The following is a 121896-nucleotide window of genomic DNA, read 5'->3' as shown; positions in this document are numbered from 1 at the left end:
AGCAATCCCACTACTGGCCATATACCCAGAGAAAACCATAATTCAAAAAGACACATGCACCCCAATGTTCATTGCAGCACTGTTTACAGTAGCCAGGTAATGGAAGCACCCTAAATGCCCATCGACAGATGAATAGATAAAGAAGATGTGGTACATATATACAATGGAATATTACTCTGCCATAAAAAGGAATGAAATTGGGTCATTTGTAGAGACACAGATGGATCTAAAGACTGTCATACAGAGTGAAGTAAGTCAGAAAGAGAAAAACAAATATCGTATATTAACGCATGTATGTGGAATCTAGAAAAGTGGTACAGATGAACGGGTTTGCAGGGCAGAAATAGAGACACAGATATAGAGAACAAATGTATGGACACCAAGGGGGAAAGCGGCGGGGGTGTGATGAATTGGGAGATTGGGATTGACATATATACACTGATGTGTATAAAATTGATGACTAATAAGAACCTGCTGTATAAAAAAAAATTTTTTTTTTAAAACACCAAAAACTGAAAGATAACTTCTAGAGCCTATTAGTAGATAAGCTACTAAGTACGTTTAGGAGGTATCTGGCTTTTTTTTTTTTTTTTTTTTTTTTTTGCGGTACGTGGGCCTCTCATTGTTGTGGCCTCTCCCATTGCGGAGCACAGGCTCCGGACGGGCAGGCTCAGCAGCCATGGCTCACGGGCCTAGCCGGTCCGTGGCATGTGGGATCTTCCTGGACCGGGGCATGAACCCATGTCGCCTGCATTGGCAGGCGGGCCCTCAACCACTGCGCCACCAGGGAAGCCCTATCTGGCTTTTTTTAAATCGACTGCTACAGAGGCTGTGCCTCTTAGGAATGCTTGCTTACTGGCAAGCTGGTCAGTGTTCTCACTTTGATCCTGTGCTAAGTTGTGTGAAAACTTGATCCCGATGCTCCCTCACTGATAATTAGCAGATGCTTCTTCATCCTGTGGACTTTCTATTCCACCCCACAGAGAACAGACCAGGTCCCTCAAGGGCAGAGTAGTCACTGCTGACCCTCATTGCCCACCACAGACAAGGCCCATCTCACATCAGTGTACATCGAGTAGTGTTAGCACAATTTGTAGAGGAGAAAGTGTTTAGTGACTGGCTGTGGACACTGCAGTAATTACTGAACCTGGGATTAGGTCTCCGATCTGACTGGCTCGATAGCCCACATTCTCTCTGTTTCTCAGAGGAAAAGAAAGAAGAAAAACAAATTTCCTACTTGGCAGGAGCTAGGAAGTGGCTTGTGAATTACTGCTTCTTTCCAAAGCTATGCCTGATCAGATCACAATATAACCATTTTAAAGAAAATCAGAGAACACTCTCCTCCCTCCCACAAAACACACACACACACACACACAACTATAGGTTTTTCGACAAGTTGGGTTCCCGTGATTGTTGCTGAGAATTTGTCCTCTGCCCCTCCAGGGACGACAACTCTTGGGACTGTTTTTTAACTAAATAGTAACAACAAATGACCTCCCTAATCGACTGCTTTTCACAGGAGTCCTCTCCCTTGAGCCAGCCACCTTCCTTCCCTCCCTTCCCTTCCTTCCAATTTTTAAAAGGTTTATCCATGGTGAACTGGGATGGTATACTGGGGAAGGCATGAACTTGCAATGTATCAGGCATTGGAGATGTTGAGAGAGTAGCTATAGCGCAATGAGATTGGATGGCTATTGCTAAGTGCCATTGATGTCTACAGAAGGATCATGAACAGCTGAGGACAAGTACCAGGCAATTGAAAGCCAGATGTGGAAGCAGAGGGCCTCTTTGTTTGCATACAAAGAAGCTCTCATCTCCTACAGTAAGAGGGAAGAGGATGGTCCAAGCCTAGGACTTAATAGAGTAGCAGACCTTCAAAGGCAGTTAAACACCCAACAAAGGCAGGTCTGTTATGCTAGGTCAGGACCCCTATTGGGAAAACCTGACACACCAGATGCAATGTCTGGTTATTTTGACTCCTCAAACCTCTGAGAACAGTCTGAACCTATAGACATACCTCCCCATAATCCTCACTAGCCCTCCCCATCCCCATTCCATGATTCCGTAGGAGCTGGAGGAGATCCTGAGGGTGCTGGAAGAAAGGGACCAAATATAAGATTGAATAGAGAAGAATTTTTGACTTGGAAGTGCTCCCCAAGATACAGAATTTAATTCCTTAGCAAGAATTCCAGGAGTCAGTACAAACTTGCTACTAGCATGGCTCCTAGAAACATGGCAAAAGTGATAGTCCATGTTGAGCAAAGTTAAAATTCCAGAATTGCTACAGTGGACAGTGAAGGCAGTGGCTACAAGGCTCAGGGAAGTGGGCATGCTGGATACACAATGGCTGCAAGGCCAAGAGGACATACCATGGACAAAGGTCATAAAGAATGTACTGGTCAGAGCTACACCAGCCTCACTAAAAGTTCAAGGTGACTCTCTGCTGTGAAGACACCATTACAGAGCTGTGTAGAATGATAGCAAATAGGGATGATAGGACTCTGAAACAACAGAGGCCAGGTGGCAGCACAAAACCATCCAAAGTCGGTCATGATTCCTGTAATGACTGGCAAGATCAGACAGAGTGGCAGCCAAGAAGGTCAGAACCACGGAGAGTTATAAGAATGGTTACTAGAATAGTGTCCCTAGAGACGAAATAGATGGGCAGTTAGCCAAATTGTACTACTCAGCTTACTAGCGGAAGAAATGAAAGATGGACAACCGGGAAGCTGAGGGCAGTTGCACAATAGAAAGGCACATCGCTTGCCCAATTTCTGAACCTGAGCCAGTTTTCAAACCCAGAACTATTGACGGAAGTGGCTGGGTCCACAGGAGGAAAAACACTGCAATATCATGGCACATATACACAGCACTGATTCCCCTAGGTCTTCCCCACAGGCACCTATGGCTATTTACTCAGGTAACTGTGCACTAGGGAGAGGGGAATAATACCCAGACATTCTGAAGACTGTTGGACATAGGACCTGAGTTCTCACTGATGCGCAAAGACCTGATTCATCATGGCCCCCACGTTAGCGTGGGTCCTGTGGGCGGGGGCCAGATAACTGTCGTCCTGACCGATGTCCAACTTACAGAGATCCACAGTGTCCCTGGGTCCACCCAGTGGTCCGTTACCCAGTCCTCAAATATATAATTGGGTGACCTATTTAGCAGCTGGGCCAACACCCACATTGCATGGTTGGTCTGCAGAATAAGAAGTATCATATGGGGAAAGGCCAAATGAAGTCTCAAATTAACCCTCTCCTCAGGCATAAAGAAACAGATAAATGTAAAGTTATATTGTGGGAGACAGGGGAATGGAGGTTATTGCCACCTTCTATTCCTCTGCTCCTCCTCTCCATCCTTGTTTGTTTGACCAAGCTGGTCCCTGAAGAAACTGCATGAATTAGGAAGGGTCATTGTAGACCACCACGAGCTTAGTCAAATATAACGACAGACACAGGCACAGGGCCAGATGTGGTATCTCCATTAGATCAACTCAATACCACCTCAAGTATATGGTATATAGCTAGTGACTTGGTGAAGGTATTCTTTTCTCTTCCAATCAAAACAGAGGATCAAAACCAATTCACATTTCTGAGAAAATGACAGTGTACCTTAACAGTTTTGTTCCAAGGCCATATTAAGTCCAAAGAGATCCAGATCTGCTGGACATCCACAGTACATCACATTGATCCACTGCATTGATTACATTATATTGATTTGGTCAGATGAGCAAGAGGTGGCTAGCACACTGGAGACCTTTGTAAGACGTGTGTTCCAGAGGGTCGGAGCTAAACCCTGAGAAGATTCAGGAGCCTGCCACATCTGTAACATTTTTAGGAATCCAGTCATCAGGCCCAGTAACCAAGACCTCTTCTCCAAAGTGAAAGACAAATTACTGCATCTTGTACCTCCTACCATGAAGAAGGAAACATTCCAGGTAAACCTCTTCAAGTTCTTGAGTCAGCATATTCTACACCCAGAGATACTGCTCTGACTCACATACCAGGTGATGTGAAAGGCTGCGAACTTTGAATGAGTCCCGGAGCAGCAAAGGGCTCTGCAGCCAGCCCAGGATGCCATGTGAGCAATCCTGCTGCGTGGGCCTTATGACCTGACAGACCCTATGGTGTTGTTGGAGATATCAGTGGTGGGGAAAGATACCATGTGGAGTTTGTGGCAAACTCCAATGTGAGCCCCCAGACTCTGGAGTAAGACCATGCCTTCTGCAGTGAAGAATTATATGCCTTTGAAAAACAAGTTCTAACCTGCTAGTGGGCCCTGATAGAGAAAGAATGTCTAACCATGGGTCACCAACCAACCTTGTGGCTAGAACTGCCCATCAGATGCTGGGTCCTATCAGACCCAATGAGTCAGATTGGGTGGAAGTGGTACCTCCAGGACTGAGCATAAGGAGGGTCAGAGGGCACAAGCAGGCTGCATGAACAGGTAACCCAGACCCCCGCTGTCACCTACCATGATTACCTGAGAGCTCCTCCCTCAGGGCACACCTATGGCTGTATGGGACACCCTGTAAGACCAAATGAAAGAGGAGAAAAAAGCCTGAGCTCGTTTCATGGATGGGTCAGCTCCATATGTGGGTGCAAGCTGCAACTGGACAGTAGGTGCACTGCAGCCTCACACAGGGGTAGCCTTGAAAGACAGTAATGAAGGAAAATCCAATTGTCAGAGCTTTGAGCAGTGTACTGGTGTAGAAAGGAGAAGTGACCCAAGGTTAGACTATATCGTGGCAAATGGCCTGGCTAGCTGATTAGGAAAAACAGGAAGATCGGGGATAAGGGGTCTGGGGTAAAGGTATGTGGATGGACTTGTGGAAATGGGGATGGAAATGGGGGTGAAGTGGGAAAATCTTAGAATCACATGTTAACATCCTCAGAGAGCATCCACCATTGATGAAGAACTAAGCAACCAAGCAGACAGATGACTCATACCACTGACCTCAGCCAGTCTCTGTCATCAACCGCTCCCGTGTTGGCATGATGGAAACATGAACAAAGTGGCTGAGGGGCCAAAGATGGAGGCTATTCATGCCACAAATGTAGACTATCACTTACCAAAGGTAATTTGGCTTCTGCTGCCACCAAAGTCATCCTGCCTGCAACAGAGACCAGAACGGAGTCCCCATTATGGCACCATATTAGTTGCTCTTCCTCAAGAGACAAAACCAGCCAGTTGGTAACAAGTTGACTACATTAGGCCCTTTCCATCCTGGAAGGTCCAGAAGTTTGTTCTTTACCCTCACAGGAATAGATACATATTCAGGTTGTGGGTTTGCCTTTTCCTGACCACAGAGAGTCTCAACCAGCACCACCATCTGAAGCCTTTCAGAGTACTTTATCCACTGGTATGGGATTCCATATAATATCACCTCAGACCAGTAGGCTAACTATAGCATGGGGGTGGTGGTGTGAGAGTCAGCTCATGACCATGGAATTTACCACCTAGAAGCTGCCAGCCTGAAAGAGCTGTGGAATGGTATACTGAAAGCATAGCTAAAGTGCCAAGCAGAGGCAGTACTCTGTGAGTATGGGTGTCACCCTCCAGGATTCCATACATGCATTGAATCAAAACCCTGTATATGGTACTGGGCCTCCAAAGGGAAGGACACAGAGTCTGAGTACCAAGGTGTGGAAGCAGGAATAGCTCCACTTAGCATCAAGCTCATTAATCCACTTTCTGCTTTCTGTCCCCTGACTCTGAGCTCTGCAGGACTGGAAGTCCTGGTCCCACTGAATGATGAGCTAGGGCACTTTGGGCTTCCTCTGTCCAGGCACCAGCAGGCAAAAAGAGGAGTCATGGTTTGGTAGAGTAATTGATCCTGATCATCAGGAAGAGGAAGGGCTGCTATTGTTAGCAGTGGGGACGGGGAGGAGTATGTTTGGCACCCAGGTGTGGAAAACAGATGTTTCGAAGAACACGGTATATCATTTATAGCCTACCCTTCAGGATTATCGGATTCTAGTCTTATTCCTCAACTCAAGCTGTTTGCAACTCTTTGTTAAGTTGTAGGAAATGTAAATTCTGTCTTGTCTGGTAGTGATTTTAATGGACTTTCTTCCCACTGTAGAGAAAAACTTTGTCTCTACCTGCAATTCATCCCAACTTTCATGTATGCCATAAATGTCTGTGCTTTTTGGCTTCCCTGAACTTTTGTATATATACACATATCTCATTCATCTTTGTATCTGTTGAAGAGTCATGCTTTTGTCTTTTTTCTGGAAAGAAAATTATTTTTTAACACAGGTGACCTGGGCACCCTTGATACTCCCAATTGTGCCTGTAAACGGAGAGATACAGAAACCTCAGCCCAAGGACACAGTGACCACGGCCCAGGCCCCTTGGGTGTAAGGTCTGGGTCATATCATCAGACTAGCCGCTGAAGCTGGGAGAGCTGATAACTGACGAGGAGAGGCATCTAGAGTGAAGGAGCATCGACTGTGGCCCAGAGACCCACTGCATCAGTGGGGGGCTGGCTTGTCCTACTAACCTCCCCTGGGAAGAAAAGCTCACCACAATCCTGGAAGAACTGCTATCTGGACATGTGTGGAAAAGTGAGCCGAATGACACAAAGGGTAGACTAAGGTGGACACAGAAGTGCCCCGCCGAGATCTCTGTCCAAGGAAGGACTTGCTTCACAGGTGTGGGGGCACAGGTACGGGGGGCTGCTGTGAGCAGTGTCTCTGGTTGACAGCTCCTCCAGGGTCTGCCTCAGTGGCAGACAGCTACCTCACTACAAACCATGCCCTTGCTGGGGCAATCAATGTCCAGTGACTAGACGAATCCACGTGGAGTGACTGTTCTTTATGCCGGGCATATAAATGCTCAGCCATCTTGTCCCAACACATGACAACTCTGAGAGGCAGTATTCACCCCAGGGCCTCATGCTGGATTGGCCAAGGGTTTGTCGGCCCCTCTCTGTGGTTCAACTTCTTCCTCCACCCATCCTGCTTCTCCCTTTAATTTCACAGGCGCAGCTCTCCAACAAATATTGTATATCCCGTGCTTCCTCTCAGCACCTTCTACTGGAGAACCTAACCCTGGGGCACTAGTTCCCTTGCTTCTAATCCATCTTCCCTCTGCAATCCGGAGCTTTGTTTTGTTTTTGTAAACACACATCCAACCATGTCATTTCATCAGTGACTCAAAATCATCAGTGACTTCTCAGACCACGGTATTTGTTCCCTTAGACATGCCAGGAGATATGAGAAGCCAAAATTTTTACTCTTCTGAAATTTTAAAGGCTACCTACCATCTGTCCTATATATTGTAGGACACGAGGCTCTTAAGAATCTGACCTTCTACTATAGTCCACCTTCATTTCTACCCATCCTTGGAATGGAAGCTTCAGGAAGGCCTGTCTCCCTGCCTCCATGCGTGAAGCTGATTCTCCAGAGGATTTCCCCTCCTGCCCTTCACCTCCCCAGGAAAAGCCAGCAAGCACTTTCACTTTCCTTCAGAAAAACTAACATGCCCCTGTTCTTACATTCCATCAGTGTCCCCTTTAGACCACTCCTTATCTCTGTCAAGTCTGGTCATTTGTCAGTCTCTACCCACAACCCCAAATTCCACCCCCCCCATTCTAGACTGTTCTTGAGGGCAAAGGTGCTATCTAATTTTCTCTCCTTAGTGTCCAACCATAATGCCTGGTTTACGCTAAGAAATATCAGCATGATTGAAAACATGAGTTGAATAAATTTGGCCAAAGATAATTTGTGTATATGAATCTTAACAGCAGCTTTATTCACAATGCACAAAAACTGGAAACAACCAAATGTCCATCAACAGGTGAATGGATAAACAAATTGGGTAAATTGTCTTGGTCTGCTAGGGCTACCATAACAAAATCCCCCACACTGGGTAGCTTAAATAACAGAAATATATTTCTCATCCTGAAGGCTGGTAGTGGAGATCAAGGTGTTAGCAGATTTGATTTCTCTGAAAGCCTAGCTGCTTGGCTTGCAGATAGCTGCCTTCTCTCTGTCCTCACATCGCCCCTTCTCTGTGGACACATCAAAAGGTAATTTTAAAAGAGGATATAGTCATGCCTTTCATAGAATTATAGATTTTAATTGTCATTAATTAATAAGAGAACCCATACAGTGTTACAACCTGTTCAGAAGAGAATCTGAAACGCAGGCAAATATATAGACATCTGGAATGGTGAGAAAAATTCACAAATAAATGCAAAATCAGCAAAACTGGTCAATATTCATGGGTCAATTCCACCAACTATAATTGGCATTCGTATGGACGAAATAATTTGCATTACTGTCAGTTTTTCTACAATTTATAGAATTGTAAAATAACTCAGATAACCTGAAAGGATGCAGTAGACAGTACATCCAATGATGTTTTTTGGACCATTTCAAAGTTTTTTTGCATTTTCCCCTATACTTTAACTCCTCCAGCCCAAATTATACAGTTATTTATCAGGTCATTTGACATGATTAAACACACCCACACACACCCCAAAATGTTTTGTTCTCAACACCCTAGAGAAAAATCCTTTTCAGCTTTCGCCAGTTAGCTAAAGCCAGAAGCCTGGCTCAGGTCCTGGGGCAGGTGGAATTCACCTCAGTTCTCCTCTTATATCCTCTAAATCTTCACAGAAATGGCCCAAACTCAGTAAGAGATGTTATTAGCAATATCAACATTAGCAAGAGAAAGATTGTTTTTGTCTTAGATGCTCCATACTGAAGAAGCTTTAAAAGCTAAGCACCTTTTTGGTGACTTAGAGGGATGCACCAACCATGATTTTCACCGCTGCTCTCCTGGGGGCAGAAACAAGTCCCCAGGGCCTAGCTCCTAAGACTGCTGCAGAAATGAAGCCAGACGTTGCTGGGGAGACGTTGGTGAAGAGGCCCAAGAGAGAGAAAGGGGAGGAGGAGAGTAGAGAGGTGATTCTGGGTGAACAGCGTCTTGGGGGGAAAAGAAAACAGCCATGGGACCATGCAGAGAAACTTTCCAAATGTGGCTGCTTATGAAGGGGTTATGTGGGGCTTAATGGGGCAGGACTTTGCACGTACAAAATCAGAGCTTTCAAGGGATGGCAAACCCTCCAACATTGGCACTCCCAGAAGGCTTTCTAAGAAGTTATAGAGAATCCACTTTAGTCTGATCCCTGAGCCCACTGGCCATATGGGGACTCTTCTCTCCTCAGCTCAGGAAAGGTAGCACCTCACACCCTTCCCCAGCAAGCTCTGAAAAGGGCCACCGTGTCACAGCCCTCTACACACTAAACATACCTCTGCAGGCAACCCCAGATTCTCCTTGGGGCGGTATCTTCTCTTTGAACACCCTAACCTCCTCCAGACCCCATCCACCCCTTCACTCTCCGCCATAGCTCTTAAAACTGGTTTGGGACCCAACCTCTTCTTACCTTTTTGTTACCAGCTGATTCTTTTATTACTTCTATGGCCCTTAAGTCTGTAAAGACTTTGTCCAACAAGCCAACCATATTTATTGCAAAATAATCCTTGTCCCCATGTCAGCCCACATTGTCATACTGAGTTGATACCAGTCAAAAGCAAAGACACTTCTCATGGTAAATGTATAATTTCCTTTAGACTTCTTTAAACATGGGATATAGCTTACGCTCCCCTCCCCATCAGGTGTCTAGGGACCCCAGGTTGGGAAACCCTGCTCTGAGGGTTAATGTTGAGTGAGTGCAACCAAGTCTCCCTCGCTCTCCCTTTTCTCAGATGGGCAAAGTGAGGCTGTTAGTTTTAAGGTGAATTGGCTTAGTCAAATTGACAAAGAATCAGAATGGAAATTGAGATTATTTTTTTCAAATTCTCACCTTTTTTTGTTTCTAACTCCTCTTAGCATTAGATTTTCTGTAAAACTAAAATAAAATTTAGCTGGGATGGGCTGCCACTTGCCCCTAAGGGAGCCTTTTCTGCTTGCAGCCTGGCCCTCTCTATGGGATCCTAGAATTTGCTGCACAGCAGCTGCCTGCTCCTCCCCTCTGGGTCAAGAGACCCAGACCACCCTGACAAGAAGGAACCTGAGAGATTGTCTGGTCCAGGTTGTCCCAAAGTGTGTTCCTTAAGATGTTAATTGCTATTTGGGGGGAAACAGTTTCCGTGGTCAATTCCTTTTGAGAAAGGCAAAGTTAAGCAAAGGTAAACTGGTTTAGTTTTGTTTTGTTTTCACTTCAGGACTTGGCTGAGCCTTTGAAATGCCTTTGGGCCTAATGACCTGCCAGGAGGATGAGATGGCATGTATTATCAGCCAAATATATCAGACTTGAAATCTCTTTTTCACAGGAGACCTACTCATACCCCACAGGGCCCTGGGGTTCTGAGAAGCTTAGTTTGGGACCTGTTAGTCCAGCCCAGCATTTCCAGATGAAGTAACTGAACTCCTCAGAGTGACCAGTCCTTGGACCCACAAGGAGATGTGTTCCCACCAGAGCTGAACCCAGGTTGCCAGAGTCTAATCCTGAACTTCAAATTGGGGTCTTTTCCTCTATACCTCACCCACCACATATTTAACCCAGGAAAAAAACTTTCCAATGGCCCCCGGAAATGGAGGGAATTTGCTCAGAGAGAGGCTGCTTCTGAGGCTCTTTTGTGTCTGGAGCAAAACCTGCCAGGCTCGTGGGGGCAGGAGGGAATGGCGAGGCAAGAACCCCTGCAGGACGAGGTGTTACACAGCCTGGGGCTAGAAAGGGCTCCCCGAGGCTTTCATAGCCTCTCATATGTCTTAATCCAGTTATTGAATAGTACTGAGCACTTTCTGTCTTTTCTCAAGATCAAAAACTGTCACAAACATGACCCCAGCTCTCAGTCAACCTCCAATACCTTTCTCCCTGCATCTGCTCTCATTTTGTTAATGAGAAAATTGACTTGGCCAAGATGACCATGGTTATTGACAGACAGGTGAAAGCTAGGTGTCCTCTCCTTATATTGATGACGGCCTCCCACAGGCCAGGCATGGGAGAGTGGGAGGGAGAGTTTTAAAATATTTGCCTAAGCCCAGTCATTTCCTTGTGATTAGGATTATGAAATGAAAAGCTGCAGTTCGGGCTCACACGGGAACAGACGCCCAGCAGACTCAGGGTGGGTACAGGGTGAGTGGCCCTCAAGGGCAGTGAAGTCTGGAGTCCGTCTCTCCAGGGAAGGTCCCGTCCCATCCCAGCAGCTCCCTGCCTGCCCGCCTTGGGGAGCAGTGCAGGCTGACCCTGACCAGGTAGGAACCACACCTTTGTCTTTCTTGGGTCTTAGTCAATTCAGGCACGCGTGGCAAAGGACAGCATGGCATACGTGTATTCACACTTGTGTGTTGGCATGTGCAGAGCGGCATGACTAGAAAACTGAGTGGCTGCTCTCTGGAGGTGCCCAGTTGTCATGTTGCCTGTTATGTACCTGGTGTCTTCTCTCAACATATTTTTGCATGCTTCTCTCTTGTTATTTTCTCCTCTCCCCTTCCCCATTTATTTCTTCTTCTGAGAGCTATTTTTATCTCCAAGTTTCCAGGCTCATTCAGAATTGAAGTGTAAGGTCCACACCACTGTCTGTGATCAATGGCCATTTTGGGGAAAGAGAGGAGGGACAGGTGCAAGGAGGCCTGAGCATCAGGTGTAAATGGCAGTCATCTGGAAGCCCAGATGCGGGTCCTCGCCCTGCCAGTGACCGACTTTCTCACAGGCCCTGGGGCAGGATGGGCCATACTGAGGGAATGAACCAAATCCTTTGAAATGACCTTGATCTTCTTAGCAGCGGTGACCCCCTCTTCTCCTCTTAGGCATTCTTAACTGATAGGGATCTTTTTCTTTCATTTAACCATGTGACATCTAGTCAATAACTTTTACGTGCTGGGCACGTGTTGGGGCCAGGAACGCACGTGTGGATCAGGAAGCACTCTGTGACGTGTCAGATGTTGACAACTCAGTGTGATAGGTGCTTTAGCAGAAGCGGGCCCAGGATGCCCTAACCCAGGTTGGGAGGACTGCAGAGGATGTTAGGAAGGTGTCCCTGAAGAGGCGCCATTGGAGCTGAGTGTGGAAGGTCTAGGAGGAGACATCCAAGTTGGGATGGGATGTATTATGTGTGTGGAGTGAAGCAGTGTGTTTCAGGCTGAAGGAGAGATGGGCAAAGGCGAGGAGATGTGAACCATTGTGGCCAGTCGGGGGAACTAGAAGCAATTCAATATGGTGGGTGTGCAGGACAGGCTGTCGGGGTAGTGAGAGCAAGGCTGGAGGGACCCCTGTGCCATAAGAAGGAGTTTGACTTTTAACCTGAGGACTTGGGCTTCTTGAAACTGGGCCTCAAAATCACCTGGGAAGCTTATTAGGAAACAAGATTCCTGGCCTAACTCCTGCCAAGGAATCAGAATATTCAAGGGTGAGACCTGAGCAACAGCCTTTCGAGCAGAGTCCCAGAAGAGTCTATACAGACACCAGTCAGATTAAACCCTGGGAGACAGTGGGAGGGTTCCAAGCAGGGGAGAGGCAGGCACATGGGATACCAGTCCCGACACTCTCTTGAGCCTCTGCTGGAAGGAAATGATGAGGGCCCGAGGGGAGGCCCTGGGTGGCGAACAGTGTCCCCAGGAGTTGCTGTCAGGATCAGTTGCCTGAGTGCTCCTCCGACCACATGCCCCATGACCAGGACAGGAGTGACCAGGAAATTCTGCTTTCCAGCTGGACAAGCTCCTTCAGGCAGTACAGTGGAGGGATGGCAGAGGCGTCCCTCCCACCCATTCCCACCCCACCTGCTCTAACGCAGTGACCTCGAAGGACTATTTCACCCTTTCCCTCCATCCTAAGTGAAACCCTATTTCCACATCCCACAAGGCTCCTTATTCAAGCTGAGTGTTCAGAGCACACTGGGGGAGGGTGGAGAGCAGGAGTGAGGCTTGTGTTTTCATCCAGGCTAAGGGGAAGGAGGCTTCCTGGGATGGTGGGTTTCCCTAGGTGATTCAAATGGAGGAAGGGGACTACGTGATTGATATTTACTATATATTTGTGTTCCTCCTAGATTTCTCTCCAAAGGTTGGTAATGAAAGTGTCTGATACACAAGGAAATAAGGCAGTTCCCCAGCGCAGAAACATGCCATGCTCAAGGCTAAGGCCTGATGCAGACCAACTTTTAGGAACTCCCACCTCAGAGGACGGGGTCCAAACTCCTCACCCCGGGCCTAGAGGCCCTCAACCAGGGGCCAGCGCAAGCCCTGCGCTGCAGCCTCACCCCAGCCCCCAGACTTTCCCAGATTAACTTTTACACTTAACGCTTAAACCAGGCAGTTTCACACCTCAGTGCCGGTGTTTATGCTAACCCCCCCTCTGACGTGCCTCTCCCACCCCTCGCCCTCTGTCTGGCTAATTCCTGCTCATGCTACAAGACCCAGCTTTCCATGATACCTCCCGTCCCACCCAACACATATCTCAATCTTGCTATTCCTGTGAACGACCTACACCTCCACGCTATGCTAACCTTGAGGGGACCACTTACACAGCAAGTTTAAGCACCTGCCCCTCCCCCACTCCACCTTGACCGGAAATTCCTCAAGGGCAGGGTCTGTGGTATTACCTTTTGTCTCCCCAGTGCCTGGCACATAGTAGGAGCTCAAGAGATATTTGCTGAACCAAATAGAATCCAGATGAATGAGAAGTGCCCTCAGACATGTGAATGCCATGATAATTTAAGAGCATTCTAAGGATTTGCTTATTGGTGTTTTTCGGACGGGTGCCTCTGTATAGCTATGACACCCCCCACCCCCCACCCCCCACCCCCCGTTCAGTGCAAAATAACAAACTTAATGAGTAAATTGAAGGTGATTATTTGCATCTTAAAAGGTGGAGGGCAGGCCTCCTTTAAATATTAAGCCCTTGCTAGAACTTTCAGAAACTTGCCTTACAGATCATTAACGTCTGGGGGAGGGGTGGGAACAGGAGTCATGGGACTGGAACCTCTAAGAGACTGAGCTCCAAAGTTGCGCCTCTGAAAGGAGGAAGCAAGGCAGAAGGTCTTGGACCCAGACAGAACTGGGTTCAGATGCTGGCTATACTAGCTGTGTGGCCCTGGGCAAGTCCCTTAACCTCTCTGTACCCCGATTTCCGTATGCCTAAAGTGGGGATACACCTACTTTGCAGGGTTGTTGTAAAGATCTAACAGGTCCTATGTAGAATGCCTTCCCTCATAGGAGGTCCCCCCAAATAGTAATAGTATCATTGTTGGTAGGGTTGACATGGCACACGGAGGGGAAGGAGAAGTCTTTTGAGGTTTACAGGATTTTACCTGGGCTGGCAAGATAGGAAGGCAGAAAGGATCCAGAAATGTAAGGGCCAGACCATCAAGGCAACGTAATTTGACTATCACAGCACTTCACAATTTTTTTTTTTTTTTTTTTGTGGTACCCGCGCCTCTCACTGTTGTGGCCTCTCCCGTTGCGGAGCACAGGCTCCGGACGCACAGGCTCAGCGGCCATGGCTCACGGGCCCAGCCTCTCCGCGGCATGTGGGATCTTCCCGGACCGGGGCACGAACCCATATCCCCTGCATCGGCAGGCGGATTCTCAACCACTGCGCCACCAGGGAAGCCCCACAATTATTTTTTTACTTCTTTAAACGGAATCTTTCCATGTTGAACATGCAGGATGCTGGCAACAGCACTGTACTGTGTGGTTAATGTGAGGGTCTTGGACTTATTAGCTCTGTGACCTTGGGCAGATCACCTAACTCAGTTTCCTCATTTGTAGAAAGGAGACAGTAAACAGTACCCATCTCTTAAGGCTGCAGTGTGAGACAAGGAATGTAAGGCGCTTAACCCAATGCCAGGTGCACAGGGTGCCCTCCATAAATGGTACCAGTTACTGTAATATGAAGTGATCAGTACTAACAAGCACAGAATGGTAAATGCCCTGTTGGAGGAACCGCTTGCTCTGGGAATATGGAGGGGGGGAGGGGTTAACTGCAAGAGCACTACCCACAACTCTGGAGACCACCCGTCCCAGAGCTGTGTGACCTTGGGCCTGTTCTGTAACACAGAGGGTTTGCCCTAGATAATCTCCCAGGTTCCTAAATTAGCCCAAGGTTAGTCCACCCACAGCTCCCCAGACAGCTGCTCTCAGACCTGGATGCTTTTGCCCTGCCCAGATGCCCCTTTCCCCCTCTTCTGCAGGGTAACTCCTACTCACTCAAGGGCAGGTCTGCTTACCATCCTTCCCTGCCATCCTCCCTGGCTCTGCGCAGCAGTTAGCGCACTGCGTGGTCCTTACTGTTGCCAGGTCTGTCATCTAGATGGTGACTGTAGTGCCTCAGTGCAAATAGAGAGCAACCGCGCTTGAGAGTGAAGCTTGTTGGCAAAAGGAAACGATCAGCACTTTTCCTTTGTAGAGATTTCCGGAACCTCCTGGGTCCTAATTCTCTTACTGTTTCCCGTTTGTTGTGGCAAAATAGGTTTGGAAATAGTTGGGGACCTGTCCCCTCCCTCTGGGCGGAAAGAGAAAGCAAGCCCCGTTGGTTGGGGCCACAGCTGCTGGTAAAGTCCTTTGCAGCTACTTCATCCCAGGTCTGGAAAAAGTGACAAGGTGTCTTAAGGAGTGTCCAGAACCCCCGAGAATGGGTCCCCATTCAAGGCGACTGCCAATGCAGGCACCTGGCTCTCCCCTTAGCAGGACAGGATGAGGGAACTCGCGTCCACTACGGGTCCCCTCGCGCCGCTGGAAAGCGGAAACAAATGACCTTGACCTCCAAGGAGACGGCCCCTCGGAGAGGGCGACTCCTCCGGAAAAGTTGTCTAAACAAAGGGAATTCCTCAGCTTCCACCCAGACAGCCCACAGCCGCGCCTCCTCCCCACGCCCCGGGTGTAGGGTTACACTCCTTCCCGCGAAGCTCTGGGAGAAAGTGGTGTTTCCGCAGCTTTGGCTCGCGTGGAGCCGCGTCCCGCGGCCGCGCTCTCCCAGAAGCCTCGGCTGCGGGCGCTCGCCGGGCGGACTGGGCGACCCGGGCCGCGAGAGGTTAGGTTCGGCGGCCCGGAAGGCAACCCCCGCCCCGTCCGAGTCCCCAAACTCGCGGGCGTGCTCGCCGCTTAGACGTCTGGAGGGCATCGCTCGCCGCCGCCGGGAGGGGCAGCGCCGCAGGGCGCGGGCGGCCGGGACCGGGGCCGCGGCGAGCGCGGAGGGCGGCGGGGCGGGGTGGGGGCGAGGGCCGCTCCTCTAGCCCCTTCCGCCGCCCCTCCTTTCTGCTCTCCCGTTCCCTCTTCCCGTCCCGGCCGGGAAGGCGCTGGGCTTGGCCTCTCTCCACTTCGTGGCCGAACCATGAGCTAGCAGCCCATGCCGCTTCCTCCCTGCCCGACCCCGCGTCCCCTCCCCGGACCCGGAGGGAGGCCGCGGCCCGCGGGTCGGCTGCTCCGGCCCGACCCCACTCGGAGCCCCGGGGCGGCCCGCAGAGCCGAGAGCCGAGCCGGGAGCGCCCCGAGGGCCGAGGCCTGCGGGCCGCACTCTCGGAGCCCCGGCCGACCCTGCGCGCCCCGGTCCCCGAAGCGGGCCCGGGAGGGAGACGGGGGGAGAGGAGGCCCCGGCCTCGCCGGGGATGGAAGGGATGGAGGCGGCGGCCCGACCTGCCGGCGGCAGCCTTCAGTAAGTACGGAGGAGGCGAGGCGACGGGCGGGCCGGGGGTGGTGGGACCGCCAGTGGGGAGCGGGAAGGGAGGGTCGCAGGGGAGCCCCGTCCGTCACGTCCGTCTTCATTTCAGCGTCTCCGGCTTAGAGAAGTACAGCACTTGGGCCGTAGACTTCGGTGGTGCCGGGCCGCACAAGTCGATACCCACTGTTCCCCAGGGGAAGGTTGCATCCTTCCAGGTCTCCGGAGATGCATGATCTCTGGAATGCTGTTCGAGTTTACCCGAAAGAAAGTTCTTGTAATGTGACTGAAATTGCTCCCATTACCTTCACATCCCCTGCTTTCTGGATTGAACCTTAGAAGAGAGGAACGGGTGGCCGGGCTGCCAAGACAACGCTGGTAACTTCTAGATTAACTGGTGTAGTAAATGATCTCTTGCTCCCAAAGACAGCCCTTAAACTTCACAGGCTTAAAACTGAGGTAACATACACATTGTGTGTGTATTTTGCTTGGTGAAATATGTGTATTCCTGAAACGTAAAAATTGAACTGTAGTTAGTGACTACAGAGGGACTTGGCATTTAAGAGAATTCTGTGGTGAGTCGTTGGTCAGTATATGAGGTGAATAACTTCTTGTTTGTAATTTGTGTCAATATGGATGCATGTATTTATGTAAATACATGCAGTTTACTTCAAGTGGGACATACCTAGATGTATGATGGAGAAGGAGCATGTTCTCAGAGAGCAGAATAAATATTAAGACATTGTGGCATGTATGTGTGTACAGAACAACTCGGTGAGTAAAATCTCGTGCTCACTTTTGTTCCCTCTGAAGACATTGACATCAACCGTGCCACCAAGGGGCTGTGTAATTTGGGCAAGTTGCTTAACCTGTCTAGACCAATATTCTCATAGGAGTAGGGTAATGGGGGTACACGGTCACTGAGTGTTTTGGAAGAGCCCTGGTCTTGGCAGGAGAAGCTTTGCATTCCCAATTGGGCCTCCCTTAGCTCCCTTGTCACCTAATCTCTCTGTGCCTCAGTTTCTCTGTCTGTAAAAATGAGGATAATAATCCTGTCCTGGCAGAACTGCTTGAGGTTTATTTGCGAGAGCGTGTTTGAAAGTGATTGCAGGCCTGCCTGGCACAGAGCAGATGCTGATAGGCATTGGTGCCTGATCCTGGCCTCCCTGTGGGCACAGCCCCATGCTGCGCTCCTGTGGTTTGAGCGCAGGGGGCCCCTTCTACCAGAGGGTCAGATCCTGGGTGGTATCTTCCTGAAGTCCATCCTCTGCATTGGCTCCCCTTGGAAAGGGAAGAGCTTGTTGGCCCTTAGCGGATGTTGCCATCTTCCTCTGAGGCCTGACACCTATCAGGAAAGCAAGAGGCCAGGGATTGGGAAATCTGGCCCCCATTTTCACTCTGGTCCACATTGGGCAGAAGATTGGTTGTTGTTTGACTCTCCACTGTGCCCCACGTGTAAAATGGGGGTAGAAAAATGAGAACACTACTTAGACCTGGAAGAAAAAACTCAGTAATAACTTACGTGCACCATCCAATGATTTGTTCTCTTCGAGGTGCTTTCACATTGTCTAGGGGGCATCCCCTGCTCTGACCCCAAGTTATTTTTCTCTGGACAGGTCTCTATCCCAAGGCACTTTGGGGACCCAGGAGGTTGTTGGAGCTAGCCAGGTGTTGGGTCTAAGGAGCTCTGTCTGTTTTCTCCTCCAGAGGACCCAAAATAGAGAGCAGAACAGCCAGCTTCATGGAGGTGACCTCAGCTGTGGAGAGAAGTGGCCCTGAGCCACAGCCGGAGAATGGACACCTCCCAAGACACTGGCCCTGTCCTCGAGAAGACAGAACACCCAGCCTGATGGCCCCCCAGCCTCCTGGGGCACAGGGGATATGGCTCCAAGGCCCCTCCGTGCTGGAGTCCAAGGTGAGGGCCTTGAAGGAGATGATGACAGCAGGCAAACAGGGGGCAAGCCCCTGCCTCACTTCTAACGAGCGGCCATCCCTCAAGAAACCCAAATGCAGACGAGGCAAGGTGGGTGGAACCAGGACTCCATCCGAGGCGTCTTCCCTACCTGATGCCGTGGTGGTCCATCATGCTCAGAACCCAAACGACGGGCTGCTGGACAGCGGCATCACTGAGGAGGAGTCAGCCAGGAACGGGGCCCCCGGACCTCCCAGGTCGCCTGCCTCTGGGCTCCAGAGCTGGAACAGGAGGAGCCCGTGGCCTCCAGAAGCAGTACGGACACTGCCTGACCACGACAGGGCTCTATCGCCAGGGCCCAGCTCTTTGCAAGAGAGCCCCGTGCACAGAGTCACTCCAAGCCAGCCTGAGGGCTCTGGTCCTTGTAACAAAACCACCCACAGGCCCAGCCTGAGGAAAGGAAGGTCATACCCCCTGCAGGATGGTCTCATCACACAGGAAGACCTGGACAGCTTGTCTCTGACATCTGAGGAGGACTTCGTCCCCAGGCCAGCCCTGCTGGGGGAGCTCTGGAGAGCTGGAGACCTGGGGGCCCTGGGCACTGGGGGCAGCACCTTGTCCCTGTCTGACCGCGTGGAGAGGAACCGCCTTCTGCTGCAGGAGATGCTAAGTGTTGGGGGGCAGGGCCCCTCCAAGGTGGGAAGCCCAGCCTGGACATCATCCCGGGACAGAGCTGTGCCAGGTAAGGCCCACTCTGTGGGTGTGGTGGTGGAGGCACAGGAGGGAGTCCAGGAGAAGGAAAGGGGGAAGGGAGTTACCGTGGAAGGGTGGGGCAGGAAAAGAGGAGAGCACGGCTGGCTGTCACCAAATTCATCAGGATGTCCGCTTAGTCTTGGCTTTGACAGAGATTCTTTACCACCTCAGCCCCATCTGCTAAAGTCCCCCCAGATCCCCCAGACCGATGGGAGGCCATCCTATATGCTTGGGGCAGAGGCTACCACAGTTTCTTCCCTGTGGCTTGTAGCTCTTTCTAGAGTAGCTTTTTGCACCTCCCTCAGATGACACATCCTCACCCCACAGTGGACCTCACTGTCCTCTTGGTAGGAGCCCTTCTCCACAAACAGGGTTAGTGTCCTGTCAGTCTGAGCTCAGCATTCAGCCCTCAGAGGCAGCTTTTTCCCTTCCTTCTTCCCTCACCCAGCGCCTGAGGGGACCCCGGTGTGCCCCTCAGCTCATGCATGACAGTGCCCACCAGCAGTCACGACGACAGGCTATGCCTCCGCCTCGGGGATCGGAGTAATCTGGGGAGTAAATGGTTTCTGGAGAAAACTTTCTCCTCCATGCTTCTCAACTGGCAGCTGAGAGCCCAGTTTCTGGCTCTGCCCTGATCTCTGCTTCTGTTCTGGGTCCTAGAGCGACTAGCAGGGGACGTGGACTGGGACTCCGGCATCTCCCTGCAGGACGCTGAGCAGAGCAGGTGAGAGCTCAGAACGCACATTTTCTGTCTCTCCCTCCCTCCCGGCAGTTGTCCCTGTACCCTCATTTACACAGCATCAGGAGAGCAGGAGACCTCGAGAGAGAGGGCAGGCAAACCCTGCAGCACAGGTGGCCGTGGCTTCTCCTGGAGGCCTCTTAGAAGGCACCAGTCACCCCCGTGGCCCAGGCTGTGCCCCTGCTACTTGTGCAAAACCATGAGGCACAGAGCACAGTGAAGAGAACTTTGCAAACGACCTGCTCTGCGACCTGGGACTCATTTCCCTGCCCCAGCCTCTGTCTCTTTATCTTTAAAGTGCACCAAATAATACTTGTGTGATGTATTGATACTTCTCAGGACTGTTTTGAGGCTGAACACAAGATAATGGATGCGAAAATCCTTAGGGAAAATATCCAAATGCAAGGCTTTTTCTCCACCAGTTCCTTTCCCAATCAAGGGGTGAGTTGGGTTGTGTAAAGGCCTTCACTGCCCCCAGCCTCCCTGACTTTGCTCTAGCCCGTCCATGAATGTCTCTGGGAAGCTGGGCCTGGGATGGGGCTGGGGCAGTGTCCCGACCAGGCAGGTGAGAAGACTACCCTCCGGGCGGGGTGAGGAGCCATCTGTGGGCCTGAGCTGGTGGCTGCCCAGGCCTCGGCCTCCTCCTCAGTCTTTGCCGCGCTCCTGGTACGTGAAGCTGAGAGAGGTCCCGGAGCTGGGAGCGGCCCCATTTCCTTAGCTGTGCAGTGACGTCACCCTCCTGAGGGTCTCGTGGTTTCTACTGAGGGCAGAGGTCAGCAGTGTCACTTCTCCACTATCAGGCCCCTCCTGGCCTGATAAATTCCACTTATTGACCTCCCTCCTCTTCAGAACACGTGGACAGGGCCCCCCAGTCCTGCTTTCACAAAGCGAGGGCTGCCCAGCTTCAGGGGGTTCAGCCTCTGCCTGGCCACTGGCCTTCTCAGTGGCATCGGCTGAGGGCCTGGCGGAGAGGGGGCTCTCTGTCTCCTTCCTCCCTCGTTATTTATAATTTGGAGTCGTGGCTGCCCCCCTCCTGCCAGGGGTCTCTTCCCACCTCCACGGCCACCGCGGTCAGCCTCTCCTCATATCCCCTCCTAGCCCGGCCGCGATATGGAGGGGTGTGACTGTGGTCCTCAGCGACACCCTGGCCCCCGCCCCATCCCCTCGTCCTTCCCTGGGGGGCCGTAAAGGGTGCAGCCTGGGCCCACAGACCTTGTGCCCAGAGGAGGTGGGACCTCTTCTGCAGCTGCTCCTCCCCCGCCACTCCCGCCCTTTCTTACCTGGGAGTGGGGGGGAGTCTCAGCTGCAAGATGGCCACGGGGGGATTTGTCCAGAGGTCACTATTGAAAGGAGAAGCCAAAGCTCCTGACTGCATGTTGGATAACAAATAATAAAAACACGCATCTTAAAGGAAAAGAACCTCAACCATGGGGTTGGGAGGGACTTTCCCCCAGTCCTGCGAGGAGATGGCATTTGTGTAGAATCCTCAGGGTAGGGATTTCTGGACTGTTGTTTCACCTTCCAGACCATCTGCAGCAGGTTAGGGTTTGGATAAGGTATGTGGGTGTCTGCGTAGGATGTGTAGGTGTGTGCATATGTGTATTGTATGATGACCTCACATGTCTGTGTACGAAGGGAGAGAATGTGTGTGTGGAATGAGGTTGGTGCCCAGCGTATATCCGGGCGTATAGAGTTGGCATGGGAAAAACTGTCTTCTGGCTTGTTTGGAAGGTCATTCATTCACAGTGCCCCACGGACCTTTATTGGTGACCTATACTCAGGCCCCTGCTCAGTAGATACCCAGACTGAAGGGCCAGAGAGCATACCTCTAGAGCCAAATGAGGAGCCCTGTCCCAGGAGGGCTCTACACATGGCTGACCTTTCTCCCATCTCCCCTAGTTCAAGGATGGGAGAAAGGTCAGCCATGTGTAGAACCCTCCTGGGACAGGGCTCCTCATTTGGCTCTATTCCTGAGTCTCCTGGTCAGATACTAAAGTGGTCCCTAAGGAACTGCAGGCTCCATCTCTCCCCTAAGCAGGATGGATTTATTGATGCTCCTTCTGTATAGCTGAACTCCCTGAGAGACCCTTTGAAATAAGGCACACTTCCCTCAGCTCTTTACCCCTGGCCACATGGAACCAGGGTCCTGGGGCTTTGTGTACTGAGGGGCTGAGGACACTGGGCAGTGTAGACTCTGAGACTGTGGTCACCATCATGATGGCCGTCCTGAAGGGGCCAGGACATCAGTCAGGACGTGCTCGGGCAGTGAGCCCCTCAGATCTTCTCAGTGTTTGAGGCATAAAAGGTCCGGTTTCACACCCAGTCAAACTTAGCATCAGTGTAGTTCAGTGTTGACACCAAATAACCCCCGTGACCAAGTTAACCCAACACGTATTTAATTATGTCCTCAATTGTTACTGCTCTGCATGGTGGTAAGACAAGAAGCCCTGAGATGATGGTGACAGCAGAGACCAAGACAGTAGTCACTGTCTGACTGGGGGGCTGGCCCAGCTCATGGCAGTGGTCACAGGGAGAGTCGACCGTGGAGGCGAGACCCCCGAGATGCTGAGGGAACACCAGAAATGCCCCAGGACCAAACGGTTGTCCCCTCTACTGAGGGTCAAGAGGAGACTTCGTCCCAGAGGACCGGAACAACCTGGTGGTCCTTCCCTCCAGAAGACCACGCTGACACTCAATTCCCAGACCTTGTGCTGCACCACGTCCTCACTTTATCCTGATAACGAGCCCTATTGATTGTTCCTGTTTCACTGGCAGAGACCCCTCTGGGGGGAGGCTAAGTGACTTGCCCAGTCATGCAGCTGTTAAGTTTTGGAGTCAGCGTTTGCAGTCAAAGCTGCTCGGTGCCAAGGGCTGTGCTCTAACCATGAAGCAGCACTGCCACAAGCTGTCCCCACAGGCCATGCCTTGGGTTAGGGATCCGGGGATCCTCGGCCTCCCCCAGCCTGGTAGTCTCAAGCATAGACAAAGAAGGGTAGATGGCAGGCTCCATGGGATAAGCTTGTTTCTCTCCTAAGTCACTGTTGACATGATTCAGGAAATGGGGTTTTGACTGGGGGTGGGGAGAGGATGAGGTGAGACGTAAGCACTTCAGAGGTGGCCAGCGGGGTCAGTGCTGTCAGCGACCTTGCTCGTGGCCATGTCTGGGCACTAGACTTGTTAGAGATGGGGGGTGAGGGGGAAGTGAAGGATCCTCTGCTCAGGGCTGGCTCTGCCCTCATCCATTCTTCGCAGCCCATGGTGTCCCGTCCCTGCTCTCTGTAAAATGGCCAGGATCCACCTGGCCTCTCCCCCGTCTTGAGGCTCTGAGAGGGCGTATCAGGATTACAGATTGCCCCGCTTGTGCAAAAAATACCTGAAGCCAGAGGGGCAGCAGCAGTCAGTACCGTGCTCACCCCAGGCCCCGCGCCCAAAGGGAGTCAGCTTTTTACAAAAAGGCACTCAGCCTTGGGCTGCTGCACGCATCCTGAGGCCCAGGGCCTTCCTTGGCAGTCTCATTGGAGAGGCGGTGCTATGTGACCCAGGCCCACTCTGCTTCAAATCAGGGCCTTCGATGTGTGTGATCTTGGGGGGCCCAGATCCTGAAGTGTGTCTGCAGGGACTTTAACTACTGCTGTGCTGTGGGGTAAATGGAGAGGGCCTCTGGGCTTTTTTCATTTGTGCTGTAATGATAAAGGAAGCTCAGAGGATTTCCTAGGTTGTTGATTTCTCCCCGTCCCCGTGGTGGAATCGTGCCCATTTCTATCAACAGATCCAGAGACTGAGGCTCATAACGGGGAGCCCAGTCTCTGTGTACACACCTCGTCACAAGAAAAGAAGGAACAGGGTGCCAGCCGACAGCAACTCAGACTTTGGTGGGTCCCAATTTTCAGGCCCTTGTTGAGATGACTAGTGGTCAAAACTCCCTGCTCCAAAGCTGTTTGTAGACTCGAGTTTAAAGAAGGGGCAGACAGGGAACCCTCAAGAATTTCAGAGGCCTGGCCTGTGGCTCAAGTGGTCAGGCCCACAGCTGTGAGAAAATCTTGGGCTTTTAAAGCTTAACTTATTACCTAGCCTTTTGGAAGACTCTCCTGTGGCCCTACTACTGTGTGTAATTTCCGAAGGAATTCCCATTTTGCCCTCACTGCCCACTCTGCTTACACCAACTTTGGCCATAGCTGTTGCTGGTGGATCTCCTTCTGGAGCTCCTTAGGGCCAAAGACCATGCTGTTCTTATCTCTGGGACCCGGTACCTGCCGAGTATCAGCACGGAACAGGCACTCAGAAAATGTTCTGCAGAAGCATGCATGCATGGGTGTATGTGAGGGCTCACCAAGGGCTGGATGCCCCTGTGGGCTTGACAGGATCTGCATGGAGCCAGGAGAGGACATTCCAGATGGGTAAGGCTTGCAGAAGTGCATGGGAGAGGTGTGAGCTGGGTTGCATGGAAGATGCTATCAGGACACAGGGTGGGAATGTGGGCTGAGGCCGCTTATGGAGAGCCTTGGAATTTAGGTTTTAGGTAAGGCAGTAGGAAATGGAGGGACATTCGCTCTCTCCCTCCTGCCACAACCACTCCCTCCCTGGTAGGATGACCCCGTCTTCTGGCAGTGCTGGGATGTTGCTGTGTGCTGTGGCCTGGTACACGGGAAGCCTGGTGAGGGGTTCTGGAGATCATTCTGGCTCCCTGGTTGGGTTCTGGATCTTCTGGTCCTAGTCTCAGGGGGGTCCTGAGGAGCCCTGGGGGTGAGCTTGGGAGAAGAAACTCTCCTGCATCTCCCCAGGATTTGCAGGGCTGCAGATGTTAACTGAGGACTCCCCCGGGCAAGGGTGTAATGAAGACTAGCCAAGCCCCTGTCCGTCCTGCATACCCCCCGCCACTCCCCATCCTGCCCACCAACTCAGATGTACAGACGCAAAGGAAAACTAGAGGGAACCCCTCGCCACTCCCAAACCTGCCAAGGCTACAACTACAAAGAAAAAAGTTTCGTTTAACCACTCACCAGTGTTTTCAACTATGTACCGTGCTCCTGAAGTCTCTAGGGTTCTAAGTCCTGGTGGAGAAGGAAGGATGCTAACAGTTCAAGCCCTACCTCACAGCTCGTGCTGCCTGCAATCGTCATGCATGTCATTGTCACACTCACATACACCCCACACAGGAAAATCTCATTATGGTACCAATCTTTGTGAATAAATAGGCTCACGAAAGTTAATTTGCTCAAGACCATTCATCTTTTTTTTTTTTGGTACGCGGGCTCTCATTGCTGTGGCCTCTCCCGTTGCGGAGCACAGGCTCTGGACGCGCAGGCTCAGCGGCCATGGCTCACGGGTCTAGCCGCTCCACGGCACATGGGATCTTCCCGGACCGGGGCACGAACCCGTGTCCCCTGCATTGGCAGGCGGACTCTCAATCACTGCACCACCAGGGAAGCCCTGTGTCATATTTTAGATTCCACATATAAGTGATATCATATGGTATTTGTCTTTCTCTTTCTGACTTACTTCACTTGGTATGATAATCTCTAGTTGCATCCATGTTGCTGCAAATGGCATTATTTCATTCTTTTTTATGGCTGAGTACTATTCCATTGTATATATGTACCACATCTTCTTTATCCATTCATTTGTCGATGGACACTTAGCTTGCTTCCATGTCTTGGCTGTTGTGAATAGCACTGCTGTGAACATAGGGGTGCATGTATCTTTTCGAATTTAGAGTTTTGTCCAGGTATATGCCATTCTTAAACAGCTCTTCTCTGTTGAGAGAAGTGCCTTTATTATCTGGGCAGCAATGTCTCTCCGCTACCAAACAGCCTCCTCCCATTCCCCATTCTATGGAAATTGCCTTTTCTGTGGAGCCCTGTCAAGGGCTCTGAAGGTCTAGAACAAAACCCACCAAGCCCTCTCTAGCTTTAGGATAGCCTGTCTCTTCTAGACATGCCTTCTTGGCAGATGAAAAGGGGATCTCTTCGGCAGGTGATTTTAGTTCATGTTCAGGGATTCCATCCTTTGCTCAGTAAGGGGGTGAGAGTAACTTAACAAAATAATGGTGCAAATAGTAAAAGCAATAATAATAAATGCTAATGGCGATGGAATCTCACCAAGTTCCTGGCTCTGTGCTCAGCTCTTATAAGGGGATCAGTCTCACTTAACAACTGAGCCCCTATTTAGGAGAGGAGGAAGCTGAGCCTTGACCCCTAAGTGACCTGCCAGGGTGACACAGCTGGTAAGTGGCAGCCCAGAATTAGAACCTGGGCAGGCTGCCCCAGAGCCACACTTCTAACCACCACTCTAGGCTCTGTCCTGTCCATGTCCTGCAGCCCTGGGAACAAGGTGTCTGTGGTAATGAGCCCAGACAGGCCCCTGCCTTCACGGAGCACATGTTCCAGAATCAGTTCCGGGCCCACCTTTCCTATTCCCCTCACTCGAGGAAACGCACACAGTGTGACAGCAGGAGCACTCTATCCTTGGTCATCAAAAAGCTTTGTAATATACAAAAATGGCACAAATGCCGGGCAGAAAGGCTTATGTGTGTTCTGTACAGTATATTTTCCCTCTACTTGCTGCATCCTGGAATCTGGGAAATGTCAGATCTCTTTACATTCCAAATTGTTTCCCTAATTCATATTCCTGGGATGCAAGAGTTAAAGCCGGACTTGCTGGAGCTTATTATTTTAATCTAGGATTATGATGGCTGCAGAAGGAGGCCACTCTGTCCCCCTGACCTCTCTGACTGGGAGACAATGGTGGTTGTCCTGACTGGAGAGCCTGATCTGGCTGTGCCTGGGTGGGAGGGGAGCTGCAGTCAGAGCTAAGCCTGTCTCTCTGCTAGGAAACGGCTTAGGTGGAGAGACCAGAGCGGGAGGGGGCTGCATGCTGCCCTTTGTCCTGGGAAGCAGCTTAGGATATTGGTGGTTAGAGGGGCAGATGGAGGGGCCAGAATACTCACATGGAAGTCCCGTCGTCCCCAGCCGGTAGCTCTTTTAGCTGTTGCTGCTTCTTGAAGGCCAAACATCTGTGAACCCCCCGCAGAGGACGTCAGGGTCCCCCACCCCACCTTGTGGTACGGCAGGCTACCTGGCCAAAGGCCCTGGCTTACAGGGTAGCAATGTGAGTTCTGTCCCCTGTGTAACTCCCGCCGTCTACAGATGGGGAAACAGGCCTGGGGAAGCACTCAGCCACTTTCTCCCTGTGCCTCACCCGCTGAGCTCATGAGCCCTCCACGTGCGAGCTTTCACGGCCATGACAAAAGCTCTCTGTGCTCAGATGGAGTTGTCTTTGCCAAGCCACACAGGGACCACCCCAGTTCTTCCAGGAAATGTCTAAAGAAACTGTGACAGCTGGGACGGTGGGTTATAGTCCGTGATGGGAAGGGGTTGGCTCCAGGGCTGTGGTCAGATTAGAGTGGGGAGTCTCCCTTCTCCTCTGAGGAGTCAGAACCTGTCTGTCAGGCAGGGTTGTTGCCCCTTGGGTGGACCAAGACAATGCGGTGATGGGGGTTGGGCAGTTAGACTGGGACAGGCTCACAGCACTGCACCTGTCTGCCCCTGCCGCTTGGGAGAAAGACCCCCTTCCTGCCACAGGGCTGTCAGGGCCTGCCCTCTCCAGGGTGCGCCATGACGGAGAGTTGCCTGCCCTGCTGACCCTGGCTGCCATCTGTGAAGGTAGCTGCTGCTCCCTCCCCGCTCAGCTTGTTACTGCATGGATGCCTCCAGGCGCCTTAAAAACTCTGCTTTTCTAATCAGTGGAGAAACCAGCTTTGTCTGCCAGGAACCAAAGCAGGGCAGCTGATGGAAAAAAAAAAAAAAAAAAAAATTAACAGCTCCAAGTAGAGGGAGCAGAAAGGAAACAGCAGAGCTGGAAAATGGTTTAAAAACCTGGGGGGAAGGCCGATCTTGGCAGCATCTGGCCAGCTGCCTGGAGCCCTCCTGCCTGCCCACCAGGTCTTGTGACAAATGCCCTCCGACAGCCGGGGAACCACAGCTGTCACCGGAAGGCTCCGAGTGTGCGGGCTGGCAGCCAGAGGCCTGCGGCTGCAGATGCGTCTCTCCCTGGGCTGGTAACCTCATTATCTCTGCTGGCGGAGCCGGAGCCTCGGGGAGCACAGCTGCTCTCTCGGCAGTGCGTTGGAGGCCCTGCCTGCCCGGGAAGCTGTGCAAAGGGAGGCCTCTCCTCACAGGGCAGCAGGCCTGGAGACTCACTTTCATTCTCTGCCGTAAGCCCTCCTGGTTCCCAAACTGTGCCTGGGCCCTGCCAGGGTTCATAGGCACAGATGGTGCCTTTGTTCTGGCAGTTCTTATTTTTTATCTTGGCCCCAGTTGCAGGATTAGGTGCAAATAATGAGAAAAAAAAAAAAAAAAAAAAAAAAAGGGAAAAAAAAATCATGGACTGCCCAGAGCTTGTCTAAGTTTGTCCCAAGGAGGCTTCAGGGTTGTGCCATTTCCCACTCACATCTCTGTCATCTGTCACCTAGGAAGCTACTTGGTACCTTTCCCCTGTCAAGACAAGTCCCCTTTCTCCAGGTGACACAAGGGGTGGGTAAGGCATGGGATTTGGTGGGCTGCAGTCTGAGATGCAGGCCAGGCTGAGCCTCTACCTGCCCAGGTCCTCTTCCTGCAGACCCTCCCTAGTGAGGACAGCCCAGCGTATGTGCAGTGAGGACAGAAGCAGCCACGGGGCTGCGGAAGTCACTCTGCCTCGGCCTGCTCTGGGACCAGGGGCGGGGACGGGGCGGGGGACGTGGAGGCACTGGGGCTGGCTGACGCCTGCTCTGCTTCCCTTGATGTCTGACCTTGAGCGACGACGCACCAAGTGCTCCTCTGTGCTCCGGAGCCCTCATCTGTCAAGTGGAGAGCGCACCTGTCCCCAGCCAGGCTGGCTGGGGACAGGTGGGCTCCAGTCAGGGGGTGTCTGGTGCTGGCTGCATGTCATCGTCTGGGAGGTGGCTTTGAAAAAGAGCTGCTATCATTTTCTGCAGCCCTGGACCGGCTGGGGAGGAGGCAGCACACGCGGGAGGTGGAGAGGACTGCTAGAGGACCTTTATTATTATGAACCTGAGCCACTGCTGACTTGATGTGGGTCCAGCTTAATGTCTCTCAGCCCGGGACTGATGCCTGCTGGGTCGGGATTGGGGCTGAGGCCTTATGAAAATGTCGTTCCCTCAGAGGAGCAGCACAGTGACGATTTCTGGTTCCTTGTGTCTGCGGTGGGGGCCCCAGTGGGTACGGGTGGGTGCAGAGAGAGACAGAAGGAGAGAGGGAGGGGACACGTGTGAAGACCATCTGGCTGGCTGGGCACAAGCCCAGCCCGACAACCCCAGGCCCTTTTCTCCCCCTCCTCCCAGATAACTCCCGCCGCCGTCTGCCCAGGGAAGGAACAATAGAATAATCTGGAGACTCCCCTACCCTTTTCTAGATCCTCCTGGGCTCTCTGCCTCCGGTCTCTGAGCAGATGTCCAAGGTGGGCCAGCTCCCTGGTCCCATCCAGAGTTGCCCAGGCCCCAGGCCCCAGGCCCCAGGCTAGGTGCCTTGCGTGTGGGAGCTGGACAAGGAAGGCTGCACACGCAGGGCTGCTTCTGGCATAGACACGCTCGCTTGACACCGTTAAAGCCCTCCTAATCCGTGTTATTTTCTTCTAATCCCTCCCCCGCCCGTTCTGGCCCATGTGCCACCCTGCAGGGCCTTTAGTCCCAAGCCGGAGCCCGTGCTGAGCCCCAGGCATGAGGAAGCCAAGCATCTGCTTCAGCGAGCCCGCATGAAGGCCAGGACCCGGCCCGTCCGTGCCAGCCACGATATTGTGCCCACCCTTGCCCAGGGCAGCCGGTGAGTGGGGCCCGGCTCAGACTGGCCTGGGGTGGGGGTGGGGGCTGTGGCAGGAGAAGAGATGGGATCCAGCCACAGTGCCGCTGCTCACTCCTCCCTCCCGTCTGTGTGTGAGTTTTTCCTGTGTCAGGCATCGCTTTCATTCTAGTCAGTCAGCACGCCTTCATTGAGGGCTTGCTCGTGTTATGTTACCGGACATAATGCGAGCTCCCTGGAGGACAGAGGTCACAGTCTCCAGGGAAAAAGACGGGCAAACGGATCAACACAGTTCTGTGGGCAGTGGTGTAGGAGAGCAAAGATGCGTGTGCAGGGCAGGAAAGCTACTGTAACTCAGCTGGAAAGTACAGAGGAGGCTCTGGAGGATGTGGCTTGTAAGTTGGGGCTGGAAGGAGACGTAGATATTCAGTGGGCAGGTGCGGGAGGCAGGGGTGAGCATCCCGGGGCAAAAACTTAGCAGAAGCACCATGCTCAGGAGTCTGGCCAGGCTGGAGCCGGAGGACATGCTGGGGGGGTGCACGGTGTGAAGGCCGGGAAGCTCAGTGGAGGCCACTCACGGGGGCCTCCAGGCCTGCTGAACAATCTGGATGCCTCCCGTAATAGCTAGGAGCCACCAAAGGATTTGAGGCAGGTGGGCAGCACCATCACATTTGCATTTCAGGAAAGCTGTTCTGACTGCAGGGATGGGTTGGATCTGGGGGACTCAGGGGCAGTGAGGAGGCTGCACCGTGGTCCTGGTGAGCACCGATGGGGGACAGGGTGTGGAGATGAGAGATTGCCAGGAGACAGAGCAAGCGGGCTTAATGAGGCAGCCGAGAAGCAGTTAAGACTCTGGAACCAGACCACTGAATTCTGGCTCTGCCACTTACTAGCTGTGTGCTCTTAGAGAAGTCTGTGTGCCTCAGTTTCCTCATCTGCAAAGTGGGACTCATACGAGTGCCTATCTTAACAGGGTTGTTGTGAGGGTTATATGAGTTACTATATGTAAAGTGTTTAGAACAGCACCCAGCGTATAGTGAGTACAATACGAGTGTTACCTCTGACTGTTAATCATTTAATCAACTGGATGAGGGGAGCATGAGAAGGGGAGGCATCCAGGATGGAGCCCAGGGTTCTGACTTGGTGTCTGGAGGTTTGGTGGGGCCTTAGCCAAGAGGTGAAGCCTAGGTGCAGGATCAGGCTTTGGAGGGGTTGCCCACAGAACACCCACTGGAGATGCTTCTCAGGCAGTTGGATACAGGAGGTGTACAGGAGGAGAGAAGTCAGAACTGCAGATTTGGGCATTACCCCGATTTCATGATGCTGGAGCTATGAGGGAGGCCGAGCTCATGAGGGATGAAGAGATGGGAAGAGTACAAGTTTAAGGACGTTCAGACCAGCACTCCACATATGTGGCTACTCCTTGCATGACATCCCATCTCCATCATTGTGCCTGTTCCATGTACGGTGCTCCCCAAGCAGTCACTTACATGTGACATTTGCTGGTGCAGCTGGCCTGCGATGAGGCTGCCAGCCTGTGCCAAAGTGCCCCAGGCCCCAGCAGGACCACGGCACAGTGGGTGCTGGAGGGAGCGAGGATCCTCGGTGGAACTGGATCACGTACTCTTTGAGGGGATGCTGAGCCCTCTCATTAAAGGCTGAGGACCTTCCTGGCACCTTTGAGATGACTCCAGCAGGAGCAGAAGACTGCAGCCTGCCTCTGTGTTCAGTGTCACTGGGACCCCTGGGAGAGGGGCTCAGGAGACCCTGAATCCTGGCAAGAGGTACCAAACAGGCTACTCTTTATCTCCACATTTTGTACCTTGTCTCCCTCTGGCTGGAGGACACTAGTTAGGAATGGGAGTGGCTCCTTTGAAGCAGCCTAACTGTTCTACTCTGCATGTATATGAGGCCCAGAGCCTTAGACTTCCATGGAAACCTCCTGTTCCCCTTTCTTTAGGTACTTAGGTGGAGTTGGGGAGCCTCAAAACAGGCAAGACTATCTGAAAAACAGATTGGATGGTGTAAATGTACTTTGGACACTTCCTCTTCCCCAAATCACATCAGCATCTCACGACAACCCCAGTCACTAAGCTTAAAGTAGGTTCCCTTTCACCAGGCTCTTCTCCAGCAGTAGAAATGCTACTGAAATGCAAGGTGACCCACTTTAGCAGCTGCTGTGTCCAGAAAAGAATTACTTTGACTTGGCAGCGCTGGTGAATCCTCAGAGGGTATAGCTGAAAAATCAACGCCAGATGGCTTGCTGCAAATGCTTCTAAAGGATATGCTTGTCAGATCGCTCTGGAGAGCCATGCTGAGCTAACTTGGAGGTGCCACACAGGCCTGAGGCCTCATTAGATGCAGGAACCCCTCGTGCACCCCCCACCCCGAGCCCAGAGGCATCACTCCTTCCAAAGAGCAGCCTGATGAAAAATGATGGAAGAGTGGGGCAGGCAGAGCAGTCTCCAGAAGGTCTTCTTTATCTCGGGTCTAGCTGGAGGTAGCTGGGGCAATCCTGAACAGACTGGCTTTTCCAGGAGGTGAAGAGGCAGTAAGCAGCAGCTGCATTTTCTGGAAGCAAATCGATGTAGAAATTGAGCAGCTCTTGGAAGCACAACCTCTTGCCCTTTGGGGGACAGGAACACCTATGTTGGTGTTCCTAATCCCAGGAGGGCAGAACACGTGAGCAAGAGGCAGGGCCTGGGAAGGTGACACCGTAAGTGCTGTTGTCCTATGTCAGGTGGTGGCCATGTAGGACTGCATGGAGCTTGTGTGGTTAGGACAGCGTTGTTGTAGAAAGGGACCTTCCCAAGGAGGCCGTTCAACTCCAGAGTCTGAGCAGACAGAATCCTCTCCAAGAGGGGTGGTTGAGGCATCTGCTGTGCCTAATCTTGAGAAGCTTGGCAGGTATGGTGTTTGCTTGCTGCTCTAGTGCCTTATTCGCTCTGTACTTGTCTCCAGAATCTTCACCGTACCTTTATGCACTGGTCCCAGCACTACTGGTGGAGGCCTCTGGGATTCAATAACTGAGTTGAAGGTACCTTATGTGATTAAGCTCTCCTGCATCTCTCCATTTCTTCTTTTAGAACAAAAATATTCTTTGTACCTTCGGCATGGATTCCAGGATGGCTCGATTCTCCATCTTGAATGTAAAAGTTAAGGTTGCTGATGTGGCTGACAGGACCTGGACTTCCTTATTAGATTAGGAATGTACTGCCTTGAAAGCTGAGCTTTATTTTTCCCTCCTTAGAAAGTATAGCCCACATCCTGTCAGCAGAGCAGGGCATCGCCCTCTGGGGCTTGGAGGGGGTTGTTGTGTCTAAGCCTGTGTACTGAATCTCCCAGTGGGCCTTTCCTCCACTGGCTGAGCCTGGCTGACCAGGGCATCCTGCCTGTGCAGCAGGGGCAGAGCCTCTGTGGGGCTTCTCTTGTTTCTGAGGGGTGAAGTGATGCTGTTTCTCTGCCTAGAGCCTTCCTTTACTGGGCAAAAGTGCTCTGGAGAGCTGACCCAGGAACCCCACATGGACAGTGAGCCCACCAGAGTGATTATCTCACAGCCCCTTCTGAGATCCTGACAGGCTCAAGAGATGCAGGTGCAGATGGGATCCTAGGTGGCAAGGGCGCTGCAGTGCTTCACCATCACTGAAAGAGAATTGTCACAAAGCAGGGGGATCAGAGGAACTTCCCCAGCCATGCTGAGACAAGCAGAGAGACACTGTACCCTCCTCACCAGGGGTAAGCCTACTCAGGAGCTTTACATCTCAGCCACAAATCCCTCTCCAAATGCAAGCCCACGGAATGACTTTTGGGAGCCCTAGGCACTCTTGCCTTCCTGGGCTCCTTCCTCCCTAAACAAAGTTAAAAGTTATATTTTATGACCATGCTGGCTTAAAGGTGAATATATTAATATTACATCTGAGAATGTTTTCTTTGATTTAAAAGTGCATTTATTTATTCTCTTTTGACATTAAAAGAACCTAACACATTTTCGTGGGCCCGGGAAGAATCGTGGCCCCCACGCACTGCAGCTGTTGTGCCTAATGATAAGATGGCCTTGTGTGCATATGGGTTCCAGAAAACAGGATGACTGACAACGCCTCAGTATTCCTCGGAGCAGCCCTTTCAAGCATAGCATCTGCTCAGATCTCAAAGCAGGCAGACCCACTTGCATAGCAGTAGTTCTTAAAAAAAAAAAAAATTCTCCTGGAGGAGCACCTGTTGGGAAATGCTGGAGTCAGGAGTGGTGGCAGGTGTGCAGTCCCCCACTGCATCCCAGGGCAGGGTAAACACCTAGTGAACACCTAGTGTCAGGAAGGCCCCCAGAGCTTGCACTGTGGCACTTTTCAGCTGCCTGACTTAAGAAGTACTCACCCCACTCCTTGGTGCGAATCGGGGCCTAGGATACAATGCAGTATGACACAGCAGGACCTTGGCTCTAGCTTTATTCTGCCGGCTCAGCAGTCACGGTTGGGTGAGCACCAGCCCCTCTCCTGGTGTGACCAGAGGCCTGGGTTCCAAGGTTTGAGGTTGTAGTGATCTGACATGGCACAGGTGAGTCAGTGCCTTAACCTCTCAGCCCTAGCTGGTTGCCACGGAGCTTTGCAGGGAATCAGTCTTGGACAATTTAACTCTGACCTCTCAGTCTGTCCCATGACCCCCAAGGGTAGCCTCTATACATCATACTCCACGCCATCTGCAATCCAGACCATTCCAACCCATCAGGGCTTTGAGACTAGTCAGTGGCTTGGCTATCGAGGCAGCCAGGGAGGGGGATGATTAGGAATGGCCAGTGACACCCTCAGAGCCCAGGCAAATACATGTTCACCTGAGTCAGACAGGCAAGACCATTTATCCATACAGAAAGCACAGCCTGGAAGAACACACTGTCCAGTCCAGTCAATGCCATGTGTAGTTAGAAAAGTCAACCAGTTCAGTGGCTGCTCTCCCCACTGGCTGGCATGTTTTAACAGTAATTGTTAAACATGGATGTTTTCGTCCTGCTATTGTCTGAACACTTTTCCTTTTAATTGCATACCACATCTGTCTTTCTGTTGCAGCTGTGAATTTGGTGAGGAAGGAACTCACACTAAGGCAGCCTTTTTGAGAGCATTGGCATCCTTCCTCCAGAATCACTGAAGCATCCAATTAGAGGAAGGATTAGTAAATCAACCAATCACTCACATACATTTCATTTATAATAAATTGGAGTGTCAAGACAGGCTTGAACAAAACGTGCTAGGAATAGGGTTTAGTTAGGGAAGCCTTTGTAGGCGCTTTGAGGACTAAAAGCAGTAACATAACACATAAAGTATGCCGGCATAGATAACTGTCTACGTGGGTACTCTTCTCGGTAATTGGAAAGAAGTAGCAGATCTCTAGAATCCAGGCCGCTGTCTCCAGACAGCACTTGACCATTAGCATGGTCAATGTCTGGTTCTATTTTTGTGGCTCCGTGAGGGAGAAAAAATTCCTGCAACCTGCCTTTCCCAGCTGTTCAGGTGCCGGTCAGCCCAGGAACTGGTCTTGTGTGGCCTCTCCTTTGTAGAAACGGGGAGGGGTCACGTGGTCATGGCAGTCCCTTCCAGCCCTGACATCTTCTGAGCCTCTCATGACGAATGGCATGGGTATTCAGAGGAGGAGACATCATCAAGATGTATTAGTCAGGGTTCTCCAGAGAAAGAATCAACACGATGTGTGTTTATATATGGAGAGAAAAATTTATTTTTAAATAATTGGCTCATCGTATCATGGAAGCTTGTTAAGTCCAAAGTCTGTAGGGTAGGCTGTCAGGCTGGAGACCCAGGCAAGAGATGCAGCTCAAATCCAAAGGCAGTCAGCTGGCAGAATTCCTTCTTGCTCAGGGGAGATCAGTCTTTGTTCTATTAAGACCTTCAACTGATTGGATGAGGCCCATCAAACCATGGAGGGTGATCAGCTTTATTTGAAGTCCACCAGTTTAAATATTAATCTTATCCAAAATAACATCTTCACAAAAACATCAAGAATAATGTTTGATCGAGTATAATAATGTTTGACCATGGCCCAGCCAAGCTGACACATAAAATTAACCGTCACACATGGTATCTGTACACAGGTAAGATTTAATACCTATGAATCAAATGCAGTCAGGTTAAGAAGAAAGATTCCAGGAGACAGTGGCAGGAGGGTTGCATGAGGTAGATGGGGTGGAGGCCTTACAAGTGGGTGGGTGGGGGGGACAGAGCTGGAGAGGAAGGCAGAGAGGAATGTGGAGGTCCTGTATTTTTACCCCAAAGACTGTGAACTTGATCCTGTGTGCCCCTTGAGAAGAGGGTGTGATGAAGCTTTGCTCCAGGAGGACCAATGAATAAGAGGCCACTGCAGGGGTCCAACATGAGTGACAAAGAACTGATAAATGTCAGAAATGATGTGAATCCCAGCCACTCAGCAGTAGATTGGTGGGGAGGCGCTGCTGCGAAAGGAAGGGAGGAACATTGTCTTTACTTAGGTGGCCTCTGATAGGAAATGACCTGTAGGCCTGGGTCCATTTGCACAGGGGTCTGAAACTCAGGTTACCTGGCTCTAAGAGGCCCAGTGTGAGATTTGTACAGGTATTTTCTTGAGCTGAGCAGGACTTGACCACCAGCCACAGTGTCTCCCAGAGCAAAGGTTGATGACAGACTGTGAGAACTCTTCCTAGCACAGTAATTGTCATCACAGCTTTTCAGGGCAAGCGTGTATCTGAGAGCCTGGGGAGGGGCAGGTACAGGAGGGGGTGTTGGAACAGGCAAGGTGGAGAGACCAAGAAGAAACACCAGTGTCACTCTGTCTAAATTTTGTCCAAGCAAGATGATTAGAAACCCTGAGTAGCAGATACTTTTGAGAGCAGGAATGTTTAGAAGCACTTACTGCAGGTCCTACACAGTCTCCATGGAGACTTAAAATATGCTCTTCCCATTAAACCTTTATAAAAAATACAGTATTGGGCTTCCCTGGTGGCGCAGTGGTTGAGAGTCCGCCTGCCGATGCAGGGGACACGGGTTCGTGCCCCGGTCCGGGAGGATCCCACATGCTGCGGGGCGGCTGGGCCCGTGAGCCATGGTCACTGAGCCTGCACGTCCGGAGCCTGTGCTCCACAACGGGAGAGGCCACAGCAGTGAGAGGCCCGCGTACCGCAAAAAACAACAACAACAACAACAACAAAAGCCAGTATTGCCACAATTCATCAGATGCCCATGATGGCCAGGCTCACTTCTTCTCCTAAACACACACACACACACACACACACACACACACACACACACACACACACACACACGAGGACTTCAGTATCATCCTTCTGTACAATCCTGAGTTTAATAGTGTTTCATCTTAACTCAGGCTGAGCCAGGCAACAGAGGGAAAGCCAAAAGTAAAGAAGGTTGTATTCATTTTGTTTAGTGCTGTGTTCAGGATCAGGATGCACCTGTAAGCTGCTCTGTTTTGCTGCCTGACTCCGGAGGAACCTGATTGGGGGCAACTTTGGGTTGTAGTTCCACTGAGCACTGTGGGAGACTGTACCCCAGGGTGGAGGGGTCTGGTGGGTGCCCAGCGGGGAGTCTGTACGTTCCTCCCCTTTTTCTGCCCGTGACCTGTCTCTTCCTGCCTCCCCATCAGAGGTGGGCGGAAAAGCCCAGCCTTGGAACCGAGGATGACCCTTGCCTGCAGAGACAACCTCCAGAACGGGAACACGAGTGACTCCTCCAGCGGGGAGTCCAGCAGCGGGCAGTGGCCGAAGCGGGCCGCCTCCCCGTCCCACGTCCGCTTTGAGGATGAATCAGCCCGCGACGCCGAGTCCCGCTACCTCGAGCGCCTGCAGCAGCGTCAGCGCCAGGTGCTGAGCACCGCGCTGCAGCCGGCGGACCAGGGCCCCCTGCGCTCCAAGCCCGACCTCGCCAACTACGTCCACGGGGGCTGCCGGCGCCAGGACGCGGGCGCGGGGTCTCTCCACCCGCTGCTGGGCGGGCTGGAGCCCCGGGGCCTCCCCGCGCCGCCGCCCGCTCAGGGCCGTGAGAGGAGGTGCCGAGCCTGCGGCCACTGCATCACCCCTGACCCGAGGGTCCTTCGGGAGCGCGAAGCCGCCTGCGGGATGGAGGGGGCGTTGGCGCAGCCCCGCAGCCCTCGGGGCCTGGGCGGCCCCCTCCGGCTCTTCCCTTCCGAGCCCGGACTCCACACCGAGTGGATCCGGGAGACGCACATCGGGGGCCAGGCGCGCCCCGAGGAGGTAGACTCGGCCCTGGACAGCACGGACACCTCCGACAGCTGCAGGACCGACAGTGAGGAGGCCGGGACTTCCCAACCTAGTAGGGTTCGCAGCAGCAGCCCCCGTCTGCGGGCCTCCAGGCCTCGGGGAGGCCACAGGTGGTTCCGAAAGGCTGAAATGGGGCCGCTCCGGAGCCCTCAGGCCCCACACTATCTGCCTGGACTGGAGCTAGTGGAGGTGTTGGATGAGGTGACAGAAGGCATGGGACAGACGCCTGAGGGGACTCTGCTCCCCAGAGAAGATGCTTTCTCTAAGCCTCTTGTCCAGGACTCTAAGAGGGCTTCCCTGGGGTCCCAGCCTGGACCAGGGCCGGAAAATCACTGGGCTCAGCCCGTGGATTCCCGGACAGCCTATGCCATCGCCTCCTCTGTGAAGGTGGGCTCTTCGGGGCCAGGCAGACAAGCCCAGGTTGTAGAGAGCCAAGAGTCTCTGGGAACTGACTCCCCGAATCAGAGCCACGCAGAGCCCTCTGCCCCCGACCAGGCCCAGCAGCCAGCCGCTTCCCTCTCCCCCGAAGGCTGGGTGCCGACCCCTCCCTCTTCAAAGAACACCGCCTCCCCTGTGTCTCACAGGAAGGCAGCCCTGGCTGGACTTCGCAGGCCGGGTGACCAGGGAGAGCCTGTGGATGCCCCCGTGCCTTCTTCCAGAAGTGTAGTTCCCAGGGCCTGTGAGCTCACCCGGCCGCAGCCCCAGCCCCGCAGCCCCTGTGTCACGCACCCTCTGCGGGCCCCGTCCACCGGTCACTGCGACAACAGCACGCCCCAGGGGCTGCAGGAGCCCTGGGGAGGAGCCATCCTCGCGGGCAGTGGGGAGAAGGGCGCCTACAGCCAGAAGCCTGCAGCACCTCTGGAGGACCACAGAGACGGTAAGGGATTCCCCTGGGGCTAGGGCGGTCCTAGACCAGAGGCCACAGGCTGGGTCTGTGGCCCACCAGGCACTGTGAGTCTTCACTTACTGTTCATCTTAATAGATGACACACCCATGCACCGTTCCTATAGCAGCCCCGAGGAGCCCCCTGAGCCGCGGCGAATGTTGGGGAAGCTGGCGGGGTCCGTGGGCTGGTACATGATTCCACATCAGCCTGGAGGCGGATTAGCCAGCTCCCCCTGCGAGCTGTGGTAGTGGGAACCCTGAGGTGTGTACAGGAGCTCCAAGCTCTATGGCTGCCAGAGGCCTGGGCTTTAAGGGAATTTTGCTACCAACAGAGCAGGAAGAAGCAGCAACTCCAGGATTTAGTAAGCGCAGCAAACCCCAAATAATCACACGGTCCTTCTGCCTGAAGGTCATCCTTTCATTCATTCACTCATTCATTCAGTATTGACTGAGCACCTGTTACAGGCCAGGTGCCATCCTAGGCCCTGTGGGGGATGCATAAGTGAAGTAATTCAGCAGGAATCCAGCCCTCGAGACCTCCTCCATGTGGCGAAGCCGATGTGCTGCCCGGGTGCCCAGTGGGCAGAGCTCCTACAAACAGTGCTGGGGTCGTTCTCTGGTGCCCAAGCCGTCCTAGACCCCCGAGCCTGCTGGGCAGGCTGTTAGGTTTCAGCAGCAAAGGCTGCTGAAGGATAGAGGGTATCACCTCTGCCCTTGGAAGGGGTCCTCATATCACGAGCAAATCCTGAGCATTGGCGGCCCTTGGGCTCTGATCCCCCAATGTTGTGATCTGAGGTGAGCAAGTCAGCCGCTCACTCTTAGGCAGAGATAACAGGCCCAATGACGTACACAGCCTTGCCTTCCTGTGCCCGCGGCTCTGGCAGCCCTGGGGCTGTGACGGCTCGGGAGGAAAGCAGGGCTTGGAAACAGAGTGGACGAGAAGAGGGCAGAGAGGTGACAGGCCTCACTGACCTTATTGCGGATGTGAATGCCGAGCGCCCCCCTGCCCCGCCCCGGGTGTGCTGGCCACACGCTCCACTACATGGGGGGAGCAAACACTCTCCCTCTCCCTTCCTTGCTCACAGGAACCTTGAGGAAGCAGGCCCCACCCTGAGCTCCCACCTGCCCTGTGCTGAGGTGTGGTTTTCTTCCCTCGGGCGGGCTCTAGGCTGGCTGCTGGCTGCCCTTACCCACTTCCTACGGGGCATTTATTCTGAGAGCTGCTGACCTTTCTGGGCAGCCTGGCCTTCACCTGCTCGAGACCTGGAGCAGAGGGCCAGGTGAGGCTCCTCCTCTCATTAGCCAGGAGGTCCTGGGCTCCTCTATAACCTGAGAAGAATGATAGAACCCATTTCCTAGGAACCCATGAAACAATCTCCGTAGGGCATTTAGCTCGTTGTCTAGAACTTCACACGTGCTCCAAAAACGGTGGCTATCATTTAGCTGTTAGATGTCACAGCCGGCAAGATTGTGATTTTAGTCCTAGGAATACAAAATCCGCCCCCCCCCCCCCGCCCACCAACTATCTATTGATATAGGAGGGACGTGGCTTATCACAAGCAGCCCTTCATTTCACAGATGTTTCTTTCTCATCTGCTGTGCACGAGGTGCTGTGCTGGGGGTGATGGGGTTCAGCAGAAAATCAGACCCCTCCCTGCTTCGCGTGTGTCTCACCACTGCCTCCGCCGCTCTCGTGGGGCTCCAACTTCTCTCCATCTGCCTCTGGCTCTCCTGCCTCTGTCATTGGGTCGGGAACGTCCGCCCCCCGCCCATGACCCATGGGGATGGATCGATCAGTGACACAGGAGGGATGCTGTGGCTATTGCAGGAGGATTCCAGGGCTGCCTCGCCTCAGCAGCTGTTGGCACCGTCAGCTCCATGGGCATCACCTTCTCCCCGGCCTCAGAGGAGCCAGAGTCCAGCCAGGAACCAGAGGGCGGCCTGCAGAGGACAGAGCCGAGTTCTGTAGGGCATGTGTCATCCCGGTGAGTGATGCAGGAGGTGGAGGATTAGGGCACTGGGTGGGGAAAGAGACCCCCTGGAGTGGTAGTGTGATAAGCTGACTACTCCCCGTCCTCGGGCGACTCCTAGACTAGGTGCAAGCGTGGCACCCCAGCACTCCTTTGCCAGCCCTGTTCAGTCTAGTGTACGTGGTTGTTCGCTCACTGAGCTTTCATTGAATGGCCTGAAGCTCCAGGCACTGTGCTAGGCACAGCTGTGTAGACAGTCCCAGCCCTTGAGGTGCTCCCAGGATGGGCTCTCCGTCTGAGAGGACTTGCTCCTGACTCTGGGCTGGGAAACAGCCCGGCACTCATGTTTCCATGCTCTCCTCCAGCACTGAGGGTCTGAGTCCTCCTTGCTCTGGGGCCTCAGAGCCTTGGTGAGCTGGTCCTCTGGCCGGGCCTTCTCTTCTCCACGACGCGCCATGCCTGGTGACATGTAGCCCAAGGCTTCACATGCCGCTGAAGCCAGATCTCCAGCCCCATGTGCTCCCCAGAACTCCAGATTTGTGTATCCAGCTCCCCCGACATCTCCACTAGGATGCCCGAAAGGCCTAGTGGAAGTCTCGATCACTCTCGACAAAAGCTGCCTCCCCGGGTCCTCCTCCCGGCAAACACACAGCACACCGCCATCCACACAGAGCTCATGCCCCGACTCAGGGTGTCATCTCGGCTGCCCCCTCCCCCTTCTCTCCCACTCTCATCCACTGGCAAATCCTCTTCGGCTCCTGCAGCCACCTGGACGGCATTTCTCCTGGTGTCAGTGCATTCCTTCTTTCTGTACAAATCTAATAGTCCCTGCCTGCTCTCTGCCTTCCCTCTCGCCCCTGCAGTTCCTTCTCCATACAACAGTCCGAGGTATCTTTTTCAAACCTTAATTAAATGGTGTCATTTCTCCTGCTGAATCCCCCCAGTGGTTTTTCCTCTCACTTGGAGTAGAATTCCAACCCCTTACCTTGGCTTATAGCACTCAGTGTAATTCTGCCTCGGCCCACCTGTCTGACCCCATCTGGCCCCTCTTTCCCCCCTTGCTCAGTATGTTGAAGTCCTGTGGACCTGGCCCCATTATGTCCTTGAACCCACCACATACTGAGCCTCTTCCTGCCCAGAGCTGTGATTCCAGCTGTTCCCTTGCCCTGGAATTCTCACCTCCGGGCTCAACAGGACTGGCTCCTTCCTGCCATTCAGCCCTCGGTTTGAATGTCATCTTCTCAGAGGGGCCTTCCCCGGCCACCGTGTCACTCTCCGCTTCACCCTGCTCATTGGTTGCTGGTGGGTTTTCTCCTTTGTTTACTACTCTGTTGTTTGTAAGCTCCCGAGAGTAAGGGTCTTGCCTGTCATGCTTATCACTTACCCAGTTATCTGCCAAGAAGAGGCCTAGAAGAGGTTCTGAAGAAATATGGGATGGACAGACGATTGAGTGAACCCATAGCTGAGTGTGACGCCAAGGGTCTTGTCTGAGCTTCTCCCTAAAGTCTACCCAAGCAGAGTATCCTGCCGAAGTCCGCGCGGCCTTCCTTTCTGCAGCCTGGCTGTCACTTCGTCCGTGAGGCAGTGGTGCGGGCCCATCTGGGGCGCACAGGATGGGCCCTTGTCTCGTCCAGCCCTCTCCCACCCATCTCATGTCCACCTTTGCGTTTCAGAGCATTGCCAGGGGTCAGTGTGGGACCCAGCCTACCCTCAGCTGCCCCTTCTGACAAGAACAAGAAAAGCAGCGGCAGCATCTCCTCCACCCTGGGGCTGAAAAAGTTCTTCTTGGCCCTGACAAGTCAGGGCACAAGGCCCAGGCTGGGCAGGTCCCGCAGCTACAGTGTGGAGCAGCTGCAGCCCCCTGTGCCCAGCCCGGCTTCGCACACCAGTGCCCCCAAAATGAAGAGAGCCCCGTCGTTACAATCCCTGCATCCGGTGAGTCCCAAGGGCCCAGCCGAGGGGTGTGTGAGGGCAGTGGGGGTGTAACCACCATTGGAATGAAAGGTGGAAGGAGGAAAGAAGTGCTGAGGATGCTGCCCGAGGAGTCCCAGGTGGAGAAAGGGAAGCTACCGGCATCCCCACAGTCCATCCGTGAGACATGGATTCCCTGGACACAGTGGGAGTGGGAAGCACCCAAGCTTCTGTCCTTCCACCCCACTGCCCCAGCCTCGGCTCATCCTAGACCCCCGCCCTCACTCTGCCACCTCTGCCCAGTCCTGGTGTCGACCGCCTGATCGTTCTGGAACCTCTTCCGTGGCCACAGGCACTCTGTTAGTCTAGCACAAATCACTTCACACCTGGATTACCTCAATGGCCTCCTGATGAGCGTCCCTGCCCCATCTTTCTCCATGTGGTTTTCAGAGTGGCCCTTCTGGTGTGCAAATCTGGCCTTGCCATCCCCTCGTTGAACACCTGCCACTGGTCCCTAATCACCCCCAGGATAAAGTTCAGGTCACTCGACATTGCCAAAGGGTTTCTGTGATCTGACTGCGTGCATCTCATCACTCTTCTAACACTTGACCCCATGTATTCTTGACTTTGAAGTTCTGTAATCAGGCCACACAGTCTGACTTTGAACCTTCACTGGAAATGCTCTTCTCTGCCTGCTAACGTCTGCTCATCCATCAACACTGAAGGCACTGCCTTCTCCAGGAAGCGACTTCCAGTCCCTCCTTGGGCTGAGCTGGGCACCTCTGTTCTGTCTTCCCTTCTCATCCTGTGCTTCCCTCCTTCACGGGACTTGTCATGTAGTATTTTAACTTTTGTCTTTTTCCCCTCAGTGGAATGTGATTCCCTGCGGAGACACTACTGGATCTTCATATTCCAAATATTTAGTATGATGATTAGTATGGTAGACATACTCAGTACACAGTGAATGAATGAGTGAGTGAGTGTGTGAACGCAGGGCAACCTGCTAAATTCCCCCCCTCCATGTGCTAGAGGATAAACCAACAGCAAACCAACAGTAGCACCTAACTCTCAGCTATGTCTCTGAAAGTGCTGTTCTATTCCAGGTGTTTCCAGGTATTATGTCTATTCTTCTCTCCCCTGCTCCCTCCCCTGGGCAGAACGAAGCTGGCGATTGCAGTTTGGGGCACTGGAGCCTTTCATTTTTCAGGCTGAAGTAGGGAAGAGAACGCAGGCTGAAAGAAAATTCCATTGGTTGTCTTGCACCCCGTACAGAATAAATATTTGCTGGATGAATGAATGGAAGACAAAGAAACAAAAGCAAAGCCATCTCAAGCTGGGGACAAAAGCCTAGAGTGGCATTGTGCTCTAGGAATTTGCTGCTTCTCTCATGAAGTTAGATTTGTCCCCAGTGCATCTGAGCCGTGGTGCCAGGATGTATGGCCATCAAAGCTTCAATCTCTGTAAACCCAAGGGAAATGACAGCCCATTAGTGTAGGAGAGAGGTTATGGGCAATGTAAGCCAAGTGGGCAAAGTTAGGAAGTAAGCTGGCCAAGAAAGAGTGGGAGCAAGTGCCAGGAGGACTGTGCAGCAGAAAGAATTGTTCAAGAACTGAAAAAACATGAAAGAAGACTCCATCTCAGCCTGGTATATTCATGACATATCTCAGGGTGAACACCTTCCTACCTTCCTGTTAGACTGTTGTGTTGACAGGTGTGTGTGGCGAGAGAGTGGATGGCTGTTGCCCTGGCTTGGTTTTTCTTTTGCCCTTCTGTGGGCAGTGAGCACCTTCGCCACATGGGCTACTCCCACGTCCTCTAGTGGCTATGGCTCTTTGACCTTTGCACCTGCATCTGGAAGGCTCCTCCCTTCTCCCCTCCCCCATTTCCCTGGGGAACGCCTGCTTGTCTTTCCATTCTGAGTTGACTTCTCCCAGAAGGCCCTCCGGAGCCCTAAGGCAAGGTCAGGGCCCCCTCTTAAGCTTCTTGATAATACATCTTCCTGAGAGCACAGATTTCCAATGTGATAAATAATGTGTGCGGTATTGTTTAAAAGTCGGCCTCTCCCTGCCTCCCACCCCCACCCTTGGAATAGCCTCCTTACTGGGCCAGTTTCTAGAACACCGATCTGACCTTGTAACTCTTCTGATTAACGTCACTCAGTGGCTCCTCGTCAGGTCATATAGGGTCCTTCCTGGTGTGGCCCCTTGGCTCCAGCCTGTCTCCCATCACCTCTGCAGCCCAGCCACCTAGACCATGAGTATGTTCCAGAACATCCATGCTTTCTCCCATCTCTCTCTGTCTGCATCTGCTATTTCTTCTGCCTGGAACACCCCACCTCCGTCTTCACCTGGAGAGCTCATGCTTCAGGCCCCGCCCAGGCGTCAGCTCCTCCAGTGCCCTGGAGCCTCCTGAGCTGAGTCTGTCTCTGCTTCCCTGCACAGCGTTGTCCGTGCTTCTAGTCTCACACTTACAACATGCATTTAGGGCTTTTGACCTGTCCATGCTCACCTCACCCCCATCATGGTGCGAACTCCTTGAGGGACTTCCGTCTTGTCCATCTTTTTAATGCACAGTGTTTTAAGGTGCATACTTGATAAAATTTTTAACATCAGCGATCATAAAAGGGATACTAAAGAATCACAAACTAAGATTTTAACTCTACAATTGTGTTTATTATTCTGTGATTGATTTCACCCTTTTTTCATAATCAAGGAAAAAATTAGATTTTCTTGATAAGTGAGATAATTAGCATTACCCTATTCAGTTGTTATTTCAGCCCCCCATTTTTTTTTTTTACTTTGAAGCTTCAAAACGCCTACATAGGCCCATCTTATTCCTGTTAAGCACTTTGAAGTAATGACAAAAGCTTATGCCATTACTTTCTTAGCAGGCCCTCAGGTTCATGGTTGGGGTCCCCCCTCTGTCAACCCCTTGCCAGGTGGCTTTTCTCACCTGCAATATTGGGCCCTTCCCACTAGGTGTCACCCTCTCGCCAACGTCGGAAAGTTGCCTCTTTTCAGAGCCTCCATTCTCTGCTGAGTGGCAAGGTGGACCGGTCCAACCTCTACCTGGTAGGGGAGCCAGGGGATCACAATGCAGCTGACAGGTGAGAGTGGGCAAGTGGTTTGGAGCGTAAACCCAGGGCATGGACGCTGGAGCTATATGCTTAACTCCTTCCTGCCTTAGCAGCACGGCCCGGGGGGGGGGGGGGGCGCCTTTAAAAGAGAAAGTGAGGCTGGCTACCTGTGCCTCAGTTGCCTCAGGGGTCTTGGAGCCCATTCCTCGGTGCCCTTGTCCTGTGCAACTGGACAGGGGTTGGGGTTTCTGTAGAGTTGGAAGGTTTGATTCCTCCGTCCCTCTACTATCTAATGACATTTTGAAATCAGAATGTTCAGGGAGCTTCCTTAGCCCAGCTAAAGATCTGACTGAAGATCCAGAGACAGGGCCCCCAAAGAGACCCTCGCCCTGTGACCCTGCCTAGAGAAATCCACCCTCTCTGATGAGACCTGCTAGGCTAGCTGCTCTTACTCAGGGCTCCATGGAGGAACTTCAGGGGGTCCATTAACTCCTGGAAGTTTTATGTAAAATTAAAGCTTTCGCCAGATTCTCAGGGAGATCTCTGCACCTAAAAAGGTTAACCACCACTGCTCTTGGGGGAGGGGCTTCTGGGTCTGCAGCGGGCTCTGCGCAGTCTCAGACGGCTGTGGGAACCGGCCAGGCTCAGCCCTGGCTCGTCTGCCCGTCTTTCAGCCAGGGAGGGGCTGGGCCCCCGTGCTGGCCCTCTTTGCCTTCACTCGCCTCCCGCCCCTCACAGGCCAACCAAGGTGCCGCCCCGGCCCTCCCTCAGCGTGGAGGACGTGAGTGCCCCGGGCCTGGCTCGCGCCGTGGGCCGCATGGTGGAGGTGTTCCCGGACGGCACGAGCCAGCTGCAGCTACAGCGCTCCCCGGAGGGCACTTTCGGCTTCTGTGTGGCCTCTGGGAACGGACGCCGGGACTCAGGTAGCCCCCCCACCCCACCCGTTCCTCCCTTTTCTGGCTCCACAGCCCTGGGGCCTTGGCAAACCACCGCAGTGCCTTCTGGCTGTGGTTGTTTCCGTTTCCTGTCTTTGGCTGAACAATGAGCTCTGGACTCAGAGAGCCTCAGAGAAAGGACTGGAATTCCCCCCTCAAGGGGGTAGAGATGGCAGGCTTCCTCCACTGTCCGTCTGTCCATCTTGAAATCAGAATCTCAGTGCCATCTTTTCACTGGAGAGCCTGAGGGAGGTTGTGCTGGCTGGTTCTCTGGATCCCTTTGATGTGGCTGGTGTGTTTAACTGGTTCCCTTCCTGTAGCTGTGGAGTATGTCTGGGCACGTGGACCGGGGACCAGGGACCGTGGACTGTGCCTGCCTGTCTGTGCATCAGGCCCCTCCCTCAGGGCTGGCTCCTGCCGGATGTGTTCACATGCATCCTGGCTCCAGGCCCCTGGCTAGGAGGCCTGCTAGGTCTTGATTCAGTACTGGCAGGATCAGGGAGGGGCTCTGAACATCCTCTGCACCCTGGCAAGTTCTCAGCCCTGCCCCATGAATCTTTCAGGGCAAAGTGACTTCCCCAGGCCTTTACCCAAGGTCTATGGGTCAGAATCTATCACAGGGCAAGGGACCTTGACATATATTTCTCAGATGAGATGAGTAAGGAAGGAAGACGCACATGCAGGAGTGGGAAGGAGAGGAGAGTGAGGAGGAAGAAAGGGAGAGACAGACATAGAAAGACACGCTCAAAGCTGCCCTGGCTGCGCTGTGCCGTGGAGGGTTTAGTCCTCTGCTTTGATCTCCTAGGTCAAGATTATTTAGCTGGCTGAAATCTGCCTGCTGCCAGAGCTGCAGACCACAGCGAGTTCTTGCATATGTTCCATCATTATTTTTCAACAATATACATTGAGCACCTACTAGGTGGTTGTAGATACTGGGGATAGAGCAGTAAATGGAACAGACAAAATCCTCATCCTCAGCAGTACACATTCTCATGAGGGAGCTAGACTGTATCTACAAATATATAATATATATGTTTATTTATTTATATTTATATTTATTTATATATTTTATATATACATATAATGTGTTATATGTATGTCAGATGGCGAAGAGTACTAAGAAACAAACACAAATAAAGCAGGATAAGGCCCAAGGGCAGAGTATGGGAGTACCGGTGGGTCAGCTTTTCTGAGAAGAGACCCCTGAGCAGACAGACACTGGAGTGAAGTGAGGGTGGGCCATGTGGTGTCTGGGGAAGTGCATTCCAGGCAGAGGGAACAGCCAGTGCGAGGCCCTGAGGGCTGGGAATGAGCTTGGCCTGTGGGAGGAGCTGCAAGGAGGTCAAGCTGGACAGAGAGGGGTGAAGGGGAGAGACTGAGCTGAGGGCAGAAGGGGCTTTCTTGCCAGTGAGACAGGAGCCACCAGGCGCTTGGAGCAGGGACTGATGTTCTCTGGTTGAACACTTTAACAGGCTCACTGGCTGCTGTGTTGAGAATAGACCCTAGTGGGGTGACGGTGGAACCAGGGAGACCAGTTTTAGGGCTATTTCAACAGTCCAGGGAAGACATGGTTGTGGCGGCTTAGACTGGGGCGGCTGTGGAGGTGGTGAGAAGTGGCCGGGGTGTGGTTGACTTGAAGGTAGTTGTAACTGTTTGCTGAAGGAGTTTACGTGAGTGCGAGAAGAAGGGAGGACGAGTTTCTCCCCACTCTGGCCCCAGGAGGGTGCCTGTCTGTCCTCACGGGGAGATGGCCCTTGTGAGCATATGTTGACCATTGCAAAGTGCTCCACGGGCTGTTAGCCACTCTGCCCGTTCCTCCCGCTTCCTCTCTCCTTCAGTGAGGGAGACAGGCCCTCCCAGAGAGGCAGCATGCAGGCATAGACAACAGAGCGTGGTTTGTACTCCAGCGCCTCCGCTGGCTGTGTGACCTGGAGCAGGTTACTGACCCACTCTGAGCCTCAGGTCTCTAGTTTGTAAAATGAAGCCAATGAAACCCAACCTGGAAGAGTCATAAGGAGCATTCAGTGAGGCATATGGGAAAGTGCCTGGCCCATTTCTTCCCTTCCCTCTTCAGAAAAAGAATGTGTATTGCGGGAGTAGAACTCCAGACGGGGGCAGACAGGATCTGCGTCATCTGTCAATGTGAGATCATACCCAACTGGCCATTCTACTATGCCCCCCATCCTCCCCAAAAGTCCCTTTAGGCCCCTTTGCAGGCAGTGGGACCGCCTCCCCCCGTCCCCTGTCATAGACTGCTGATGGGCAGGGGTCTCTAACAACCAAGAGCTTCTTGGGCTCTGCCCAGGATGCCCCTCACCTGGTTGGTGCAAGCTCTTCCCTGTCCTGCCCAGCTGGTGCCCCGCTCCTGCTCCTGCTGCTGCTGGATGTCGCACAGAGCTTCCCTCACACATGGAACATGGCTAGTGCTGGTGCCTCCTTGCCACAGGCCATGCTCCAGCAGCCAGGGGTCACTTCTCCTGGGCCTCAGAGGGGCTGTGAGCTGGGGCTGGTTTGCATTCCTCACTAAAACATCAAGATGCGGTGTTACTTGCTGGCTATCACATCTGATTCTGTACAGGCACGTGAGAACAGCAGGCTTCGCCTTCTGCTTCTAACTGAATACAACACAGAGATCATACATCCTTAACAAAGGCTGTTTCCAGCAGACAGTAAATGCCTACGATAGCAGTCTTTCTGTCATATTTGTGTCGTGACTTTCAGTTGTGAAACCTACCCCAGGCGTGACAGCAGGGTCTGGTCCTCCAGCTGCATTCTTTTGGGTTTTCTCATCACTCCCCACTGGCATGTTCCTTGGTACAGCAGCCGTTTCTGCCGGCTCCACCCCTGCCCTCCTTACCTGCCTCTCCCCAGGCCACCAACACACAGACAGGGCAGACAAGCTCTTAAAGAACCCAGGAAGAAGAGGGAAAGGATAGGGCAAGAGCTGAGAGAAAAGCCCTGTGCAGCCAAGATGTCAGACAGACCTTGTCAGGAGGGAGCCGGCCTTGCAGGAAAGGCTCAGCTCTGCCAAGAAGCACTGAGAGGCAGTTCCGCAGGTCAGACCAGGGAGAAGGAGTATGTCAACAGATCGGATTTGCTACAGCCAGAGCTGCAAACCTTCAGGTGCCTTAGAGGAGGTTTCAATGCACTTTGAAACCCGAATTTCAGAGGGTGGGCTCTGAAAAGCTTGACTTCTGTTGGGGCCAGAAGCTCCTGCGGGGCTAAGCGGACCAGAAGATGACCTTCCACTTGTCCAAGACATCTTTAAAGGCTTCCAGCTGGAGACTCGGGGACCAGATGAGATGCTCTTTCGGGTCCCTTCTAAAGAAGCTGATTTTAGGAAGAGGAAGCAGGGAGTCAGGGGTGGGCAGCTGCTTAGTGTTTCTAATCAGCCAGCCAAGTCCAGGCTGGGGGAGCAGCGAGGGTGCTTAAGGCAACGCTAACCTGACCCCGTGAGTCCTGCAGGGGCTGTCGCAGCGTAGGGTCCCCACCCTGCAGTCCTCCTGTGGAAGGGCCTGAGGCTTTGCACACCTGCGCTCACTCAGTGCGTCTGGGTGGAGGGCACCCAGCTTTCGCTGGAAGAACCTGTGCTCCCTTACTGTCAGGTGGAAGCAGCTGATGGAGAGTTTGAAAGGTTTTTAGCAGAAGTTGTGGCAAGAGGGGCTCCCTCAGCTGGACCGTCCTGCACTGTGTAGCAAGGGAGCCCAGCCCAGCCAGCCCGAGGTTTCCAGAGCCTTCCAGAGCCTGCTCCACTGAGTTCCTCGAATTGAACCCCAGGAAAGGAGAAGCAGGTTCTTCCCAGGCTCACCCTACCTTAGAGACCCAGGGAATGGTCCCAGCCAGGTGGGGCCTCTTGGGATCACTGAGGGGAGAGAGTATGTGTGAAGAAGGGAAAAGTGAGCCACGATGACTTTAAACATGGGGCCAGAATTTCTATGTTTCCTGGGCTTTTGCCCAGAAGCCTCTGAATCCTAAGTAAGGAACCGTATCCGAGGAAGACTGAGGCCAGGGCTAGTCCCAGACAATCCTGTGAAGCAAACCAGGTTTGGATTTGACCTCAGCCACTTTCGCTACTCCAATGATACCATCCACCACCCAGCTACTTGAGGGCAGCAGCTGGGTCTTATGTGTGAATCCCACCTAGCAGGGGGCCAGGCATGTGGTAGGTCTTTGTCTCAATTTTTCGACATTTTCCTCCCTATTTTACAATCAAAGCTTATCCCAGAAAAAAGATTAGCTCATTCACACTGGGGTATACATGAATAATAACAGCTTAAAGCATTATTTGTATTAGGAGGATTTTAAAAGAGGAGACAGAGAAATGAAGTTATACCATGGAGGTGGGCACACCTGCCTCCCCTCCACCCCAAACAGCATCCACCTGAGCATTCCCCAGAGCTGCATGTCTTTGATTTGGATTTCCTGTGTTAGTTCTCCTGTTTTCCTTTGCAGGGTTCTACGTGCAGGAGATGGCTGATGAGAGCACGGCCAAGCTGTACTCGGGGCTGCTGGGAGTGGGGGATGAGATCCTCGAGGTGAACGGGGCCAAGGTTGCAGGGCTGGGCTTGGCTCACATTAGGGAGCTCCTGGCCCACGCGGAGAGCTTGTCGATCCGTGTGCTGAGGCAGAGGCCTGTCCCACGGTGACCCAGAGGTGCCTTTGCCCTCACCGTCACCCCCTTGGAAACTCTGAACCACCCCAGGGGAAAGCACTACATAAAGCTGCTTTGTCTACTGAAAATGAACATGGTGGCACGTAACCCCTTGGGCCTTGGCAGGGCTTCTGTGACTGACCACATTAGCAGAGGGAAGGAGGCTGTTTGTGTATTTTGTTTAAGGATGTTAATTTATGCAGAACTGGGGAAAAGATATGGGTCTTCCGCCCTGACCAGGCCTGAGGTGTTGTCAACATCTTCCTGCACCTTTGTTGGCAGGGGGAGGGGAGAGATTCAGTGGGTCCTTTGGTTGGTCCCTGAGCATCGCCTTACCCCCAGGTCCCATCCCACACTGTCAAGGGCTCCCCCAGCCCCTCCCACTCCAGAGCCAAAGAAAGTACTTGGCCATATTGGCCTTGAGCCCGCCTTTTTCAGTCTCATTTCTCCGAGCTCCCATTCGACACCTTTGCTTTTTTTTCCAGAAATGGACAAAGTGTCCTGGAGTAGTAACAGCCTTACAGCCATTGACCATATATTCCAAACCCAAAATTAGCACATGTGGTCTGGTGGGAGAACATCTGGGAGATGTTATCTGGTAGTCAGAAGTTCTGGGAAATCTTTGTGATATAAGGTTGAAGGAACAAAAGGAAACGGAGACCAATTTCAGGGAAGTGCAGCTGTGGCCAGTGGGACTGGCCAGACCAGCCCTGCCCCCCACCACAGCCTGGCCATGAGGACCTCTGTCTTCCTTCTCCTGTGACCTTGGACACGGGCTGCAGCTGGTACCAAGCTGTCCCCAGCCACAAACTCTCTGCCCAGACTCCCTGAGGGCAGCTGTAGGTGGGCCTCTGGCAGGGAGATGGCAGGGCACGCACAGCGGGATGGGCTGTCCTACCTGGGCACGTCCACTGCCCAAAGGGTTGGGACTCTCTGGGAGTAGATGGCTGTGTGTCAGTCTTAAATTATTAAAGAACAACGCTGAAACTTATCCTACTCTGAGTTGCTAAATTCTAGGCTGGATGCTCACTTGATCTTCACTAGCCCAGCAGGGGCCTGGGGTGGAGGAGGGGGAGAGGAGGGGGAGGGAGGACACAAGCACAGCAGTGGGCAGTGTTGGCATGCCGGGGGTGGGGGTGGGGGCTGGGGAGGCCCCTGGGGTTGGGGTGACGCCAGGGTTGAGGCAGAAGCCTCCAGAGATCATCCTTTGGCTGGTAGAGGAGCCTTGGGCAAAGTGCATTTAGGAGCAGGAGACAGAATGGAGCTGAGGGGCCTTGAATAGGAGCAATGGGGATGGGAGAGGCTTGGAGTGGGCAGCCCAGGGCTGCTTTACAACTGGCTGGGTGCAGGCTGTGGTAAAAACACAACAGAATCAGGTTAAAGCGAGTGTTGCTGCACCTCTCAGGCAAGGTCGCTGAAGGAGATGTGCGGCCTGAGAGAAAGAGGATGGGGGAAGGGGTCAGGCAATCCTGTGCAGTGTGTGTGCAGTGAGTGTTCTCCCCTCCTAGGGCCTTATCAGCAGGAGCCAGTTAAAACCCCTCTTTACTGTCCCTGGAGGGTAGGGGGAAAGCATGGCTCCCAGAGCCCCCCAGCACTGCAGGATGGGAAGGCTGGGTTGGCCTGGTGGGGGGGACGAAGGGGGGTTGGGGAGGTTCTAGCAGGTGACCAGAGGGACCAATGGAACAAGTGCTTGGGCCTTCAGGATGTTAAGAGGGTGCTGGGACACCTCGGAGAGCAGCCTGGGGCCCCCAAAGCATAGAAATAGACCCACAGCAGAAACTACAGGAGTGGGGAAACCCTAGTGGCTCCTGTACCCCAGCTTGTGGCCTTGTGGTCATAAAACTTTGGGGAAATTTCATGTTGAAAAATGCTTCTGGGGCAAAAGTCACCTCTGTTTTCTCTGTCTGGTGAGGAAAATGATACTGCTACGGTGCCTCAGCTGAGAAGAAATGGAAGTGGGGGCAGGGTGCTAGGGCTGGGACTGGGCAGGGACAGGTCTCTAAGGGGTACTGAGCAGCTGCATCTGTTACATCCCAGGTGGAGGGTCAGGCTCTTGACACATCTTATTTTGTCCTTAAAATAGTCCTGCCTGGGATGTCCCATTTATTGTCTTCATTTACACAGATGGAGAACCAAGTTTAGCAGCAATGGAGGCCATTCAGACCTGGCACTCTGACTCAGCGCCCACTCTTCCTACTGCAGCTCGCTCCCCTCATGCCAGAAAAGGCCTGATGGGGTGGAGGGAGGGAGGGAGGCATTCTGAGCTGTGTGTGAAGTAGACCTGCCTTGCTCTAATTCCACGGAGGCAGAAGGCCCTCCTTCCCGGGGTAAGATGCTGGGCCCCGACTTGTGCGGGTGGGAGGGGGCTTTGGGTTCTCCAGCCCCCTGTGTGACCCTCCCCATCTGCTCTGCCTGGGGAACTACTGACCTAGAAAGCTATGTCCAGCCCTGCGTCATCAGCGCCTCCCACAGGACCATCTGAACGCTCTTACTTAGAACCTCGTGTTAACTAGGCGCCAGGCCACATGCCAGGCAGGAGCTCAGAGAGATGAGAAAGACGGGCTCTACCTTACCAGGCCAGAGGCTAGGGGGAGCTCAAACATTCCCACCTGGTCAGGTGGTGAAGTGAAAGGAAGCACCTGGTTAGCCCGGGGTGGAGAGCCTGAGAGGGATCAGTGGTTAGTGGAGTGGGGCGGGGCGGGACACGGGGGCGTCAGGGGGTGGGGGAAAAGGCAGGCTTACGCCGGGGGAGGAAGTGCGTCCACGCAGCGTTTGTAAAACGAGGAACTCACAGGAAGGTAAGGGGAAGGACGCTCAGACACGGAAAACAAACAGCATGTGCAAAGGTATGGATTTCTCCCGAGTCTGCTCTCTGCCCCTCCGGTAGCAGTGTGATGGTACACTACGTGTCCAGACCTCGCTTCGCACAGGTAGGCACCTGACACTGCGATAACACGGTACAGAAAGTGGCACCAACTTTAACCTCAGGCGTGATGTCAAATCCTTAGGATGACGGGAGCGGGGTGGGGTGGGATGGCAAGTTCCGAAGCCTCCAGCCGAAACGGCGGGTTCGGTGCTCGCCAGGCAGGCCTGAGAGGCCAGGGCGCCCCGACGCTGATAGGTTTATTTTATTTATTTTCAGGGGCGCCTCTTCTCGGTGGCGGAGGGGCAGGTGGGAGGCGAGAGCGCGTCTCCTTGGCAGGGTGCGGCCGGGTGCCCCCGGCGTGGGGACCGAGGTGTGTCGCGGGACAGCGACCAGGGGGTGACTGTGCGGGCTACTACCCGGCGCCCACCGCGCCCTCCCCGCGAGGCTACTTTGTTCCTCGGGTGTCGCGGGCAAGTCGGGTCTTTGTTCCTCGGGTGTCGCGGGCAAGTCGGGTCGGCCGGGTGGGGCTCTGCGCCGGCCGTACCTTCCCCGCCCCTCCGCTGACCCGGAGGCCCTCGCCGCGCCGGCAGGAGGCTGGGGCCGGTCTGCGCTCCAGGCCGCCTGCCTCGGTCCGCGTCTCCGCGCCTCCGGCTGCTCGTCTCGGCGGGGCCAGGGATGCGCCAGGGCGCTGCCCTCTTGGGCACGTCCAGCCGGGCGCAGGCGCGCTCACAGCTGCAGGAGGGTTGGAGCCTGGAGTTTTACGGGGCTGGGTTCTTGGGGGTTTTACACGCCCCTCACCCCGCACACCCAGGACGCTTGGCTCGGCGCCTGGGGCCGGGAGGAAGACGACCCTCAGTTTAGCCTCGAGGAAAGCGCCGTTGGGGGCGGGGGCGGGGGTGGGGGGTGGAGAGGGCAGCCTGGAGAATTGCACGGAGCGCGCGCCCGGCTCAATGAAGGCGGTGGTGGCGGCGCGTCAAGTGCGGCGGTGGGGGGGACGAGCTGGAGCCGGCGGGAAGGGCAGCGAGGCGACGCAGGGGCGGGCACGCGTAGCGGGGCGTAGGAATGGGGACCCGGTGCGCGCAATGCCCCGAGGGCTGTCGCGGGGAGGAACAGCAGGCACCGCTCGAATTTTGGAAATCAAGGTGAACCTGGGAATTCAGGGACGCGCAGGCGCTGCGCCGTCTCCCACCCTGCTTGCCTGCTCAAGTATTCCAGAGCTCTGCTGGGGACAAAATGGTCACAATCCTGAATGCGTACGGCGACGCTGCGAAGGAGGGACTACGTATCTCCGTGTTACAAACTAGGAGTCCGAAACTCCGGGGTTAAATTACTTATCCAAGGTCACAAAGAAAGTTATGGGCGGAGGGAGGATTTGAACCCGGCCCTCTGCAACTCCCTGCCTGCGTCCATGCACCTTCCTGGGACCCTGTGGGGCTCACCTCCGTTGGAGGCCCGCGAGCAGCTCGCGAGGCCCAGCTCCGCAGTGACCTTCACCACGACGGCGTGGGGGGCTTGGCTCGGGTTTTGCTTCAGGGAAATGGAGCTGGCGCTCCCACCTCCCCGCGCGGGGAGAGGAGTAGGGCGGGCAAATCATTTTACAGAAGAGTGTTTCCCTAACTGCAGGTGCAACCACTAGTGGGTCACAAAATCTATCTTTTAAAGACCAACATTACAAAATAACAGGGCCTCCTCGCACAAGGCAAGGGTAGGTTTTGTGTGGGAAACGCTTCTTTCAGACGTGTGTGTCTGAAGTGTGTTCTGGCCGTGCTCTGAGGGTGGCATAGAACGGGCCCTGGGGCTGAGGCTGGGAGGCTGGCCCCTCCATTCTGCCCTCAGGGCCCAGCACTGCCCAACTTGGAAGCTGCTGAAACCTGGCCTGGAGGCTGGTGTGAATGCACCTGGCCTCTGGGGGAAAGAGGCCTCCTTGCTCCTACATCCCTGTCATCTAGAGGAGGCCTGTGCCCTGGGGTTGGAATGCAGTGACTGGACTGGACTTCCTGGTCCTCCAAGCTGGCCTCTGGCAGCAGGATTCCCACGTGAACATTTATTGGTTTGAGCTTCAGTTGTTGGTTTCTTGGTTCTACCACAACTCCATGCATTCATCCATCCACCCATTCATTTAGCTTATTTGTGTGCCTTTGTTGGAGCTATCTTCCCCTTGTCCACCCACCGACCCCAGACAGCCTTCAAAAATGTCAGAGGTGCCTGCCCTGGGAAGCATTCCCTGACACTCATGCTGAAAACCTGTGCACCAGTGCCGAATGGAATCTCGGAGACAAAAGTTTCGAGTGAAGTAGAAAAGAACAGCTTTATTGCTTTGCCAGGCAAAGGGGGACACAGCAGGAATGTGCCTTGAAAACTGTGTGTCCCAATCCGGCAGGATTTGGTGAGGAGTTTTATAGCAGTGGTTCAAGGGTGGGGTTGCTGATAAGATTCCGGTGTGTGCAGGGCCTGCATGCACTCCTTTAATCTGGTCTGGGTAATCTCCTGGTTCCTTTAATCTGGCCTCAGGGGGTTCTTCTCTGGAATGAAGAATGCTAACATCTTCCATTTGTTAGGGGTTTTAGTTCAGTAAAGAGCTCAAAGATATTGTTATGTACATCCTTTGAGGCGGAACCAGGACCTGCCCCAAGGCTGCACTACTGTTTCTTGGCTGCTCCTCCCTTGTCTCTGCATCCCCTCCCCTCTCTGATTAGCAGCTGTTCGAATCTGCCCTTTGGAACTCAGGGAAGGTCATGGAGGCTGGAGTCTGTTCCCTACAAACAAGAAATGGGGGACAGAAAGGCTTCTGTGCCCAGGAGCCCCACAGGGTCCTGCTCAGTTTCAACACCTGCATGCTGTTGCTCCCTCCCGTAGAATCTGGTACCAAGGGCTCTTCATTGTGGTTCTTTTCCCATAGAACTGCTTGTTTATCCTCCACCAAATTTAGCTGGCAACAATTGGACTTCCCTGGCTAATCTGCCCAACTTATTTCCCACCCCAAGTCCGCAGGCTGCCTCCAGAGCTATTGAAAAGGCTGGGCTGTCACCTGGTCCCCTTCCTTCCCTCCCTCCCCATCATCCTCTCTGAAGTTCTCCTTTTCCTATAGAGCCAGAGCATCTGCTTAGAAATGGCAACAGTCTTCCTTGGCAGGCAGCTCTGCCCAGCTCTCTTAGGCTGCGGGTTTGGCCAGGTCGGAGTGCTGGGCCCTGAGGAAGGGGCTGCTGGGATTGGTTATGACACTCTGCCCACGGCGCCAGGGCTTAACAGCTGTCCTGCCAGGCCTGGAGGGTATCCGGGCTCTCCTGTGGATGCTGGGCTGCCTGCTGGGCCCGCCTTTGTCTTCTTCTGCAATCTGGACTCAGGCCCCAACTCACAGTGTGAAGCTGCCCTTATGCGTCTGGCCAGATGCCGGGCACCGGGGAGAGCCCTGCCCTGCCCTTGCGATGCCCACATATCCAGGGTGGAGGCAGCTACAGCTGTGCAAAGACACAAACCTGTGTGCCAAGGGCTACAATAGGAGCCCCAGGCAGGAGGCCCCATTGCACCTGGTGAGCAGAAAGGCTTCCCAGGAGAGCCAGCCCCAGGCTCACTAGCCTCCCTCCGGCTCTGTGTTACCTCAGGAACAAGGAATGCTGGCAGCCACGGGAGCCCACAGCAGCCTTCAGATGCCACAACTTTCTCATCCTGTGCTCCCCAGACCGTCTCCAGGCTTTTCTGAGTTTCTATAATGTTTGCCTCACTTATTTTTTGCACATTTCCAGCCAAATAAACAAAAGCTCCAGAACATTTCATCAGCAAGGCTGAACCACTTGATTGAGTCCTTGACCAGATTTCCTGAACTCTACAGTAGGTTTATGGGGTTCGAGTTATGGTCTAGTCCAAGGTGGCTGGTGTCCGTCACTGTCTCCGGCACGTCTAGCTCAGCGCTTTCATCTCACTGTCTCCGGCACGTCTAGCTCAGCGCTTTCATCCGCCGCTAATTTGTGCCGCAGGCTATTTCATCCCCCTTCCTCTCAGCTTTACCGTTTCTCTGGTTCGCACAATGGCTTTTGCTGAAAGAAACACCTGCTTGCCACCCCTGAAACCTGGATGGTGACTTTTCGGGGAGGTTGCATAATGGTCCAGTCAGACCTGGGTTCCCATTCTGACTTACTGATTGTAACCTTGGGCAAATTACTGAATTGCTCCATGCCTTAGTTTTCAGGTATAAAATGGGCCTCAACAGTATTTCCCTTGGGACTTCCCTGGTGGCGCCGTGGTTAAGAATCCGCCTGCCAGGGCTTCCCTGGTGGCGCAGTGGTTGAGAATCCGCCTGCCAATGCAGGGGACACGGGTTTGTGCCCCGGTCCAGGAGGATCCCACATACTGCGGAGCAGCTGGGCCCGTGAGCCATGGCCACTGAGCCTGTGCATCCGAAGCCTGTGCTCCGCAACGGGAGAGGCCACAACAGTGAGAGGCCCGCGTACCACAAAAAAAAAAAAAAAGAATCCGCCTGCCAACGCAGGGGACACGGGTTCGAGCCCTGGTCCGGGAAGATCCCACATGCCGCCGAGCGACTAAGCCTGTGCGCCACAACTACTGAAGCCCTGCGTGCCTAGAGCCAGTGCTCTGCAACAGGAAAAGCCACTGCAATGAGAAGCCCCTAGACTGCAATGAAGAGAAGCCCCTGCTCGCCGCAACTAGAGGAAGCCCTCACGTAGCAAGGAAGACCGAAGACAGCCAAAAATAAACAAACCAACTTATAAAAACAAACAAAACCCAAAAAAACAGTGTTTCCCTCATGGGGTTGTGAGAATAAACAAAAAAGTGTGTTACTTCCTCAACATGTCCCTAGGGCCTTGGTCAAAGACCTGCTGGCACATCAGATTCTCATCAAATATTAGCCAGAAGTATTAGCTTTATTAGCTACTAATGAGATATAAAGATTGAGAAATTTCCTCCTGGAAGAGTCGATGACCCCTTCCCAAAGGCTGGCCAATCCCTTGAGCTTTTATGAATGAAGACAAAGTATTTAACGGTGTCCCTAAGGGAGAACGGAGAATGGGATGGAGGAAGCAGCAGTGCAGAGGTCAGGGAGGCTGTCCTTGCGAGCACATGTCCAAGTCCAAGGCGGCTTCCGGAGCCCATCACTCCCTCCCTGAGAGGTAGTGGCGGGAACGTCTGTGCTCAGGCTCTGCCAGCACCAAACAGGAGCCACCGCTGCATTCTGGCTGTCGGCACCCTGGAGTGGGGGCCCTGTTCCCAGACAACCGACATCCCGATGTTCCAAGGATAGGGGCGCACTGACTTGAAACTTGTCCTCTTAGACAGTCAAAACACTGCGGCGGCACAGATGGGTCTTCCCGTCCTGAGATCCGTTTTTGCCTCGGGCCTCGGCCTTATCTTTTAACACTTCCAACAGGAGTTCTTTGTAAAGACTTGCAGCCAGTGGGACCTTGGGAACAACAGCACTCCTGCTTAGGCATGGGGATGCGCTTCTCCCCTTGTCCACGCCGCGTGGTCCACAGTGCCCCCTGGGGTACAGGGAGGTGATCGGCTTTTATCAGGAGATACATGGAACCATTTCCTCCTCCTGAAATATTCACCGTAACTCTCAAAATAAGCACTCCTCTGTTGAGGCTGGTTGGTATGTTGATTCGCCTCTGCCCCTTCTGGCTATTAGGGGGACGTCAGGCTGAGGACTCGGGAGGCACTGCTGGGCCAATTTCTGTGTGAGGCAGCAGGGGCGCAGTGTGTGGTCCAGTGGATGGACCTTGAGGAAACTAGTTTCCCAATTTCCCCATGTGCAGATCTGAGATAATATGAGATGAAGAGACCACTCTTTCACACAGCCATTTCTAGTGCTGTATGTGTTAACAGCAAGTACTCAGAGAACAGTGCCTGGCATACAGAAGGTGCTCAGTCAGTCTGAGCAAGGATGCTGATGGCAAAAGTAATGATGAAGATCCCTGCCCTTAAGGAGCTCATGTAGCCTGGTCTCCTTGTCCCACAGAGCTACCGACTGGGATGGGGCACTATCCTTGTTGGTTAACACTTCAGCGAGAGAAAAATACGGGACTCGTATGATATGGTAAAGGAATAGTATGGCTGCTTGGGGGTTTAAGAATTCATATAACGTGCTCAGCCAGAGAAAATAATTTAGAATTCACATCTTCCACCAAGCACAAACTTTTCCCACCCCAGGCATATGCACGTGTCCGTGTTTACTAGTGGGGATGGAAGGAGGGGAGGGAGCTGTGCTTCGGTATGAAAAGAACTAAAAATAAAAACCAACCAAATCAAAAACCAGGACAAAGTTCATGGTCTCTCCATTTCTCTTTAATACTGAACAGTAGTCTTTATACAGTTGTAACATGATTTCAAGAGTAGAAGTAAGAAACATTACTGATAAATTTCAGGGTGTAAAAATATCACTTTTAAGGATGTGGCTAGTTGAGGCTTTTTTAAACACAGGTTTTGTTGTTTGGTTTTTTTTTTAAGTTTTCAAGTTTATAGTGTCATCAAATTTTGTTTAATGTCAGGATTACAATGAAGGCCATGAAGCTGTTTTATTTTAAAGGGGTGGTTTACTGCAGCCTAAATTCCACGATGCAGGAGCAGTGGTTCTCACACTTGACTGTGCATCAGAATCCCCTGGAGGGCTTGTTAAACAGCCCACTCACCCCACCGCAGTCTCTGAGTCTGGGGCGGGGCCGCGAATCGGCATTTCTAGCAAGTTACCAGGGGATGCCACCACCGCTGGTCCCCCACCACGCTTGGAGACCCACTGCATACAGGAAGCAAGAATCTACCCACAGCGGGGCTGTAAACTGCTGGCACCAGGGCTCTGGCACTGTTCTCGTGTTGGGGGGGTGCAGGGAGAAAAGCACCATCTGGAAATCACCACGGCGTTTGCATTTCTAATCCTTGATCTCACTTCTTTTGTTTGTACCTTCTAGTTAATTAAAAATAAAACGCCTTAAGGTTATTTATCCTTGAAAGAAAAAAACAACGGTTTAGTCCTGCTGAGCACTGCCACGTATTACAGAGTTTTTAATTACATTATTTTTTTTATTACAAATGAGCCAGTGAAAGCTTACTTCCACTTACAAAAACCAAATCCATCATCATTTACAGCTTGCTTTCTTTGGCCCTTTCCGGGTGTGCAGGCCACCACCCCCCAACCCTGAGCGTTCTCCCAGCCTGGGTCAGCCAGGACGTCACAGCATGGCACTTAAAGCAGTTCCAATAACTTATTAGTGGGACACCTGCCTGGCCTCTCCTCACCTCGCACAGACAACAGGACACAGACGCACTATCTTCCTGAGGATTAGGACGGCTGTCTCTCCCGGAACCAACTAACTGTGGCGTCACAATTGCCATTCAGTAGCAGGGTCTCAGCCAGAACCTACTTTCTGCAGAGCAGGAAAGAACCGTCCTGAACTTGGTCCCACCCCGGGGGCTGACGGAAAGCCAGGCTGGAGTGGAGTGCTGGGCTGCCGCCAGGGAACAGACCCAAGAGCTCTGGTCAGAGGACAGCAAAGCCAGGTGGTCATATTTCTAACACCCCTGGATAATCAAGTGGCTTCCGGGTTTGATAACTCATAACCTTTTTTTTTTAAAAAAAGGTAAAATACTTTCTCAAAAAGTGTCTGGCTGCAGCTGGCAGACCAGGACCATGAAAAGTTCATGTGAAACCCCAGCAGTAGGGCAGGTGACTGGACAATCACTGTCTAAGCACAGCTCCCATCTGCACGGCCTCAGGGAAGGGCATTTCTGGACGAAGGTCACATCAGAAGGAAGACAGCGCCAACACATTAGCTTACGTCAGAGGGAAACCAAGTTCTTTTTCTTTTTTCCCCACCTCCCCAAGCGTCTGTCCTAGTAAAGAGACTATAATATCACATAACAAAGAACTTTCAACGCATGGAGATCGCAGCAACGTGACCAGAGCGCCAGTGGTTGTTCAAAAGCAAGACATCAAGTGGCTGGGCTGAGGGGGGAGCGTGACAAGCCACTACCAGCCTACGTCATGTCACTGAGGTCAGCTTGGTCCAGACGGGGTGCAGGCTCCCCGGTGCCAAGTCTGGACTGCAACCCACCCAGTGACTCCCATGTCTGCTGCGGGAGCTGAAAGTGTTTCAGCTCTGAAACAAAAGGACTACTGAGCTAAGTGACCATAAGTCCTTCTGAGGCTACTGTCAGGGATGCTAACACCCCAGAAGTCTGCTAGCTTGGAGCTTCGGCCCCAGCCTGGGGGACCCGGCACCCAGCTTCAGTTTCCAGGTTCACAGCAGTGCCGTCCTAGGCTCTGAAGGGCTGTCCTCTCTACTAAGAACTCTCCTGGGGTTCTGGACTCCACAGCAGACAGCAGACAGCAGCCTCCCTGTGAGCGTTATCAGGCAGACATGGTGGGACGGCACCCATGTTTTATAGACAACAGACGGACACGGGCCTTGCAAGACAGGAGCTCCTTGTTTTCAGCACAAGCATATTCTGTGAAGGATGGGAGCTGGGTACGGGCAGCTGGGCAGGACAGAGTCTTACCTCCTCCTGCCAGGGCAGCCTGGGGGCTAAGTTGCCCCTCGAGGAGGAGCAGGGGTCCTGGAGGAAGAGGCCGCTGCACCTGACTGCCCCTCAGGGCCCTGCCCCGGGCCCTGTCCCCATGTCCTGACCATGGTCGGCAACAGCGCCACCTGACTGCGGGGCTGAGGACCCTTTGGCTTCACCTTCTCTCTGCTCTTGATGGACAAAGAACAGTCTTCAAAAAAAAAAATCTTAAAAAACCTGGGAGTGGAAGAAATGCCAAAGAGAGTTAGACGAAGAGGGAGCACTGGTGGTAGCACATTCTGTATTTTAGAACTTTAGTTTTCCAGACAGTCCGAATTTTGTTTTGTTTACAAATTTGTCCCGTGTACAAGGTAACGCCAAATGGTCCAAATTCCAGAGTGGGAAAGCAACTCATATTTATCAGCTGGTTTGAGATCTTCAAATGCTATGAGTTCTCTAGAAAGGTGGTAATGGTCTTACTTGACAGGGAAATTACCAAAAGAAAAATCTTGGCTCTGCCACCTTCACTTACAGAAGGTAAAACACTCAGCAGAGACAGATTTCTGCTGGAGTTAAGACTACATTTTTCTTCGCAGCCCTTACTCTCACGAGGTGAGAAGGAGTGGAAGTTGCCAAGTTGTTGGCTACCAGACCCATCAGTCTGTTTAACTCTGGCTAAAAGCAGAGAATAATGGGCAAGTTACCAAGTTTCTCCCCCCGCTCTGGCGTGAAGATCCTCATGTAACATACATGCTGCGACTTCCAATTGCCACACAGTAGCGGCACACAGAGCACATTGTGATTTTTCACAGTTCTCACAAAGATCAAAAATCAGGACTAAAAACTAAAGGTATTTCGGTTTTCCAGCTGGAGTCCCACTTTGGCAAAGGCTCTCCATGGTTCATTCCCCCATTCTACACCCCACCTCACCAAACCAGTGGATGAGAAATGCTCTTCCAATAAACAGAAATCAAGCTCTGTTATCCGTCATATTCTGCCAGTTTTTTTTTTTTTTTTTTTTAGCAATGACGAGTACAGCACGAGGTACAGAGGCTGAAGGAGGGAAAAAGCCCCACGGCTACAGTAAGTGCCTCTAAGCCTTGTAGGGGTGTCACGGGCATCTACTCCACCACCCCAGTCCACCACTCAGGGTCAGGGGACCACTTGCAAGGAACCCAAAGCATCAGGATGACTGATGAGGAAACCTAAGCCCCTGGCACGCTCTCTCCTCTACAGGTCCCAGGATCAGGCCACGTTAGACCGGAGGTTACACCTCGGGCCAAGCGGCTCTGAGAAACACATGAAGAGGCAGCCTATCGGAGAACGGCTCCTCCGAGGCCAGAAAGAGCAGTGGCCCTACAGGGAGAATGCCGTAGTGACGGGATTTTAAGCAATTTTTCTTTCTAAACAGATTGCTCTTCGGCTTCAGCCCAGTCTGGTCTACAATAGCCACTGTTTAGCAAATACCTTAAATCAGCGAGCCTGCCGACTCTAAATATCCCCACACATTTAGTAATTAAGCCTCGGCGTCACATAACTTGGTTCCTGAAGCCTAGGGAGAATCTTACTCACTAATGACCAGCGTGTTCCCAACAGGCCCTGCTGACACACATCAGTTTCGAGGGGCACAGTAAATCTGGTAACACCCAGATAATGGCATGGCGTTTAAAACAGGGCAATCCTGTAATTCATCAAGAAGCCGGCTGCTTCGTGGAAAGTGGGGATTACAGTACTGAGACAAGGTCCACGTGGATGTTTAAAAAGACGTGTATATTTTAATGCAAATCTAAGGACCAGCCCTGTCCTCAGTTTGTAGAAGACTATCTTAAAGTCTCAAAACTCTGTAAAACAAATAATCTAGTATCCTACACCTGAAGCCCTTTGTGTAATAATCACTTTTTTCCTAATTTGAAAAGAAATAACATATCATAGAGTTGAGTGTAAACGTGGATGTCAATCACCCTTTTAGTTTTATAAACCTGCTTTTAGCTTTCATCAACAGGCAGATTTCCTTACCTACCATGATATACCCTTCTTTAAAAACTGTTAAAAATATTTATTAAAAGTGCAATTCAAAGGTTAGCTAGGCAAGTACATCATTACAAACCACACACACACACACACACACACACACACACGGAAAACAAAAGCCCAACACAAACAAAAAAACAAGATACAAACAAAACAAGAAAAAAAAGTTAGCATGCTGAGGAATGGGCCCCAAGAGATGGGGAGATGGAAGTCAAAGCTAGAACTCTACCCAGATGTTGCTGTGCTTCCCAAGTGCAAAAAAGATAGTGAGGAGAGACCTGCAGCCTCCACTGCCAAGTGCTGGCTCTGGGTTCAGCTGCTACTTCAATATTAGGTTTTCATCAGGGAGGTTACAAAAATATCCTATATACATGTGTACACTGGAGGCATTTTAATAGTCATCAGAAGTTTGAAGTGTATAGTGTCTCAGCAGTTTCAGCTACTAAAACCCACTGAAGTGTCTGTCGTTTAAATTTGGATTGGCTCAGTTATTTGAATGGATGATAAAATTGAATTGTCATCTCAGGGAAAAAGGAACCAAGTTCACCTACCCATCCTTGCAATCACTCACAGGGTAAGAAAAATCTGGTCCAGAAGTAGTCTTTTTGACATTATAGTTTGAGTAAATGTAATCAATGTGCTGCCCGCCCCCCTCCCCGCCCCCAAGGCAGAGTGCTGCAGGAATAAAATAACTGCCAGCGACACCACCTCGGGATCTCAGTCCACTCACGTGAGCTGCTCATCTAAGGGTCACTCTAGAAATGCAACTTGCACCTCTAGGGAGGAGGCTGTAGGATAGCGGCATGAATCCAGCAAGGGCCTGACCCTGGTGTCCTCACCTGCCCTCTACAGCTGTGTCCTGCTGCCCTGTCCTCCCTTCAATTCAAGCCACAAGTTGCCAGCACCCCCAAAGCCCAGTGCTTTTCATTCTTTTCCATTGGTTATTCCTACCACAAAAAACTGTGCTCGGAGAAGCACCTTCACCCTAGCACTTATCCCTGAAAAACCAGTCACTGCATCTTGTGTCACCAAGTACTTCTGAGCCCTCTGTCCCCACTAGCCGCCAGCTTTCAGGGGCAAAGGGACGCTGCCGCGACAGGACGTGAAATCCACCCAGGGGCCCGCGTCCCTGATGGATGCCTCTGGATGGGCCAGCACGTGCTGTCTGGCAGGGGAAGGGTCTGAGCGGGGCGGGGGGGAAAGAGCTGCCAAGACGGATGGAATGAGCAACAGCCAACACGAGCCGAGTCTGCAAATTTTTCTGGATTCCTCGAAGGCCCTCCAGGGGGAGCGAGGTCCAGGGGGGCAAAGGAGGGCCCGCCGTCCTCGGATCAGGGCCAGGGGGCGCCAGGAGTGTGCGGTCGTCGACTTCCTCTTCCCACCGGCCCTCCCCAAGCTGGGCTGAGGACCTGTCTCCATGGTGGGGTCCCAGAGAGAAAAGTCGGCGCGAGCTGTTTCCAGGAGGGGGAGGCGAGGAGCGGGCACACGGTGCACTGCTTCTCCCTCTCCCCTCAGGTTCCTGTGCGGGAGGAAGCGAGCTGGGGGCCCCGCTGTCACAGCGCCAAGAAGAGGATCAGCACGACCACGAGGACCAGGAGGAGCACAGCAATGGCACACCACTGGCGCCGATCTGCAAGGCAGGACACGAGGGTCAGCTCTCCAGGACTCAACGTCCCCCAAGACACAGTTACAGGAAACTCAAGGCAGCACCTGGATGCACACAGAACGGGCAGAGGCCCCGAACCTGCCCGGCCACCGGGTGCTCTTAGCGCTGCTCTTCCTGGCCGCCTGCACTGCACGCGCATACACAACCCTGCTCGGCCCCTGAAAGCCAGCCCTGTAACAAGTACCTGCTTTGTGTCTCAAGTCTCTAATTAAAATCTATGGATCACAGTTTTCTGCTGGCAGTTACCACATCCCTGGAAAAGGTGTTGGCATTGGTATCACAGATCGAAGCTCCTCCGCTTTCATCTCCCACCAAAATCACATCATTTAACTAAACAGTAATCATGTTCTTTTCTTAAAGAGCACAATGGAAGGATAGGAAGGAGATGAAAGCTACTGCTGGTCACTTCAGGAAACAATGAGATGAAAAAGCAAGCTGCAGTGATCACGGGGTGATGAACTTCACACCACGGCCTGGGCAAGAAACATCACTTAACCAGTTAACTGTGTTAAAGTAACTGACACAGCTTATCTATAAAGAAAAGTGGAGTGTCTTTTCTGAAGCTTTCTGCCCTAACTCACAATTTAGAACAGGTGCAGTAAACAAAGTAGCCAGAATCCATCTAAACGACCGCGAGGGACAGAAGGGCCCACACAGGCTCCCACCCACAATCCTGACTGCGTCCCACGAACTCTCAGGGCTGCTGGGAAAACGACACAACACGAATACCCTTGCACACTCTGTGGGCTCACACTCGGGGCACAGGATGCTGTCTGTCGTCAGGATGCACCCTTCACTTGGGCAGATAGTAGGAAGAGCAAGCCTCTCTCCACGGAGGAGCCCTGCTGTTTTGCACAAAGGGTCAGGCTGAGATAAAGCCTGTAACAATGAAGCTCACCTGCTGGAAGTAAGAGTTCCATTTAAGTAGAAATATAAAGGTGCATATACTGATTCACCCAAAGTTTATTTGAAAGCCTGCAGATTTTAGCACACCAGAGCTATTGAGAATCACTTTATAAAAAGGTCTGAATCTAAGAAAATACACTGCAGAACTTTCCACAAAGCAATGCCAAGTCCACAAAACATGTACTTAAGTGACTTAAATGTCATGGACAGCAAAGGCTTAGAACCGGCCGACAGAACTGCTACCAAACAATAGTAAGTAAAGCAAGTACCTTCCTAGTGGCTTGTACTGCTCTCCATCACACATGCTAGAAACTCACTTAGTAACTGGGGATTAGGGTCAAGACCTCAAGTCCATCTGTTCCTTTTCTGAAACAAGACTAGTCCAAAAGGCATGGGGAAGCAGAGCTGGCCTATAATAGTGATAGTAATAGATAAAAGATTATAGTATTAATAGATAATAGTATTAATCTGTTTAACTATTACTTCAATGGTCCAGAAAACTCAAGTACCTAGCATTCTTTCATCTATTTTAAAATGTTTACAACAACAATTTAAAAGCCCTCATTAAAATGGTTAGTCTATATTCTAGGATGATACAGTCTAGGTAAATGCTTCCTAACAAGGCATCCTGCCATCTCAGACCTGGATTTCCAATACTGAACCAGCTTCCCGTCAGCCTCTACCCAACCCTCCTCCCACCCCCTCAACTTTCTCTTCTGCAACTGCACTAAATAGGGGTTTTCATCAAGGAGGACAGCCATCACACAAGCTAGCACAACTCAGGAATGCTCTTTTAAATGTACTTTCCTCTGAAGTGTTAAGCTGCTTCTAGGAAGCGTGAACTGGGCAACCCCACGGAACTGTTACCTGTAGCAGCAGACTTCCCCCGAGAAGGGGTGGGTACTAACCACAAGGGCTTTTGTGACGTCAGGTGAATAGTCCTAACCAGCTTTTTGCAAGCTCAGGAGCTGCCTCAAAAAGTCAGGGGGAGCAAAGGGGACTCCACAGGTTTTTTCCCCCCTCCCAATATAGTCTCTTCCCCTAAAGAGAAAAGATGAACAACAGAATTTGGGAAAGTGAAGGGAAGAAAACCTTGGTATCCACACAAAAGAATATACTTTTTGAGGGTAGGAGAATGACAAGAATTAGTCTCTCTTGGGTCATTCAAAAAAGTAAGCATGGCGTCTTCGGTGATTTCTGCCCAGGAAGCAGCCAGCAATGGGGCGGGGGTAGGGGGTGGGGGTGGGGGCGGGGGGCGCGGAGGTCTCGCCTCTGCAGGGCTGTGGGGCGTGGGCGTTCAGTTACTACCTAATCAAACTTCAGCGTGTCTTGACACTCTTTCTTTATGCACAGGCTTGGTTGAAAAGCAGTGAACTTTCCTAAAAGTTACGGAGGAAAACAGAGACAAACACAAATTGCCTCGTCGTCAAATTGAAGCCAACACCGCCAAGCAGGAGGCCCCAAGCAATCTCTCTGGGGAGCAAATAGAGATTAAAATGAACCCCACGGGCAAGCTGTCCAAACCTAAGGGCCTTTCAGGCTAAAGGCTCTGTTTCCTGGCTCTCTTTCTTAGACAAACATAACTGAAGTTCTTACTTTGCTCCCCAAACTTTTCTTCTGGGAGAAAGTAGGAGAAAGCATTAAGCAGGCCTAGTGCTATTTATACACACTGAAACACTTATCACAATGCAAGTACTTTTCTAAATTATTCATACCCAGAATGCTGGGGACAAGGACACAGAGCATCTTTGTTCCACCGCTCTTCTCCAAACAAAACTGGTGCTGAAGTAGCTACTTGACTTTGCGACTAATACATAAACTAGTGAGAGATCTGGTTGAAATTGGTTATGTAATACTTAAGTAAAACACTTTTTTTTTTTTTTTTTAAAGAGGGGTGGGGTGGAAGAGGAGAGAACAGAGGGAAGCAGGAAGAGGACTTTGCAAACCTCCCTTTAGGTGTGTGGAAGATGAAGTAAGCTGGTGCCTGCCGCAGGCAATGAAGAGCCTGCTAGAAGCATAAAGATATTTGCCCCTGGAGAGAATGAAGGAAACCAGGAAGCTAGGAGTTTCCCTTTGTCTTGAATGTAACAGGTCCTTTGCCCCCAGGGCCATCTTCCACCTGTCTTATCCTTTCTTTTTTTTTTAAACATTTACTATGTACTAATACATGAGAGACACCATTAAACACTTGTACACTAATTATTATTTCATTTAATCCTCACAATGACCTTGAGGAATGTCTCAGTTCCTACCTTCACCCTGAGACTCCAACAGATAAAGGGAAAAAAAGATACTGGATTTTCTTTGGACTTAAAAAGGTATTATTTCTCATATAATAGGGAAGATGGGTTGTAGTAACAAAAAAATAGTCACTGGAAAACATCTTCCTACACGGTAACTAATTTGAAAAATGTTGCCTCTTTATCCCCAGGCTGGTGCAAATTTGCTGGAATAGTTTACTACAAATGTAAATAAAAAGTTTAAATGAGATCTGCAAGGCCATCTTATTCTGAAATGGTAGAGGGTTTTTCTTTCAGTGAAAAGTCAGTCCAGGAGAAACAGTAACTGGCTCTTAATTACTGTTTTAAAATGAATTCCCGATTTTGGCAAGGAAATAGGAAAAAAAAGAAAAAGAAGGATTTTGTAATTGTAAAGAAAGTTACTCCACCAGAAGGAACATCATCCGACACCATCAGCCTTGCACAGTGCGGACCACAGAGGCTCTTCCCAGGTGACGGCCACAAGCAGAAGACAAAGCCCGTGCTTGCTCGTCTTCTACTCTCTGACCCCAAAGCATGACAAAAATGTGCCAGAGGAAAGGGATCTGAATGGGCACACCTGTGAGAGACCCCCTAGACTGTGTCTCTAGAATTTAGTAAGAATTCTCAAGCTTAAGAGCGCGTACATACCACTGGTCATGTGAGATACTTTTGCAAGTTTCTTCATCACATTGTCCAGCCGAGACTGAGTGCTCTCCAACTCGTGAGAGAAATCATCCAACATACTAGAAAGACAAGCAGATGCAGGAGGCAGCTGGTCAGCACAGTCTCCAGATACACACTGGCCATGGATCCGGGCCTCAGTTTTAGCAAACACCAAACAGACAACGCTGGGGTCAAGCCCCCAGTCTTTTATCCTTAGGACAAGATGTGTTTTTTGATTTCAGAATTTTGGAAATTTACAGAAGTAGTAAGTTACATACGCTGTGTATTAGCCAAGCCCCCAGCAGGGCCTGGGACAGTCCCCATAATCAAACACACAAGTTAATATTTCTGCAAAGAAAACTAAGAGGAGTCATAGCTGCAGTCAGTTCAGGTTAGGTTTTTCTGTAACATGAGCTTGCTGAAAATTTTTTTTTAATTTTGAATTTTTTAGAGCTTTCTAGATTTCAGAATTGCAGACAAGGCCAGTGTGGACCTGACCATACAATAATACAAACTCAGCAGCAGTGCAGTGTAGCAGAAAGAACGCTGTGTGAAGCCAGACAACCAGGCTTTGCCACTTGCTACCTTGGACAAGGGACCCTGTTTGCTTATCTGTAAAATCGTCACAGGGCTCTTTCTTCCCTCCGGTAGGCCCTCCCCTCTCCCCCACTTCTCCCACCCAGTCTCACCCTACCTGGCTACCTTCTACTCATCCTTCTGGTCCCAGTTAAACCTCTCTTCTCTTCTCAGGGACTTTAGACTGAGTCAGGTCTGCAGTTTAGGCTATCAGGGCCCTCGAGGCACAACGCATCCCCTACTGCGGTAGCCTAGCCCTCCACTTCTGTCATCACTTAACGACTTGCACCATTTATGCAACATCTGTTCCACCCAGTGACCAGTAAACTCGGATGGCAGGGACACTGTCTATTCTCTGGGCTCCTCTGTGGATACCCAGGGGCCTTCCAGTAGAACAAGATGCCCAGTTTGAATCTGTAATGAATGAATCCAAAACGCTGAACACAAAATCGAGGTAGGAGAGTTTCTGAAATATCCTAGTAGAAAGATTATTTTTTTCAGAAAAGATATTTGTGAAATGGTAAAGGTATTATATGGTAGTATTTAAGAATGCTGTTTTTGGTGTCATACTTCAGGAGTGCACAAAGAGATTGTTCTTAAGGAAAAAGAAATCCAGTTATATTTTCTTGCGTTTTCTTTTTCTTTTTGTGGGGGAAGAATTTTTTATCAGTTGGAATTAAATTGATACTTTTTCCCCCATAAAATTAAAATTTAAGATACAGAGCAGCAAGTCCAGTTGAATGTAGTGGGAGGGGCATGGGATGTTAAGTTTTAGCCCATGTCCTATCCTCTTTGGGACAAAAATCTCCACAGAGCTTAACACAGCCATATCAGTTTCACATTCCCATTCATAACAATATTTCAAACACCTGTTTGGAGGAATTTGTTCCTGTTTTTGCAGGTGTTTAAAAATATTAATAACTTTGCCTAAACCCTGCTGAAAATTGTATCTGACAGATTTGCTTCTTTTGCAGAGGCCACTCTGTAAAACAGAATAAAGATGCAGCTACAAACAAAATAGCTTTTGGTTTTACTAGCCATTTAACTGTCAGGCTCTTTACGGGTCCCGTAAGATGGCTTTTCCCGCCATTTCTCTCCAGTGAGAGGGGCATCTCGGTACTCACACTGCCTGCTCCTCCAGCTCCCCTCCGATGCGCTGGGACATGTTCTTCAGCACCCCGATGCTGCCAGAGACCAGCTCCAACTGCTCATCCTGCTGTTCCACGATCAGCTGGTGCCAGAGAAATGGGAAATAAGCAATTAAAATCCATCTTACCTGGTTCCAAGCCCAGCACTCTAGCAGCTGCTAGCTTCTTTGCCAACTTGGGACAATTCACATTCAGAAGCAAAGCCCAGAAATCAAAGGACCAGACCGTTGCCTCGGAGAACACGCTGCTCAAAAGGCTGGGTTGTAAAGCTACTCATCTCCCCTGCCGATCCAACTTGTGAACAGTCAGCGGGGCTTGAAACCACCCAGAGAGATTTACCCTGGTTGGCTGAAGTCCAACAAGGGACAGACAATGGCCGAAAGCACCTGTGCAGTGACCACAGACACATGGGGATGCTTGGGAAGAGGAAGCCCCGCTGCCAGGGTCAAGGTCTCAATCTGCAACAGCCGGCCACAGCTTAACTACAAGAGAAAGTCTGGCAGATCTCTAGACGTGGGAAAACTATGCACACAGAGTCCTTTGCTCCCTCCTCAAGGACAACTAGAGGAGGCTCTGTGGCAGCAAGCAGACGACTTCAGAGCCATAGTTACTTTTAACTGTGTTGTAGTCTCCTCACTTTTTATTTAAAAAAAAAAAGGGTGGGCTTCCCTGGTGGTGCAGTGGTTGAGAGTCCGCCTGCCGATGCAGGGGACACGGGTTCGTGCCCCGGTCCGGGAGGATCCCACATGCCGCGGAGCGGCTGGGCCCGTGAGCCATGGCCGCTGAGCCTGCGCGTCCGGAGCCTGTGCTCCGCAACGGGAGAGGCCACAACAGTGAGAGGCCCGCGTACCACAAAAAAAAAAAAAAAAAAAAAAAAAAAAGTGTGCTTGGTTAATAGCAATGTAAGTAGACAAATGGTTAAGCAGACATACTAATAGAAAAAAAACAAAACACATAACCTACATTCAATATATAAAACACAGTATTTAAGAACCAGTAGTTTTGATGGAGATAATCCTCAAATCCCTAGATACTTTATTAGCTTCCTTTTATTAATACAACTACATATCAAAAGCAACAATACAAGTGTAATCAACCTCACCTTCCTTCTACCCCTTAACCTCCACCAAAGCAATCATTTTTATATATAATGGAACCAAAAATTTCAATGAAAAAACAAGGACCGAATTTTCTCGAAGTGCCTTTGCTGAAATGAACAAAAAGCCAAGCACAGAAGTGGAGGCTGGGGAAGAGGCTGCTGTGTTTTTAAATCAATGGCCTCCTGTGTCAGTTCCGGGTGTCTGGTCTGCTTGTCCTAAGAAATCTAATCAAGATTGGTTCTCTGGAAACTGTCATGCTCTGAACAACGTTTTAAACAGCCTTTCTATGTGCACTCATCACACAGGTAGACTCGGGCAGCTGCAGGGCAAGATCTGGTCCATCCCGCCTGTCATTAACAACAAAGCCCCCGGGGTGGCAGAGGAGCGGGGAGGGAGGTACCTGGCCTCCCACCTCCCTGTCCTCAGCTGGTGGTTCTCAGGTACCTGCTGCTGTGCCTGTTGCTCCTCGATGAAATGGGAGTTGGCCAACTGGAGCTCCCGGTCAAGGCGCCCATATTTATCCGTCGTTCCAGTGCTCCAGTTCTGTCCGCCACTGTCTCCTAGCAGGGCCTGCGAGAGTGGGGCAGGGGGCAGCAGGGCAGAAGAAACAAACCATTACTATCTCTAAACAAACACCCCATCACCATGATATAAAGATTTCTCCCAGTGCTCATAAGCTGGCCTCCCTGGGGTCAGCCTTTTATGTAGTGGTGTAGGGTAGTGCCTGTGGGGTACAATTTAAGGAATGCCAGGAAGGGTACTCTCCATTTCCAAGCTCTCCCAACGGGACTCACAAATGGGCTCTGTCCCATTAAAATGCCAATAAATGTCAACTGGAAATCAACAAACGCCCATCTGCGTAGTGCTTTGTGGATCTAAAGGCACTTGGTCTCTGTGGGCCAGCTCTTCCTAGCACCCTTGGAAGTTCACCAGAGACCTGCTGTAGGTTCTAGTCTAACTGATTCCAGACAGCTAGAGTCCTTTCTATTTAAGTATGACCCGGGGAAGTTTTGGTTTTTTGGAGGGGGGAGGAGAGAGTTCCCTAAAATGACAAGAAGCTAAGTCACAGCCCCTCACACACAGAAGGCACAAGAACCACCAATGTGTCAGTGTGACCCACAGATAAATCCCAAAGCCCTTCAGGTGAACTAAAAGGCTACAGGTTTCCCAGACAGAACTGGGGGTTGCTTCACCAGGCAGCATGGCCACAGAGGGTGCGTGGCCCTAATGACCCAGGCAAGCGCTGGTCCTGAAGTCAGTTGTCGACCTGGGCCCCCAGACGCCAGGGTCAGGTTTCTCAGTATGAACTTGAGGAAGTTTGTAGCCAGAAAAGGGTAAGTTTGGGAATGTCTTCCTTCCTTGAAGAGGCCAGCCAGCAATGTGAGCTGGCCCTGCCTGGAATGCCCACAAGCCTTTCTGACTTGGCCAAAGTACTGCTCAAACCAGCCCTGCACAAAGAATCAGAAGAAGAAGCTGGCGAATAGGATTCTTCTTCCTTGTAGAGCTGTCAGATCTTCTCACCAGGTACTTTTTAGCTCTGGAACCGTTAAAAGCCTACCTGACTACTTGGTTCTGTCTGAAAAGCCCTCCCATAGCCCCTCAATGTTGACATTAGCCTCAGCTGACTTTCAGATGTGAATTCAGTCAAATGGCCACATTTGAGGCTAAGTTCAGGGAAGCTCAGGATGCATCTTAAGTTCTGAAGCAGTTATGAGAAGAAAATCAGGAGGCCTCAGAGCTTCCAGCAGCCCAGGGCCTCAGTTAAGAGTCTGGAATGGTAACTGTCTCCGGTATAAGGCAAACCCAAGGCTTTTTGGGAATGGCTCTGCTCCAAACTGGTTGCAGGGCTGTCGAGATTTAAAAGGTCCTGCTCGTTCTGATGGGGAGACTCTAAGGACTCTATGGAGGATACTGGGGCCTAGTGATAGTATTTTCAAGGTCAGAGAAAGGCTATAGTGCATCATTAGGCTATGGGCAGAGAACTGGAGCTCCCGGGGTCACAGTCAGGGCTCTTTTTTCTAGCTTACCTATGGTCTACAATTGGGTGGACATATGTCATGCTGCTAGGAGTCATCTGTGTGTGAGTGCTTAGAGAACCCTGGCCCCGCTTTTCCTTGAAACCCTGTGACTCGGAGACATTTTACTCACTGCCAAAACCAAAATTCCCAGCCATACTTGGAAAGGCTACGTATAAACACACATTTTGTTAGTTCAAATATACTATCTAGAGAATAAAAATTCAAATAGAAGTAATAGAGGATAGGTGTTACCATTCACTGTCAAAACTAGTGATACTTCAGGTACTGTCACTCAACTTCTGTAAGCTGAAGCAGAAACGAAAAGGGGACTCCAAAACTTGGCCAGCCTGCGGCCGTTCACTAGCTTCTCCTAAGAGTTAGTGCCAGACGGGATAGCTAGCTAATGGCTTTCCTAGCTGCACTGAGAAGAGCAAGGAGGGTAAATGGGAAGAAGAAAACAATGACTTGGAAAATGAGATGCAGGGAAAGGAAACAGGATTAAGTTAGGTGATATTTAGAGTCCTCTCCCCTTTTCAAGCTCTTATAAATACTTGTTTTCAAAATCAAGTGGGTCAAGAAACACCTACAGGTATAAAGTGAGCATTTACATCATAAACTACTGATTCCTAGTTAGTTAAAAATGCCAAGCGATTTCTTGAGTTAACAGTCTACTAAATTCAAGAACTGGGTCTCTTGTAGCTTTTATTTTCGATGTGTCAATATCTGGGCTTTGGTTTCTGAAATTAGGTTTCATAATTTATTTGTAATAACTTATAAAAACTGGACCTCACATCAAAAAAAAAGATACTTAAAATGGTGAAAGATTTAACACACATTAAATTAACACACATTTAAGTTTCCTCAAATGCTTTACATAAAATTTCAATCATTAAATGTCTAGTGAGTTCTATGCATAGGCAATGTAATAGCAGCTAGAAATAAAAATTTAAAAAAAGAAAGAAAAAAGACCATGACACCTCCCCTCCTAACTCACAAAGGAGCTTGAGGTCCAGCAAAGAAAGTAAGCAATTACAGCTCTTAACAGAGCACCTGGCACACGGAATATGCGCAACAGGTGCAGAATAAATGGCCTGTGGCAAAGGCTCTAAGGTATGCAGAGGGTGCAACCAGAGCCCAGAGGAGGGAACCAGAGGGTGTGAGGGAGGGGAGCAGGGCCGAGGCTGCCTGCCAGCATCACTACGGACTCAGCACACAAGGTCATCTTCTTAAATACATGATACACGAAGTCAGAATTTTTAAATTCCAAATATCTCTATTTTCTTTGATTGATAACTGTATATTCTGACGTTTACTCACCTGTCTATTTTTCCTTTCAGCTAATGCCTGCACAGATGAAGCTGACATCTGATCCTTCATGTCCTAATGAGATAAGTAGAAGACCAGAAAACAAATGAACATCCTTAAACAAAATCATGGTTAATATTTTGCACACTAGCAAAATATGCATAATTTATTAATTTTTAAACAAAAATACAGCATTCTTTGACTTGTACTTTCAATCTCAAAAATAAAGGAAATAAAGAGAAGGACATGCCCTTAAAAAGAAGTAACCTGGATACTAAATTTAAATATTAGGAAAGAGAAAGTACTTCCTGGGTACCTACCATAGGCCGGAAACACTGTTAAACCTGTACACATATGATCACTGACTTTCCACAATGCCCCTGTGAAGCGGGTATTACCTTCATTTTACAATTGAGGAGACTAACATCTAGAAAAACTAAGATACTTTCTCAAGGTCACATAGCCAGTAAATGCCAACCCTGAGGTATACACACAAAAGCTGTGTTCAAGGGATAGCATCTTTAAGTATAATACATGTAAAAAAACCACGCACTTTATGATAAAGTATATTTACCATTACGCGCCAGAGAATATTTTCAAATAGTGATAAACAGGTCACTTATTTTATTTGAGTTGCGTTCATGTGAAGTATAGGCTATTTCTAACACCAGTATTTTCCAGAGTGGTATCAAAAATAATTTTGTATGGAAAGAAAAATGAATTACTTAATCTAAAACAAAATACTTGGGGATTCCCTGTCGGTGCAGTGGTTAAGAATACACCTGCCAATACAGGGGACACAGGTTCGAGCCCTGCTCCAGGAAGATCCCACATGCCGCGGAGCAACTAAGCCCGAGTGCCACAACTACTGAGCCTGTGCTCTAGAGCCGGTGAGCCACAACTACTGAGCCCGTGTGCCACAACTACTGAAGCCGTGCGCCTAGAGCCCATGCTCCACAACAAGAGAAGCCACCACAATGAGAAGCCTGCGCACCACAACAAACAGTAGCCCCCGCTCACTGCAACTAGAGAAAGCCCGCACGTAGCAACGAAGACCCAACGCAGCCAAAAATTTAAAAAATAAAACACTTTATTAAATATGATCCATTTGCATCATATTTACCTACAACCCAATATACTTTGAAATGATTTCAGCTGAGTACATGATTATTATAATACAATTTTTCTTGAAAAAAAAAAAAAAGGATGCCAAAATACTTTATAATTTCCTGTTGGTAAGTAGGCTATTTTAGAGGTGCAAATGTTGAAGTATTAGGCTTTAAAAAACTTCTTCCAAGACCCACGACAAGTGAATGGTAGATGAGACAGTGCCACAGCTTTCCTGATTCCTACTATGAGAAGTGTGAATGAGAACCACCTTGCTGCAACCTTCAAACTGCCTGATCCCTCGCTCAGCAAATAGCGACCAATGCCCAGTGTGTGCCTGAGCACAGCAGTGACAATACAGTGTCCTTGCCTGACGGAGCTCACGTCGTGGTGGACAAGAGGCAAACAGCAGTCACACACACACTTCAACAGGGTGACTAGCATTTTGGGAAGGAAGGGAGTCAACGGAGCTGAAATCCAGTGGGTGAATGCCACTTTAGAAAGATGGGGGTGACACTTGATCGAGACCTGAGGGCAGAGAATGAGCCCACCACAGAAAGAGCAAGGGCAGAGAATTCCAGGCAGAGGAAACAGCAAGCACAAAAGCCTGGAGGCAGGAAAGGCTCAATGCTTTAGCTTTTGAGAAGGAAGGCCCGATTGTCTGAAGGAGCCACTGTGTGCTGGGTGTCGAGGAGACAAGTCTCGCCAAAACACGAAGGGCCTTCAGGCTGTTTAGATTTTATTCTGAGGCAGTGGTTGGCAAACTTTTTCTGGAAAAGAGTAGATATTAAATATTCAGGCTTTGTCACATTTTTTTTTTTATTTTTAACCACTCTTTAAAAAATGTAAAACCATTTTTAGATCTCATAGGCCACAGACTGCAGGCCCCTGCTCTAAGGCAATGGAAAGCCCTTAAAATATTTTGAGCAGGGCCATGGAGTATTCTGGTTCATGTTTTAAAAGATCACTTTGGTTATTCTGTGGGAAAAATGCTGGCAATTAAGCAAAGCAGAAGTAAAGAGATCAGTTTACTCCCACACATTAAAGTGCTGCCCACGATGGGAAAGGGTGCCTGTAGGAACAAGTGCCCTGATGTTGGGGGCCTTCAACAAGAGGGTACGTGAGCACTTGGAAATGACACTGGGCAAGTAGGGTGTCATTCACCCACTGGATTTCTGAGGGTGCTCTACCTGGGGTCCAGTTGACCCATAAATTCTAGGATTCTTTACCTATTTTATCTGTTCACAAACCTCAAAAGAAAAAAATATATATATATATAAGAATGCCACCCACAGAAACTGAGAAAAATTTACTTAGTAAAAAAAGTATTCACCATAAAAATGGAGGTACTGGTACGTTTAAAACAAGGGAAATTTAGTGATATGAGCCATGTTTCTTAAATGTTTGAGATTTACCTGAGTCAGTCACCTGAGGTGCTCTTAAAAATGCAGGTCCCTGGACCCCACCCAGTCCTACTAAGTCAGACTCTAAGGAACAGTTTAACAAGTCTCCCAAGTGAGAAGCTATTTGAGAAGCTTGGATCCCCACAAATTCTAGAAGCCTTCAAAGGAGACCATTAGGCTATTATCTCCTGGACTGCAGGATTCCTTTTCTAATTATCAATTAAATTGGAGTTTAAGATGATATTCTGATATTCAGTCAAACAATATGAATAGTACAATCCCATTTATTTAATATATATTAATAACTACACAAAGCAAATATCTGAATTGTTCACTGGTGGGATAATATATGCTTTTTAAAAATGCATTTAATACATTTTACAGTACCCTTTTTAAAAATAATGAACATTACTTGCATAATAAAAATATCAGCACACATGTATGGAAAAAGTGCCTGTGAAGTTCCAGTTGAACTTTGAACACTGTCTGTAGAATGTGTTTTTGCTGTTAGAAGGTAGGACAGTGAGGGGGGCAGTAATGACTGTAAAAGCACACAAGGGGGCTTCTGGGGGGTGCTGGGAATGCTCTGGAATGCTTCTGGGTCTGCTTCCATGGTTGTGATCAGTTTATAAACTCTTTAAGCTGTATATTTGGGGTGCATGCACTTTTCTGTACTATTATAACTTAATAAAAATGTTTAAAAGAAAACTACTGCTCTTGAACAATGGCTGGAAGGTAAACTGGACCAACCCTTTGAAAATAAATTTGGCATTCTGTATTAAGAGCTTTGATATTTGCAACAAATATCCACTGCCTTGACCCAGTAATTCTAATAGGATTTAAGGAAATGATAGAAAATATATACTAAAACAGATACGCAAAGATGTAAACTGCAGTGTTATTTACAATATGAAAGTAGAAATAAGCATCATATACAAACGAGAGAATAGTAACTTATAGTAAACCTATACACAATGTAATATCATGTACTAGACATTACACTTAGGAAGAGAGTTCGGTGACCAGACAACTCACAGAAAAACACAAATGATCCAACATGAAAAGATGCACTAACCCATTAATAATCAAAGAAGTGCAAGTTAAGAGATATTTTTCCCAGTTAGATTGGGAAAGATGAAAAAGATGAACACTACTTAGTGTTGATATAGGTATTAAGGAACACGGAATCTGCACTCTGCTTTCAGAAATATCATTGATAGGGTCTCTTTGCAGGATACTTTGAAAATATTAACCAATGTTTTAAATGTGCATTTGCATTGAACTTTTTAGTACTTAAATATTCAGGATATGCTCACAAAGATGGTTCCTGAAGTATGATTTGCAATTGCCAAAAATTAACAACCACCTAATATCTACCAATAGGGTCAATGAGCAAACAGATCATAATAGAACCAGGTTAGAGAAGAGGTTAAGAGCATAGTCTTTCATGTCAAAGACCTAGGTTCAAGCTTAGTTACGCTTTTTAGTATCTATGCAAAGTTGCGCAAATTACTCAGTTTTTCTAAGTTTCTTCTGTATAATATTTTATAGGGTCATTGTGGGGATTGATAAAGTATGCAACCATTAAAAAGGATAATCTAAATCTACTCTATCCAGTAGCTATTAGCCAATTAACGGTTACATATTGAGGTCATGAAATGGAGTCAGTGCAACTGAGGAATTAAATTTTTAATTTTATTTAATTTTAATTAATTTAGATTTAAATTCAATTACTGGAAAACTTTCACATGTCTGGAAAATACTGGGTATGCAAATCAAGCTTTTCAACTGTATTATAAACTCTAAATGCAGATGAAGTATCCCCAATGAAAAGTTCACTTCTGAATTGAGATATCCTTAAGTATAAAATATATGCCAGACTTAGAAGTTTTAGTAAAAAAAAGTTTTAAAAATTTAACAAAAAATCTCTATATATGTTTAAATAATAATCTTCAGGATATACTAAGTTAAAAAATACATTAAGTTCACCTGTTTCTTTTTACTTTTAAAATATGACTACTAGAGGGCTTCCCTGGTGGCACAGTGGTTGAGAGTCCGCCTGCCGTTGCAGGGGACACGGGTTCGTGCCCAGGTCCGGGAAGATCTCACATGCCGCGGAGCGGCTGGGCCCGTGAGCCATGGCCGCTGAGCCTGCGCGTCCGGAGCCTGCGCGTCCGGAGCCTGTGCTCCACACGGGAGAGGCCACAACAGTGAGAGGCCTGCATACCGCAAAAATCAAAACAAAAAAAATATGACTACTAGAAAATTAAAGATAGCTTGCATTTTACTATTTCTATTGGACAGCACTGGTCTAGATATATCTGTATTGATATACGACTATGTCCACAATATTTTTTCATAGAAAAAAATTACAGACTAATGTCATTTCTTTTAAAAGTGTACTTCAATGTCTATAAAATGGCTAGAAAAAATACTTAAAATTGTGATTTTTTTTTTTTTTTAGGGAGTGGAATTACAGAATGGAGGGGCATTTCACCTTTCTTAATCAAAATTATCTGCATTTTAAAAATAGTATGAATTACTTTTAATTTTAAAAATTAAAATAAAAATGCTTATGACTGCATAACAGTGTGATCACAACTATGTAAAAAACACAACAAAGTTCTGTGTTTACGTCTCTTGAGTTTAGGTTTTTCTATTTTTTCCTCTTGTAAAATTTTTCTAATTTTCTTTGAAATGAGCACGCATTACTTTAATGAAATACAAGCTTTAAAGTTCCAGTTTTAAAATTTTCTGTTTAATAAAATATGTGTGTGGGGGTGTATGTTAGCTCTGATGGTCAGCGAACTCAACAGCTGTGTGGTGCGCATCCTGTTTGGGGCCATGGCAGGTGGTAAAGAGCTATGGCTTTCACTTTCAGGATGGCACTTTTTTTATGTAGTGTAAAAGCTGCCAGATACCATAACCACAGATTACCTTCTTATTAGGATATGGAATTTTACACTATGTCACTAAACAGTTTTGAGCATTTTTTAACAACCTGTCATGCCAAAAACATAATTACTCATCTTTTAAAAAAAACAAAAAACAAAAAAGTTATTTGTTGTTGTTTTGGCCACGCTGCACAGCTTGTGGGTAGTTCCCCGACCAGGGATTGAACCCGAGCGCTTGGCAGTGACAGCGTGAAGTCCTAACCACTGGACCGCCAGGGAATTTCCTCATCTTCTTTCTAATACAAGAAGTTTAGAACAGGCAGTCAAGACATCAGTTAGTACCGATAAAAAAAATGGTTCACCTGCCAAAAGAACAACAACAGTCCTGGTTGTTTATGCTCCTGTTCCCATTTGATGCCATCTTCCAAGCTGAGTGAACGGCACACTATAAATCCCAGTGCTTCCCACTCAGAGGAGTCACATCCCAGTGTCATTTGTAACCAAAGAGTATGACTCACCCTTTTTGATTAACCAAAGCCATTTCTATCTTGACTTATAACTGACTACCAGCAATTCTTGGGTTTGAGGAGGCTGGATTTTGGGGAGGCGGTGCTACAGTTCTGACTGCCTTTGAAAGTTTAAACAAAGTTGGAGAATGTTAGTCAGGATCATTTAATTGACAAAGAAAACTGAGATCCAGAGAGGCTAAATGACTTGCCATGCTGAAAATGGATTGAAGTCTCAGCTGAGCCTAGAACTCAGGTCTCCTCACCTCTCTCACTGTTCTGCCCTTCACTGCAAAACCTTTCACTAAATTAACCCAACATCACTTCTGCAATAGATTTCCATAACACGAACATCTCACAAGTGAAAACTCTGATGTATAGGGCGACTCCACAAACGTAAAAATGATGACCTCAAAAATACCAAGGTTAGGGCTTCCCTGGTGGCGCAGTGGTTGAGAATCTGCCTGCTGATGCAGGGGACACGGGTTCGTGCCCCGGTCCGGGAAGATCCCACATGCCGCGGAGCGGCTGGGCCCGTGAGCCATGGCCGCTGAGCATGCACGTCCGGAGCCTGTGCTCCGCAACGGGAGGGGCCACAACAGTGAGAGGCCCGCGTACCACAAAAAAATAAAAATAAAAAAAATAAAAAAAAAATACCAAGGTTATATAAACAGAAACAATAATGTTTTGCTTTCTTTAGTAAAAACCGCCAGCAAAACTTAATAAAAACTGCACAAACTTAAAAGACGTTTGGAAAAAACATATACAGGACTTTTTAAACAAAAATGACTTATTAAAAAACAAAAACAGTGGACATTGAGAAGATAAACAAAAATAACTTATTAAAAAGCAAAAACAGCAGACGTTAAATGAGAACAAACACAAGAGAAAGATTTAGTTCTTCCGGTAGAACAGCAACAAAAAATGTATAATGCCCTAAGAAGGAGAAAGCACAATTGGCATACACTGTGGATCAAAAGGTATTCCTCTAAGCAACTAAATGAAAATCCACTAATAATGCTAACAGGAGCTTACATAAACTTGTGATGTACAAATTCCTAATCTGTGCTTGGTCTTGTGTTTCATTTCCCAAAATTGCTAACTCTCTGATCCCACACTATCAGTGTCTTCCAAGAGGAACCCAGAGAGTTCTGGATACAAATGCTGTTCAGCTGAATGCAATATTGAATCAACACAATGCTTTTTTTTTTTTTTTGCGGTATGCGGGCCTCTCACTGTTGTGGCCTCTCCCGTTGCGGAGCACAGGCTCCGGACGCACAGGCCCCGCGGCCATGGCTCACGGGCTTAGTTGCTCGGCGGCATGTGGGACCTTCCCGGACCAGGGCACGAACCCGTGTCTCCTGCATCCGCAGGCGGATTCTCAACCACTGCGCCACCAGGGAAGCCCAACACAATGCTTTTTTTAAAAAAAAATCAAGTTAGCATCAATTACCACTTCTCTTCCACAAAACCTCAATTAGAATTTATTAAAATCAGATGAGCAAAAACTCAGTTAGGTACTATTAACCCACCACCGGCAAATAGTAACAGCTTCCAAAAAGGAGTAATAAATTAGAAGAATGATTAAAAACTCTAAATAAAATATTTAATATAAATATAATATAAAATATTCTAATATAAAATATTCAGTTGGGTCACACAGTTGAGTACAGTTTAGATCTCAACTATAAAAGGACTGCAACATTATGAAGTATGGACTTGATTTAGAATACTTCTTGCAAACAACGTACTTTAAAAAGCTTTTCAATTATTATAAAATGAACTTTGGATTATACTTCCAATTATACTAACTCACTTAACTTTTACTATGTTGACCTCTGAATTTCAATTTGCAGAATTTACAAGTACTACCTTGCAGAAAAACAAATATAATGATTAAAGTCAAGAATATATGCTTCACTGCAAGGCACCATTTAAATACCAACATCTACAGAAGTCATTTTCAGAAAAATCTATCACAAAAACTTAAAAAAGCACACACTACATTTATAAAATAAGGAATTGGGAAATTATTTATCTTACCATAAAAATACATCACCCAACAACAGGGTTTCCTTATCAGAATAGCCTCTGAACTGGCTAGAGACTGAGTGTCTAATCCAAATGTTCATTGTATAGCTGGGGCACCTAGGTCTAAAAAGGTTACTGCCCCCACCCATTACAATGTGGGTTTATTTCTAAACAATTTAGGTACATGGATACAGAAAGGCAACTAATGAGTAAAGGAACAAGAATATTTAAAGTGCAGTGATAACCTACCATCTGAAATAATTTCAAAAGGAAATCACATGACATGGAGTCTTTGGCAAGCACACACCAAGGTTCCCGCCTCAGATGACTCTTAAAAAGCCATATGTTAGCACTGGTATGATCCCAAGTCTTTTTATTCAAGGAAGCTGCTTTCTAGTACATATGTTAAAGACAGGTGGTTCTCCTACATCTAGTTATGCTAATCACCTGGCTTAGCCATATAGTTTCAAAATACAAACATATCTTAACCATACAAGATTTCACTTAAATGCTATTTTCTCTCAGGTTTTTTTAAATAATAGGTTATTATCTAAATAATTTGAGACTAAAGATTTGTTCCCTTGGATTGATTTTTTACACGCTGATAGATGCTTGCTTGCTCTGGATAACTCCCGAAAGGCTGTCAAGCAGTTGTATATGGAAATGTCAGTAAATGGGTTGCAAGAGTTCCAGAAGCAATTCAGATGGTGGAAGAGGCCGCCATCCAAACCCAGTAAGAGTACCCTTCACAATGCAAAGGGACTACCAATCAATCAGGAAAGCAAATGGTTTCTACAATAGCAGTTCTTCTTTTTGTCTAGAAATACAGTATACTAAAAAATAAAGAGGAAAAAAGATAACTGGTTTGGAGGAATGAGAGGTATGGACAGGAAGATTACAGTAACCTTCCCAAAGCCAGCAGTCTGCTCTCTCATTTTTGCTCTGAGAAAAAAGCCTGACCGATACTAAAAACAGTTTTCTTTTCAATCAGAGAAATATGTAGAAAACTGGCATTTAATTCATATTAAAAAGGGGTTTCAGAGTTGACCTATTAGTTTAAATTGAAGGAAAGAGTTCAGAGAAGTCTGGCCATTTCTTGCACAAATAACACAGTAAGATCACATCCCTTACCCTGACGACTTGCCGAGTACTTGTGATGAAAGCTTTTCTTATACTCAATTCGGTTGCATCAAGGTTGAATTTCCTAGGATTTGCTTCGACTATGCGTGGGTCAAAAAGTCAAGGTAAAGCAACTTCATCATCGAAAACCTAACAACCAACATCATGCAAAACCACAGAATCTCTCACAGCAATAAAATCTGGCCCAGCGTTTCTGAACACATAGTCAACTTGACACTATCATTCTCAAACTTTCTCTGCCCACAGCTAGATGAGGATCCTTGTGCCCCGAGGCAGAGGTGACCTGCTTGGGTTCACTGCAAACCCATGGGTGTCTGACCACAGCTGAGCTGGGCTCTTCCAGATGCCTGCCAGCCCTTTTTTGACTCCAGATCACCTTTCCCAGGACGGCTTTTGTCCTGGCAAACAGCAAGCTGTTTTCATTTGCCATTCCAACTCATTCCACTTCTGTCAAGAAGCTAACTCTGCTTCTTAACCTAGAGATCGAGGCTTCTTTTGTGAAGCTTTCCTGCTCTCCTCACCCCCAGCTTGGTTCTGCTGCCCCGTGTCACTCACATGGCTCTCTGTACTTATCTCTTATCATCTGCAAGTAGACACTTGTGCCAATATTTGACTAATGTCTGTTTCTCCCGCCCCCAAGTCCCTCTATACTCCCACGGTAAATTCTACAAGGGTTGGTACAGTTTTGCTTATCAATCCAATCTCAGTAACTAACAAAATGTCCAGCCCATAGCACACTCAATAACTATTGCTGAATGACGAATATCTATTAAAACTTTTGTTCTCTTTATCTCACAATCTATCTCCCCCAATCTTTTTCTCATCCCTCCTACCTCGAGGGAAGACATATCTCCCTGTAACTGTGCTTTTGATCCCACTCCCTCACATATTCTGTTCCACTAGTTTTAGAGAACACATTTGTCTTTTAATAATTTAAAAGGTGCCCCGGGGTCATTGTGATTAATAGAAATTATGCACTCCACACATCAACTGCATGTGAACCTGTGTGCTGACTACAGAGTGATCCTGACAAAAGCTAGTTTCCTTTATGTTTTACCACAGTTAGAAAAAAGCAAAACAGAACTCAAGACATGCAAATGGCATATCTTCAATCTAAAGTTCTGATTAAACGGGATTTTTCCAGTTAAAAGAAAGGCCATATAATCCAGCTTTTACCATTCTCTGGTTCATCAGTCAGGACTTATTTAACATCGATAGCATGACTTAGCATAATAGATCTGCTTTAGTAAATGCAGTTTCATCGTACAAGATGCCTCTCTAATGGACACTGGCATTGAACAGGAAAAAGTCTAGAGAAGGATCTTCTTGTGATTTCTAATTACCAATGTATAACACTAGTCTGTATACACACCTCTCTGAAATCATGACAGCTAGCACTTTCACAGAAGTTCACCGTGTGTCAGACACCATTCTAAGCTCTTTACCTAATAAACTTTCAACACCCAATGAGCTAGGTACAACTGTTACCCTAATGTTCTACTGAACAGCAATGTGCCCAAAGTCACAGTTAGTAACTGGCGGAGCCAGGACTTGAACACCCAGCCTGACTCTAGGGTCCAAGCTCAAAATCCCTGCACTATGCCACCTTCATGTTGCAGGATTCGACTACTCTACCTTAGATTACTGGTCAACGATTTTAAGTGTGTCATGGTACGAATAAGGGCCACATCAATCAACGATAAAAGGCAGTATCTAATCTATGTACTTGAGACATCTGGATGAAACTTGTCATTTGTCTGCTTCCCTCTCGTGGCACAGACACTGCAGAAAAAGGATATTGATGGTTTCATCAAGGTCCTCTAGATCCCACTCTATGCTCCGGAGATTGTTTCTCAGCTCGTTGGTGGTCCAGTCGATTTCTTCCCTCGTGGCTGTGGATGGGTCCTGGAGGAGCTCTGTCCATCTCTGAAACAATCCCTGTGCAGTGTTGACCGCTTTCTGTACCTCTCTGTATTCAGGTGAAGGGAAAGGAGAGATATGAGACAGTATGTTCCACGAACAACTTATAAGACTTAGGTGAACCTTTATATCTGACACCACCCTCAGCAACCACCATTCCCCAAAGTGTTTTCAAGTCGTTACAGAAGGCTCTTCATGGACAAATATCAAAGTTCAAAACTTCAAAATAATAGTCTGAATATTATGTTCTCAGCTGATTTCAAAATAAAACAGCCACTACTTAAGCAGCTATAATTACCAAGTTTGTTTGTGAAGGACAAAAATTTAATTTTTCTAATGGACTGTACTTAAAAGTAGTCTAAGAAGTTAAAATATAAATTAACTAAAGGGCCCTTAACATTCAGACATGTTACCAGTTGGAGTGAAGCAATTTATATTCAGAAGAAAAGGTTCTAAAACAACTTTCCTTTTCTTGGGGAGGTTCGTGTGGGAGGGGGGTAAAAACGGGTAGAAGGAAGGGTTACTCTTACACAGCTAGCCTTTTAGAAGGCAAGTATTTTAAGCTGAGACATTTAAAAATCCAACATCTCATTAGAAGATTCCTGAACATTATTAGCTTTAAATTTATCTACTTTCCTGGATTAAGCAACTCTGTACAGCAGATTAGTGTGCTTCATGTTTAGGGAGTGAGACTAGGCCATTAAGAGCTATTGCCGGGGCTTCCCTGGTGGTGCAGTGGTTGAGAGTCCACCTGCCGACGCAGGGGACATGGGTTCGTGCCCCGGTCTGGGAAGATCCCACATGCCGCAGAGCAGCTGGGCCCGTGAGCCATGGCCGCTGAGCCTGCGCGTCCGGAGCCTGGGCTCCGCAACGGGAGAGCCCACAACAGTGAGAGGCACGTGTACCGCAAAAAAAAAAAAAAAGGGGGGCTCATTTTATAAACCTGGTCTCTTGTGTACAAAGATTATAATCTTCATGCTTCTAAACTAAGAGATCTGTTTTGATCCTTCTATGATTTCTTAACCAATTCTTCTGGGTGTTCAATCAGTGTGTTCGTTATCTATTGCTTTAAAACAGAAACTGCACGCATCCTATTCCCTCTGACGTTTCAAGTACCAGAGGAGACAGCACTAACAAAATGAAGCAAGGTGCCTTACAATACCTTGGACTGTGAATATTGATGAGAGCTAAAAAGCTGAATGTTAAATAGAGAATACAGCCATTGGGCCCGGCTGAATAAATCACCGAGCTACGCGGCCAACAATGAATCTACCAAGGTTATGTTCATAACCACTTCATGGGTTAGGCAAGTCCCCTCATTTTTCCTCTCACATCAGTCTTATGCTTTTAGCGCTAAAGAGAAACTCTATTTGAGACAAAAAGAGGAAGGACTAAGTAAGTGAGATGTCAATCTGCTATTTTTACCCTTTATTGAGGTTTCTGGCTGATTTGGTAAAGAAAGAGGTATACATTTTGCCATAATATGAAGTACTTGGTTTATTTGTGTTGAATATCCTCTATGACAACAGAAGACAGAGTTAAAAAGGTATCTAAAATGATATCTCATTCTAAAGAATATGAAAATTATCAATTCTGTAAAGGAAATGTGAATTCCCTTTTGAGAACTAGAAGCCTCAGGCTAGGGCATACCACGTTCTCCACACCAGCAGACAACTAGGATGCCGGAATTAAACTCTTAAGCAGTGATCCATAAACTTTTTTGGTCTCAGGGCTCTTTTGCACTTTTCAAAATTATTGAAGACTCCAAAGAACTCAGATTGATGTGGACTCTATCTATTGCCACTTACAGTATTAGAAATTCAAACAGATATTTTAAAATATTTACCAATTAATCAAACATAATGATGAAATTACGATATGTTAATGTTTCTGCCAAAAATTTCTAAAACAACAATATTTAGTAAGAAGAGTGCCACTGATTCACATTTTTGCAAATCTCTTTAATGTCTGGTTTAACAGCAGACAGGTGGATTCTCACATCTGCTTCTACATTCAGCCTGTTGACATACGTTTTGGTTGAAGTATATGATGGAAATCCAGCCTCATACAGATAGGTAGTTGGAAAAGGGAGGAGTGCTTTAACAGTCTTTTCAGATAATTGTGGATATTCTTTCTTGACACAATATGAAAACTCGACAATGGCAGTTTCTTAAAGGTTAGCTGCAATGTGGAAGCTGAAACTGTACCAAAGATGTTGTATATTCTCATACATTACAACCCACTGCTCCATCTTGTATTGTGAATGGATGTGTTACCCACGTATGATTTTACAGCATCACGTACTGGTCATTTGTAAAGTATTAGTTTACTGAGCATCAAAGATCTTCCAAATGCTGACTCATTTCATTATACAATATCCAAAATCATATAATAATATCACCACCAATTCCATCAGAAATACTTAACTACTGGGAATCTGTAAGATGAAAGCAGTTGACACGAGCTTTCCAAAATTCTATTTTTTAAAAAAAGGCTCTGATTTCATCATCCACAAAAATACTTTCAGTTGTTTTCCGAGAAGTGACAGGTTCACCTCATTCATTTTTGAGAAAATCTCAAGTTTAAGATAATTTGGAGATGTGTGAACATTTGCAAATCTCAATAACCAGTTTGCGAGTCATTCTTTGAAGAAAAAATGAGATTCTGTGGAGGAAAAAACGAGCTATTTCAGCTCATAGCTGGATCACAGAAGTGCTTTCCCTGGAGTCACCATCTTAGCTCACAATATAGCAAAAGTGTTTCATGCACTCTCTCATTTTGTCACACAGAGTATTAAAATGTGTATTAAGGCTGGGAGAAAACATTTGTGTATTACATGTCTGATTAATGACTTGTATCTATAATATATATATATTTTTTAAACTCTCAAAACTTAAGAAAACTCAATTTTAAAATGGACAAAAGATCTGAACAGTCACTTCACCAGAGACAACATACAAATGAAAACTAAGCACATGAAAAGATGCCTAATAACTAGTCATCAGAAAAATGCAAAGTAAATCCACAATGAGATACCACTACAAACTTAGAATGGCTTCACACAACTAACCAGCCAATTGACAATGCCAAGTGCTGACCAGGTGGTGGAGTAACTGGAACTCTCATTCATTACTGGTGGAAATGCAAAACTGTACAGCTACTTTGGAAAACAGTGTGGCTGTTTCTTAAAATTAAACATACATGGTCTTCCCTGGTGGTGCAGCAGTTAAGAATCTGCCTGCCAGTGCAGGGGACACAGGTTCGAGCCCTGGTCTGGTTAGATCCCACATGCCTCGGAGCAACTAAGCCCGTGTGCCACAACTACTGAGCCTGTGCTCTAGAGTCCGTGAGCCACAACTACTGAAGCCCACACACCTAGAGCCCATGCTCCACAACTAGAGAAGCCACCGCGATAAGAAGCCCACACACCGCAACAAAGAGTAGCCCCTGCTTGCAGCAACTAGAGAAGGCCCGCGTGCAGCAACGAAGACCCAACGCAGCCAAAAATAAATAAAATAAATAAATTTATAAAAAACAGAAACAAAAAAAACATACACTCACCATTATGACCCAACAACCTCACTTCAAGGTGATACAAAAACACACGGGTTCATATGACAACTTGCAAATTCTAATAGTAGCTTTAGTCATAACAGCCAAAAGTGGAAAACAACCCAAATGTCCTTCAACTAAGGAATGGACAAACTGTGGTACATCTGAACAATGGAATACTACTGAGCAATAAAAAGAAACAAACCACAAATACATGCAACAATATGCACAAATCTCAAATGCATTATGCAAAATGTGAGAAGTTAGACTCAGAAGGCCACACATTGTATGATTCCATTTCTGTAACATTCTGGAGAAGGCAGAACTATAGGGAAAGAAAACAGATCAGTAGTTGCCAGATGCTGGGCATGGGGGACACAGAAACTTTTAGGGGTGATGGATCTGTCCTGCAACTTATTTGTGGAGGTGGTCATTACTGACGATATGCATTTGTCAAATTTCACAGAAGTATACACTAAAAAGGGTCAATTTTACTGCAGGTAAATTATAACTTTTTAAAAAATGAGGAAAGGTGTTCTTGGGACTCAAGATTTGATAAAATTAATTTTTTTTTTACTGTTTCATGAAGAACATTCTTGAAGGAATATGATTCTCATTTTTCTTTTTCACTGTGAGGGAGGAATACAATGACTACTAGTATAGTTTGGTGCCACTGCCTTGATTTAGGCTAAGGCACCAGCAGTTCGCACCATCAGTGTTATTGTCAACATGATGAAAAAAAGCAAATAACATCTGAGTAGTATCATGAAAACCAGTTTAAGCTGAGGGGCTCTTCTATGAAAGGATCTTGAGACCCCCTTGGGATCCAAGGGCCACACTTTCAGACTTGATGGGGTGGAGGGGCAGGTGGGTAGATTCAATTCTAGCAGCACAGAGTGAAAGCAAGGAGTCCTTAAGCATGCAAGAACTTGTGCATGTCCTAAAGAAGAAATGAAAGAAATGGCAGGAATTAGAAAAATGCTGCAAAGCAATCCCAGGATGACATTCAAAACCCAACAGGCCTGGCCAGTGACCTGGCTTATTCCACTCTCAATCTCTTATTTATTTATTTATTTTTTCAGTATGCGGCCTCTCACTGTTGGGGCCCCTCCCGTTGCGGAGCACAGGCTCCGGACGCGCAGGCTCAGTGGCCATGGCTCACGGGCCCAGCCGCTCCACGGCATGTGGAATCCTCCCGGACCGGGACACGAACCCGCGGTCCCCTGCATCGGCAGGCGGACTCTCAAACACTGCGCCACCAGGGAAGCCCCAATCTCTTATTTTTAAAAGAGGTTTCATTTTTAGTTTTCATGTAGTAGCAAAGACACAAGAAAGTCAAAGTAGTCTTAGTTTACATTTCTAAGACACGTTTTAAGGGATCACAAAGGTGGGAACTGTCAGCAATGGTTCAGATCTTGAAAAGCCAGAACATGCAGTGTGTCAAGGAATCCTATCTTAAAAGCAACTAACGGGTGGGGGGGGTCCCTCAAAGTCTAAAACATCTCCCTATTTTTCTTCTTCCAATATCAATTCAGCATAGCATTACCCCGAAAAAGAAGGCATGAATGGAGAGAAAACGTGTCACAAACAAAACCTATTTTTAAGGCAACTATTAATGGTAACCAGAATATCCCAAAGAACTTAGAATTTCTGAATAGTTTCAAGAAATACAAGACACAATGTAATAATGTACCAGACCCTACCTAATGAGACAACCTGCTCAATACAGAACTATTTGTAAATATCTGGGACTAAATATTTAGAATCACCTGTCATTCCAAGTAAATGGATGAATAGGACAGAGGAGTATATAACCACGACAGCTGTTTGATATTTGTGAGGGTTTCAACAGAGAAGAGCTGGTCGAATTTTCTTCACCTACTTTCTCAGGAAAGGTAAGGGAGCTGTTTCTGCATGAATTGGCTAGTTATAGGCATGCCCAGCATCATCTACTCCATGGTTAGTGCTCACCACACAGTGAGCCCATGTGAACATGCTGCACCCTGTGGGCGGTGCTGCAGCTGACGACTCCTTAGTCAACAGTGATCCACTTTCATCTGTGCTCTCCAGAAAGGTCAAAAATCACAAGATATTGCCTCTGTTTCCTGTAGAGTTAGGTGCAGCTCTTTTCAGGTTTTTCTTCCAAGTGCGTAATGGAAATGATTAAAGTCTGACACTCACAACTTTCTATGAGGAGCCATGTATACCTTGAGTTTTGGGAGCTCTTCAGTTTAGCAATCTTCTTGGTAAATAATAATCTGCTCACAGACAGCTTTGGGTATCATGTCTGACACCATTTCACCAAAAACTTGCTAATGGCTTTCCTAGGAATTACAGGTTTAGCTCCTGACCCAGAGAAATCTTTCAATCCACTGAAGGAGAGAGATGGCTATCTCCTACAACAGTCAAGCAGATGTTCTGCTCCTATATCTGTTGTAGATGCTTCCAAAGTCAGTTTTGTCTTACACGTTTCATGAGTAACAAGAGTCACAGCGTTGGAAATACTACAGATGAGCCTCTTTCCCTTGCTGTTCACCAAACGGCCCATCAAAATGATGGGACCCATCATATCTTCATGGATATGAACTCCTTATGACCACCAGAATGAAGGTCCTTCACTGCAAGCCATGCCAGTGCCCATGGGACCACCTGTAACACAGAGCTTCTTTCCCAGTAAGCAACTGTCAAAAACGAAAACACAGTCCACATCTTTGAAGAATGTATCTTTCACGCAAAAATAAAGCTTTCATCTAAGCTTTCAAAAGCAGATTCTTCCATTCCTTATAAATAAAGAGTTGACACTGGCAGGACTAACCAATCCAGTTTTGTTTTTTGCCACGCCATGTGGCATGGGGGATCTTAGTTCCCCGACCAGGAATCGAACCTGCATCCCCTGCATTGGAAGCACGGAATCTTAACCACTGGACCACCACGGAAGTCCCCCAGTTTGTTTTTGAAGCCAGCCGAGCACTAAACCCTGGTCACTGTTAGCTGAGTCCCTCCCATATAACATTCCAGTCTGTTCCATCATGGTAAAAGGCTCACCATCTCAACCAACCTTTAGGGCCTCAGGCAATACATCCAGATGTCCATAAAATATTTTCTTATCTGGATCTCACTAAATTTGTTGGTAAGATGCGAGGAAGAAGTATTTTAGCCATTAGGTAGCTTTTGTTTCCCGGAATCTGTCATTCAGTTGGGCCAATGAATTGCAGGATAACCATAGCTGCAGCCTCCATCAGCCTTTTGATTTCTCCTTTCTTCTTTGACCATGCTGATAGGCTCTGAACTGGCATCCGTTCCAGTTACTGTGGTTGTATAACAGTTTCCCCAAAACTTAATGGCATCAAACGACCATTTTTTGTGGTGAGTCTGTGGGTCAGGAATCCGTGCCGAATGCAGAAGAGATGGCTTGTCCCTGTTCCACAATGTCTGGGGCCTCAGCTGAAAGACTGCCAGGCTGGGGCTGCAGAAGCAGGTGCTCCCCAGTAGTATCTCTGTGTCTGCGTAGTCTCTCCACATGAGTGCTCCAGCAGAGTGGCTTCAGTAGAGCTGGACTTGTGTCCCAAGTCAGAAGGATGCAGGTGGAAGCTGAATTGGTTGGTTGTCTTTTGTGACGAAAGCTTCAGGAGTCAAACAGTGTCATTTCTGCCTCATTCTGTCAGTGGAGGCAGTTACAAAGGTCTGCCTGGGTTCAAAGAAAAGGAATGAGGACCCCAGCTTGAAGAAGAATGCCAGCTTCACAAGTTAAGAAAAGCAAATGGGACAGGATATATATTGGGGCGGCCACCTTTGGAAAAACACAATAAGCCACAACACCTATACCTGGGGCAGCACCCATCCTGCATGTCTCTCTACAGTGGGGTCCCTGTTTCGTCAACACCCTGAGAGGCTAGTGAAGGCAGATGGTTTCCACTCTACTAATGAAACCTGAAAAGCCTAGGCTGGGCAAACCTCTGCAACCCTATCACCCTTCTACCCCATATCCCACCAACCTGTTCTACCACCACCAACCCCTTGGGCCAGGTGAGAAGCTCTTTTTACTGCTTGACTTCCACACTCACATCGTTTGTATTTAAGGGGAAAAACACACATACCCTGCACTTGACCTTACTGCCATTTCCAAATTCAACTTCACTGTGATAATATCTTTCGCAATAATTCTCCTGGAGGGGAAAAAAAAAGAGTCTACTTAGTTTCCTATAGTTACATACAATTTTGACCTCAACCTGCTGCTGCTTCCACAATGCTCCTGGGATAGCACTACTGCCACCAATGACACAGCAGGTCAAAGTCATGGGTGACTTGAACTCGTCCTCATTTCCAGTGTACTTGACACCACAGCCTATTTTCTTGAAACTCTCACTTCCTTGCTTTTGTGACACTGTGCTCTTCTAGTTTCTACTAATTTTCTCTTTCCTCTTCCTCCACCTGGTCCCAGTATTTTTATAGCTTCTAGGTGCTCATCAACACTAGCAGGTTCAAAAGATTCCTTGAAGCTGATGACTCCCCACTGCATTTCCAACCCTAACCTCTCACCCAGGACTAATTCCTATATTTTTAGCTGCCTACAGGATCATTCCATTGGCCTAAAACCAAACCAATCATATCCTCCCTACAAAACAGTAAATATTCATACAACAAAATGGAATAGAAAAAAAAAAAAAGCTTCCTCTCTAACTTCCTCATTTTAGTCAACAGTGACACTATTTTCCAAGATTTGAAACTTGTCTAGACAAGCATCATCATTGACTCTTCTCTTCTCACCTTGCACAACCTCTACTTCAGCTGCATCACTGGATTTTAGATCTAGGAGGAACTTTCACGATAACTAGTCTGCACTCATTCAACAAATAAGAGAACGGGGGCTCAGACTTCTTGTCTTCTGGCCTCTAGTTCTGCTGACCCAGAGCATGAGGGGCCGCCTTCCAGTACCAAGACCTATTCAATCCCATCTTTGCAAAGGCTCCAGACAAATCTATTTTCTCTATGGAATCAGAAGACCCGGGTTTGAGCCCTCAGAAGTTGTTTGACCATAAGCAAGTGCATGGTAAATGCTAGTTAAAACCACCTCCTGATTAAGAATTTACAATAGGAAACATTAACTTTAAACTCCTCAGCTGGGTGTTCCACGCCTCCTCCACCCCAAAACTGGCCGACTTTAATCTCCAACCTGATTTCTCACTGAAACAAAATCTGTTTCACTTGGCAGGTCTTCTTCCCATCCTCCCTTTCCTCATTCCTGGCTCTACTTTCACTCACTGCTTCCCCAGCTGGAAGAGTCCTTACACCTCTGCAAATGAAAAGCAGATGTTTCCTTCAAGGCCCAGATTGAGGCCCTGCTTGCTTCACTAAAGTGTCACTGACCAACATTCCCCCTGGGGGTCTTTCCAAGTTTTTTCAGTCTCCACAGTATCTCAGCTCTATTCCAAACTCTTACATGCAAAGCATATTGTCTTTCACCTACACTGTTTCACATATCTGCATAGTGTTCTCCAAACCAGACTATGATTTCAGGAGCCAAATAGACTATTAGGCATTCAATAAATGCCTAATTCAATATAACAAACGTCTGCAAAGTGGTTTTTACAGTGAAACATCTGATTGGGGAATTCCCTGGTGGTACAGTGGTCAGGACTTCTGCTCTCACTACTGAGGACCCGGGTTCGATTCCTGGTCAGGGAACTAAGATCCCACTAGCCACACAGCCCAGCCAAAAAAAAAAAAAAAAAATCTGGTTGATTTTTAAAAAGTAGAAAATGAGACCTGACTTAACATTCAATTTTACTGGATAAAATTACTCTGTAAATAAGGATAATTTTTTCACAGTGACTATACCAATAAACAGTTTTTTCAACAGTGTGACTAAAATGCACAATGCCTGCCTTCAAGGAGCTCATAATCTAGTGTTTAAAAGGCTGTACACACAGACCCAGAGATGGTTAGAGAATAATACAATGTAACATACACTATCTTGCTCATCTGCTTATTTATGCCTTTATTTCAACACAGATCCACAGCCAAGAACCTGGAAATAAATCTGTCCTTGTTCGGGCACACAACGCCTCCAAATCAGCAAAATATTAAAGAACCACAACATTCATGCCTTTTACTTACAGGAGAGGCTCACTTGGTACCAAAATACTCTCATATTCCACCGCTCAATTTCTTAGTGGCTTATTCTGATTAGAGGTTGCAAACAAGATAGGGGGAAAAAACTACAGAACCCAAAACTCAAAATGGGCTCACTCATCAAACAAATACTATGTAACACCTTACTGAACATAATGATGAAAACAACATGGTTCAAATATGGTATGTTTCACCTAGCAAATTAGTCAAGATTTCTTAAAAGGAGACTCAGTACAGGCAAGGGGTCAAGGGACATGGGCCCATCAAACTTTGGGGGGTGGGGTAGTGAGTCGAGTGGAGTTAGGGGTGTATCCTAGAGGGCACTTCGGCAACAGCATCAGAAGCTTTGAAAATGTGCACCCCCTCTGAATTAGCAAATCTGCTACAGGACTACAGGCTATGGAAATAATCAGGAGCAGCAATGAAGACCTGTGACAAACAGGCCTGCCACTGTAACAGTGAAAAATTTAAGTACATCATAAACCTTGTCCTGGGTGATGTTATATTACATTTATATAACAAAATACAATACAGTTATTAAAAAGCCTCCCCACCAAAGGCATTTTAAGGATATAAAAAAATAACAGATGAAAAGATTATAAGACAGCATGATCCCAATTTCTTAATGATTAATAACAACAATAACACCCATTTATATAAATCCTGGCCTTTCCAATTACAGGCTTATGAACTTGGAAGTTTTTTTTTTTTACTCTCTAAGTTTCATTTTCTTCATTTGTAAGATGATAATAATAATAGTACTGGTACCTACTTCATAAGGATTAAAAAGACAATCCCTGTCATGTTCTCAGGACAGTGACTGATATATTTATATATATAAAAAAAGAGAGATCAAAAACTGATGGATAGTATTACATAAAACTGTTAATAGAAACAGATTTAAAAAAACACCAAAAATAATTTAACTAATTATTTCTGGATGGTGGTATTTCAATGAATTTTTTTTTTTTTTTTTTTTTTTTTTTTTTTTTTTTTTTTGCGGTACGCGGGCCTCTCCCTGTTGTGGCCTCTCCCGTTGCGGAGCACAGGCTCCAGACACACAGGCTCAGCGGCCATGGCTCACTGGCCCAGCCGCTCCGCGGCATGTGGGACCTCCCCGGACCGAGGCACGAACCCGTGTCACCTGCATCGGCAGGCGGACTCTCGACCACTGCCCCACCAGGGAAGCCCTTCAATGAATTTTTCATCCTTTTTTATATTTTTATTTCCTAAGTTTTCTAAAATGAGCATTATCACTTTAAATGTTACTCCAAAAAACAAAGCGCACACACACACAAAACCAGTAAGACATGGTCTTTCCTCTAAGAAAGGGCAACCTGTTTGGATGGAGACATATAGACAGTTAAAAGAGAATGTTTACTGAGCACTTGATATATGCTCCAAACTGTGCTGAGGCAACTTATACGCATTAACTCATTTAATCCTCATAACCGATAATGCAGGCATTGTTAAGCCAATTTTGTACATAAAGAAACAGGTTCAGAGAGGATAACTAATGTGCCAAAAGTTACACCAAGTAATTGACAGAAGTGAGATCCCAACCTTGGGTCAGCTTGATTAACAAAGCTCAGTTCTTTCACCAAACTTCACTGCCTCCAGAAGTCACATAAAAAGAAAAATTACAAATAGAACATGCATTTCCTTTCCCTTTACGCCCAGCTTTGTTCTTCTTACAGAATTTATCACCACCTGCCTGACATACCATATATTCGTTCGTTTACTCTCTGTCTCTAGAACATAAGATTCATAAGGACAGGGATGTCATTTTTTCACTGCTGTACCCATAGCCCCTGGCACACAGAAACCAGACACTCGGTAAGTGTTTCAGAATGAAGGATTCCGAATACAGCTGTGACCTGATCGTGACTCCGAGGTCACGTCTGGCAGAGGTGCAAATGAAGCTTGCTGAAGAAGCTGCTTCCAAGAGTTCAGGTCGGAGAGGACAAGGACATGAACTAGGGTGGAGGAACCAAAACCAGAGAGGAAGAGAAGATTCCAGAGATATCCAGGGGATGCACTGATAGGCCCCGGTGACCAAGTGGACATGGGACTGAAGGGCTGTGAGGAGTCAGGAGTAAAGAGGGCTAAGAAGAGGCAGGCATTTTTAAGGAGGGGGAAGGAAAAGAAAAAAAGGGTTAGATATCCACCCCATAGCATGGGGGATGTCGAACAGTTAGTAGAAAACACAGAAAAACACACAGGAGAGAGCTGGGTCAGAGTGACTGGCATGCAGGATGTGCAGAGATACACAGGGACCACTTGACACAATGGGAATAATCAAGCTCACCCAGTGAGAACACACAGGAGAGGGTCAACCAGACAAACTACAAATTAGGGGCAGGCCTGAGTTGATTCAGTAGAGCTAGGGGTTCTGGTAGTGAAAATACCACTGTGAATGTCTGTGCCAGGTAGGGCCACATCTGACCAATTGTGGTAGTTTTCTCCCGTGTTCTGGGATTCTGCTCTGAACAAGAAGACATCGAGGGCTTCCCTGGTGGCACAGTGGTTGCGAGTCCGCCTGCCAATGCAGGGGACACGGGTTCGTGCCCCGGTCTGGGAAGATCCTACATGCTGCGGAGCGGCTGAGCCTGTGAGCCATGGCCACTGAGCCTGCGTGTCTGGAGCCTGTGCTCTGCAATGGGAGGCCACAGCAGTGAGATCCCCACGTACCGCAAAAAAGAAAGAAGACATCGAGAGTGTCAAAACCTCACAAAAAGAACTTCGAACACTCAGGCACTAATCACTGCATATTTAAATTAAAACAGCTTTCGAACTGGTCTCCTTTTTATTTTTAAATTTTTATTTATTTTTGGCTGCGTTGGGTCTTCATTGCGGTGCGCGGGCTTCCACTGCAGTGGCTTCTCTTGCTGCGGAGCCCAGGCTCTAAGCCCACAGGCTGCAGTAGTTGTGGCTCGCACACTCTAGAACGCAGGCTCAGCAGTTGTAGCACACGGGCTTAGCTGCTCCGAGGCATGTGGGATCTTCCCGGACCAGGGCTCGAACCCGTGTCCCCTACACTGGCAGGCGGATTCTTAACCACTGCACCACCAGGGAAGCCCTGGTCTCCTTTTTAATCTTTCTACACACTGATGCATCCAACACTATTACCGAATCAATATTCCCGAAACCCTAATTTCATGTCATTTCCCTGCTTTAAAAATCTCCAATGGCCTCTTAGAGAGACTCTTCTTGACCCTATTCTACCTGTACCTGTAGAAGTGTTAACAGTATGGTAGAACTAGGCAGCTGAATTTTGAATCCTGGGTCCACTACCTATTAGCTGTGTGACCCTGGGGAAGTAACTCAACCCCTCTGTGCTCCCTCAGCTCCTCATGTGTAAAATGGGGCTAATGCCCACACCACAGAACTGTTCGTATAAAGTGCTTACTTAGCATGCAACGCCTGACATAGGAGTTGCATCCTTTGAATGTTATCTATTATTATTATTACTTCTCCAAATAAACTTCCTACTGCACCTGGGATGCTCTCCTTGATGATTTCTAAACACACAATGCCTGCCTTTGCTGGCAGTGTTCCCACCCACAAACCACCACTCTTCAACCACAACCACCAAGGAGAATTTATTCAACATTTATGCTATATATTCAAGGTGCTGTGCTGGAAATACAGGAAAAACAAACAGTTCCAACCTTCAGAGCTCACAGTCAAATAATGAAAGACACCCAGAGGAAGAGGTGCAATAATGTGTTACAGGTGCCAGGGGAAGCACTTCCTGGAGGCAGTGGAGATGCTGACACTGAATCCTGAAAGCTGAGTGGGTCCATCAGGCAGAGTGGATGCATGTGGAGTAAGAGCATCCAGTCCTGTGGTCACCATCACTGCACTGAGTCAGGTGAAGCCGGAGCTCTGGGCTGAGGGCTGGCAGAGTGAGTGGAGGGTAGAGGAAGGCCTCGTCACGGAGGTCAGGAAGTGTTGAGATTTTATTCTGTAGGCAACAGGCAGCCACTCAGTGATGTTAAGTAGGGAACTCCTGCTTGGGTTCTAGAAAAGCTACACCTGTGCTGCCCAACATGGATGCCACATGTGACTGCTGAACCGTGCTACTGTGACTGTGGAACTAAATTTTAATTAATTTAAATTTAAAAACTGATACGCAATTCAGTTACTGAAAATTTTTAAAGTATATTTGGAATAATTTGGGTATGTGAATCTATTGAATACTTTTTCAACTGTAAGTTTTAATGAACTCTAAATACAGATCAAGTGTTCCTGATGAAAATTTAGCATCCAAATTGAGATGTGCTGTAAGTAAAAAATACACACCAGATTTTGAAGACAGTACAAAAAGGGTAAAATCTTCTTTAATAATCTTTAGATTAATCCACACGTTGAAATATTTTCACTATACTACGTTAACAATGACATTAAAATTAACTTCACCTGTTTTTTACTTTTTACTGTGTCTACTAGGAAATGTAAAATGGAATGTGTGGCTCACCCTGCATTCTGGAGAGCACTCATCCAACAGAACCAAGGCAGATGCAAGGGGAAAGAGACTGGAAGCAGGAAGACCAATAAGAGACTCTTCTTAATGAGTCCAGAAGAGACACAGGCCTGAATTATCTAAATGCTCCCAATCTTTGAAACTTAATTCAAGACCTACTACTACCCGCAAAGCTGTTCCAGTCATAACTGTTCCTAATGAGATGCCTTTCTCTGAATTACTGGGGGAGTTAATCATCTGTAGGATTCACTTCGGCACTTAATCATTTCCACCTGTCATTTCTACTTAATTCTGGGGTGAGCTGTTTCTCAGATTAGACTATCAGCTCCTAGGCTAAGGGCCACAATTTAAGCATCTTTAATTTTTCCACATTGTACAGTGCACTTTCAAAACTTTTAATAAACAGAACTACGTGAATGGCTCCCCATATATTCCGTCGCATAATCCGGAGACACTCGCATAGCTAATTTTACTTTTCCTTAGCAGAAGGTTTTGACATCTTAACGACATGAGCTAAAACCATGTAAAAGTCAACCAACACCCCAGGCCAATGTTCCAATAAAGCAGTGATATCTAATCAGCGAGCAAGCCTTGGCAAACTGTATTGGATACTAGCAGGAAAAAAAAGTCAAGATGGCAGAGCAATTTAGCATTTTCACAAATTCCATTAAAAATCAAACCAAAAATTCTGATTATCTATGGCCTCCACTGCCAGAGATAACCTCTGCAACCTAAGCATCAAGAACATTCATTCAAGGGAAAAAACACACAGCTTTCACACTTAAAAATCAACCCCTAAATATCAATCCTTCTAATAAGCAACACATTTTCCAGATAGAGAGCCACATATTACTAATAATCTAGACTCAGCATTTTCCCATCTATATTAAAGTCCGGTGAAGAAAAATCTTTTTAGGGAAATGTTAAAATATATATATATCTTACTGTATCATTGATAATAAAGTATTTCACCTAAAGTACCACTTAAATTTTCTGAGAGGAACCCTTAAAACACACACACACACACACACACTCAAGCAAATGGTCAGCTTTTACCCCTACAAAAAAAGGAAGCTAGTAGTAGCAACTAGTTGAAAGCAAAGTGACACTTTATGGTTATTATCACTGATCTTTCCAGAACTTTGCAGTTCTCAGAATTTTCACGTTTGTTTGACATTTAAAACAAAAGCTGACAAGTTATAACAACAACAGAATCGATCTTTCCTGAATTTGTTTAATGGCTATAAAGGCTATGTAACAGTGCAGATAAAGTTTCTATCTCCAAACGACTGGGCAATCAAAGATGGAGTCACGACAGCTCATAGGGAAAAATAAGTTAAGGCTGTTCTAGTCTGAAAGGCAGAAGAAATGGGGGAAACCTGTCAAATAGCCTGGATGAAATCTGGGAGTTAAAAGAAAGCACTCATTTCCTTTAGCACTGTGGGAAAATCCCGGTGCTAACAGAAAGCTAAGGAAAGTTTGGTTTGGCTGATTTCATTTTGTTTTCCTTCCAACATCATCACTGAGTTTGAACGGCTGCTTTCCTCCCCTCCCATTACTCAGTAAAAACTCCCCCACTGAATTGAGTTGTCTTCCGGAGCCTCGCGCCCCCGCCTCCCAGCCTGCAAACGTGCTCAGACGCCTCTGGGTATGTTGTGGTCTCACCAGTCTGCGGGCCAGCACTCCGAACTCAATGGACAATGGGAGCTCACCCCCGTCCACGCCAACTACAAAGCTCAGGAGGGCCATTTCCCTTTTCCTGCCCAGATGCTGTTTTTCCCCCTTCTAAGCAGGGCCCCGTGCTCCACTACAGCTGCAGTTTGGTCTGAGAAGCCTATCTCCCTTACCACCTGCAGAGCTGCTGAACCCCTCCACCCCTCCAAATAAGTTGTAGGGCAGCGCACAGGCCAAAGGGGACCCTCTCCCCAGGGGCTTAATTGGGGTCACAGGTTTCAAAGTCCAGGTAGGACGGGGAGGGGATGTCTCTGGACGCTTGATCAGGGCCCTCAAGGCTAAGCCGTCCCCACTGTCCCCTCGGCAGCCTCTACTTGTCTCCCATCCCCCTACAGCGAGGAGAGCGGGGAGGTGCGGGAAGGCAGCACGGCCACCTCCTCCTCCAGTGGAGCCCTCGGCGACACTCACCCTTTCACCACAAAGAAGGGGTCCTCCATGGACATGGCGTCCCGGCCCCCGGCCGCCTCACGCCTGCTCCGCGCACAGCGCGCCCAGCGAACCTCCTTCTGACCACCCCACCCGCCTCGCGCGGCCGCCGGCGCCTCGGCCTGGGGGACCCGGAGCCTCTGCGCGCGCAGGCCGGGGTGCACTGGCCCGCCGCAGGTCCAAGCACTTAGTCGGCACCGCAGACCGAATCCCTGACTCTGGTGCCCGGCCCCGCGACCGCCCCCTCCCCCGGCTCCTCCCGGCGCGTCCGGCTGCCTGGCTCCGCCCCCGGGTTGCTCAGCCTCCGCCAGTCAAGAACGCCGTCCGCCGCACCACTTCCGCACCCATGCTCACGTGACCAGACCCGGCCCCGCCCCTTGTCGGCGGGGCATGGGCACCTTGTCACAAGACCTTGGAGACGGGGCTCTGGGGGTGGTGGGGGAGGATGGGTCTTCTCTCGCCTCGCCGCTCAGGATTCAGGGGGAGGAGCTGCTTGTTCCCTTGCGGGAAAGGCCGTCGGGTTTCCTAGATACGCCGTCGTACCTGCTTTGCACAATCCTTTCACCTTTCCTCAACTTTTGATACTTGATTTTTGATAACATGTTGATTTAGAAATCCATCTCGTCCGCGACTTACAATAAAGCGTGCTCGTATACATTATCTGACTATGATAATATTGAACAACTCCTTTATGTAAGTTTTACTATATCCAGCAATGCGCTGAAGGCTGTATGTGCATTATCTCAATATTCTTGGGGGGGGCAGTATTACTATTCCCATTTAGTAGATGGGAGAATTTCAGAGAGGTTTCAAGATTTCTTTCCTGTGCTCACACAACCTGGACAGGGCAGAGCCAGAGAATCTGTACACTGTCTACCAGACTGGGCTGTATTTTATTTTGCTGTGCGTTCATTTCATACAGCATACGGTGCTTCCCAAGAGAGAGAACTTTTGAGGGACAAAGAAAGGGCCAGGTATAGCAACTTCTTCCTGGCTAAATGGTTCAAAAGCGATTCCAGAAAGCATTTTGGCCGGAACAGTTATCAAATTTATATGCTAGATATGCTGTGGGGGTTGTGAACTTTAATTGCTGATTATCATTGAGCACTTCCTGTATGTCAAGCACCGTGCTAAGTGTTATCGCAGTTGCTCTCACAATGAGGTAATTACTGTTGTTATCCCCATTTTACGAGTGAGAAGTCTGAGGCTCTTGGAATGTTAAGTGACTTGCTTAAAGTCACCAGTCATTTTGGAGATGGGAGAGTGCTCAAAGCCAGACAAACCCTGTTTGAACCTGAGTTCTATTTTTCAGTTCCTCATATAAAACATGGATAATAATATTTAACTCATGGATTGTTGTGAAGGTTACATTAAAATGCATGGAAACCCCAAAGCCCCAGCGGAGTGAGGCAGTGAAGTCAGGGAAACCAGTCCAGAAGCTGCTGTGGTCATCTAGTCTGAAGGGGTGAAGACCAGACTAGGATGATAGCAATTGTAAATAGAGAGGAAGGGGAGAATCTGATAGATGTTTCCAAGGAAAAACAAAACACCTAGACATGACGAAAGACTGAATAGGGTTAAGGAGGAGAGAGGTGAAAGCCAAAGACTCCAGTCTTCTCTGAGACCCTGGAGGAGCAGTGGAGGTCAGGTGTGGGGGACAAAAGAAGCTGTTGGAAGAGAACTGTTTTGGTTCTGAACATATTGCGATGGGGAACTGAAAAGGGATCATCTTTCATTCATTCAGTAAACACACAGAAATTGAGAAGATGAGAGTTGTGATTAAGAGCCATAGCTGCAGCCAGATTACCTGAGTTCAAATCCTAATGCTGCTACTTCCTGACCGTTGTGTCTTGGGCAAGCTGCTTAGTCTCTCATTGCCCTCAACTATGAAATGGATACTATAATAACACCTTCCTCATAGAGAGTGTCATCAGGATTAAATGAATCAGTGTCTGAGAAGTGCTTAGAACAGTGCTGACACCTGTTGTATTCTTACTATGTGCTAGGCACTGAGGACACAGAGATGTACAGGCTTGGTCCTTGACTTCAAGGAACTCTCAGACTGGTGGGAGAGCCAGGCCAGTTACACAATGAAAGAAGGGCATGGGTTGCCATAGAAACAACCCAGCCCGGAGACAGCAGGGCAGGGCGGGGGTGGGGGCGGGGAGCCACAGCAGGGAGCATTGTCGGAATGAAAGGAATGGGACTGTGGCAGCAGGAACTAAGGCTGGAAAGGGGCAGGGCCAGTTTATTGGGGGGCCCTTGATTGTGCTGTTAAGAACTGTGGACACTCTTCTATAGGGAATTGACAGGATAATACTGGCATTTGACACAGGTGCAGCAATGGCTGAAAGGTCAGCTAGGAGGTCATCACCCAGAGGAGGGATGAGGGTGTCCTGAAATAAGCTCACTGGAGGGCGGAAAGGAGGGATACATTTGAGAAATACTTTAGAGGCAAAATCTGGGGACATGGTGAATTATTATCCCAATCTTTTAAAAGCCCTGAGATACATGCTCTTTCCTGGAACACTCCAGAAGACACTTGCTTTTGTTGGCATCCATTGACTTGGTCATGGCTGTCTACATTTCCCAGCACCAGCCACAGGAAATATCCACATACTGGTCATGTTTTCTTTCTTCGCCTTAGTTGTTACCATCACCTCCACCCTTATCTACACGCTGGATTAAAATAAACCAATTTTAGTCAATCGATATATCCAACACAAGGAAGTGACTAAAAATTTATAGGACATTCATCTGATGGTCACTAAAAATGTTTAAAAGTGTGTAATGACATGTATTGAAAGTAGCAAGACAATATTGTATATATGATACGATTTCAATTCTGTTCATTTTTATATAGAGAAACAGTTTTATGCATAGAAATTTTTTATACGTAGGAAAACGAAAATGTACTTAAAGTTTGGCAGTTTTCTACAATGGACTATTTACTTGGATAATCAGAAATATAAAAAGTAAAAAAAAAAAAAGAAAATTTGAAGAAAGATAAGTGAGAAAGCCAAGTGACTACATATGCAAAAGTACATCAAAGGTTAGCAATTTTAAATCCTTTTTAAAATAACTCAAGTTAGAAGTGTATGAATGAATGTATATTAGTGAGTACTAAAAGTTAAAATACACTATTGGAATTCAGTGAACTTCTTGACATAACAGTGAATTCGAACCATCATAGAAGGGCAGGTATGACTTTACCCTCCTCTATGAATTTGTTAGTGCACAGGGGAGGAAAAAAATCACAATTTCTCTTGGTAAACTAGTGAATAACAATAATAGTAATAGCAATTGCTAGCATTTACTTACTATGTAAGTTTGTGCTAAGTAATATACACTGTGCTAAGTAATATACATGCATACTCTTCAGAAGTGGCTCCAAAATTTCTACATGGGGCGGGTTTTAGAATGTAACTTGTTTGGACAACAGGGCTAGGAGGCTTGAACTGAGGTTGCATGGCAGACCCACTGTATTTTCTTAAATTGGGGGTTTATTTGGGACCATGATTATATGTGCATGATAGTGGTGCTGTAAAGTCCCAAGAAGTGAAAAGTCACCTCTTGGTTCCACCACTGCTGATTTCATTGAATCCTCACAACAGCTCTGCTTATTACCCCCATTTTTCACAAAATAAGTCTGAGGCTTAGAGAGGTTAATAATTTGCCCAAGTTCTCTTAGGTAGGAAATGAGAGCCCCATTTGAAAATAAGTTTGTCTGATTCCTAAACCCATGTTTTTTGTTACAGTACTCTCCTGCTGATTTGTATAAGGGCTAGCCTTGCCCCAAAATTGGTGAATGGATTTTACCTAAGCACAGAAAGTGGCTCAAATCAGATTTCACAGACATGCATGTGCACACCCACACACACACACACACACCTATTGAATTTTTTAAAACAGCCCAGAGGAAACTACTTATTGAACATGATAAAAAAAAATTATAGTATATTGAATATAACATATTTAACAAATAAGACCCTTTTGCTAACTTAATAATTTGTCTTTGGGATTTTGAGGATGACTTGTCCCATTTGCAAATGGGTCAGATTCTTCAGAAGGGCCTTAAGATATTTATAATAAAGCAGGTATTAAAAAGCCAGACATAATTAGAGGGATCCGTAGTAAACAAGATAAACACAAGCCACTCTGAAAAATACAACTTGAGATTCAAGGATAGACGGTTGCTCAGAGGTAGAGCTAGTTCCCAAGGAGAGTGCACAGGATGCTCCCCACTTCAACGCTTTCCAGCTTAGTCGGGCAGTCTTCACTTGTCCTTTAAGATCTTGACTGTTATCAAACCTATTTATTAAAAAACTTAAGGACTATTAAAGCTATGCCATAAAAAATGCATGTTGGTATTGGGAAATTGTTAAGTGAAAAATAAATTACCAAATAATGTTAGGATGTGAAACCCTGTTTTGGTAAAATGAACCACCCAAAGTGTGTTTGTATACATACATATATAGTCATAGCAAAAGCACTGAAAAGACATATACTAAAATGTTAACAGTGGCTATCTCTGAGGAGTGATTTTTATCTTAGTACTCTGATTTTTTGGTGTATTTTGAAGTTTTCTGGATTTTGTTTGTTTTTTAAAAATTTATTATTATTTTATTTATTTATTTTTGGCCACTTAGCCCAGCTTGTGAGATCATACTTCCCCAACCAGGGATTGAACCGGGGTCCTCAGGAGTGAAAGGGCTGAGTCCTAACCACTGGACTGCCAGGGAATTCTCTTCTGGATGGTTTTTGCTAATTTGCACTTAAGATAAAATGACTTTTAAAAGTGTGGTCATCATGCCCACTTTTTTTTTTTTTTTTTTTTGTGGTACGCGGGCCTCTCACTGTTGTGGCCTCTCCCGTTGCGGAGCACAGGCTCCGGATGCGCAGGCTCAGCGGCCATGGCTCACGGGCCCAGCCGCTCCGCGGCATGTGGGATCTTCCCGGACCGGGGCACGAACCCGTGTCCCCTGCATCGGCAGGCGGACTCTCAACCACTGCGCCACCAAGGAAGCCCATCATGCCCACTTTTTAATGTAAATGCTGCAGACTGCAGTACAGTATGCAGTTTTGGAACAAGATACGAACAGAAATTCAAAGGAACACATAAATACACTGCCATGGAACTCCAGTGCTAGTGAGAGATCTCTGAGACTACTGGGGGCTCTGGGAGTGGCACAAGGGTGCCCTACATTTGTTAAGCGAAGAACAAAGAAGTGAAGGAGGAAAGAAAGGAAGAAAGAAATACAAAGATCTGAGAAGAGAAGGTGCTAGGAGATGCTGAGAAGGTGTCAAATATTAATTTCATTATTGTCTTCTTTTTTTTCTTTTGGGAAATGGAAGATGTATAGTTTCCTGTTGCTGCTATAACAAACTACTACAAACTAAGTGCCCTAAAACAACATAAATTTATTCTCTTATAATTCTAGGGGTCAGAAGTCCAAAAGTGGGTCTCATGGGCTAAAATTAATGTGATGGCAGGATAGCACAGGGAGATCATCTCAGTGCTTTGTGACCACCTAGAGCGGTGGGATAGGCAGGGTGGGAGGGAGACGCAAGAGGGAGGGGCTATGGGGATATATGTATACGTATAGCTGATTCAGTTTTTGTTATACAGCAGAAACTAACACACCATTGTAAAGCAATTATACTCCAATAAAGATGTTAAAATAAATAAATAAAGTGATGGCAGGGTTACATCCCTTCTGGAGGCTCTAGGGGAGAATCTGTTTCTTCTGTTTCCAGTTCTAGAGACTTTGCCTCCCTCTTTTTTTTTTTTTTTTTTTTTTTTTTTTTTGTGGTACGTGGGCCTCTCCCGTTGTGGAGCACAGGCTCCGGATGCGCAGGCTCAGCGGCCATGGCTCATGGGCCCAGCCGCTCCACGGCATGTGGGATCTTCCCGGACCGGGGCACGAAGCCGTGTTCCCTGCATCGGCAGGTGGATTCTCAACCACTGCGCCACCAGGAAAGCCCTGCCTCCCTCTTATAAGATGCTTGTGATTGGACCCATCAGATAAGCCTGGATAATCTCCCCATCTCACGATTTTTAATTTAATCTTATCTGCTAAGTCCCTTTTGCCGTGTAAAGTAAGATATTCACACGTTCTGGAGATTCGGATGTGGATATCTTTGGGGTGAGGATGGGGGCATTATTCAGCCTGCTGCAGAAGGAAACCAGTATGTTCTCCTACCTATCTGGTACATTGTAAACAGAGTCTCATCTAATTCTTCAACAAGTCTTGTGAAATATATGCCAGGATTTGTTTTTAAAGTTGAGGAAACTGAGCCTCAGCACAATGGGATTCTGTGCACGGTCCAGTAGCCGGGATACGAGCCCCGGTCCCTGAGCTGGAGCTCAAGCCAGCTTGCCTGGTGGCCTTGCCTCCACTCATCTCTCCCACACACCTCTACTTCCTCTTTCTCGTCTGGGCCTGTCCTCCAACTCCCTGAACAAGCTTAAGCTTCTGTTTCCCAACTCCTCGTGCTCTCTCGCGATGACAATGCAGCCGTGGCTTGGTGCTGAGGTTTGCTAATCAAGCAAGACAAGCCAGCTTCCCCTCAGAATCTTCTTTTAGGCTTTTTTCTATCTCTCCTTTATTCTACTTTATTCAACGAGCATTTTTTGAGCTATTGGGCTGGGTGCTAGAGCAGCAGGGAAGATAGGCCTAAGCTAAAAATGTCAGTACAGTCTACATGATACATATTATATCAGACATAAGGACTGAAGCATTATAGGAAGCCAGAGCAAGTCCTGGGAACTTTGTATGAATCTTTCTCATGGACCTTGGGAGAAATCTAAGCTCCAGGGAATAAGCAAAGACTTCTTTTTCTTTTGAGTCTCCTGGGGGACCAGATATGATTAATCTTTGTGTTGCTTGTGTCTTTCCCATAATTGTGTTCCATAAATATTCAAAAGTTGGGAACAGGGTCAAGACAGGAACAGCAAAAAGAGCAAGCAGTGTCTGAGACCAACAAAGGGTTAAAGGTCACTGCGGAAGGCAGGCAGTGCTTTTGTTTTCTCTCTCTCTCTCTCTCTCTCTCTCTCTCTCTCTCTCTCTCTCTTCTACCTAGCAACTGATGATACTAACTATTTCCCCTGTTTTTACTGGGAGAGGACCCTGAGGGTCACTCAGTTGCTGAATCACTCAAGAGCCGGTAGAGTATAGGTTCTTGAAAGATCAGCAGGGACCTGTCAGTGTTTTGGTTAAAAGAATCGGAAAGAGAAGGATTTTAGAGGGGCTGATGATGCTCCTGTGACCTCTCATCATTGTATTAGCAGTGATGCACAGTGATGCTTGTGAGTCCCCCAAGCTCTCTTTGCTCTGAACTCCTCAGCCAAGGCAGCCTCAGAGAAAGAGCTTGTCTTCCTAAAACTTCTGGTGAAATGATTAAGAAGCCAGGGGCAGAACATTGTGTTTATTAAACCCAGGACTTGTCAGAGGGTTGGACTAGCTGTACAGTTTTCCATTTCATGTGTGTAGGACTTTGATGTCACCTGCCTCCTGAGGGGTTGGAAGCCATTCTGGAAAGACCCTCTGGGTAACTTCCTCACTTCCTACTTCCCTTCTGAGCATTGCTCCCTTTCTTTTCTGCTCATGTCTTTTCTTTTACTTTTGTTTTTCCTCTCTACTAGCTTGGTAAGTCTCATGAGGATGTGGTCAGAGTTTCGGGGCCATTGAACAGTAGATCAGATCCATTGTTCAGGTTTACTTGTTTTTCCTCTTCACCACAAGCCCAACCTGTAACACAAGATCCCAGAAAGATAAAACCATGGTTCTGGACTTGTTTACTAGGTGTTAAGAGAGATCAACTGAGTAGAGGAGTTTTTCATTGTTTAGGGAGCCTATGTTACTAGGGAAGCAGTTGCTTTCTGTTGCCTGCAATACACCAAAAGACCTGTGGGCTGGAAGCACCAGGCTTCTCTGCCCTAAGCAACTGCTTTCCCAGGTAGGGGCCAGCACTCCCAGGTGGCTGCCGGGTAATGTCTCCATCTCAGTCTGGACCACCACCATAGGCAGTGATTCATGAGCATGACAGAAAGGAGCTCTTTCAAATCATCTGTGTGTTAATTATACAAATGTTAGTTGATGACCTACTGTGTGACAGCACTTTTGGGGACAGACCATGAACAAGACAGACAAAGGTCCTGCTTCTATAGATACTTAATCCAGAAAAAGTCCTACCATTCAAGTCAGAAATGGGAAAGATTGAGGATGAGGGTAAGAGACAGAGGATAAAAAGAGGAAAGGAGTGATATATCTAGAATGTAAAAAGCCTATATATTACCTGTATCTAATTCTCAAAGAACTCTCCAATAATATGACCACAATATTCCCTAATCTTTCTTGTGATGGTCTACCTGACTCTTGTGGCAGGCTAAGAAAATATACCCATTTCCAGATGAGGAGACCCAGGCCTAGAGAGGTGGACTCAGCTCACATAACGAGCAGAGACTGAAGTACATGCAGGTCTTCTAGCCTACAGGCCGGGGCTTTCCCGCAATATCACAGCACCTCTGGATGTGGACGCTTGGCACTTCGATAATAGGTGGAATGAGAAATAGAACCAGTCATATGTAAAGGGCAGGGAAGGTCGCTTTGTGCTGGCTGTTCTCCTTTTGACTCCTTCCACTCCATCCTTCTCTGGCCTGTCTTGTGCCCTGGGAGGGTGACTGCTACAGATGACATCACCCAGTCTCTCCTGCAGGCTGATTTCTGTTCAGGTTCACCCAATGGGAGATGCTGAAAGGAGAGCAGTCACAGAGGAAAGAGAGGTTGGGGCATTTCCTTCTTCCTCTTTCCCCACTTTGTTGAATGTTTCTGGTGGTAGCTGTGACCCTCTGCAATATAGTTTTCTCTGAACAGCCCTTTCTTCATGGTTCTAGCTCCCATTAGGCCTCAGGAGCACTATTTGCTCCTCCAATCTCTACAGCCCAAAGGGTGGTAATGGCTTCCTATAGTTGTTAGCTTATGGGTGCCCTATCATCCCTCATCTGTTCCTGTAACTCTGCTCATACCCCTGCGTGAAGTCCCTTCATTAAAGTTTCTTCATGTGACATCTGGGATGAAGGTTGTTACCTGCCAGGATCCTGACTGAGTGTTCTGAGCATTGAGGGATGCTGACAGGGAAGGGAAACGGGGTTATGAAAAAGGTCTTGGTCTACTTGATATTTGGGCCTAATGCTAGCCCTGAGTAGGAGCTTCTAGACATGGAAATGCAGGGAGGAGATACCAGAGTGTATGGGGGTCACAGCTCAATGACAAGCTCACTCCAACATCACTTCCAGTGTGCTGATTTCATTGACTCCCTGGCCTGCAGTAGACTGTGCTTTTCCTTTGTACTTCCATAGCGCCTGCTCACAGCTTTATAACTTTCTGTTTACCAAAATCTTTCCTTCAAGGCTCTCCTTAAAGGCAGGGAGAGAGATCTTCTCATTTTTCTCTTCTTTATTTTCCTCATACTGCCTAGTGACCAATAGGCACTTAATAAATGCCTCCCGGAATTTATGTTCCAAGGTGATGTCCCTAAGAAATTGAAGTGATCTGACCGTGTGCCACAGTGAACTTGGTCAGCAATAATGACTAAATTCACAACTGTGGTTTATTCTAGTTGCAGAATTTGCATGAAAAAGAAAGATGTTTCATGCTTTACAGCTCCTCCTGTTCTTCATTTCAGCCTGTGGGAGACTGTGAGCTGGTGATGTGGGTGGGTGTAATCAGGGTGGGGGCATGCATGGGATCTCTCTTGCAGAGGCATATGTGGTTTGTGTGTTTCATCCTGAAAAAGCCAAGGTCAGTCTCTTGATATTACTCATAACTCTATGGATATTTCAATCTGCTATATCAATCTGCTTCATGAATGATGAAGTCCTTCACAGACAAGGAGTAATGATGGATAAGTCCCCTGAACTGTCAACTGGGCTAGTGTTAAAAGAAAGATTTGCAAATTATCTGCTTAGAAATGACCTTGAGTTCAAAGAGTTAACATGAGAAAATATGGGCATTTGCTATAGACATTATTAGACTTCAATCTGTTTCCATGGAGCTGTTGCCAAGGCACATGCAGTAGAAATTTCTCCAAGATACTGTTTTACTCCCTTAAGGCCTTGTTCTTGGTTGACATTGAATCTATCTAAATCTGAGAAATTCAACTAATTTGTAGATTTTCTTCTGACTAGTTGCAATATTTGTCTATTCTCACTAAAACTCATTGACCTCAGTCATCCTGTTACCCCAGAAGGATTGCCAAGGACTCGAAGGAAGGGACCTACGTTAAAGATCAAGCAAGTGGCTCTTTAAACACTTGCTTTATGAAACCCAAATTGAGACAGATGACAGAGGACATTCTTTCTGACAGCCAAATTTATATTTATTGTGGAAAACCCTTCAAGAGTATAAGTACCAAATCACATTTTGTTACAACTTCAATGAATCATTTAAAAAGAATAAAATTCATAAAAATGTAATTCTTCTGGGAAATAGGAGAACATATGGTAATCATTGTATACAGAGAGTACTGGGGAAAAAAAAAACACCACCAGGGCACATTCATTCATTCTCCAAAGCTCTACACGGCCCACAGTGATCTCTTTGCTATTCCTCAAATACATGGAACAGGCAACTTCCTTGAGGACTCTGCCTTGTTGTTCCATCTGAAAGGTTCTTCTCCTATGACTCACTTCCTCACTTCATTCACATCTCTGCTCAGATGCCACCTGCTCAGAAGGCCTCTCCTGGTCCCTCTATCTAAAAGGTCAGCCCTCGTCACACTCTACCTCCTTTCCTTGCTTTTTTTCCTTTTTAAATTTGTTTTTCTCTTTTTAAACATTTTCTTTTCATTTTTTTCCCTTTTTCTTTATTATTATTATTTGTGTGTGTGTGTATTTCCTTTCCCTGCTTTATTTCTCTTCACAACTCTTATCAGCAGCTGATCCTGTATTATATCTTCACCTACTGCCGGTCTTCCTTCTAGAAAGGAGCTCAGAGGGCTGGGATTTGATGTGTTCATTGCCGTATCCCTAGCAGCTAGGACTGTGCCTACTGGAAGTTCAGAAAAGGATAAAACTTAAAAGAGACATTGGTAACCTCCAAAGGGTAGCCTCAAAAGAGTAGCTAAAGAGTCAAACTGTCACATTCAGCACTTCCGGGCCCTCGATGACTTCCTGTAGTGACAGGAGTTGTTAGGAGAGGGACTGGCAGTTCTTGATGCGTATAGAACTACCTATATCACTGCATAGTTTGAGAAGTGTCCAAAGGCCCTCTTAACTAAAAATATCACCCTCCACTTCTCCCCCTCATTCCCATGATGCCTGAAATTCCAGAGAGTAGTTCCCAGGAATCATAATCATTTTGACTGTATTAAAGCATCGGGCTACTTGGGAGGGCCAGCAAATAATTGGGACTTGGTTGAACTGGGTATCCAATTGGGACCCACAGCCAATTGTAGGAAGGTCTGGAGCCCGGGTCCCCAGGGACTGGGAAATCCAGCAGTGAGTCATCCTTGACACAAGGGGGCGGGAGAGAGCAATGGTGATCTGGGCGAGGAGCCTGAAACAGAGCCTGGGATGGGGAAGTGCCTCTGCTTCGGATCAGCTGGGCAGTCGAAGGCAAAGGGGCTTCTGGCCTGAGAGGTCAGAGTGTAATTCCTGGGTTCTCCACTTACGGATTCTAAGGATGATCTTGGGCAATTATCTTCAACTCTCTGCACCGATTTTCTACCTGTGAAATGGGAATTTTAAGACCTTTAAGACTCAAAAGGTTGCAGTGAGGAATAAATGTAACTCATGCTTATCAGAGGCTTAGCATGGTAACTAACACATGGCGGCATGTGCTCAAGAAGTAAGTGCGGTTCTGAGGGTTATGATTCAGATTTTGCTGCCCTCCATGGCTCGTGGAAGGCCTAACTTCATAGCAGGTTTTCTACCTCCTCCTTGTGGATCTCTTTGTGTGAGAGCAGGATCTCTCTCCTAGCTGGTGGAACACCCCATTGGTACCTCTTTTGGGGCACTTACTGCTTGCTGCCATGTGTTTGCCCCCATGGAGGAATACCTGAAAACACTTTATCAATTATTTTATAATCTAGTGTTTCACAGACTTTTGTCAAAACAGTCCAACTAGTTAATCTACAGGTTAAAGGGAACATAATATAGGATGTCAAGTCACTACTGCATTTGGTCTAATTGCTGTTGGGCTGTGTTGTTCAGGATTTTCAGCAATGTCTATCACAGGCTATTGGGACAGAGCAGCAAATGCTCTTTGAGAAGCAACTTGACTGGCCTGGACAGAAGACCAAATTCACAATTGTAGATTTCAGTTCAATAAGTGGATTGATGTTCATGGAAAGGGAGAGAAAAACCTAATTTCATAATTATTGCAGCAAGAAGAATCAGAAGGTTAGATTGAATCATATGAAATTGCCACTTTGGTAGATCAAAAACAGTCAAGTACAGGTCTTTTCAAATGATTCAACCTTCACAGTTCTTGTAGAAATCTAATCATCCAGGCAACATATCTATAGGATATAACTTATGACAAGGTCTAATGCGACATGAGAGAAAGGGTACCATGGACTTTCCCTTATTTTTTCTGTGACTCAACATCTGTCAACCAACTTCCCATCCCACCTGAGGTAGCATTTTGGAAGCCCAACTGAGGAGCAAGTGTGACTCATACCTGTGGACACATCAGATGGGTAATTGTATCCATGGCAAACGAAGGGGAGAGGGCTGTGACGTTCTGGAGCAGAGCCATGCCACGGCTGCATGAGGCTGGATGGGCAGATGACTGGAGGCCAGCCTTTTGGGGCAGAGCAGCCTTTGAAGTCAGGGCTGGCTAGTGGAGAAAAACTGCTCCAAAACCAGGAATAAGACTGAGATTGAGGTTGGAGAAAAGGACATTACACTGTCCTTGGACAGTATTGGCAACAGACCGTGTGCCTCTCTATTTACCTCTTATAAACTCTGGATAATGCAAATCTTTATGAAGTTACATTTTTATAAGAAAGCGAAATTACATGAATTGTAAATATTATGTATGGAGATAATGTCAGTGATACTCATTTAGAATAAATCCTCCCATTGAGCAGCAACGCCCCAAGTTGGTAATACTTTTTTTTTTTTTTTTTTTGCTTGTTGGCATCTACTAGGCATGTAGACCCCAGATGTCATAAAAGGAAACCCAGATTCCAAGGGAAGTTCTATACGTCAATAACACAGTCTCTTCTTAAATCCCTTCTTTGCCTGGAATTTGATTTCTATGAGGTTTTTTGCTATCAGTAACTGTGGAAGCCATTCCTAGCTATTTCTTTGCCCCTCATCCCCTCAGCTCCAGCTGCAGGCCTTATTGCTGCTGGAATGTGCCAGCTTGACCTCTCCTCAGGGCCTTTGTACAGGCCCCCCCTGCCTGCACTGTGGTCCCCACATGTCTGCCTGGCTCCCTCACTCCCTGCAGGTACTTGTTCAGAAGTCTCCTTCTCGGAGTGGTCTTCCCTAAGTATTGATGTTTAGAATTATATTGCTTAGTCCTCTTTGCAAATTTTTCTCCATTGCACTTTTTAAAAAAAATTTAATTTAATTTTTTTTTATGCAGCAGGTTCTTATTAGTTATCTATTTTATACATATTAGTGTATACATGTCAATCCCAATCTCCCAATTCAGCACACCACCACCACCACCACCCCGCCTCTTTCTCCCCTTAGTGTCCATACAGTTTGCTCTCTACATCTGTGTCTCTATTTCTGCCCTGCAAACGGGTTCATCTGTGCTATTTTTCTAGGTTCCACGTATATGCGTTAATATACAATATTCGTTTTTCTCTTTCTGACTTACTTCACTCTGTACGACAGTCTCTAGATCCACTGCACTTTTTAAACAACATGCTATATGTATTTATCTTATATTGTCTGCCTTCCTCCTCTCCTCCCATTAGGATGTAGGCTCCAGAAGGGCAAACATTTTTTTAACATCTTTATTGGAGTATAACTGTTTTACAAATTTTTATCTGTTTTGTCTGTGGTGTGCTCAGGGCCTGGAACAGCACCTGGCACAGAGGCGGTACTCACATGTTTGTTGAATACTCAGATGGAAACTAAAAAAGTGTGAGAACTAATGTTCCTGACTTTCTCTTCCTTTAGCCTCCATCTTAAAACAGTTGCATATCTGCATTTCTAGAGGTGGACAAATAGAACCGTTTGCAAAATCGGTTGCAGATTCAACCATATTACACCTTTTGCAGACTCCAGGCTGGATGTAAATTAGATTTCAGCTCTGCTCCCTTTATGAAAAGTATTTTTTAAAGTATAAGTTCCTGGGAATTCCCTGGTGGTCCAGTGGTTAGGACTCGGTGCTCTCACTGCTGGGGCCCCAGGTTGGATCCCTGGTCAGGAAACTAAGATCCCACAAGCCATGTGGCGAAGCCAAAATAATTTTTTTTAATTAAGTATAAGTTCAAGTTAAATAGATTCATACTCATTCCAGCATACTTAATTGTTTTGAAGGAGAGAAATAAAGTGTTTTGCCAACAATTTAATTCACAAATATTTATGAAGCACCTACCATGGGCCAGGCTCCCTATGCTAGGCCTTGTAGGAAATACAGAGGGAAGAAAGTAAGTCCCAGTTCTTTATTTTTTTGTTTGATTTATTAATTTACTATTTATTTATTTTTGGCTGCGTCAGGTCTTAGTTATGGCACGTGGGGCGGGATCTTTTGTTGAGGTGCACGGGCTTCCCTCTAATCGCGGTGCATGGGCTCACTAGTTGCAGCACGCGGGCTTAGTTGCCGGGCGGCATGTGGGGATCTTAGTTCCCCAACCAGGGATGGAACCTGCGTCCCCTGCACTGGAAGGCGGATTCTTAACCACTGGACCACCAGGGAAACCCCGCCCCATTTCTTAAGTACCTTAGGATTGAGAAGAGGGTGAGAGGTGAACAAAGACAAAGAGAATAGAAGGCAGAATATGGCAGCTGTTGTTCTGGGGATAGAATTTGTGCTTCTGCTTTACCCTGGCTCTTGTCTTCATAAGAACCAAGACTTCTATGATGATCTTATGTCCAACCTCAGAGGTTTCCACTGTGTTGCCTCCCCACCCACACAGAAAAGGAAAGGGGTGGGAAATAAAAAGTCCAAGCAGTACAGAGGGGCACTGGGGCCCTTATGCTCTGCCCAGGCCTCGGGGAGAACAGCCTCCATCTTGCCCAGCACCGCAGCCGACGTGCAGGATACAGCCTCCAGGGAGGGCCCACGGGGCAGGGGTGCCTGCTCTGAACCCTGCAAGCTGGCCCAACCCCAGCTAGAGGAGCAGGGAGGAAGGGGGGTTTGCACTGCTTTAACAGAACTGGTGCAATCAGTCAGAAGAAGCCCAGCAGGCCTGGTTTGGTCTCAGGGAATTCTGTCTCCCCTCATAATTGAGGTAAGAGTTCCCTGGCCTTGGGGTGATCAGTTCTAAAAGACAGGCTGCACGTTATGAATTCTTTCAGAAGCAGTTTTAGAAAAAAGAAAATTACAGACAGACTTGCATGCACAGAAGCTGATCCACCCATTTCATGAACTGGTTTTCTTTTAATTTGAGTTTTTCCCTTAAATATATATTTAAAATGAAGAGGAAGGAGTAAACATTGTGAAGTGGCATTCAGGCTGGGAAATGGGGACCTGACCCCCATCTGAGGCTCTCCACAGTGACAAAGCTTATGCCCGAAGATCCGAGTGCTCAGGGAGCTCACAAAGGGGACAACAGCAATGGGATAAGCTACCTGGAAAAAATTGGGGGAAGTGGTGTCTAGTCCAGCTATGAGACACAGGCAAGAGAAGCTGTGGATACTGCCCCAGCCTTTAGAGGGCCCCGCTCTGGCCCTCCCTTATCCACATCCTCCTCCACAGAGTGAGGGGTCCATGAGGCCAAGGGGAGGTGCTAGCCCCATGTCTGCACCTCACCACAGGTATCTGGAACCTGTAGTTTGTTGCCCAGATGACTTGGGGCTGCTTGGGTTTACACAGGGCTCTTCCTTGGGTCCATCCTCCTAAGGATGGACTATGGTGCTGGTGAGGCCTCTGCGAGCCCAAGAGGTGGCAAAGAGGCAGTGTTTATGTATGGAGACTGAATGAGACAGCAGGGGTGTCTACATGTGGGCACAAAGCCCTTAGCAGGGCTAGGTAGAGCTGGGGTAGGTAGAGAAGGAGACGGGTCTCAGGCCAAGGGCCAGAGGGAGGCCCACGTTCTCAGAGCCACCACAAAGTCTGAGATTTTTAAATTTGAACTTGGCCTTTGAGGTCATATGAAGGGATATTTGTCAAGGTAGGAGGATAGAACGTATTTAACAGTTTGTTAGCTTGATTTATTCCTTTAAAATATTTGGGTCTCTGGAATGTGTGCCTCCTTTGTCCTCTTGACTCAGCCATTGCAAATGTCAGTGCTGGTCCTGGGAGTGTCTTTGGAGATGGGTTTTGATGACTGGGGAGGATGTAGATGGGTCAGGATGGCAGGAAGTAACAAGACAAAAGGCTCAGAAGTGGGCATTTCCAGACAACAGGGAGCAGAGCAGGGAAAGAAAGCCACCATGCCGCATTCCTTCTCCCCTCCAGCTCTTCGGCAGGGCGTGGGGGCCCTTGGCCTTCTCAGCCTTGACTCTGCTTACCTCTTGGGCGTCATCTCTCCTCTCCTCTGTGACGCTCACTGTGCTCCAGCGTCCTAGGCCATTGGTTCCCACAGCGGGCCACGCTCTCCTATCCCCTGTCTGCACACATGGTTTCTACTCTACTCTTACTGTCCTCTCTCCTATGTCCCTTCCCAGCCTGTTGCATGCTCACCTCCTACCTGTCCCAGAATCTCCCCTGAGACATACCTTCTCTGGAAAGTCTTCCCTGAGGGCCCATGCCCCGCACTGACCCCATCACAACACCCATCCCACTACCTCAAAACTTCCCTGTCTGTCTCTATCAGCCTAGGAGCTTCTTTGTTGAGCTGAGAGAAGTTCAGTGCAGAGGCGGCAAAGTCAAACATTTCATGTTAGCCTACTTTTGACGCTTAGTGATTATTACAGTTCTTATAGTGATGTTTGGCCAGAAGAAAGAGTGAAGAAGGAAGAGGAAACTTGTTGATAGAGTTGGGTTGGCATAATAGGAAAAGCAATATGCTTTTTAAAAATTTTCCTCAGGAGGCCTGAGTCCTTATGTGGGTTCTCACTGTGGGTCAGTCAAGCAGACTGACCTGGTGTGTGTGTGTGTGTGCACATATGTACAAGCACAGCAGTGAGATGGAGGCCCTCATTTATCCACTTGGAGCCTCTGTTGGTGAAACATGGGGGTTGGGATATCAGGGTTTTCAAACCCTCAGTGTCCCTCAGACAGCTCTCCCCCAGGGGCCCAGTGAGTGGTCCTGGGCCCTTCTCCCACAGACCAGAGCACTCTACTTCACTTACAAGTTGAGTTACCTGTTAAAGTTCATCCTAAGGTTTCCAAACCTGAAAAACCAGGCTCCAAGTCTTGGTTAAAGCTCTAAAGTCCTTTCCAGGTCCCAGTTCCTGGGGTTCTGTGATTCCATAGGAGAAAGTATCAGCTGGGTCCCAGGAAGAATGGGTGCAACTGAACATGAAGGACCAACATGGGGATTCAATGGAATCCAGCAGTTTATGGATCTAGATCAGCCGTGACTCTAAATATCTGCCTTCTTTGCCTCTCTCCCAGGGACTCATTCTCTGAGATATTTTCACCTGGGCGTCTCAGATCCTGGCTATGGGATCCCTGAATTTATTTCAGATGGGTGTGTGGATTCTGATCCCATCACCGTGTATGACGGTGTCTCTCAGCGGAAGGAGCCACAGGACCTGTGGATGGTGGAGAACCTGGTGCCTGATCGCTGGGAGAGGTACACACAGCTGCTGCAGGACTGGCAGCAGACGTTCAAGGTGGAACTGAAGTGGCAGCAGCATCACTGCAATCACTCAGGTGGTGAAGGCAGCAGAGATGAATGCTTTCCATCTCTAACCCCCAACCCGGTAGAG

At 48.4% G+C, this 121896-nt stretch overlaps 3 protein-coding genes and 1 long non-coding RNA gene across 5 annotated transcripts in view; 2 read left to right on the top strand and 2 right to left on the bottom strand.

Annotated features, from left to right (window-relative positions):
- The first annotated feature begins 16121 nt into the window (after positions 1-16121).
- On the top strand, positions 16122-52498 carry KIAA1614 (KIAA1614 ortholog). Its single transcript, XM_059059734.2, has 10 exons — positions 16122-16609; positions 18320-19266; positions 19938-20001; positions 29691-29834; positions 37446-38956; positions 40793-40949; positions 42608-42869; positions 45824-45951; positions 46660-46844; positions 51309-52498. The coding sequence occupies exons 1-10, from the start codon at positions 16563-16565 to the stop codon at positions 51500-51502; spliced, it is 3639 nt and encodes a 1212-aa protein (XP_058915717.1). The 5' UTR covers positions 16122-16562; the 3' UTR covers positions 51503-52498.
- An 8152-nt stretch (positions 52499-60650) lies between these two features.
- STX6 (syntaxin 6) lies at positions 60651-104150 on the bottom strand. The gene is made up of 8 exons (XM_059059737.2): positions 103872-104150; positions 87439-87608; positions 85631-85725; positions 76571-76633; positions 73680-73805; positions 72112-72218; positions 70397-70491; positions 60651-66545 (listed from the first exon to the last, which is right to left on the bottom strand). Exons 1-8 carry the CDS (start codon positions 103904-103906, stop codon positions 66469-66471), a joined length of 768 nt encoding a protein of 255 aa, XP_058915720.2. The 5' UTR covers positions 103907-104150; the 3' UTR covers positions 60651-66468.
- Positions 104151-114252: 10102 nt separating this feature from the next.
- LOC136792670 (uncharacterized) overlaps positions 114253-121896 on the bottom strand; it is a 14661-nt gene continuing 7017 nt past the window's right edge. For both annotated transcript variants that reach the window (XR_010836948.1, XR_010836870.1), the window contains 2 exons: positions 116573-116745; positions 114253-115618 (listed from right to left, as the gene is read on the bottom strand). This is a non-coding gene — a long non-coding RNA (uncharacterized lncRNA). The remainder of the gene's footprint in view (positions 115619-116572; positions 116746-121896) is intronic.
- Positions 121588-121896, top strand: part of LOC131756026 (major histocompatibility complex class I-related gene protein) — a 4929-nt gene continuing 4620 nt past the window's right edge. Inside the window, 1 exon segment of the mRNA XM_059062779.1 lies at positions 121588-121844. Coding sequence (XP_058918762.1) covers positions 121726-121844 — 119 coding nt within the window. The 5' untranslated portion in view covers positions 121588-121725.

This window comes from Kogia breviceps, chromosome 1, assembly GCF_026419965.1.
Source record: "Kogia breviceps isolate mKogBre1 chromosome 1, mKogBre1 haplotype 1, whole genome shotgun sequence".
NCBI classification, from domain to species: domain Eukaryota; kingdom Metazoa; phylum Chordata; class Mammalia; order Artiodactyla; family Physeteridae; genus Kogia; species Kogia breviceps.
Note: the sequence above shows the minus strand (reverse complement) of the source record. Positions and strands in the feature narration are given on the sequence as shown.

Bases quoted from the DNA above. Each gene is read 5' to 3' on its own strand.
- KIAA1614 (XM_059059734.2), top strand. From the start codon at position 16,563: ATGGAAGGGATGGAGGCGGCGGCCCGACCTGCCGGCGGCAGCCTTCA. The intron at 29,835-37,445 runs GTGAGTGGGGCC...CCTCCCCATCAG, and splicing joins ACCCTTGCCCAGGGCAGCCG to AGGTGGGCGGAAAAGCCCAG. The intron at 42,870-45,823 runs GTGAGTCCCAAG...CCTTCCCACTAG, and splicing joins CGTTACAATCCCTGCATCCG to GTGTCACCCTCTCGCCAACG.
- STX6 (XM_059059737.2), bottom strand. From the start codon at position 103,906: ATGTCCATGGAGGACCCCTTCTTTGTGGTGAAAGG. The intron at 85,726-87,438 runs ATATCCTTTTTC...TTTTTGACCCAC, and splicing joins GGACCTTGATGAAACCATCA to GCATAGTCGAAGCAAATCCT. The intron at 73,806-76,570 runs GTGAGTAAACGT...CCACTCTCGCAG, and splicing joins CTGAAAGGAAAAATAGACAG to GCCCTGCTAGGAGACAGTGG.